This window comes from Rhopalosiphum padi, chromosome 3 (genome assembly GCF_020882245.1).
Source record: "Rhopalosiphum padi isolate XX-2018 chromosome 3, ASM2088224v1, whole genome shotgun sequence".
Classification (NCBI taxonomy): domain Eukaryota; kingdom Metazoa; phylum Arthropoda; class Insecta; order Hemiptera; family Aphididae; genus Rhopalosiphum; species Rhopalosiphum padi.
Genome location: NC_083599.1, coordinates 54,195,364 through 54,339,542, shown reverse-complemented (window position 1 = coordinate 54,339,542; position 144,179 = coordinate 54,195,364). Strand labels below are relative to the sequence as shown.

The 144,179-nt window shown below is 28.1% G+C and overlaps 5 protein-coding genes and 1 pseudogene across 8 annotated transcripts in view; 1 reads left to right on the top strand and 5 right to left on the bottom strand.

Moving 5' to 3' along the window:
• Positions 1–10,712, bottom strand: part of LOC132924537 (uncharacterized) — a 19,137-nt gene extending 8,425 nt beyond the window's left edge. The window contains exons 1-3 of one of the 3 annotated variants that reach the window (XM_060988905.1): positions 10,498–10,712; positions 10,365–10,426; positions 7,350–7,459 (exon numbers count right to left, since the gene is read on the bottom strand). In XM_060988905.1, the coding sequence (XP_060844888.1) occupies positions 7,350–7,459; positions 10,365–10,377 (123 nt within the window). In that variant the 5' untranslated portion in view covers positions 10,378–10,426; positions 10,498–10,712. Of the gene's footprint in view, positions 1–7,349; positions 7,460–10,364 lie in introns of all 3 variants that reach the window. The other 2 variants (XM_060988907.1, XM_060988906.1) reach the window with 2 other exon arrangements.
• A 20,405-nt stretch (positions 10,713–31,117) lies between these two features.
• Positions 31,118–43,588, bottom strand: LOC132925192 (uncharacterized). Its single transcript, XM_060989606.1, has 7 exons — positions 43,514–43,588; positions 37,440–37,625; positions 35,530–35,831; positions 34,409–34,558; positions 32,872–33,001; positions 32,277–32,488; positions 31,118–31,289 (listed from the first exon to the last, which is right to left on the bottom strand). The coding sequence occupies exons 1-7, from the start codon at positions 43,586–43,588 to the stop codon at positions 31,118–31,120; spliced, it is 1,227 nt and encodes a 408-aa protein (XP_060845589.1).
• Positions 43,589–51,654: 8,066 nt separating this feature from the next.
• Positions 51,655–52,834, bottom strand: LOC132925191 (uncharacterized). Its single transcript, XM_060989605.1, has 2 exons — positions 52,604–52,834; positions 51,655–52,266 (listed from the first exon to the last, which is right to left on the bottom strand). Exons 1-2 carry the CDS (start codon positions 52,832–52,834, stop codon positions 51,655–51,657), a joined length of 843 nt encoding a protein of 280 aa, XP_060845588.1.
• A 9,801-nt stretch (positions 52,835–62,635) lies between these two features.
• LOC132927122 (uncharacterized) lies at positions 62,636–64,502 on the bottom strand. The gene has a single exon (XM_060991580.1). It carries the CDS (start codon positions 64,426–64,428, stop codon positions 62,758–62,760), a length of 1,671 nt encoding a protein of 556 aa, XP_060847563.1. The 5' UTR covers positions 64,429–64,502; the 3' UTR covers positions 62,636–62,757.
• A 4,262-nt stretch (positions 64,503–68,764) lies between these two features.
• LOC132923679 (uncharacterized) lies at positions 68,765–69,466 on the top strand (annotated as a pseudogene).
• A 4,968-nt stretch (positions 69,467–74,434) lies between these two features.
• On the bottom strand, positions 74,435–125,239 carry LOC132924166 (putative fatty acyl-CoA reductase CG5065). 2 transcript variants are annotated; one of them, XM_060988308.1, is made up of 9 exons: positions 124,626–125,239; positions 109,925–110,147; positions 108,797–109,045; positions 100,727–100,872; positions 89,101–89,210; positions 88,737–88,929; positions 83,798–84,037; positions 80,564–80,821; positions 74,435–77,485 (listed from the first exon to the last, which is right to left on the bottom strand). In XM_060988308.1, exons 1-9 carry the CDS (start codon positions 124,640–124,642, stop codon positions 77,326–77,328), a joined length of 1,596 nt encoding a protein of 531 aa, XP_060844291.1. In that variant the 5' UTR covers positions 124,643–125,239; the 3' UTR covers positions 74,435–77,325. The 2 variants fall into 2 exon arrangements, with proteins under 2 accessions (XP_060844291.1, XP_060844292.1); XM_060988309.1 differs by lacking the exon at positions 124,626–125,239 and adding an exon at positions 110,723–110,985.
• Positions 125,240–144,179: the final 18,940 nt, after the last annotated feature.

The window sequence follows — 144,179 nt, the reverse complement described above, 5'->3', positions numbered from 1 at the left end:
TAATTGTAAATACCCAATTGTTTTTTTTTTTATAAAAATATAAGCGTTTTGTAGGTTATTAGTTATTAGTTTTTATTAATTAAAAAAGATTACCTTAGTATTATGATATACCACATTTAAGATTCTTACATTATTAAGGTGAGTTGTGAGTACCTATTTACATTTGATATGTTGATACTTGTCATGTGCTTATTAGAAAGGATTTTTTTTTAATTTTTATTGAAAAAGGAAAAAACATTTTAAATTCAGCATTTCAAATAAGTATTTTTTTGATACCTATAACAATAATACAATATTATGCATTTCATTATTCAAGGGGCAACATTTAGATTTTAATCTTGTTGTAGACCCTGGGATCTGTGTTAATCATAAATGATTACTAGTGTGTGTGTGTGTGTGTGTACCTACTAGAGGTACGGGCCGATAATTTTCAGCCCGGTCTGGCCCGGTAATTTTTTTAAGCCCGGTCCGGATAGGTCAATTTTTTATGTATTTTTTCATTTTTTAATATTGTATTCATAAACAATAACTATAATTTACTTATAAATTATAACAACATATTTATAATAAAAACATTTAATATAATTGATATATAAAAATTCTTCAATATCAAATATCACTTTATTATTTATACATTAAGTCCTTTGAATTTAAAATTAAATATTATATATTATAACTAAATTTGAAGAACAATTCTCCATTTTTCATAGAAGCCCGGTCCGGTCCGGCTCGTTAATTTTTGTCCAAAAAAATATCCGGCCCGGCCCTAAAGCTACTCGGCCCACGCAGGTCTTTAGTACCTATCACTTCCGCGTCGACCGTTGCCACTTGGACGCATTTATACATTTTTAATGTAAAAACACGACTACATTAATTATACTATATACATTGAGTAAAAAAATTGTAGTCGGCATTTTTCATATTATTCACCCTCCACCCCTCCTTGATTTTCATCTTCGGGACGGCCCTGCTCTTAACCCTTTCCGTCACCCTGTCCCCTATAGAGGACACTTGATTTCCATAAGCTTTATAGACAAATATGATATGGAACTGTGTTCAGTCATAGTGTACTCTCCAGAGGACAAGTATATATTTCTTATTTGCCCGGTTGCTTCGCCTATTATTATCTTCATTGGCTGAATTTTTAGTACTAATCTGCGTTATTCCCGGACAAGTAAACATGCTATTATTACACATTTTTGTTTTGTCATTTATCCTTATCTTTATCGCTTCTTAGTATTGTTGATTATTTTTATAAATAATATATGTATTTCTGAATTCAATCTATGGGTTAGATATTAAAAATTTTTATTCGATCGAACGTTATCGTGCGTTATTTACGTGTACTCTGTAAAGGACATTGCGACGCTCCGGAATAGTGATAACTGTTTTATTTTATTTTATAACTGTTTTATTTTTTTTTAAGTTGTATAAATATAATAAATATGATTCGTCAAGATCGACGTAAATTATTAGACGATGATATTTTAAATTTACTTGAAAATGGAGATGACTCCGACATCGAGGAATTTGCTAACGACAATGATTTGGGAAATAATTATTGTCACGAGGATTTAAAATTACTTGAAGGTAATTTATGTTTTATACTAAATTATGTTACTTTTTACTACATTCTGTAATATTTTATTTCATACAGTTTTCAATTTTAATACTTATGGTTTCTTTTTATTGTCAGACTTTTTAACTAATAATGAAGATTTTGATGATATGGGTGAAAATATTGAAGTCGAAATCGACGAAAACGCAGTTGACGAAACAACCAAGAACTAGACATAACGCTTTCTATACTAAATGATGATATTGTAGCTAAAGTTTTATGTTTTGAATGCAATTTACGAGTTAATATATGCAAAGTATTTAGCCCTGGACATTCAAAAAGATGGTCATTTTCAAATGATTACAAACATATAAAAATACACCAAAAGAAGTCTACTCAATCTATTCCTAATAAAATAAGAAAAAAACAAACACTTGATAATTATATACAAATAACCCCTCAAATAACACAGGGTATAACACCACAACAAATACATTGGCCTTCAACATCTCGAAGTACAGAAATCCTTAAAGAAACAATAACTAATGCTACCGACCAAGAAGACCTCAATTGTCAGTCGGATTTTCAGAATAGCAAAGTTATGTTTGAGACGAATAACTTTTGCGATTTAAATTTTCAAACGTCTCAAGTATTGTCAAATACAAATGAAAATAAGTGGAAGAGCACAAAATACCAAAGAAGTGAACAAGAACAACGACGAAGAGAGCGATTATTAGTTACTGGAGAATTAAAGCAAACACTAATTAAAAATTACATTCCTGTTCTTGACGAAGTTAGTAAATTAATGGAAAATAATGAAAACTTGCGTAATATGTTAGTGCGCAACATAGAGGAAACCGAGGGGGTAATGTTTTGTCGGTTCGGTTAGCTGTACTTGATTCAAATTCTTTGTTGAAATGCCTATATGAATGTGTAGAAAAAAATTAAAAATCTAGTAAATATAAACACCGCAACAGATTTGATGAAGAGTTAAAGAAATGTTCTACTTATATATTTATTGTTGGAGGTAGATTGCTGTATGAAACTTTACATGCAAATATGGATCGAGTTCTTCCATCAATAAGAACAATATTCCGTTATCTTGACAATTCTCAAAGTAAAGTGATAGAAGGCATTTTTAGATTTAATGAGCTAAGAGTTTATCTAATCAAGAAGAATATACCACTTAAGGTATGGATAAGTGAAGATGCTACTAGGATTACGGGAAAAACTGAATACGATGTGAAATCAAATAAAGTAGTTGGTTTTGTTTTACCCCTTATGAATGGTTGTCCAGTGACTAATGCATTCATAGCAAGTTCTGCAACAACTATTGCACAGTATTTCAATTCTAAAAGTAGAGCCAACTATGCTTATGTTATAATGGCTAAACCATTAAACGACACTGCCGCGCCATTTTGTTTGTCTATTTATAGAACAAACAACCATTTTTCTAATGAAGACGTCATGAATAGATGGGAATTCATGAAAACTGCTGCTGCTGAGCAAGGGATTGAAATATTAGGATTTTCATCAGATGGAGATCCTAGATTACTTAGAGCAATGCTACTCCAAAGCATTGGTACCAGTATTAGTACAATAAATAATGAAAGTTTAGAGAATAAGATAAGTAGTTGGTCTTGGTTTATAATTAGAGAGCCACCAATTATTCCTAACCAAGAACGAAATAAAAAAGTATGCATTCAAGACACGGTTCATATTTTGACAAAACTACAAACGCGATTTCTTAAACCAAATATTATCATACCAATGGGTAATTATTTTACAACGGTAGATTATTTAATGGAGTTAACAAGGACATTTTCCAAAGACAAGCACTTGTTAACAGTTTCCGATCTTAAGCCTGAGGACAAAATGAATTTTTCGTCTGCAGAAAAAATGTGTTCTACCAAGGTATTGAATATTTTAGCGAATATTTCAAATACACATGCAACAATTACCTATCTAAAAATTATGAATTATATTTTAACAGCTTTTTTAGATAAGGAAATAAGTACAGAAGAACGAATTTATAAAATGTGGTTCAGTGTATTTTTTCTACAAATTTGGAAAATTTGGGTGAAAAATAAAAGAGAATATAATATTGGAAATAATTTCATAACGACTAATTGTCTAAATTGCATAGAAATAAATGCTCATTCATTGATACGCCTTATTATACGATTTCGAGAAGATAAAAACTTAAATCCAGAAATGTATACTATATGGAACTTCAGCAGCCAAACGTGTGAGCAATTTTTCAGAGCAACTCGGTCACTAACTAGTACTTAATCTACTGTTGTAAATTTTTCTATGAAAGATATTATGTCAAGACTTAAACGTAATGACCTAAATTCGACGATATACAATAAATACCTCAACAATACATATTTTATGGACCAATTTCTTTGATCGGTTGTAATCCATTTGATATTAAAAGATCAGATATATGTAATATTCTTAAATTATATAAAAAAATAAAATAGTAATTATTGTTAGTTACAATGTTTTTAATTTGTTATAAATTGATAAAATTTGTACTTATAAATTTGGTTTCATTTAAGTAATTATGATGTATTTTTCTCTTTTTATAAATTATTTAATTGTTAACCAATACCTTGTTCTATATGTAATATTAAGTAATATAGTTACAAGAGGGGTTACAAGTAATGAATTGTTATATGTTGTATTGTAAAAAACAACTTAAAAGCAAAAACACATTTATTTTATAATCTATTATTATTATTTAAATTGGTACGTTTTGTTTACTTTTATTTCAGTTAAAATTAAAATTAAAATTTATATTCAACTTTTTTTTTGTTATACAGCACTAGTACCTATGTTAATATTTAAAGAACAACATTTTAGTACAGGTGTAAAGTCTGTACTTACTTAAAACTTACATTTCAATAATACTAATACTGAGTAAAAAAAAAAAATTATTTGTTCAAGCCTGATAAAGATACATCTTAATTAACTATTTGAATATTGTTTTAATGTATTTTTAGTATTGTAGTACTTGTATACTTATATTTTTTGGCTCTTTGTCGTGTCAGGTACATAACGTTTTTATTAAATATATGATATCTATAGAGTTTTTTGGATTATCTAATTTAAAATAGCATAAAGGATGCATAAAAAGTGTCAGGAGCTATAGAGGTGCAGACGCCGACTCGGATCATTACCTGGTAATTGCAAAACTTAAAATTAGACTATCTGAAAGATGGAAAAAAGGTAAAATATATAAAATCCGTAAAATACGATATAGAAAAACTGTCAGAAAAGAAGGTTTTAGAGGAATACATATATAAAACTCAACAAGAATTACAAAAATCCAACAGTAATGCAGATGAAGATGGAGAACGGATATGGGACAGAATCAAGACAGCGGTAGTCAATAGTGCTAATAATTGCCTAGGAATAAAAAAACAAGAAAAAAGAAAAGAATGGTTTAATGATAGGTGCAAGGAAGCAATAGACAGAAGAAACCGCATACGAGAAAAAACTATTAAGGACCCAAGTGACATAAATATGGAAAGATATAAAAATACTAAAAAAGAAACCAATAAAGTACTAAGATGTGAAAAAAGATTAGCGGAAAAAAGAAAGATTGAGGAAATTGAAGAAAATAAAAATAACTCCAGAAGATTCTTTAGCAAAACTGCCAACATTAAACAGGGATATAAACCGCAGACTAGGATCCTAAGGAGAACTAGGTGAGTTAGTAACAAAAGAAGAATCTGTAGTAGAAGAATTTAAAAAACATTTCGAAAGATAACTAAATAAAACACCACCAATACCAACACATGAAGATATACCTATGCAATATAGTACAGCGGAACCATATATTAAAACTCCAACAAAACAGGAAATCTATAACATCATAAAAAAACTTAAAAACAACAAATCACCTGGAGAAAACAACGTAGTTGCGGAATTATTAAAAAATGGAGGAAAAGCGATTAAAGATGAAATTTGGGAAACTGAAGTAATGCCAGGAGAGTGGAACACGGCAATACTATGCCCAATATTTAAAAAAGGAGACACTTTAGACCCAAAAAATTACAGAGGAATCTCATTATTGGATACTTGTTACAAGATATTGTCAACGCTCCTTTTGGAAAGAATAACGCCATATGCAGAGGGTATCATCGGAAGATACCAGTGTGGCTTTATAAAGGGGAAATCCGTTATCGATCACATTTTTACCTTAAGACAAACAATGGAGAAATACTACGAATTTGACATAGATTTATATATGATATTTGTTGACTACAAACAAGCTTATGATAGTGTGAACATACAGGAATTATGGAAAGCAATGTTACATTTTGGAGTTCCGAAAAAATATGTAAATTTAGTAAAGATGTGTAATGACAAGACTGTACTGAAAGTACGTTTTCTTCAGACACTATCACCAGCCTTTGAGGTTAATTCTGGATTATGACAGGGAGATGCCCTATCCCCAACATTGTTCAATCTGGGACTAGAAAAAGTTATTAGAGAAGCTTATGAAGACAGAAGAATGGAAGTTATTGGTGAAGAAACTATCTTAGCATATGCTGATGATATAGTTCTTTTAGGGAATACGCGAGAAGAAATTTCCCACTCACTCTCTAAACTAATAGAAGCCAGCAAAAACATGGGTTTATGTATCAACGAAGAAAAAACTAAACTTATGATACTATCCAGAAGAAACGTAGATCAATCAAACCTGAAAGTGGGAAGTATGAATTTCGAAAAGGTGGATAATTTCAAATACTTGGGTGTTAATATAAACAACAGCAACAACATGCATAAGGAGATAAAGGAAAGAATATCAAATGGAAATAGGTGTTACTTCAGCATAAACAAACTATTGAGATCAAAACTGCTATCAAGAAAGTCTAAAACCACTTTGTACACAAGCTACCTTAGACCAGTAGTAACCTATGGATGTGAGACCTGGTCCACAACAAAAGATGATAATAAAAAACTTGCTATATGGGAAAGAAAAATACTAAGAAATATATATGGACCAGTGTACAACGACAACCTAGGAATATATGAAAAAAGACACAATGAAGAACTGTATAACCTGTATGGAAAACCAAATATACTCACATATATAAGATGTAAACGCCTAGAGTGGTTAGGACATATATGGAGAGCGGATGGAGATTTATTAAAGAATGTTCTGATACGAAAAATAAATAAAAAACGTCCACTTGGAAAACCAAGAACAAGATGGAAAGACACAGCAGAAAAGGATATGAGACTAATAGATGAGGATGCAACGTTGGACTGGACTTTGAACAGAGAAAAATGGAGAGGCTTACTAGTGGCAGCGCAGGTCCTCAATGGACCGTTAAACTGTTGATGATGATGATGATGATGATCTAATTTAAAATTATAGATATTTCATACAGTTACTTAACCTTCTAACCTTCTAACTGTATTAAAATATTTTAACATGTTATGTATAACATGATGAAAGTATTTAGAAATGTTATTGGGTAAATTAAAATATTTATAAATAAATGGAAGTACTAGAAAGTATATGGAAGTACTAGGAAGTACTTGGAAGTATTTGGAAGTACACATAATTGGAAGTCTGATGTACCCCCCTCAATTAATAAACTAAAATAAATTGCGAGTACACAGTTAATTAAATAATAAAAAAATAATTAATTAACAACTTCTATTCATTTTAATAATTTATAGGTAAAAGAACCTACAAAATTATAAAGAAGATTCAATATTATAACTATGTAATTCAATATAAGTACAAACAATAATTAATAATACTAACTTTGTTATGTAAAGTTTTAGTAACCAATACTGCTGTTGATATTTTGTATGTATTTTCATCATTCTTTTGAGTTGTAACAGTGTCATTTTTTGATTTTACATCACTTGAATCTACAAAACAATAATGAAAATAATGATTAAATATCAATATTTATGAAGAATTCAAAATTATTAGTTTTAACAATTGTATATTGTTTATATAATGAATTCTTTCATTAAAAAAATAATAATAATAGAATAGTTATTATACTGTATTTGTATTTATTGATAAATAGTTAGTTGCCGATTTTTAAATTACCAAACTGAGAAATTTGGAATATTAATAACTAATTTTAAATTCTGAGCAAAGCGATGAAAGTGTTGAATACAAAGTTTTTATTTTGTTTTAATAGATCAGTTCTTCTCAAACTGTAGGCCGCTAGAGGGTCGTGAAATATTTATTTTATTTAAAATATTTTTGGTTATTTAGTTATTATAACCGACCATATTATGATCATTTTCGATAAAGTCTAATGTTAGATAACTATTATTTAATAATAATAAAATGTTTATTACATCGGGAACGTTTATCTCATATTAGTCATAAAGATTAGACTGTCGACAACGATGATAACTTTAATGATGTAAAGCTGTACAGTTGATCGTGTTTCTTTGCTTAATATTATGCGTTTTGTGCATTTTAGTATATAATTAAGAAAAAATTTGATGATTTTGAACTAGGGGGCCTCGACAGTTTTACATTAAATTTAGGGGGGCCAAAGACAAAAAAGTTTGAGAAGCACTGGTATAGATGATAAGTAATCAAAAATTGCTTACATTTTCAACAACAGAGTTAATGGTTTCTGATAGCAAAGGCAATCTTTTGTTTATTTTAGGGAGATCAAAATTCTCAATATTTTTTAATAATTTGGAAGAACAAAGAAAAATTACTGAAAACGAAAATGTATATGCAACACCAATTTAAAAAAAAATTGATTTTGTTTTTTTTTGTAGTTCAAAAACTAATAACTGTACATACTTAAAATTTTCACCAAATGTGTACATGATATTTTTCTATTTATAATATAACTTTAATATGCAACAATAATATTAATATTTTTACTCTTTTTAACCTAATATGGATCTTTGAATTTTCGATTAATTTATTTTTTTTAAATTACAGTAAAAAAGTATAAGTTGATGATAAATTGAATATAAGTTACTCATCAGTAGAGTTAAAATATTGATGAGTTTTGCTCAATAATGCTACAAATTTGTTTCATGCTCCATTGATTCAGAATATAATAATTTTATTCGTAAGAAAATTATTTTTATATCTTAGATACCAAAATTGAATAGGTTACTTTTATTTATAAAATATTATTAATAAAAATAAATTGTTTTGTAGTCAAATTAGTTTCTTTATGTTTGTATACAAACTTTTACAAAATTGCATATTAATCATTAAAATAACTATTTCTTCTTAAACGATTTTTGATGTTTTGTTGTAACTAAAAAATGAATAACCATAGAAAAGTACTCAAAACTACTCCTCTAACTGAAATATATACACTGTTTTTGAGCTATTTATAGGCATTTGAAATATTAAATTTTATTAAATTTTTTTTTTTATCAATGTCAAGAAAATATTTTATGTTTGATCTAAAGCTTAAAAATTTAATATAATACTGCAGATAGTTTTTCTTTTAGATATGTTAAAGTATTTTAATTACATAGACACAATTAACTTTTATAAACATTTGAAATTCAAATTTTGACTAAATTCTTTAAAATTATGAACATTTGCAAAATAATACTATTTACAAAACTATTTAAACTATAAATAACAAAATTAATTATATTATTAATTTCAATCTTATAATATTTAAATGTAGATGCAATAACCACTCATAGTTTTTATCAAAATTTTTTTTCCAAAATTATTGTATTGGACTATGTCATACAATTTTTTAATTGTATTTGACAATATTAGAAAGTCTTGATTGCATCTTAATAAAAGATAATAATCAATCCATATAATTTGTAGGTACTATTAATATTATATTTTAAAATATACACTAAATATTTATTTTTATTTTTTTTATTTCTGAAATCCTCCAATAACTATAAAAAAATAAGTGACATAAAGATGCATATGTGAAATTAGAAGTATCCTGGTAGAACTGAGATACCTGACCATCCTATTAAGGTACAAATAGCAAACTATTAACTGTTTTATCCATATTTTTTATATATTATGTTCATTGATATTTTTTTTAATGTATCAATTTTAACCTAACCTGGCAATTTGCTAGTAATTATTTAATTCTTAGAGACATGAATCAAACTTTGATTGAATTGAAAAAAAAATTTCTTGGTTGTTTTTTATTAAATACGAATGGCAAATTTATAAATTTAAAATATTATTAAATTATATTATCTTCATTCTACATTCTACCTAAAATAAATGTATGTTCAAATTGAAATAGGCAGTGAATTATAATGAAAAAATAAAATATTAGTAATACTAGTGATGGGTATAATCGAGATATCTGGATTATGAAAAAAAATCGAGTTCTTTCGATTATGAGAAAAATTAATCGAGTAATAAAATAATTTTGATATGAGCAAAATAATCAAATAATTTTTATTTATGGAATATTTAATAAATTGTATTTGAAACTTGAAAGTAATATTAATAATTATAGGTATTAACTATTAATATAATATGGTTATTATTATTCCTAAAGTTAATTTAATTAAATAATAATTTAACAATATTACAAGTAGACCTACAAATAATAAAGTAAAATTAAATCATTTACTATAATAATTATATTTCGAGTAATTTTTTCGATTCTCTTAATTAGTAAAAATATTTATTTTTATTAGGTAGACGATTTTACTTTTGAGTGATTTTTCTCTCGATTACTAATCATTCAAATATCAAAATCATTCGATTATGCCCATCACTTAATACCTTAGGAAACATTTTAAACTAAAAAAAGAAAATTATTATCTCAAGATAAAAACCAACCTGTCTTGTACATATTGACTAAGTTTTGAACTGCTAAATAAAGAATTGTGATTGCTTAACTTCTACAACAATATTATTTATACATTTTAAATTAAATTATATTATGCTAGATAAAACTAATTAATATTATCACATTTTCTTCAGAGCTGTAGTAAACCACATTGAAGAGTTTTATACACTGTATACGTATATAGAATGTCTCAGTAATCAAATATTAAAATCACTGTTGTCGATTAAATTATAATTTTATGCAAAATTTAATATTTTTATCTAACTTGAATTTAAATTTCAAATACAAAAACACGAAAATAAGATGCCGTCATTGACTCATACATGTAAACTGACTTAATTACAATTTACAATTATTACCACAGGTATGTTGACACCAGAGCGCGCTTCCACTTCAATAATCTTCTGTAACTTATTTTATAACGTTATTATTATTATTATATATAGCTAAATATTGTTGATCCGTTAAAATCCCGAACTCTATAATATACATTCTCCAATATCCAGATTATTAAACATTAAACTAATTACTAGGTACTTTTTTATATAAATTCATACTTCGAAAAAGGTAGGCAATTATGTTAGTCGTTACCGCTCTGCTGTATATATGCGTCGAGTTGTTTACTGTTACGGATGTATTCAATTTATATGGTAGGATATTCATTATATTATACTAAAACAATCTGTCAACTTTATCACTAACTATTATAGGTATTCATGATAGTATATTATTTTATATTTTATATATTTATACCATATTATTATTGTAAAAGAATGTGAATCAATTCATAGGTATTATAATATCTTAAAATTAATTTACATATTTTAGATTATGAACTTAAATAATTCCAAATAGAGTGAGCATACTTGAAAAATAACACTATAATATAGTAGTGGATATTGTTTATTGACTGTTATATTAATAACTTTATTACAGTTTATGCAAGCGCGCCCTCAGGATAAAATCCCACTAGGGGCAAGATAAAAATTACTTAAAATATAATATACTCACAAATCAAATAATAGTAGAATCGAATTAATAGTAATATTTAATAATACAATAATAATATTTAGATATTTAATAATTTGACTTAAACAATATTCTTATATTTATTAAAGTTTGTAGGCACATTTAAACATTATTAATCATTAAATAAAAATTGAACTTTTCTTGATTGCATACAAAATAACTGAATAACATCATTTATAACCTTTTCTTTTTCTTTTTTAACAATGTCTTTATGAATATACAATAAAGCTAATCCATTTAATCTTTCTTCTGATATTGAATTACGGATCCAGGTTTTTAATCTTTTTAAAATGAACTGTAAAATAATAATATAATAGTTTAAAGATGTATATAATAAATTATAAAATAAAATAAATAAGTTTTTTTTATCCTGGAAAGTAAAACAATTTAATTTAGATTTGAAATAACTTTCATTATTTATAGAACATCTAATGGTAAAACCATGAAATTAAATTGTTTACTTTTATGGATTTTTTTATAAATACAATAATAATATACCTGAAAGACCTTTTAACACTGCAAGTCGTTGCTGGAAGTGAAATTGCTATCATAGCACACATTCGTATAGAAGGAAGTAATTCGGTTTCCTTTAAAACATCAATGAAATCCATCGTATCTGACACTTCTTTTGAACTCCACATATTATACCATACTAAACCTTCCTCTACAATATTGTCCACAAATTCTCCATAAAATTTTTTAATTCGATTTATTTCCTCTCTTGAAAACTTTTTTAAACTTTTTGTATAATTACCAAAATTAGATCACCATGTCAATATTCCAGATTATAATGATTTTGAAGGTATTTTTAATATTACTTGTTTATTCATAATTTAATTTAATTGTTTATGGTACATTATAGGTACTTAGTATGTTTAATATAAAAGTAAAATTGTTATTGAAATTGTTATATAGGACCAATTCATGGATTTTTTGTCAACTGTGCAAGTCCAACTGATGTATTTCTTCAAGTGTGTGGCCCTATTTTGGAAAATATCTGTGCACAGTCTAATTTGTATGCCACTCAACAAGGGAAAACTTTGAATTTAAGAATTGAAGAATTGAAAGCTTTTATTGGTATTAATTTTGTAATGGGATATAATAGATCACCATCCTGGAAAGATTATTGGTCAACAAATAATGATTTAGGTGTAAAAATAATTTCTGATGCTATGAGTCGAAAGCGGTTTGATGATATTTTGTGTTTTTTGCATATTAATAACAATAATGCTAAGACTTCTGATAATAAAGATAAACTTTTTAAACTAAGACCACTCCTTGATTCTATCAATATTAGATTCATGGAATTATATAAATTGACTAGAGAAGTGAGTGTGGATGAGTCAATGGTTTTATTCAAAGGGCGCAGCTCAATAAAGCAATACAATCCAATGAAGCCAATAAAAAGAGGTTATAAGATATGGTGTTTGGCTGATCAACATGGATATATAAGTAAGTTCTCTGTTTATCAAGGGAAAGAGGAAGTAATTGATGACTTTGTGGATTTTGGTTTGGGTGAGAGAGTAGTTCTAAACCTAACAAAGCCTTATTGGAATAAAGGAATGAAGGTATTTTTTGATAATTATTTTATATCTATAAATTTATTAGAAAAATTAAAGCTAGAAAACACCTTTACATGTGGTACCATACGATCAAATAGAAAGGGTATTCCACTTCTAGCTCAGGATAAAACTTTAGAAAGGGGCATGTATGATTTTAAGACCTCTCGTTTAGGTTTACTGTTTATAAGTGGAAGGATAATAGAATTGTACACTTGGCATCTAATTTCCATGGTGTTGAAGAAAGTAGTGTATTGCGAACTGAACGTGATGGAACAAAAAAAACTATAAAATGTCCTACTGTAGTTAATGATTATAATAAATACATGGGGGGAGTAGACAAAGCAGATCAATTACCAGCTCTATATAATATCAATAGAAAATCAAAAAAATGGTGGCATAGATTGTTTTGGGGTGTATTGATATTATATTTGTCAATTCATTTGTTATTAATAACAAGCTTAATGAATCAAAATTAACTGTTCTTCAGTTTCGAAAAGCAGTTGCCCAAGGACTAATAACACAAGGTAAATCTGGCCTAAAAAGAACAACGGATATATCTCCAGGGAGTTCAAAAGGTAGACCATGTCTACAACCAAGAAGGGACAAACAGTTCAACAATTTCAGATGTGAGGTTAGGGAACTTAGGGGCCCACTGGTTACAATTCAGTAAAACGAGAGGTAGATGTGAAGTGTGCAGCAAAAATAATACAGAATCTAAACCATATACTAAATGTTCTACTTGTAATATTTTTTTGTTTAAATGAAAAGAAACCATGTTAATGAATATCATTCAAAATAATGTGTTCATTTTTAGTATTATAATTATTATTTTTTTTTTTTGTACATTACTATTATGTTTATTGTGTTATATTTATACTTATAACTATGTTTTTAATAAAAGTCTTATTATAAGATAAATTATGAATTGAACATTTATAATATTGAACATAGTAACCACTCAATGTTCTTAATATTAGTCTGCAATATAAAAAAATTAACCATTTAGTTTTTGATACTCTAATTATTTTTTTTAAGTTTATATTGTTGTTAATTTGAAACATGAATTATATACATATTTAAAATGGTCATTATATTTTTAATTAATTAATTAATTAAATTTTAACTAATTATTACTTATTTATCATAGGGAATAAGAAAATAGTAGTGTCGTAACGGACCATAGGGACTTTTAAGTTTAATCCTTAAATGACCAATGGGACTTATTTGTCCCACTCCTTAAAAATATATTAAAAAACCTCCAATTTCAAATTTCTTAATTTCTAAATTCATCAAAAAAATAATAATTCATAAAGGTGCAAAAAAAAAATCAAATTTCTATCACCATTTATTGTTGGTCTACAAAGGGTTATATATTTAATATTAAGTATAAATATGCGTTAAAATCCACTTAAAATATTATAGAATTTATTAGGGCAGTGTTTTTGAAATTGGAGAGGCTATACTATAATAATTTGTAAATGATTTTATTTACTTTAGAAAGAAATGAAAAATAAAAATGAGACACTAAGATCTAAATTAGAAAATACAGTGTCAGAAAATGAAAGTTTAATGCGCAAAATTACTACATTGGTAAGATAAATTTAATATGAGACTATAATAGGTACTTAGTGTAATAATAAATAATATTACCTACCTACAGGAAGAGGAAAATGAAAAAATGATTACCATACAACAAATTGACCAGTTATTAGAAACCAAACTTGCTAAGTTTGAAAATAGAATTGTTAAAAGTTTAACAAATTCTATTAATGACACCTCGGGCGTAATCAAGCAAATTCTTCCTTCTTCAGCGGTCCCTTCCTCTTCAGCAGTTCTTCCTTTTTCAGCGGTTCCTTCTTCTCCAGCAGTTAATTTATCGCCAATAGTTCTGTGGTTGAGAGCCAAAACATGATATGTGCAAAATGACTACTTTACAGGAGAACGATTTTAAAAAATCAACATTTATCAAAATACAAAAATTCTACTTTATGAGTGTTTTTTTCATTGTTTATTTTTGTCTAACCATGTATATGTGCAATATGCAAGTGTAACATTCATATAAATAACTAATAATAGAAAAAAAATAATATTCTCTATTATATTTAGTAACATTAGGAATTTAAAATGCAGTTATCATATTCAGTCATTTTTTTCTTTTACATAAATTAATAACAACATATTTTGACACAAAATTTGAAAAAAATTATTATGATATTATCATTGCTTTAAAATCTCAATTTATTAGAGTTCAGACTTAGAAAATAACATAATATACAAATAAAAAATAAAATAAAAACTCAGACTTGTAATAAATTAATATAGTAAATACTACACATTTATAGTTTAATATAATATGCGGAATGGGGCATCAGGGTCAAGTGTAGTTTTGAATTGAATAGTGCCAAAATTCTTATCATATCGTAACCATGTGATTTTCAACCAATTAACTTTCTTTATTGACATCCAAATTTCTTTTAATAAAAGTACTTGATAATAAAGCTGAAAATGATTTGAAATTGTCAATTGTCATTTCAACTACTTTAAGAGGTATTTTGCCTCTTACATTTTTCACAAAATTGTACCAGTCTAGGTATAGATATATCAGAATCAGATAATTTTTTAGCTTTTTCTATTCTTGCATGATCAGTATCACATTCTAAATGTGTATGACCTGGGACAAGGAATTTTTGATCAATTATCTCCAAAGAAGGATGATTTTGAATAGCCAACATAAACATAACTGCTACATTTATGTTACGATTTTGTCCAGCACAAGTATCAGAATATGTTACCAAATGAGTAATTGAATTAGGTATTTTTTCTAAAATGTATTTATATAAAATTGAAGCAATTTGGTTTGATCCACGTCCAGCCAATGCTTCGTGCCACATATAACAATATGTTTCTTTAAGTCCAATATCTCGAATAGTTTCATTGTAAGTCCAAAGTTGACGTTTGTAGAAAACTACATTTGTTTTCAAATCTGGAGTGGGCAAGCATTGCTGCAAATCAAAAACGATAACTTTAAGATTAGGAATAGTACTTAATATTTTCTTATCTTCTTGTTTTGCTTTTTATGCTGCATCAACCTATGGTATCTTTGTGATTTTGATTCATGGTATTTAAAAGTTGTAGTTCTTCACCACTAGAATGTTTTGATTTCATATTGTATTCATCGCAAGTTTTACAAGTATCAACAGATGGTAACTTAAACTTAAGTCCTGTTTCTGCAAAAACACTTCTATACAGTCAATTTGATTGATAACTTTCACCATTTTTAGAACATTGTTCTTTGTACAGATCAAACATTTTTTGAATGTTTAAATTATGTGATAAATATAAACGACTAGTATTTTTTCTTGAATAGTGGCTTTCTAAAGCAGGAAAACTTTGAATATGATTCAAAATTTTTACTCTTTCTTCCGGTTGAAAATTTTGTGATTTACCTTTCCCAGATTTAGGTGAAATCCCGGTTTTAGATTTTTTTTTTTTTTTATTAATGATCACATCTAGTCTTCCACGCCCTATACCATAAACATTTTGGAACATTTTTTTGCACACATTCAACATTTTACCATTTACTTGTAGATTATACATGACAGTTATAAGCCTATTATGGGTAGTTCTAGGTGCTGATTTTCTGATAAATGTAGTTGCCCTTTTCTTTTCCTCTATTTGAATGCCATCCATTAATGTTTGATCTTGTGCTCCTAAGTTTCCTAATCCGTAGAACTCTTCAAATATTAATTTTTGTATATCTTCAGGGCAAAGATTAAAACAATTCTTTTTACAACACAATTTGATTGTCCTAAATACTTTTTTTGGCTTCTGTTTCCCATTTCTATCTTTATATTCTTGACCAAGATATTTACAATTACTCATAAAATTACGTTTACCTTTTTTGTATCGTTTATTCTTACTACATACAACATGGCCAATTTCATCACCATCATCATGTATAATATTTTGGTTGTTTGCAGTTGACTCATTGCTTTGTAATTGTAATAATAAGCTGTTGGGATTGTTTTCAATCATACCTGATGTAGATGGTTGGTTAGTGAAATAAATTGTATCTGTTGACATACATTTTTAATTAGTTAATAATTGTACTGTTTATAATCTTTAACCATGTTAAAGTTGTACATTACCTAGAGAGTAACTACATGATACCTCATCAAAACTTCTCTTCACACAATTTTCATTTGTAAAATATGACAGTTTTCTACATGCATTTATGTTGTACTTCAGCTTGAATATTTTTAGTAGAATCAAAATTTTGAGATGACTCAGTTATTACCTCATTACTTTTGGATAAAGAATCTAAATTAGAAATATAGTGTTTTTGTTTATAATATTACTTAAGTAGATTGTATGTACATTGTACTTGTATAGGTAGTATATACACTATATAAAATATGTAAATTACCAAATGAATCGATGGATGCCTCTATACAGTCTGGACTATTATTGCTACACACTTCTGTAGTTTTCTGTTTTATGTAGAATGGATTATAGGTTTGGTCAGCATCTGAATCATCAAATATTGATGATGATGAATGATGATGATGATGATGAATCACCCCGTATAAATATACATATAAAAGTATAAAACCGTACATCAAACATTCAATATTATATTGCCTACATTTTTCGAATGGCATCTGCGTACTGCACTATTACATGTAAAATAATTACTAAATACAACTAAAAATAATTTCAGATAATATAAATTACAGATCAGTCCAATAGTCCAAAGTGTAAAATATCATAAATGTTATCGCGATAACGACGGGATTCGACGGACTACGAACGATAATTCTAAAAATATATGTTATGCATCATATTGAAAAATTATTAGTCGAGCAATAAGTGGACATAGTGCTCATACAAGAACCTGCGACCAATAGCGCAGGGGTATATCTGTTCCCTTAGGGCTTAGGGCTTAGGCCTACGGTTGTTAATTGGCCGAAAACTTCGATAGTCATCGCGAATCTAGTCGTAGGAATCCTTGCTCTTCAACAACTTTGCACCGCACATATAATTGTTGCCACGCTTACTATGGAACATATCAGCATAAAACTGGTATCGGCATACTTTCAGTTGCTGATCCAACTCAGATACACGCCGACGCGCTTGAGTCCATTTTAGATAAAGTCAACGGAGCCGTGCTCATCTGTGCGAACGTGAATGCGTGGTCAACGGTCTGACACAACTCGGTCTCGGATAACTACGGAGACATTGTAGTGGACCTAGTAGGTCGCAGAGGCCTTGAAGTCTTTAAATAGTCAGACATGCCTCCGACTTTTAGGAACCGGGGTTCGGCTCGAGTAAACTCGGTATGGACGTCTAGGATAGGATTCTTAGTGGCAGTCATGAATTTGACGGAAGTGGTTATTGATCTTCCCGGAACCTAGCCACTCTGCTGGTGGGAGATTATCACTTGGCGATTGCTTAAGCCATATTAAGTAGCGGGTTGGATAGTTCCGCGGCATTACCATTGGTCAGTAAAGAGACCTGATACATCTCAACACCAAACTGGTAATCAAATGAAACTCCACTTCCGTGTGGTGGGCATAAAAACTCTCTGCTCGGCGGTGGTGATCAGCCTTACAACTGATCTCATCTGATGAGCCCGCTCTGCCCTTAGGGACGGAAAGGTGCCTCAACTTGAGAGGGGACGAGCTTGCCCGCCTGTACCATTGCTGCACTGGTCAATTTTGAGTCAAGGTGTGGACAAGCACCAAGCAGTCAATCGTGCGGTTTATTTGTGACTTACACATAGAGGCAGAGACCATAGTGGTGCGGTGTCGGATTAACGTATAGGCAGGGTAGGCACATGACTAGGGCTAAACAAAAGTGGCCATCAAAGTACGCTATTTTTTTTTAATAGTGGCACTCTTGCAGTTTAACTGGGCTTCCGTAGCGAATGTTTTAGATCTTAATATTGTGGGCTATAAAAAAATGTTTTCCTAGGGCTATGGATGGTCTTAATCCGGCACTGCAACGACGATGAGACGCCATCGAGGCTGCAGTGGTCCCGATGACGTGACATCGTTTACGTTTACACACTAGTCAGGATCTGTAGCCGATTCGATCAGGTATAATTATTAAGTATTTAGAATTCGGTTACCAAATATACAGTATCAAGTCGATTGTCGTGTTTGATAGTCTAGCTCTAGCAGTTCATTATCATCCGATGTAAAAGTTTTTCTCGACACTTGCTCTGTACTTTTTGTAATGTTTAAGTTATATGTAAAGGTCTATAGATACTAACAACAAAACAATAAATATGCTATAATTTAACATACTCATGGTAACTAATTAATACTACTGACTTTTTAAGTACAGATAATTCAAATATGATTCAACTAAAAAATACCCTGTTTATGTTTAACAAAGCTATGTATGGTTGAACGTCGGTAGGTATTAATTATTTAATTAGTAAATGTAAAATGTAGATATATCATTATAGAGTACCTACCTATGTCAGACTCGTAATATTTCTATGTAGCTATAACCCACAAATTCACCTATAATAACCTATGTTTTAATACATATATATAATATACATCTAAATACATATACATTTACATTGCATATAATATACACTCAAAAACACATGAACTTCTACTTCAAAAATCACAATCCGTTATTACAAATATGTTAGACCGCATTTACAGACGTAATATTATTTTCAGCAGAACGTATAATTCTATAATATATAATTCTAATAATTCTAAACATATTTTGAAAACACGCAATTTTGTCCTTTACATATGATATTATAATATTATAAGTTTGTATACTGTGGATAAACTTCCACCATCTACAGAAAAGAATAACCACTGCAAAAATATACCATTATTAAAAGGTAAAAATATTATACAAAATTCTATATTTTCCAAATTGGTGCTGTCATAAATCAGTAGGTAGGTAACATTAGATAGTAACAGGTCTAGAGAGAAAGTGGTACACACTACTTAAATTTTGATCTCAACCAAAAACCATTTTTTTTTATTATAATTGTATTTATTATTTTAAATTGTATTCATTTTTGTATTATTGCCATGTATACCTATGACTTTTTATTTATGCTTCTTGATTTTTATTGACGATCTCGTCTCCACCACACGAACGACAATTTCATAATGAACATTCGTTCTATTTTATCGTCGCGCACTCGCGCTACACCAAGCCACATGTAAAAAACCGCTCTCCTCACGGGAAGGAGCGGAACTACGATTTTACCTCCAACGACGTATTCTCGGATGCCTCCACACATCAAATAACATTAGTTAAATATTAGTTATATTTGTATTTTTTCTTTATAGTATGTACAACGGGCTTTAGTTTGATTATTTGTTAATCACTTTATAAAAACTACCCCTTGGTGCATGACTATTATTTTTCGTGATTACCAACTTTAGTTGAACCAGGGTATAGACATTGTGTATATTGGCCAAATCGGTTGAATTCTGGCATTGAAAACAGTTTCTATTTTGAGGGGGTGTCGCACACATTATCACTTAAATAAATCATATTATCACAAAACAACATATTTTTAAAAATATAAATTGTTTACTTTAAATTTTTGCAACCATAATGAGCATAGAATGACAATGAATCTACAAAATACACTATTTCAAGTTCCCAAATTTCTAAGACATGGCGCGCTATACCGACGACTAGGTGGTTAATGTAGAGACGTGTCGGTCATGACTCATGAACAAACTAGTTCACTGAACGATTAGTTAATGAATGTTCGGTTGGTGAAGACTGTCTACATGGTAATTAAGACAGTTCACTTCAGTTTAGTAGTCATTCATTCATTTCCTTCATAAAATGAGATAGTAGTGTAGTTCACTTTCTATTAATATATAACCCATAGCCTAACCACTAATCTGTAACCATATTAAATGCTGATAAATGATATTTCTATAGATATAACAGATCATGGCTATAGATACTAGCAGGAACTAGCAAGAACATACAAATTAATAATACAAAAAATCAAAGTAAGTTTGAAAACACCGCGCCAGATGATGCAGCATTACATATGCCTGAAGCATCGCAGAATACCGCACCTCTGGAAGGCAACGGCGACGTTTCTAATAAACAAAATAGGCGGTCCCACTTCCCTCTTAAACTGGAACACAGTATAGCACTATGTCACACCTTGCATTTGTTAAGTTGGTTTGAAAAACTTGAGTCGAAGACGAATGAAGTAAACAACAGTGGTTTTAGTAATAATTAGTTGTTTATGAATTATAAATCTAAATGTTTTAAAATATTTATAAAATGTGTTGACAAAGTGAAGTAACTAAATTAGAATTACGACTGGGTTCTGGACTCAGATAGCAAGAGAGAATGTTAGGACGCGGCTCAACAACTTAACCAAGTCCGGCGATTTGGGATATTAGTCGAAAATTAATCGATATAGAAAATCCTTTGTTTCCTATATTGTTTATGGTACAACTATTAAAACGTTACAGTAAATGATCGTGTTGCTATGAATGATATCTAGAAATCACTGTTCTACGCTTTCATGCATGATTTAGACAATAAATTATATAGCGTTGTAGTTGTTTAAAAACAGTATGACATCAAGTTCGTCAACAAAACGCCTAAGCCAAATCGCCCAAATCATAATAAAATATATAATATTATTAATATTAATAGTAAAGCACGGCGTTGTTGGTTAACTACACATAATTCAGTCTCACAAAATCAACTTCACTCCGATTCGAACCAGATTACCGTCCACTTCCTCAGGATTTCAGCAGCACACTCCTACAAGGACGCACGAACAATCCAATCCACGTGTGTTCGTCGAAGGCCTTTCACTGAGGAGGCAACCAGAACTCAGGTATAATCTTTCCCTGACACTAGTTTTCACCGACTACGAACGAGTACCCACACGCAAACTGCCCGCGAAATTCAAAGCTAATTTATGGACCAACAAGCAATCTATTAGATGCCAACTTCGGGACTTCCGCATTGTACTACCTACTTTTTTTGTATACATTTTTTTATTTTACATTTTAATAAAATATTTGTAAATACCAGTATACCTAAATCAGTTTTAAAAATATAAATATTAGTATAGATATAGACTAATACCTACAATATATATTTTTTTAATTATATAATTATATTCATGATTTATTTTCTCAATTAAGGTTGTTATCTTTCGTAACACCCCACCACCCTGGCTACGCGCAAGCATCGATATCGTCAATCATCTATGTTATAATAATGTAGGTACCCATTATGTATAAAGATATATTTATTCAGATATAAAAGATCTCTTTCTTATATTTTCATTTTTCACCTATTTGTTACCTTCTAAGAGTTATGATAAATTTTTCAATGGGATAGGCTATATCTCTTATTATATTTATATATACAACAAAAATGCTTAATCAATGTCAACTTTTGTGTTGTGCTAGTGTCTTTTGTACTAAGTGTAAAAAACACTCTGGTTTTCTTATATGGATGACTTAGATTTAGTTGAAAATCTCTAAGCTATTAATAATCTAGTTATTAGAAATGGATGCTAAGATTGTTCACAATGCTCGTGAAGCACTAAATCCATTCCAACGTGAGTCACATCATATATTTTAAATAAATAATATGTATTATTTAAATTATGACTGGAAACAACCAGTGGCATATTTTTTTATTAATAACAGTTGCACTGGAATAACTTTTCAAAATACAATTTTTGCCGTGATTTCTTGATTCCAAAGTACATTGCTCAACATTAAAGCTGTAACTACTGATCAGGACTCTAATTTTGTTAATTTTGCAAATAAAATGCACGTTTGGAAAGAACATCCATATTTTTGATCCTCCACATTTACTCAAGTCTACTAGAAACAATTTTTTTAAGTACCAATTATCATTTTTAAATGGCTTGACAGATAAAATATATCTTGAACAGTTTTATAAATTGGATCAAGGACTGAATCGTCTTGCTCCCAAACTGACTGATTCACATATTTACCCGGGCCCATTTCAAAAAATGAAAGTTTCATATGCAAGTCAAGTATTTAGTGGGACTGTTGCAGCGGCAATGAAAACTTGTAAGGCAAATTACCTTCTACTGCAGAAACTACTTCAATATTTATTGATTACATGGATACTTTCTTATATCCTATTTCATTAACCAAACTACAACCACAGAATATAATAAAAATGATGGTAAATTAAACAGAATTTTTGTTGGAGAAATATGTAATGTTGTTTGGAAGGTTTTCTAATCACTAACTAAAATTGATAAAAACTACCTCAATTAAAATGGCGACTGATTTTTTTTTGTCCCATATTACTATGCAATTTGTTATCAGTATAATATAGTAACCGTGTACGCGAGTTGTCACCACTTCATTACCGCAGTACTTCTTTAACGACGGAGGCACGTTTCGTTCTGCTGTAGGGTAAAAGGTAGAGGTTGAATTCGTAAATGGTAATAAATAAAGTTAACATTTGTAAATTTAAACTGTTTTTTGAAAAGTTATCTTAAACTTATATAAAATTGTTACGACCTATTTAATGTATATAAATCTACCGGAGAGAAAGTATTTAAAATAGTCTAGCACTGGGAAATAATCGTGTAAGCGGTGATGTGATTGCTACAAAGTCCGCGATTCACACAAGTACATAATGTAACGGAGGATGACTATAAAACAAAGTCTGTAGAGTCTCTAGAACTCTGGGTAATCAGGGCCCCTATTTATATGGAACATGCTATGATAAGGAGAGAACGAATAACGTCAATGAGAAGGTGTTTTTGGTACTAGGTTAGTGCTAGCCAATGAAATGCATGAAATGGCCTGAACCGGTGGCGTGATGTTGTTGTAAAGTTGGACTTTGGAATCCCGTTTTTGTGGAAAAACACCGGTTTATTACATACCTCCCCTTTTAGAATGATACTCCGTATCATAACCGCAGATACATTGAATAACCCGTGTTTTGATACATAGTAGTGCATTGTTTGTTTTCAGATTCTTGCGTTGTATTGACTATAACTATTGATCGCCTATATTGATCATATCCGTGTGTTCCGGTTCTTCGGTCGATTCCAGTGACATAAGTGGTTCTGGTTCCGGCTCTGTATGTGTTTCGGTTTTGAACCACGGTAATTTTTCAACAAAAGTTATTATAAATAACAATAGACTTACTATCGTTATTGCACTAACTACATAAAATAAGTAATCGTGTCTACTTTTATTGTCTTTGGCTGCTTCGATTTCAGCCGTCTTTTCAATTATTTCCTTAATTTCTGTCGTTGCTTTTGCTACTAAGTTTAAGTCGTACATTTGATTGATATGCACGTGTTTTATTTTTAAAATTGTTAATGGTAAATCAATTTGCATTTCTTCCGTTTCTTTAATTTTTGAATGTGGAATAAAATCTAAGTATTCTGTTCGCTTTCTGTCTTATGTGGAATTAATAAATTGCATGTTGCATACGCTTTACATGTTTCGTTAAGTGATAATATCCCTACTCCTAATAAGTGGATTTCACTCTTCTTATCGTGATCACAAGTGATAAATATTGTTTTACCAGGTGTAGCATAAATCCAGTCGTTCTTGAACTTCAGTTTGTGTGTAGTTGCACATGCATGATTTCACAGATGTCTGAAACCTCTTTTGGATCTTGCAGTAGTAGCACCTCACATACGGGGCGTACACTTCTTGGATGTAAAGGATAAACTTCAGGACATAATAGGAAATCACTAGCATGTTTACATAATGTCTGATCAATTTCATCATAAGTAGAATACAATTCTTTTGACCTACTTATAGTTAAATACTTATTTAGTCAAGTAACAAGTTGTGGGAGGTTTTTTTGGATTAATTGCGCTACACCAGCATTTGTTTTCTCTGTCAATATCCCAAATAATATAGGAACAAAGATACTCCGTATTTTCACAATTACGACTCACTGGTTCAGTATGGTATATACAAAATACTTATACCATTGATTATAGCAGCGGTTCCCAAACTTTTTCAGCCTCGGAGCCTTTTTTTAAGGAGAAGTTTCTCGTGGAGCCCCAAGAAAAATTTAACGTTAATTTGCATTTACCTGTATTCTATGAAGCATGATTAACACGAACTGTATATATTATACATTATATATTCGTTTAAATAATTAAAATTATTAAATGTTTGTGGTGTAACGAACGGAGCCCTTGGGAAACCATTGCGGAGCCCCAGGGGCTCCGCGGAGCACAGTTCGGGAACCGCTGGATTATAGAATAGACAGATAGACAATTATTTGGTGACCATTCATATGATGCAACTACAATTGGGCACTCTTGTAAAAATAATACAACCACTTAACGCACTTGTGTAGACGTTAGTTTATGATGCCACCGGTTAGTAAGCGCTAGTGAAGATATGATTTAAAGGTGGTTGTACCCTCTACCATAGGTGATCCGTTATACTAACCTAACCTACTGATTTTCTTAGATCATTTCTGTGGACCTTAGGAGATCCAATTATATCCAAACGTAAGTTATTTGACAATATGTTAATACATGGTGATGTGCCAAGTACTTCATATAATTAAGATGATACTACACCCAAGCGATTTCGGAGAAATGCAACTTTTAGTTCAGACCAATTTAATTCTACTGCAGTCCTTGTCGGCCACCATATGTTATTCCAAAAAAAGCAAGATCTAATAATAAAAATCCTCCTACACCTGCTACACCTATTAAAGGAAATTAAAAAGCCATGTTTACGTCCTTGAACAAAAAGTGAGAAGATTGAATGCCAAAATATTAAATTTGCAAGATTTTCTGCCAGCAAATGAAAATAAAAAGAAAATCCGAAGATTTTTTCTCTTAGATGCTGATGGGCGTGTTTCGACCTGGAAAATACTGGTACTCATGCAGACTACAGCGTGGCTGCCCTCAGGGCTCCCAGCTAGGCCCGACGCTGTGGAAAATAGCGATTTCTGCCATTTACCAGGATTGTTCTCGCACGAATTCTCGGCGGGAAAAAGCCAATTGTTGTCCCTTAAAGGAGGCTTAAAGCTGGGCTACACAATTGGTTTCAGCCTGGCAGCTAACGCCCAAAGAATTTTGTCCTCAGCCACTGCTAAGTACCTGGGCGTTATCCTAGACCCTAGACAGAGCTATTGGGACCATATCCTAGCTATCTCAGGCAAATCTAGTTATCTTTACAGTAGACTTACTCAGCCAATTGGCATGGGCCAGGCTACAGCGCGCGCCATATACAAGGGGGTCTTTCTCCCAAGGATTACCTACGCCGCTGAAATGAGGGGCAAGAGCGCGCTTCTGGAAAAAAGCCGTAGGAAGTTAATCAGCGCACAAAAAGCCCCCTTGTTGGCCATAACTGGCGCATATAGATCTTCGTCTTCGAATTGTCACCAGCTATTGCGGGTACATTTCCCCTTGTCGAAATTAGACATGCAGCCCTCAAGAGGCAATTTGCCAAACAGCTTATAACGCCAGAAGAACTTAGGTCCCATGTCGACGGTCTTGTAGACGAGTGGCAATCATACGACATCTCTGAAAAAGGCAGCTGGACACAGAAGATGATCCCGTCGATTTGCCACAGACTCGGTCTTCCTCTGGTACTGGACCACTATAATACGCAATTTCTTACAGGGCATGGCGACTTTAGGGCAAAATTGTGTAGCCTCAAACTGATTGACGATCTAATTTGCGCCTGTGATCGCAGACCTAAAACAGTAAACCATGTTCTTAGATTCTGTCCTAGGACCAGAACGGCGCGAATAAAACTAATTAAGACACTGAGGAAAGAAGGTGTGTCATGGCCACCTGAGAACGGTGCTTTTCTTAAATCTAAAAATACATTTAATGCGCTTAGAACTTTTGCAAAAGCCACTTTAACTAACCGCACTGATCGGTAATCATCCAACAAGAAGAACCATCATGGGTTTAACACGTGGGTTAAGACCTTATGGGTCAGAACGCAGCCCCATCAATAGACGGAAGGCATAGTCTCGGGGTTTTCCCGATGGACACGAATGGTGTAAGCCGCACAATCGGGGGAATTCGCTCGAGCGCGTTTTAGCCCGGGTCGTGTCCATACGTCAGGGACGAGGAGTACAGCCCTGCTGCGGGAGCCGTTCAGAATTCCGCATCAGTACGCTCTGCTTGTCGTACGAGGCGACTAAAAGAGAAATTGGCCGACGGGGTCGGTGCCTGGGGCGCGGACGCACCGAAACCTCCGGGGACTAGGGCGTTGGGAGGTTTTGACCGCGACCTCGTGAAGAGCGGGTCAATCACTGGGCTTAACCTCCTGGTGATGCCTCTGGAAAGCGTGGACGGGCCCACCGTGAGCCCAAGGCGCAGGGCATAAATCTCGGGAGAACTCGAAGCTGAGGCTAGTCGCCAACGAAGCTTCGTTCGAGCACCCCACTATTGATGCGCTCTATCTTACGAGGAGGAATAATGGTACTTCGGGATGTGGGGGGGTTCCTCGGTGTTGAGAGATTGGCACCGAGCCCTCACATGTCGATCGTGGCGGACACCGTCCTCGGTCGACGGTGGTTTGGTTTCGGAGTGGCAGTTTGCTGGAGCATACTATGTGGTTAAAGATCGCACGCTTGATCAGGGGAAAGTTGCCGAGTGACGGTACCGGGCAGACTCGTACGGCGACAGCCGGCCGAGGATGTGCGGTCTCTCCTTTGCGCTCACCCAGCTTTTCGCTAGGGCTATATGTAGCGAAGGTTGTCCGTGACCAAAAACGGAAAGTAACTTGGATAGATTGCGGCCTTACCAAGGTGGCGAATGGCACCTATTATGCCTCAGCCAAATGGTACGGGCTCGCCGGAGCTTGTCTCCGTGTGCGCCCGGTGCTCGTGGTCCTTAGACGACGTGCGTCCGTCAATGCCCGGCAATTTTCCTCGGGGGGTTTGTCAGGTGGCGGTCGCAGGCCTCTATGGCCCTTGACTAGCACCTTGTGCTAACATAAGGTCCGTAGTTGTAGTCGGACGATTTGCCGCAAGACTTCTCTGAAGATTTCAAACCCGGGAGCTTCGTGTAGTATTATAATATAATAATTAAAAATACACCTGTATCACTTATTTAATGTCAATATTATTATATTATTTCATTATCATATAATTTTTGTTATTTCTTTGAATTTTATCTTCAATTCATTTTAAACCTAAATACAATATTAAAAACCCAATAAAATCAAAAGTTGTTAATTAAACACCTCTGCAATATTACAAAATATATTTGGTTTTAATACTATGAATAAAATTCTACAGCAATGCTTTGGAAATATTATATATTTAATATTGAAAAATCAATGGTAATTAAATTTAAACACAATATTTCATATTTAAAAATGTTATCTGGGATATTATCACTATTCATTATCATTACCTACTAACTTTAGTACATATCTACCTACTTAACGTTGACAGTTAACTTTTGAATTTAATCTTAATTAATTTATTTATTTTGTATTTATCATTATCAGTAATAAGAATATTAAGAATATGCATAGTACGAAGAAGTTACGTGATTTCTTTAAGACTAAACCTAAAACTGGTAAGTTTAAATTAAGTAGTCAATACTTTAAAAGATTGTACTTAAATGTATATAATAATTTAATAAGATTACATTCATCAACACCATCCAATGTCTGTGTTGGTAGTTTTTATTCAATGTTATAAAACATTTTATGATTCAGTATGTTTCTTTTTATACAACTAATTGTTGTGGTATCTATATTACTTAGACTAAATATCTCACTACTGTATTACATGTGCCTACTTATATTGTTATTATTTTAAAAAATATGAGTTTAAATTTAGTGCTGTAATTTTGTATGATATCTTGCATTATTGTATTGTGTTTATTGTAATTAACCGTTTTTAAGTTTTTTTTTTATTAATTAATTTTGAATTGTGTACTATTAAAAATAGTATTGCAAATACTTATTTAACATTTACTAATAAAAATATTATGCGTTTCAAATTACCTATGTATAAAAAAACTTTATTTTTAACTTTTTTTAGTGAATTCTATAGATATTGATGACCCTGCTCGCCCTTTTCAAAAAAATTCTTTAGATTTTAAAGATCAAAAGAGGAGGTTATCATCCAATTCTGCCCCTATATCCTGTACTCAACAAAATGGTAGAAAACGATCATTTTATAAGGAATGGTATGATGATCATGACTGCCTTGAATATAGTCCTTCTTTAGATTTGACATTTTGTTTTTCATGTAGTTCATTTAAAGGAAATGAGATAAATAGTAGTCGGACTGATGAAACATTTTCAAAAAATGGGTTTAAAGGCTGGTATAGAGCAAATAAATTTTTTTTTAAATCATAAACTCTCCAAATCTCATCTTGATTTTACTATAGCTTTATCTGATTTTTTAAACTCAAAACTAATTGATCAAAGCATAATTGTTTTAAATAAGAAACGAGAAGAAGAACGCTTGAAACATAGACAAAATTATGTCGCGTTTAATGGATATTTCTATATGTTTGCTAAAGGTGGAATGTCATTTCGTAGACATGATGAAAGACATGAAAGTTGTCAACAAAGAACTAATTACCCGAAGTTTTTCAAGTAAATCATTATTTAAATGAGCATGCGTCTGGAATATAAAAAATTTAAAATGAAAATATATATAGCAAATATGATAAAATAAAAATCTAGCCAGAAGTATTATAATTTTGATTCATATAAATGACCAGTGTTAATAAAATTCACAAGTATAAATTAATTTTAATTTATTTATTTATTTATTTTATAATTTAATTTATTTACAATCTGATGATGATTTCTTAAATCAAAACCAAGTATATTAATTCAAACCAATATTATAAAAATAAAATTATATATATATTGTTTTTACATTGTAATATTTAATACATAATACATGCTTTGGATACTACTTTTGGTACATAAAGCCATTCTAAAATTTCAGCATTAGAACCATTAAATTTGCAGCCTAGTTGACTCATTGTAGATAAGATACCTAGTAGAAGTGTCGTGTCACAAGTTACTCCCCATACTTTTAATCCTGATTTAAAAGCCATAGAAATAGCAGCCTTTATCAGACCTGCTTGAATAGATGCAGACATGCAGTACAAAATTGAGTACAGATCAACGATTACTAAACTACCGGTAGAATTAAGACGACGTGCACGTGCACTTCTAGATATCGAAGAGCCTTCAATTTCAGTAATACCAGAAAATCTTCCAAATTATGTGGGTCGATGTTATGTATGTCCACGAAATAAAAACAAATCAACCAGAAGATTTTGTGGCCAATGCCGAAAATATGCGTGTAAAGAGCATATGAAGGATATTTGTGTAAATTGTTTAAATGAATAAAGTATTTTTATAATGCTTGCAATTTTTTTTTATATTATATACAATATTTCGTAAATTAAAAGAAAAGTATAATTTAATAAATTAATAATTATGTTTATTTATCTTTAGACAATTATAGTATTTGTATAAATATGTTATTATTATTAATATACCAATATTATGGAATTTAGTTAACAAGAGGAAATTATTACCAAGAAAAATAAGCACCAAAACTAATCATTTCCAATAATAAAATCACAGTTATAATACCTATATTTGTTCGACGATAACTGGTAAGAAAATATAAAAATACATTTTAATTTTGTTTCGGGACTTTTGTAAACATGTAAATTTAAGATATCTATAGTTTTCAGACTGATTGGAAGGTAATTGGGTAAGTAGTTCTAAAAATAAAAATGTCATGAAAGAAATTATGATAATTTCACTATAAACAAGTTAACTGTATTTTCTTCAAATATTCATGGATTATTTTGGATATTTCAATGCTCATACTATTCTTTATATGCATACAAGTAATTTACATTATTAATATAAACAAAAATAATTAAAATTAATTGAATTGGTCATAAATGAAAATGGTCTACAGGCGTAGACCACGCGCCTGAATAAGTAACAATATACCTCGCGCCTAACGAAGGGTTAAGCTTATAAAAAATAACCTATTAGCCATTTTCATTTCCCATTTAGACTTGTTAACATAAAGACCCTTCTGTTGCAGGAGTTTCGTTTGATTCAACCAGAAAGCTACCTAAATCACAATATCCTAAAAATCGATGAGTGCTGCTATCATAAGAATGTTTTTCTAATAGCCATAGCATCAAAAACTAGAGTACAATCCCTATCTTCAGGTAAAATATCTTTCATGTAATCGAAGACTTCTTGGAAAAACCATGGCTCAGCATTTACAGAAGATGTTCTGTTAATGATTGAAGATAGATCTGGCAAGCTTAAAATTGAACTATAAAATGAAATAAAAATATTTCATACTACAGTAGAACCTCGATCATCCGTGTTCGCTCTTCCGAAAATTTATAATTTAAAATTCTTCTTCTGAAAGTGATAATGACGACAGTTTTGAAAAAATACAGACAAGCCAAGCGATTGTAGCAGTTGATGTCCTCCTGAACCGGCTGAACCTCTGAGAACAGGAAAATTTTGACTTCTATGACGTTATATTATAGGCTTAAGAAAAATAAGAAGTGAAGTAAGGAAAATTATTACAAACCAAAAAAAAAAAAAAACAAAGACTGATAACTTCATATTTTAAGCCCTGATAACTTGTTGTATACATACTATATTATGCATCTATAACATTATTGTATATATTTCTAATTATAATTAAATAAAAAATTTCATTATTATAAAAAGTCTCGATTAACCGTGGTTTTCATTTATCCGTGTGACCCTCTCCTCGCCATTTCCCCGGATAATCGAGGTTCCACTGTATTTGTTGAAATGATTAAAAATATAAATATATTATTGCCGGCAGTAATTATAGGCACGTGGAGAATAGTAATGCAAAGTTAAAGAAGTATCCAATTCTACATTTTCTACTGATTAATGTGAACAAAGATGATCTAAAAAAAATTTCATTACAAAGATTCAGTCCTTCCAGCCTCCAGGAGTGAATGACTTTAAACTGCCATATGCTATAGCGGGAGATGAAGCGTTTGGCTTAAGTATTGTAAGTATATTGTGATGCGTTCATATGCCGCTAAAAATTTAGGTAAAATACTAAAATTCATAGCAATAATTTATGGTGCTAATGATGAAAACAAAGACTTCAACGTACATACTTATTTGTTTTAGATTAAAATAGTAATATAATAAATTTTCATATAAATTAAATCTCATGCTATAACACTTAAGTAAATATGGAACAACAGGTATATTAATTTAAATTTAATGGATAGGTGCATAAGCGTTATAATATTATTTTTTAGACTTTTTATTTAAACCACTGGATTTTTTGCTTTTGGTTTTCTTTTTTCTAGATTTGAACTTGAGGTTCACATAAGGCATGATAAATGCTGTTATTGTTCGCAAAGCTATTCTTTCACGTATTGCGTCCAGTTTGTCGTACACCTCTCGTTTTAGATAAACCCGTTCGGCTTCTTGTAGTTCAGCGAGGTACGTTGACATTGATTCAACAGTATTCTTAAAGTGAATAACATTAATTTAATTGTTATCATATTATCCAATATTCTAATGGATTATTGTATTTATTTTTGTTTTGTTTGGATTTTTTTATTATTATTAGATATTTCAAAATAAAAAATAAAAATGATATAGGTACTTATTTATGTGTTTCATTTGGTATACTGCCAAAATTTAAGTCTGCCTCGAATACGTATCATAGATTTCGCTAACGCAATTATTTTTTAATAATTCATTAGATAATTATAAAAATAATATTTAAAAAATTCTGCTTTAAATAGTCAAAACTACTTTAAAGGTTAATTGTGTTTATATCCAATGGGCTAACCCCCATTACTCTTAATTCATAAATATTGTAAATATCCATCTAGTTTAAAATATACCTTCAATTTTTCGATCGTGATATTTTTTTCTATTATCGAATGTTGAAGGCTTTTTTTTTTTTTGTATCGCATTAACATGTCTTTACTGAAACGGTTACTAAACATCTTTAAAAATTCTTCTTTTCTAAATCTAAAAAAATACAATTAACCATTACATGTTAGTGAACATAAGTTCGGATAATTTAAAAACAAAATGTCCATTTTTATTATCCCCCCTGGCAAAAATATTAACTAACACCTGATTATTTTCTAATTATATAGATATTTATCCATCGACATAAAAAAACAATATAGGATACATAATTTTTACATTGTTTGTTATTGTCTTATGTTTAACAAAAAAATACAAAAAAATACAAAAAAATATGATAAAATATGATTACACGTACACAATGTTATGTATAAAATAAAATAAATTAATATGGAGTTGTGTTGTTTATACAAAAATGTAAAATAATAAAATTAATACTAAGAATATTATATAGTAATAAAATATTAGTTTAGTTAATAGTGTTGTTGATCCACTTTTATTGATTTTTTTGAACAAAACTTTTTCTATAAAAATTGTTACTTTAATTAAGTATTTTATTTTATATTTATGAAATCGATAATGACTAGCTACTGTCACCGTTAACGTCAATAATAATCTATGCAACCAATGTATTCGGAAATATGTTTTAGAGTTTAATGTTGTTAAATATATTTTAGAGGTGAAATTTAGACAAGTAATTAGGTATTAATTGCTTATTGTACTGAATATTGTATTTAAAGTGTATTTAAACACCACATCAATATCAAATTCTAATCCATAGTAAAGGCATTTCTATCATCCATGTTTAATATAGTAATATAAAAATTAAATCATTTTAGTGTTTAGGTGTATTTTTTAACCACAAGAAAATAGAGTCATAGGGCGAGGCGCTTGCCTTAGGCGCCTGATGCTGGTGGGCGTAAAAATATTAAAAGATTAACTTAAGAAAAAATATTATTATCTATGTAAGATTATACACCGATCCGTAGGTATAATATAGGCTACAAATTGTATTTCTTGTTTTAATCGAAACCTAATTACTAATTTTCAGATATTTCCGACTTATTATGAAATATTAAAAACTGCGAGTGTGTCATCACCTAACCTTTGGGATAACTACGTAAAATGTAACGACTCAAACATAAAATTGTCAGTTATGAAGTTCAACAATTGATACTAAAAATAAACAGTTATCGTTTTATTTAAAAAGCTAAGCATAGGTTCCACGATAATTAGTGCGCATTCTATGTTGCAGAGCATGTTGGCAGCTTGGGGCATAATACATATTATGTTGAGAACACTCAGCTGCAGATCGAACAACGTTAACCACGGTATAGGTTACTGGCCAATTTTCATTTCCCCAATTTTACATTATGACGTACCTCTACAACTATACTATGGAACGCCAAAATGAGGTAATGAATATTAAATAAATAATCATAATTCATAAGTAAGGTTAATTTGCTAAATTTTGAATCTAATAATGATAGGTACATATTATCTTACAGTTCTTTTTTCATCTGCTCCGATTCTAAAATATTGATTTCTTTTGAAGCAAGAAATTTCTTTTTGTTTTCTTTATTTATTTTTTCAAGATCATCCAATTCTTTCTCGCGTTCCATAAAATTTATTAACATTTCATTTCTATTTTTTCTCCTGTGGGTGTATATAAGTAAATAGGGTGATTACTGATAATTTACTACATGAATAATCCTCATTAAAAAAAAAATTGTTTTTAGAATTTATTTTATTATTGTTGTTTTCAGTCTATTGTTTAAGTTTAGTTTTTATAATTTATATACAACTTTCACAGTATTTCTTATCACATTAGTTTTATACATTTTTTTAAACAACAACAAATTTTTAATTTCATATCTTAAATCACAATTTAAAATTATTATCAGTCCACTGTTATTTATGCCTACCAGAATTTATATAAACTTTAAATAATTATAAATCTCAATTACAATATTGACTCAGTAGATACTTAACATTTTTTAACTTTAAAAAATACTTTGATTTAGAATAGAGTAAAACTCGCTTAAGACGATATTCAAAGGACCAGCTTTTTAAAGCTTCTTAAGCGGGAAAGTGTCTAATGTGTACATAGAAAACAAAATAATTGATTCAAATATCAAATGTATTATTACTATTATTATTGAACATAATTAAACAGACAATACTTTTAAATGAATATGTAAAATATTATAATTTAGAAATGCTTTAAAAAAAAAATAATAAGTATTTAAAAAAAGCTAATGTGCTAATTACGATAATTATCTTAGATTTATAAATTTTTTAAAAGGTAATTTAAACTTAATATTAAAATCAACAATATAATATTGGTGTTGCTAAACAAGAATTACTACGTTATACGTTATAGAGAGAATAGTGCTGACAAACAGTCACTGAAATCAAAAAAAAAATAATAGTAATAATACAAATAATAGTTTTGCAATAACTACAGTTTGATGAATAATAAACTAGGGAAATTACCTAAATTAAATACAAATGCTGACCTCAATGTTTTATATAAATTATATCATAAATTTACTTTTACATATATATTATAATCACAGTCAAATGTACGCATATAAATAACTTATAATTACAGTAGTATATCTTACTCAATCCAAACTTTATTCAATTGGGCTTCTCGATATACTTTTACCATTCGATCGTCAAATTGAATTTTTTTTATTCGATATTCTTGAAGTTTATCATTGTGATCGATCTCCATCTTATCGATTTCGTCGTTCAATAATTCAATTTCTGCTAAACACGATTCGTTTTCTTCGGACATACGTTTCATATTGACCACGCGCATTTCATCTTCATCGCAGTTCCAGTATCTCTGATATGAACTTTCACCAATACGTTTAAAAAATGTATTTATCTCATAATTCAAATCAATGCCACCTTTCGATATCTATTTAAAACATGTATTGTTAACTACAGAGTTTTAATAGTACCTATTATTTATTAGAATAACAGTTTGATTATGACCCGCAGTCTTAAATATTAGCGCAAAGATACGTATTAATTTTGTAAAGGAATTAAGGTCTGTTATCGCCTATTGGAGCAATACAAATTCTTCAATTTTAATTTAAGAGTGATTTCTTCTAGCTAGTTATTATTATTATTATTATTATTATTTGGGTGATTAACCCAAAATTTACCTGAGTAGAGCATATATCATTTAGGTGAGAAGTTAACCGATCGTTTAGATGAATTAATTTATAAATTTTATAGGGAATAATAGGGAAGTAATATACTTAACACTTGATCGTGGTATTACCGAAATGGAACGAAGATTTCAAAGTTTTAATTATGAATCTCACTTCTTTAAATGCTTACAACCGATTTCATTAATTTAATTAAACGATGAAGAATTATACAAATCAGCAGAAACATTACAAAAAAAGTATGACCAAGATATTTCTCCAGATTTTGTTCATCAGATATTATCTTTTCGATCATGTTTTAAAAATATAATATCCATAAAATTAAAGACAATAAAAGAAATTGCAGAAATGTTATTCATTGAACATTCTCCTCTTACAACAACATACCCTGATGTATGCCCTGCTTTTATTTTATACTCGACGTTACCTATTACTGTTGCGACGGCAGAGCGATCGTTCTCAAAAATAAAAATTATAAAAAATGATTTACAATGTACGATGTCAGAGGAACGACTGAGTGGTTTATCAATTATTTCCATCAAAAATAAATGGGCACAGAAATTAAATTTGGATGAAATCATTGACAAGTTTGTTCAAGTGAAGGCTAGGAAAGTTAATTTTTAATTAATTATATTATATAATATTATACTTAATATTTTAATGTCATTGTTTTTATACATTTTCAAGCAGTAAAATAATACAGGTACCTTGACATGCATGTTTTTTTACCTCATAGAATCACTGTTTAATCCTTACATTAAAGAGGGCCTCCAACTTTTATAAGTCCCAGGGCCACCAAGTTTCATGCTACGCCACTGCAAATTAGTGATATTTTTTTATTATAATATAAATAAATACTATAAAATATCTTGTTTTGAATAGGTACCAGAACAATATAATAAAAATAAAACATAGTAGAACAATTATTTTAAACTATTGCTATAATATTATAAAGATATCACTAAGTGAAATATCTTAATATTTACAATAACCTGATATCATGTTAATTTGCTGTATGGGCTGTATGGGTTGTAGTTGGATAAAAAAATTGGTAATATTGCATTCGTTTGACTGTGCTCAATCGGGTTGTTAAAAAATATGGACCATACTCAATCGGGTTTCAACGGTAATTATATTACTTTTAATGGTTTGTAGGGTTTATGTATACCTTGGTTATTTTGTGGGAAGATTCTTGACTCTAGGGTTAATCAGAATGTGACATTATTTTTTTTTTTATTAAAATTTAGTTATATATTATTAAATTATTTTAATCAACTTACACAATTTTAATGTAAATATTAATTGAAAATATTATTATTGTGTATTTATTAATATTTATATAATATTATTACTTGGGACGAGTAAAATTCTTTGCAAGTATTTAAAACACATTCATCTTGGAAGATGATTACAAAAAGTTTGCAAAAATCAACATAAGTAATATTTTGGCCAAGCCATTTAAGTTTGGCAAACACTTGTTGGGCAGTGTTACTTCTATCACGATGTGGATGGCGGGCAAAGAAGACTGGCAAAGATAACTGCAAGCAAAACATAAAATGAGCACTATAATATACATTATTACGAATAATAAAAATTGTATAATATATTATTACATCATTACTAATAAAGAAATTGTTAGTATTATTATTATTTTCTTCCATTGGATTGAACATCGTATGATTGATTTAATGTCGATTATCATATCCTATCATTTTTAGGTTCTATTCAATGGAACTTAGTCTTCTAATTAGTACTAGTATATCCATAATTTTAAATTAATTATATTCTATTATATATTTATATTGATTTCTTCATTCAAAATTATGTACTTTAAATCAAAATTTCTATTATAGTTTTCTAAAAAATTTAAACCAAAGATGCAACTAAATTCAATATTCCATTCTATTTTAAAATCTATTAAATCACACTCTGATATTATCTCTTTTTCGTGCTGATTCTAAACGAATAAGTTAAACATATCTTTATATATATATAATATACTTCTTCTATATATTTATTGTTCACGAGAAATCAACCATTTTTATGAATACATATTTGACAAGAAATTGCAATGATTATCTTTATATATATATATATATATCTCCTGTCGGTGTATAACTTGTATGAGTATTCAAACTCATCCTAAACGGCTCTACAGGTTTTTATGAAATTGTGTGTGCGCAATTGAGTTGATTCGAGAAAGGTTTAGAATGTTTAGATTCATAATTTTATTCGATATAGAACATCTTAATTTTTAATTAATTAATATTTATTTATATAATTACGTTATCATACGTAAGATCTATGCAGCGACCGAGTAAGAGTTAATGACACCAGAGGAAAAATAAATGTTTTAAATAATAAGTTATTGGTACTAAAAATGATTGACGCCGTACTTCAAAACACCCATCATAATTTGTATTGCAATAAAAGATCTTATTTCTAAAGGTAATGTAGGTATAAAAAAAATTATTATTTTGAACTGTATATAAATTTGTATAAAATGATAAATCTTCGAATATTTTTTGGTTAAAATATTTAGTAAAATATTTGTACGGTTGTGGTATAGTGGAGAAACAATCTATTGGTTCTAAATCTGTTAAATTTATATACGGCTCTTGAAATGGTTTATTTACCCATGTGATATCTTTTTTTTTTTGACAAATGAAAACTACACAGGTGTTATCACAGACTTCATTTCCAGACAATTGAGTTTCATTCGTTGTTTGGTCGTCATCTTCATATATATATTCTGTATTAGCCAGCATTTAATTATCGAGTTCGGCAGAGAAATCATCATCCGCAAATTTATTTAATAAATCTTTGAGTTCATTCTCTGACTAAAAAGCTCAAAATTTGTTTTTCGTTTGACACCATAATATATACAAACTTGAAATAATAATAAAAAAAAAACGAGACATGCGAATACGAACGGTACTGATACAGAATAACAACTAAACAATAGTTAATACTTTATAGATGACAATGTCATAAAAAACAAATTATAAAAAAAAGTGGGCAAGTGGGTATCGCTCTGCTGTATAGTAGAGATGGAGAGTAGGTCACTGGTCACTATAATGTATGTGTTAAATTTGAATGCAATGACAGGTATTATTGTATACGAAAGACGATTTGAAAAAATGATTTGTCAGTCAATGATAATTAGTAGATTATATAGGGTGTCCAATAAAATGCGCAACTTTTGAATTTGCCGCCATTTTTTAAATATTGTGCTTGCAGCCCTGTTTTTATCGTTTCTAGTATATATTTTTACTCCGATTTAATAATCAGTTGTTGTTTTCTGTATTGGTTCAGTCGTCATGGAGCGGTTTACAAATAAACAACGTATTCAGATCGTGAAAACTTATTATCAAAATTATGAAAGTGGGACTGAGACGGTAAGGCGACTTCGGGTGATTTTCGGAAGAAATGAAGCACCCAATAAGTCTACAGTTTTGCGACTGATAAAAAAGTTCGAAACAACTGGTTCTGAAAGCGGAAATCTTACGCGTCATTGGCGATATCACACCAGACATCTGTGAGCGGGTTATTATCAATTTCATCGAGCGCGTTAACACATGCCGACTCAGTGGAGGTGGTCATATGCCAGATATTGTTTTCCACCATTAAATCGGAGATGTTACTGAATGTAAATGTATAAAAATAAATACATTTTGATTGATAAATAACTGTGTTATTAATTTTTTTAAAGTTGCGCACTTTATGGGACACCAATTATTATATTATACCTATATTTAAATTGTAATATATCATTATTTTACATGATTTCGAAAAAAATTTTCATTTCATACGCTCATCATAGCATTTTTTATTTTTTTTCTATATTGACGATAGAATTTTTTTTTACAGTTACTTGAAGGAAAACTTATGGATAACCTTGTATTGGGCTTTTTAACCTTAGGTATAAATTACAAAAATTTTATGCATTTTAAACTTTAAAATTCCTTGCAAATTTTCGCGATTTTGATATACTTCGTAAATAATTAAACTTTAAATGCTTATAAACAAAAATTGTGACTAACAATTTTTGATTTTTTTTTTTTTTACTACGATAAGTACAACTTATAATAAACCTTGTATTAAATTTTAAAGATTTTTTGGATAGCCAAATTTTTTTATCGGCATTTTAAGAAAAAAAAGTCGTAAATTTCAATTGTCTATAAGTAACTTAAAAAAGATCAAAATATTTTGAAAATTTAATCGTAAATAAATAACTATAAACATTTGGTGAACATTTCAAGTATTTACAATGATTTGTTTTTGAGTTAAAGCAAAATAAAAAAATCAATATTCTCGAAAAGTGGTTATGCGTACAAATTCTCGTTTTTCCGTTATTTTTTCAGTTTTTACCTTCACAAAAAATGATATTAGTTAGAAGTCTATAAATATTTTTATTTTGATTTACACAAGTTTTAGATAAATGTATTATATGCGTAATTTAATTAGTTTATGTTCATAATAAATTATAGAAAATAAAATAATTCATGTCTATTGCAATGGACAATGGTAGCGAAAGGGTACCTATTTGAACCATTTTATCATACATAAGAATTCCAGTAGACTTATCACATATCAACGACTTGGTTTAATTATTTGCTATTTTTCTATTTATCTGAGTATCTATGAATAATTCATCTTTCTCGGTGTATTTCGTATTATAATTAATATAATTTATCATAAATAATATATTTTACCTTTTTCCTTATTCCTATAGCTTACCTTTAGGTACTTAATATCTAGCTTAGTTTATCTAGTAGCAAATTTATCGAATGGCACCCACCCTCCACCATTAATTATCTACAATTACAAACAAGTCTATATTTAATGCTTTATGAGTTAAGAGGCCACTACCCACATGTATTACAAGTACTTAATAGCAAATTTACCCTCAGCAGATCACGTTTAGCAGTTTAGCTCCGTCAGTTTAAAAATTATAGTGAATCGACCTATTATGAAACTTGATGGTAAGAACATTATCTGTGTTTTTATGTTGGTTTTTTACGATTATTAAGTTCTTAAGGGAGTTATGAGCATTTTTAATTTACGCTTTGTTATATACGTATAACTTACTAAAAAATTGAACTATCGTAAAAAACCAATATACAAACACTGATGATTTTCTCACCATTATATTTCATAATGAGTCGACTCACTCTAATTTTTAAACTGACGGATTAACGTGATCTGTATTTGCTATGTTACGTACTTGTAAGACGGAGTGTGTCAGCATATGCGGGTGTCATGCCTTATTAATCATACAATATTACATTTAAAATATAATTTTATATTTATATGCATCATACCTACCACCATATTATTTTAGTGAGCAAGTGCCCTGGGGATTTGCGATGCTGATCTCGCTGGAAAACTTGAATTATATATTTTTTATTTTCCATCCAATATAACTACTTTGTATGGAGGTGTAAAATTATTCCTGATATAGATGATTAGGACTTACAATTCAATAATCATTTGTTTATACGTCTTCTTTAAATCTAACATCTAACTTAACATTTATTATATTTATAAAATATATAAATATTTAATACCTATAAATGGTTAGCTCTGTGCACTTAGTATCATTACCTAACTATTAAGTGATATTTAAATACTGTATGTACAGTTTTCATTATTTATATAGCCATAATTTATAATGTTTGTGTTGCATTATATACCAATAATTAATAATTATATGGACTGTCGTGGTATAAAATGCATTCAATTATTGTAAGGTTAGTGGTTACTTATGCTTATAAGATAATTTATACAGTATATATTATATAGAATGTTGTACATTTTGGAACATATTAAAAATACAATTATCCAGATTTTTTTTATAGCCAAACGTAAAATTTGTTTTGGCACACTTATATAAATAAAATATTATAGTATGGAACATTAATTATATCCGACAGACGTTCAACGATTTTGATGATATTTTTAGTTTAGGTTTAAGTAATCAAGTTAGAATACTGCGAAGTTAGTACTATTTCCTAATTTTTTAGTTCCATATCTGATATCCTCCCTATAAACGTCTATTTGTTTAATACAGTTAAACCTCTATTAATGGACACCTCTCAATAGTGGACCCTTCCCAATAGTGGACACTTCTAAATTCCCCGGCAAAAATGTATGCACATAATAGGAGTTATAACCTCTTAATAGTAGATACTCCTAATAGTGAACGTGGACACAATAACCTGGTACCAAATTAAAATTTACCTCTCATAAATGGACACGATACATGTACATATCGAAAACGTTTAAGTAAGAAGAAGTAAAAGAATACGAGTCGATATACAATCCAACGTTTGAAGAAGTTTGGAAAACAATACATAATATAAAAACATATTTTAAAAATTAAGAAAACGAAATCGCATTATCAATGGTAGCCAATTTACAAATTCATTGTGAAAAACAGAAAAAATGTACACAAAAAAAATTACAGATTTTTTTAATTGTACATAATCATTAAACATTCTTATAATAATTTTTAATACATACATTATACATACACATTCTTATATTATAGTATAATAAATAATAAATTAATATTCCAATGTATATGTTCATATACAGTGTATAACCAATTCCCTATAGTGTCTCCCTATAGTGGACATTTAGTAATTTCACGCTAATGTCCATTAAGTAGAGGTTTTCTCAATAGTGAAAAACTCCCTATAGTGGACATTTTTTAATTCCCCGTGGCTGTCCACTATATAGAGATTTCACTGTAAAGATAAATTAACGTATTTGAGGTCTGCTGACGACATTTTATTACGGATTAGCTGTCCTATCTGTATCGCATGACACCTGCCAGAATTACTTTGGCAAAATAAAATAATTTGTCTTAAACTATACGCGTCAAAAATCAACACAAATTGATACATACAAAAAAAAATGTTTTTCTTCCCATAATTGTATTAAAATGTCTTATAAGTTAGCATCATAATACCGTTTACCCCCTCCCCATGACCGTGTCTCTTGATTCCACGACTCAGAATGAAGTTTCACTTCATAAGCGCATACCTACTTGCAACACGCACCAGTTTTTTGTGTCTTATTACATTATGCTATAATATTATATTTTATTTTAACATTTTAAGAGAAGAAATAAGTTTAAAAGTTATAATGAGGAGTACAAAAAAAAAAATATATTGGGTACCTAACACTAATCTAAAATGTATTTACTCATGCATCTTAAATTGACGTCTATTTAATAAAATAAAACAATTATTAAACCTATAATTTATTGAAAAATTAAACATTTCAGCGCTGAACATTAAAACCATAAACCATAAACAAAAAATCATAAAAACTGAGTCCAAATTATATATATATACATAGAAATAATATACAGTAGTAAATTATACTAAAAAATAACTATACAATGTATGCAACTCACGGCAAATGATAGATCTGAAGGAATTTTAGTGGTGAGCAACAAAAGTCTTTTATTTAAATTATCTATTTCAGCCATATTGGATTAAGTTTATATCGCTTTTATCCAACTAATTTTTAATACATTTTTTTAACACAAAAACAAACTAATTATAATTAAAGAAAATAATTATAATACTGTAACCATAAATACTAAAATCAAAATACAAGTGATTTTAGCCACTCAGTATATTAACAGTAGTAAACTCTATTCTACGTTTATTTTATAGAATTATCTATGCATATTGCATATTATAAAATTCGTACTTACTTGGCTTATATGGGTTATCGCCTTATTAATCGTCATCGTAAATCGTAATAATGATTATTGAGATAGGTATATTAATATACAGTACAGTGATCTATTTTTGAAATCAACTTAAATAAAATATATAATCAAAGCGTTCGTAAAATTGTAAACCAATTTCATATTAAATATAAAAAAACAAGGTTGTCTTGAATTATATTATTGAACAATACGGCAATACATGTAAGTTTGTAGTTCTCTTATTATGGTTACTTCCCACTATACGAATTGATATTAGTATATTACGATTATTATGTAAGTTCTGTTAAGCATTTTGGATATAGTTAATTGGTTTAATAATAAAGTATTAAATATCAAAATCGTTAAATATCTGAATTTGCATAATTTATTAGGTACCTATGTATTAAAGTGTTAACCCAAATACAAAACATTTAAACTGATAACTTTCCAACAATTTATATTTTTATGTCAATTAGAATTGGTATCAACTTTACATTTTTTTTCACATAAATAAAAAGAAAAGCAGATGATATGATAAGCTGGACAATATCATCACGGTAAGGTCATAATTTTTATTTATTTAAATTATAAACGAACAATGGGATATGTAAATGTTATGGTTAAAACTCGAAATCCGTCAGTTAGTTAAAACTAGAATTAATCGCAGGTTAAGGAAGGTGGAGGTCCACACTTGGCAGGCCTACGCCGAGCGTCCACATCAGGCCTCCAAACCACGTGATAAGTTTTGTTGACGTGTAATGTTGGCTCGATGTTTATTAAAACACTTTGTATTAGGAGATGTACTTCCTTTGAACCAATCAGACGGCATGGCGTTGGAATTCGTTCCGGTCGTCGTTGACAGCGACTAGGATGTTTTGATGGTGAAGACGTCACTCAACGACCAGGTTCCTACTGTCCCTGAACCTTCTGCGCCAGTTGCGTTGGACCAGTCGTCCGACGAAAAGGTTCAGTTCGTTCCACCGCTGCTCATCGACGAAGTCTTTACGCCGTCACTCTCGCCGCCCAACCTCTTAGACGTTTATGAGTTCATTGCAAGCAACGAAGGTCCGCGACCCATAACGCCGCATTATTTATTGAGTATTTTTAACGTAATCTCTCTTGTTTCAGAACTCGAGTCAGCACGGCCGGTGACTCTTCCGGCTGAGGCATGGCGTTCAGTGTCGCCCAAACTGGTGGGTGTATTGCCTTCGGAAAACGCCCCAACTAGGCTCGATGACGACGAGCTTGAGCTGCGGCTGAGGTGGTTCACCGTCGCGGAGAAACTCGCCAGTTCGGCGGAAACCCAGGTATAGTCACCGAAAACAGTACCAGCGGACTCCGCATCGTGAGTATTGGCTTTTGAATACTCTAAGTCGACGTCCGTAAGTAACCGTAGAACGTTTGTGGATATTAAGAATTCGTTGAACATTTTACTTTTGTTTTATACACAGGCGCGAAGAGATCGTTCAGACGAAATTGACGACGATCAACTATCTCAAGAATCTTTGGATGCTGTTCTTGAACATTCTGAGCACATATAAACACGAGGACGAGAAGTTTCAGCAAAACTTTGACATGTCACCTTGCCAACGAATGGTCACCGCTATTAAGCTCTTGGATCAAAAACTCAGGTTGGTCTACAAACGGACAACAAAGCGGCAGCCAGGCGAGCTTTTTACCCAAAAGACGAGGGAGGCGGACACCCTCCCGGAGTTTCAGTCCGTGGTGGAATCGTTGGTTTCCATCAAGGACACCATCGACGGGAACTTGTCTAGACTGGAAAACAAGTTTTCGAACTCCGGGACGGTCAACGTCAGGAGTGAGAAGAACGGAACCCCGGCGGAGAAAGAGGTTTGTATGTTACACGTTATGCTTGCTTAACAAGCTTTAACCCGTTTATAATATTTTTAGCTCTCCAAACTCTGACGACAGGCTACGTGTGGCCTGATGATCAAACTGCCTTGGACGTAAAAGCAGCGAAGCGATGTCGCCATTGGTATGACGACTAAGGAATGGGAGGCGCGGAAAACGCACAACATGAGCGCGGTGATAACGGTCACGGAACACAAGACTAGTGACAAGGAGCCGGCCACCCTTGTGTTGGACGAAGCAATGACCGCTCTCATGGACAGGTAATGATTAGTGTTAAAATATACAATTAATATTAGTATGCATACATTGTAAGCACACGGGTACACGTATCAATATATGATATATCATAGTTTAACTTTCTATTGTAATGTGAAGCAATACTTATTAATACCACACACATACATAGGTATGGTTATGTGACGTCAGTGACGCGTATATATAGGGCTCATTTTTGTGTACAAGAGCCACTCTCGGACACTCTTGGACACGGTACGCTGTGTGTATATATCGAGTTGTATGTTACATTTATATTATACTGTTATTATAATCATAAAGTCGTGTTATCATTTGTGTTAAATACCTCAATATTCAAGTTCACTCAGGCTTCAATTTCAACAATTAGTAAAGATAATAATTACTCATCAATATATTCTGTTGTCAGATATTACCGTTTGAGGACAATAATAGGCTGTGGAAGGCCGAATTTCTTCGTGATCAACTGAGGGGATCGAGTCACGAAGATTTACGACGACGTAAACAAAACGTTCGGCGCGCGGCTGTCGGCCAGCGTTTTTCGACGCATGGTCGAGACCGAAGGCCGGGATCACGATACTGCAACGTCTTCGGGCGTGGTGAAGGCGTTGCAGCATTCGGACGATACGGCCAACCGGTATTACCGTGTGCCCGAAACGGCCGAGGCGTTTCGGCGCCAATCCAATCTGGATAAGGTCGAACAAACGGCGCTGCTTAAATCCTACGTCGACAAACAGTGAGCGAACATATCTCCTATCACCTAAAACACGCCGTATGCTAATTATAACTTTTTTTTTCAGCTTCGATGACTTCTTTCCCCCTATCGCGCATCAACCATTTCCGCCGCTGGAAACGGCAGTGGCGAGGATTACCGAGATCCAGGCCATGCAGGACTACCCTAAATATAGTTTTAACTGATAAGTATGTAGGTATTCGAATTCGTACGGTACCAAACAAAAATAATAATTTGGCAACCGTAGTCTTTTTTGGTATCCACGACATCTTCGGCGTTATCTTGTTTTGGCATGCGATTGTCTTTGTTGTAGTTGTTTTTGAAGTTCGCCGATTTAATACCGGTCATTATTTGTCGCTGTGTCACTGACTCACTATATACTTTGATTAAATATCGGACACGGAAAGACAAATAATTAGGGGGGAGTTGTGCTCTTTGTGATTTGAATGAAATTTACATATATTTTTTATTTTGTATTTGATAATTACAATCTGTAATCTCTAGAGGTGTATGAATACTATTTGACGCATAACCACCTTATATATTAAACAACCATGTTATAACATACAATATTTTATTATTTTCATAATTTTAAAAATTTATTATAAATCAACTTACAAATTAATATTAAAAGAAAAATTATTTTCGTAATTCCATCATCACTATATTCCCCCCCCCCCAGTAGACTATAAATTCCCCCAGGTCGGGAACCGCTGCTCTAAGGCATATTAAAACACAAGTTTTCTAAATTATTTGTTGTTAACCCATAATTTAAACTTGAACATTTAGTTATGTATTTGACTCATAACAAATTATTGTGTTTGGGTAAATATTTGTTGTTACACTATACTTTGAATTTGAATTTGAGCACTTTATTATTGATCATCAGTCTTCATTTGTTTCACTCAATAAAATAGAATTGTTTGTTTAATATTGTTATCTTCAGCTGCTCTTTTGGGCTGCATCCGAATTGCCTGCCGTGTACCTACCTATTACCACCTACAAGTTTATCATTATTTATCATACACTTACGTGCACAACTTAAACTTTATTTTTGATTTTTCTATATACGCTTTATGATATGGTTGTTATAAATGATTAGTTTCTAGATTAAAATAGTTTGTAAGCATTATTATATTAATATAAAATAATATTAAGATAAAAAAATATATATTAGAACTACGTCCGAAGTATCCGTATAGGCTCCCGTTTGTCCGCTTCTGTAGGCAAATTAATGTTGTTGGCGTTCAAAATAACTAAGCACAATGCATTTTATATAACTACATATATATTCGATTAACTAGCTATCAAGATTCGTTATCGTAATCGGATGCAATATGGCTATTTAACGGACGATAAGGGACAACGACCCGGAACCGATACGGTATCATCCGCTACGGCGTTACGGCTGGTAAACTGAAAATTGGTACGGTTATTGTGTTTTGAACAAAAGAAATGAAATAGGCGGAATATTGGTACTATAAAATATTTTATTTTCAGTGGTTCAAAAAATTAAATTAAAATAAATATAATATGTTCACAATTAATAGTAATAAGATAGTAAAAAAATATGTCGAAAATTAAATTAAATATATGTTCATAATAGTAATATGATAGTCAAAAAATGTGTCCAAAATTAAATATTAAATTCATAATAATTCAAAATTAAATATAAATTCACAATAGTTTCCCTATGGTATTTAAAAAAATGTCCATTGTAATTTCTTTATTTACGTAACTGGTAATAGTTTCATGAAGTTTATATTGAAGTAAAGCATATTTTTTATTTTTTTTTCGAGATGTTAAATTATTAGGTTGTTCATGCCTAAATGTACTTATCTAATGTGTAGATGCTTTAAGATTGTTTTTTCATAGTTTAAGAAACCCTGATTTTTAACGACCGTACCAATATTCCACGATCAAAACAACCGTACCAATTTTCCGACAATCGTTACGACTATAAATAATAGTAATGATAATATGATTTAGATAAAATGGGGATATCACCTGTGTGTTTTTCTGTGGCTTATAATATTAGTACGTTTTGGAACGTTAACTTGTACACAGTAACTTAACTTTAGCGTGATCATGTAACCACAAGTTGAAAATATGTTAAGTGAAAAAAACAAAATCCTTTTTATAATTGACGATTTTAAATTTTATTTTCAAAAGTTGTTGTGTAATGATATTGAAAGGTGGGCTTGTTGTAAACGTTCGTGTACGGCTTACATAAAATTAAACAGTGACCATAAAATTATATTCCGCAAGTTAGATCATAATCACAACAAAGACGACAAACAAAAATTAAATAGACAACAGGTATGTAATAATTTAAAACGTAAATCTATAGATAATCCTTTTGAAAGACCATGTAAAATACTGCGTCGTGAGCTATTAAAGGGAGATATAAGTACATGGACGAGAAATGACACAAGTTCGAAAAAATTTACATTATGCCAGATCAAGTATTTATCCCAAATTACCAGATACATTGATTGAATTACATACAGCATTAGATAATTTGAACATCAAAACTAATAGGAACGAAGATTTTTTTATTTATTAATAAACACGAAAAAATATTGTAGTTTTTACAACACAAACAAATTTAAAATATTTAAGTAAGTGTGAAATTTTGTTTGTTGACGGTACATTTAAAAGTTGCTCTAAAATGTTTTACCAATTATTCACGATTCACGGGGTTAAAAATCATAACTATACGCCACTACTTTTTATTTTACTAACGGGAAAATCGAAAGAAATTTATGAAGATGCTTTGACTAATTTTAAAATATATATATATATAAATATATTGCTTTTTGCTTATTGCTTATTGCTTATTGCTTTGCTTATTTCCTTAGAGTTAAAACATGGTTAAGATCTAGAATGGGAAATAATAGACTTAGTGGTTTGGTGCTTCTGCATGTTCATAGAGATATAAAAGTAAACACAGATGCTATTATTGAAAGATTTGCCAAGCAAAAGAACCGCAAAAGAAACTTTATTTTGTAATATGTTTGATGTTCTGTAAGTCATAATTTATAATTATTACCTTCATATAAAATATAAATAATATATTAATTTTAGTTATAAGTTTATTTAATATGTATAATATGTTTGAAGTTTGACTGTTAATTTAGTTTGAATAAAAAATAATTTTTGTTTTAATTTTTTTATTGATACCTATTTCTTTATGTTATGCCGTTGTAGTATAAAGTTTATAATTTTATAATTTATAATTACATCTCATGTACCAAACAATAGAAAAAAAAATTTGATATGAATGCAAATTGTAAGTATAATGTAGGTATATGCAAAATATTTTTGCCGCCCCCCCCCCCTTGTGGCTTCTCAAGAACCGCTCCTGGTACAACCAATGTTTGTAAGTCATATCATTCTAAACTAAATAGTATATTCTACTCCCCAAATCCTAATATTTTCCAATTAGTTGATGTATTAAAAAGCAAATACAATGTGATATATATATAAAAATGCGTAGTTCCAATTTAAACAACAGACGTCGGAAATATTAGAAAAAGAAACATTTATAAAATCAATTATGATGAATTTTCAAAATAATAAAATATATAGAATACAATATGTAGAAAAGTTAGCATACATGGCGTTGCCGATATTAAAATAAATAAAATAGTAGGTACTTTTCCAAATTTTAGACAATATTATTATTATTATTATAATTATTGATTTTTTGATTTATTATTATTATTTGTAATTTTTCAGTGTAACTTATAACACGTCAATTGTAAAATGATTAAAATGATTACAATGTCTTTACCTTAAAATCATAGTTAATATCTATATAATAATATTAATTCAAATTTAATTAATTAATTTACATATCGTTATATTTTCTCAAAATTGTTTTCTATTACTTGGTATTATTTGCTTTAAATTCGAAAGTATATCGTCACGTTTTTCTTGTGGTATACCACAATTCTTTGTATGTGGAGATGGCAGAGGCATTCCTTTTTTATTCATAAATTTTTTTTTGGAGAAAATCCAATGTTGTGTATGTTTCATCTCCTAACTGATTTTTAGTAAATAACACATATTTTCCACGTTCAGCTTTTATTGACACAATGTCTCTCAACAAAACTCTATTGGTAGATTTTAATAGTTTCTGTTGTGCCTTATAATCTTTCCATTTAAAATATCAGAATAACTCATTTTTTTAAGTGTACATTTCCTTTATTAGCCGCCCCTACTGCATTAGCAAAATCTTCAAAATCATAGGTTTTCTTTTGATATTTTAAAAATAATTCCACTTGATGATGAAAACTATCGGCTGACATAAATGTGTGCCCTGCTTCAAAATAATTAAAAATAATTTCTTGGGCACAAATATCACTTGAGTTAACTATGTATACTAAAAATGACAATAAACACCAGTTCTTATTTTGACTACTGCAGTTATCTAGCCAAATTGTCAACTTTTGGGCATCGCGATAGTGCAGGAAAAACGAAATAAATGTACTGACCAGGTCTTCTTTTTTTCGCTCACTAATGCCTTATGCCATATGCATGCAAATGGAAAAGAATGTTTATTTCCCCCGATAGGCACAAAGCTTTCATTGCAAGCAACTATTCTTTTAGTAAATAAAACTTTTTTAAATGTATCTACACGTGATAACATAATAACTTTTTAGAGATCTACTGTAACATAGAGTTTTCATCGAATTCTTTTTTAGCGTGCCCTTGATACAGAGCTCTTGCAACATCAGCTTTTTTTATGTACAGAGTAAGTTTGGCAAATTTCACAATCGCCAAATAAATTATCTTTTGCGTGTTCATGAATTTTTATATAATAATATAATTTCATACAGTGAATGTGACATAGATAATATTATTTTATTATATTATTTTTTAGTCAGGTAAGTAAAATAATTGTCATGATATACTAAGATAAGACATATAATTTTTGCTTTTAATTGTGCACAGTATCATGATAAAATCATGTTCGTCATTTTTTCCCCTTTTTCGACCCCTTTCTTGGTCCCTTTTTCGATTCTTTTCTTGATCCCTTTTTCGATTCTTTTCTTGATTTCTTTTTCGATCCTTTTTTCTTCTTTCCACCGGTGGACACCACGGTTACTTCTTCGTTTATAAACTGCGTTTCAGCATCTATTCGTTTTAAAGCCATCGGTGCGTTGGGTAGACGCATCTCAACCTGTAAGCAGGCGACGTCGGAAGGGTCATCGTATGCCTTGGATAGCCGCAATACAAACACGTCCTCTTTTTCATTCACTGGCCGTCCGGTGACGGGACCAACCGCTGGATTATTGATAGACATCGGTACTGTGGGCAAAACTTGCATTGACCTTTTGCGCTGAATGTTGATATACTTCGTGGCAGTCGGCCGGTCGACAACGGCGGTCGTCGATATCGGCAATTTGCCATTTTTATCGGTGTTACCGGACTTGATTGAACGGGTCCTTTTTCTAGCCGCCACTTGACCAAGGTGAAACGTAGCCCGGTCACCGGCTACCCCAACTTGACCAGGCAGCAGTCGAATCATGTTTGGACTCGATCGGCCGACTCCCAACTTCTTATTCGTGCAGAATGTTTGCATTAACTATAAGAGTACAAACCATTAGCTGTCATTCAATCATGTCAGAAAAAATGATACACACTTCTAAATGTCACTTCAGTATTCACCGATTAAAAATAAAAGCGATTTTCCCAATATGAGAAAAATATAAATTGTTTTATTTTTTTAAATAAAATTATGCCGGGAAAAAAGGCCATAATAATGGTTTGCGTTCTATTTTTATGCAATGGTTTTACAGTTATGAAATTATTGTTAACGCGTATTTGTATACAACATTATCATAATAGGTGATATTTAATATCACATAAAGTATTTACAATTTTCAAATTATCATGTTCTTATTTGATTGAATGTTACTTACATTAGGTGGCATTCCGGTGCCCCGAAATGGACATTCTTCAGTTGTATATTTGTTGCAGTTAGTCGCGCAATCATAGTCCCCCTGAGTGCTAGAATTTTCCATATCCTGGCATACAGAAGTTTCCAACAAATAATTCCTCATCTTTTCCATTGCAGTCACCGCGCATCTAACCATTTTGGACTCGTTCCTGCAACATGCTTCACTATTTCTGGTCCTCTTACTGTGTTCCATTTTATGTGTCTCTCAATTTGTCATGCACAATTATTTTTTTTTTTTAGTTAAGTAGAATTATAATTTTTGTAATTTTTTTTATAAAATAAAACAGATTTTAAATACAAGTATTTTAATTTACTGACATTGGATAATGGTTGCTAAGACAGCAAAAAAGTTTTGCATATTGAAGCCATACGTTTATTAATTAATTAGCATAACTCTTCTATTTCTTCTCATAAGAGTGTACTTGGATGTGACGTAAATAGGAAAGTGGGTATAATACGAGAATTATATTTGTAATATATGTATATTATTTATATTTACTAGATACTTGATATCTTAATACCTAAAATTTTATCATTTTATTTTAACAACTTGAAACTATGTAAAAAAATGTTTTCAAAAACATGAATACTTTTTGAAATAATGAGTGTACAATGATAAAATAATCACCTTATATGTATATAGTCTTAATTCAACCCGTTGTTCTATATTGAAATGCCACAGCCCCCTTATTAATAAAATAATTTCCAAAATTGTCTCTAATTTCTATCCCATTTCGATTGACGTATCTGCCATGTCCCTCAAAATCCTCCAAATTATTTTTATAAGTTTTATCTGAAATGTCTTTATTATAATTACATCCGTGTCTCTTTCTAACAAAATTATGTAAAACACAACATGCTTTTTAATATAATCGAAAAAATCGGATTTGACTAGAACAGTCGTATGTAAAAAATTCCACTTGTTAGCCAATACTCCGAAAGCACACTTGACGTGACGGTACGTCTTGCTTTCAATAACATATAGTTAAATATTCTACGAATATTTTCCAGCCCACGTCCTGGATATGGTCATAATAAGTTTGTATGTAGTCCAAATGCTTCATCAGTAACTAATGGTTGGGTATTCTCTGTCAATTGGTAAGAATACCGGATCAGGAATTTGGAGTTGATTTCATAACTTTTTTCCAAATGCACTTAGTCGAAAAAACGCTTAAATTCGCTTCTCTTTCTCTGTCTACTGTTCTATTTTATCACTTAAGCTTATTGTTCATTAATTGTAACAGATTGCGTAATATAAAATTTTGTTAAAAAAAAAAAAAAAAAAAAAATTCGCTTCTCGCCCGTACATTCCGACGTCGATAAAAACTAAATTTAAATTCACATCTACCACTGCCAAAAATACGATTGAAAAGTATTTTTTACAATTATAAAAAAGTGTCCAGAATTGTTTGGATTTCTGCATTTTATATATTTACCATCTATTGACCCGAGACAATTTGGAAAATTTGTTTTTTTTTTTAGTAATAAAGTTCCAAAATGTCAATCCATTTTTCTTTGTTTGGTTTCAGCATTTCTGTGGGTTGTAACACTGACTAAAACTTGACAAGTATCACCGGCAATTTGATTAATAGTACTTTTACCAAAAAAAAAAAATCAAAATGTTGGGCAGAAAAATGGATTCCCGTTGATAAATATCTGTTCAAAATATATAGATAGTATTTTAGTAGATAATAAAAAAATGAACGATATAAAAGTCTAAGCAATTTAACTTATATCGTTATAAATATTAAAATAATTTTCATATAGTCTTATACCATGCAGCTGCTAAAAAATGATACGCTTTTGAGATGAATGAGGTTGTCATAAGACAATAACATTTGTTAAATACCTTTAACTAAAAACTATGTTGTAAGATGTAGTTTAACACCACTTACATCACAAACGCTAAACACTACAATAGTTATTAATACAAAAATACGCTTCGATTCAGCTTACAGGACAACCTTGTATCCAACACAGGTCTTCAAACAACTGAAATTTGGTCGAAGTTGAAAGCACCTTATGGCGTCAGGCTGCATACATATATTCTAGGGGGAAGCTTTTATATTCAATGTCTATATTCAACGGGCAAATTTAAACTCCCCTAAAATTTTGTAAATTCCCCTAAAACCATTTTGCTACCGTATTACACTTACGTAAACTTCCCTAATAAAGAATTAGAACTATTTAACCTAACTACGTGTACCTAATTATTTATTTTTTATTATATTATGATTAAATATTTGCTGAGATATTTTTTCAGTTTCAATGGTTTCGTTCAACTCGTCCGGAATTTTATCAATATTTGCAGTTAAAATTTAATCTTAATCGTTTAGGAATTGTATTGTATAAAGCGAGATAATGGTATTGCTATATCACAAGTATTATTAAATTACCACAAGTATCGGCATTTAATACATTTGTTGTTTTGACGGTCATTTTCAGTTATTTTTGTTTATCTGTTGTCTGTCGATATTAACGATATTAATTGGGAAAATACGTTGTAAAAATATATAATTCCTTGACTTTTTGAACACTTAACAATTTAGTTTCTTTCAAAAGATAACTGCGTCTAATATTTTCTCTTCTCAGTCACATACAATTCAGTTACTTGCGTGATATATATTATTCTATAGTAAATTTATAACATCGTTTGTGTTTCATGTGATATTATAACGTATTTATTTATTAATTAATAATAATAATTAATAAATTATGTCAGAAATTAAATTTATTACCAGTGAACGTGGTCGTCCATTAATTTTATATAAAATGTATAAATATTATTTTGAACGTACATTGATTCAAACTGGCGAAAAGAAATAGCGTTGTTGTGTTAAGAAAAGGAACCTCCAAGTATAATATCATCAAGAAATGAAGATCATAAACACGAATCTTGCAATGAACAAATGATGCAGCGTCAACAGCTATCTGCATCATTAAAAAGAAAAGCAACTGATAATCCGCACAATAAACCAAGTAAAGTTTTAATTCAATGTTAAAACAGTCAACTAGTAAATTAGAAATAACTGACTTAAAATATGTTAAGAGAAACGCATACAATGCACGCCGTAATATTTTACCTCCTTTACCAAAAAATATGAACTCTGTCCACGAAGCTATTGAGCAACTTAATATAAAGACAATCCAAGATAAAAATTTTGTATTAACAAATAATATAATAGATAATTTAATAATTTTTTTATGTAAATCAAATTTAATAGCTTTTTGTCAAGCCGAAATTGTGTATCTTGACGAAACATTTGATTTCTGTTCTAAATTTTTTTACCAATTCTTAACTTTCCATGGTTATTTAAACGGTCATTATGTTCCTCTAATATTTTGTTTATTGAAAGATAAAAAGGAATTAACATATAAACAATGTTTTCAAACAATAAATGAACTATGTAATGAAGTTGGTAGTGAATTCAAACCAAATAAAATTGTAACTGATTTTGAAAAAGGGTTAAAAAATGCTTGCTTGTTACAATGGCCCGGAATTAAATTAGATGGTTGTCGTTTCCATTTATCGCAGGCATGGTGGCGTGCAATTCAAAGATTTGGGCTCGAGATGGACTATAAAAATGACGAATCAGAAATTAGTAAATGGCTACATTACTGTTTTGGATTGATATTTTTAAACCCAGAAGATGTTGAAAACTGTTTTAGTATTGACCTGTACAACATTAAACCAAACGATGACCGCCTGGATAAATTTTATGATTATTTAAAAAATACATATATTATTGAACGAGCAATTTTTCCACCTACAGTCTCTGGGCAGAAGCTTCTTCCGAATTGACAAAATCCACCAATGCTTGTGAATCATTTCATGCCCATTTCAAATCAAATCAAATTTTAACCATAGCCATCCAAATATTTTTATTTTTATTGATACATTAAAAATTATTCAATCAGAAATTTATATAAAATTACAGAGTATACATAAACCAAATAGTTGCCATAATAATAAGTTAAAAAGACGACAACAATTATTAAACCAGCTAATAAAAAATAATCAACATCAACATCAACAACATCTACAATCAAGAATTAATAATTTTAATAAAACTAGAATGACGATCTAAAGAGCTGAATTTTTTTATAAAAAAAAAAACAATTTTTGGAGGATAACTAGAACCGCCTTCACGTGGTGTCCTCTGGGTTACGCTAAATGGTTCTAATTTTTTATTAAGGGAGTTGACCTAAGTGTAATACGGTAGCAAAATGTTTTTAAGGGAGTTTACATTTGCCCATATTCAACATACAGATTAAAAACTATAGAAGATTACCTATGTATTTTAGTCACAGGAACGTAAATTCTAGAAACCTCCGTGGGAGCAGTTACCCTGTGGGGAATTTATAGTTGTGTTATATAATATTCTAATTAGGTACACCAAATATTTTACTATAATAAAATAATTAAAATAGCGTATGATGAAGGATATACATTATATAATGTATTGTTTGTTTTGTAAATATCTTGTCGTGAACCCGCGACCGTTGCCCGATGCGATTGCGGGAATTATTATTCTATATTATTTATACTATCCATGTCAAGTATTTTAATTATATTATATTCAGTTTTACCACAGCCGTCGTGTGTTACGATCGATTTTTCTCGTACCGACCGAATAACATATTGTTATTTAGATACATAATTTTTTATATGTATAGTATCTTGATATTCTAGATTGTATTTAAAAATTATACTTATTATTATATGGCACCCAATGTAAAATATTTTATTATTTAGTGTGAAATAAATACGTGCGTGAAACCACAACTCCTTGCCCTTATTGTTCCAGGGCCCACGCCACCGATTGTGGTTTTTTATCATTAGTAGAACCGGGTGATGAAAATTTAGTTGATAAAGGCTTTCCGAGGATTATAATAAATTGTGAAAAACAGAATTCAATTGTAATCATGCCATTTCTACACAATGGTAGCCGGTAGGTTCATTGAGGATGAAATTCTCCAGACATACAATATAGCTAATTAGAATTCATATTGAAAAATTTTTTTGATAAAATGAAATCTTTTGGAATTCTTAACAATATAACTATTGATCTTTTACCTTATATTGACAATATAATTCATATGTGTTGTGTTTTTATTAATATGCAATTACCTATATTAAAACAGTAATTGTACATATATTTTAGATACGTGAAATTAATGCTTAGGTACAAATTACATGACATATTTTTTTAATCAATTTTAATTGTTGCATTTAATTATCTTCATCTTTAGTAATGGTCAATAAAACAGGAATCAACAAGTTATATACAAAAAGATTGCATTTATCAAAAAGCTATATGAACTTGGCCACCCAAAGTGGAAATTTTTAATCCAAATTTGTCAAAAATATTTAAGTCATTTGTAAGTGTATGTAATCACAAATTGGAAATTTGTAAGTTTAGCCATTTTAAATTACCCACAAAAGTTTAAACCATTCGCGAAACTTAGCCGTTTCATCATTTCAAAGTTTTTGACTGTGCCAAATTGTTCTGCACCATATGTATGTATAATGTATATGTAAGCCCGAATTTAAAACCTTATACCTGACGAATTGATTATAAATTAATTTTATTAAAATTCTTACCAATTTTCATGTCAGTTTTTTTTTTTACGTTGACACTAGAATAACGGCAGTTTATAAGTTAAATATATTATGTTTTATTTTTATCATGTATCATGTATATCTACCTTTTTTTCAAAAAACACTGGAAAATTGCCATTCTCTAATATTCTTAATTTTTATAATTTTTAATAAGGTGATTATTATTCTGAAAATCATATTATGTTAAATGATAACATTTATAATAGTATAATTTCATTATTGATTGTGCTGCTTTAGTGGCTTAGTGCAATTTGTTTTACTTGGTCCCGCGTTTATACCAAGTCCTTAACTTTATAAGAAATCAAATTTCAATTAAATCGGGGCTGAAGCAATGTTAGCTAAAAATAATATTCATAGCAAAGAATAAAGATAATAGTATGTACTACAATAAAATTGTATAATAATAAGTTTTTCATATACAAAATGTAATTGTAAAATGAAAATGAAAATAATAATAATGTCCTCCATATAATATTACCTATATAAGTATTATATTACTACATTGTACGACGTACGTATCATTTATAATAAAATTAAAATTAACATAATATTTTTCTATTACTTTTTAAATATTGCCCTTTGTTAATCTATAATGATCTATGAACATTATAATATACAGAAATAAATATATTAATTTTTTTTTTTTTTTTTTTTATTAAAAGAAACTTTGTAAACAATTAGCTTCGACAATTATGATTATAAATATTACATAGAAAACAATATTAACAACAAAAATAATATTACAAATAAATTAAATTTTTAAACCAGTCTGGTTGATGAAGGATATAAGTGAGGTAATAATTGGTACATTTGGTGAAGAGAGAATGGATTGAGTGTCGAGTTTGACATTAAAGGAGTGGATTAGGGTGAAGAGGGTATTGCGTTGGGGAACCAGAGAGGGACAGTGAAAAAGTATATGTGAGATATCGCAAATCATGGGATCGTGAACGTGGAACATACATAAAGGAGAGTCATTGAGAGAAAGTTTATAAGAGTGAGAAGGTAGTAAGGTGTGTCCAAATCTTAGACGTGAAAAAGAGGTAATTATTTTACGATTTAATTTGAGGTTGTGAAACCAAGGGTGAGAGGGGATAGATGGTGAGATATTTTTGTACCAAGAGGCATAATTGGGGGCTAGTCCGTTCCATTGGTTGCGCCATAAATTATAAATATGGTATTTTAATAAGGGACAAAAATCGGTCCAGGGAATTAGAGTAGGAGAAGGACAGCAGAACGAGGAGGTAGATTTTGCAATGGAGTCCGCTATTTCATTTCCTTTTATACCAGAATGGCCGGGCACCCAAAGGAATTCAACTATAAAATCTGAAAGGGTAAGTTCATATAGAAGTTGCCTGATCCTAATGGAAATAGGAGAAGGACGGGAATTGAAAAAATCGGAGGAGAGGCTAAGAAGACATGATAAGGAATCGGAGACGATAAGATAACTGCTGGGGGGGAGGGCAGAGATGGTCGAAAGGGCTTCTAATATTGCGAAGCATTCCGTAGTGAATGATGAGGCAGAAGAGGGTAGATTATTAGACATGGAGATGTGTAAGTCAGGAATGAAAAAAGCGTAACCAGCCGAAAGAGGGGAAACTGAACCATCTGTATAAATTAGGGTGGAATTTGGAAAATTATTTTGAATGTAGTCTAAGAAAAGATTGTTGACGATGATGGGTGATATAGATTTAAGTGCCTTGGAAGTAAAGTTCAGAAAATGTCTGTTGGTGTGAACTATAGGTGAGTAGGAGAGAGCCAAATAATTAATTTCATATAAGGGTAATATTTTAGAATTGGTAACAAAATTACGGATTGAAGATAAGGAGTATGCCGTGGAGGCAAGAATTGGGAGAGATTTTTTAACGTAACGCCAGGAGAAGTATATGTCAAGAAAGGAATTAAATATTGTGGGATGACGAAGGGAGAAGTTTTTTAGTAGAAATTTACCAGCCAACCATCTGTTTCTGATATTAAAGGGGGGGCATGCCGTCTCGATCTCAACGGCCGCATTAGGGGTAGATTTAAGGGCACCAATAATTGACTTAAGGCAGGAGTTTTGGAGATTATTAATTTTTTTCCAATGTGAATAGGATGCGGAGCCTGATAAAAAGCATCCATAGTCAAGTTTGGACCTTATAACAGCTTTGTAAATGATTAAAAGTGTGGAGGGATGTGATCCCCACCACGTATTGGAAATTGATCTAAGGAAATTGGCCCAAAGAGAGGTAAATTTAATGAGATGTTGAAGATGCGGAGCCCAGCGTAATTTGGAGTCTAGTGTTAGTCCTAAATACTTTATGTTCTGGACAATTGGAATTGGAAAATCGTTTATAGTGATATCTAAAGAGAGAAGGTAACGTCTTCTAGTGAAAATCATGGCCTTACATTTTTCGGGAGCTACAGAGAAAAAGGAAGAAGATAGAAGGTTTTGTAGGAGATTGAGCGAATTGTTTAAAGAGTCAATAGCGAGATCGATATTTGAATTGTAGGAGAATATGACAAGATCATCAGCATACACTAGGCACTCATGTCCAAGTGTATTTAGTTGTTTAATAATGAAATTCATATACAAATTAAAAAGAATGGGACTTAGGCAGCTACCTTGGGGTAGACCTGTGTAAGTGGAGCGTATGTTTGTAGAGCCGTATGGGGATGTGAATTTTAGAGTTCTATGTGAAAACAGGAGGGAGACAAGGTTAATGAATATAGGGGGTAGTTGGAGCGAATTAAGGTGAGATAGGAGAGTTGGTATATGGACAGAGTCAAAGGCACCACGAATGTCGATAAAGGCTGCAGGTAAAAAATGTTTGTTGTTAAAAGATTGGTATATTTTACTCGAAAAATTTGCGAGGCAATCAAGTGTACCTCTTCCTTTTCTGAAAGCATATAGGTTGTCAGAGAGAATAGAGTTATGTTCGAGCCACCAATCTAGGCGGTTTTTTAGAATAAATTCCATGGTTTTGCATAACGCTGAGGACAGGGCGATGGGCCTAAATGCAGTGGTAGAGTTGGCTTTGGGAATAGGTATGACTATAAACTCTTTCCAGGAGTCAGGAATTATATTGAGGAGGAGAATTTTGTTGAGTATATTCAAGAGGTACTCGACGGCATTAGTAGGAAGGTGTTTGAGCATAACAGGGGAAATGTTGTCAGGGCCGGAGGCGATTGATTTACGTGAGGCGATGGCGGCGTTTAGCTCACTTAAGGTTATAGGCATGGAGATTATGTGATTAGTAAGTGTATTTGAGGCAGGCAAAATTGAATTATGTAAGGCTTCAGAAGATGAAGGGACATAACATGGTGCTACTTTACAACAGAAATCATTGAACCAACTGTCATTGTGAGGACGAGAGCGAGTAACAATACTATTGCGAAAGCGTTTAGCGGTGGTCCAGGTAGATTGAATGGATGAAGAAGGGTTGAGGTTCGTACAAAATTGTTTCCAAGCTAGTCTTTTAGATTCTTTTAAGAGACGTGTGGTTGCAGCGCTGGCATTGCGATAAGTAAGATAATCTTGAACGGAGCCTGAGCGAATGAAGGTTTTATATAAGGATTTGCGGTTGGAAACTGCTTCGGAACAGGAGGAGTTCCACCACGGGGGAGAGGGAGGGAAATTGTTAAGGTTATTACGTTTGATAGGAATTGTTTTCTTAGAAATATCTAAGATCATATGAGTGAACTGTTCATAATCTTTTAATGGACATGTGTAAGTGTTGAGAAGAGGGATAGAGGAATTGATGAGTTGAGAAAAAAGGGGCCAGTCAGCTTTATTGAGGTTAAATTTGAGATTGGGGGAGAGATAATTGGGTAAGGTAGATCTGTTATTTGGTAAGGAGTTAGGGTTTGTAACATTGACAGATATGATAATAGGTAAATGATCACTTCCGTTAGGGTCGTCTATAATGCGCCAGGTTGAAAGCCAGAATAAATTTGGGGTGGATAAGGATAAATCAATACACGAATTGGTTGAGTTGGGTCTGCCTACATGCGTAGGTGAGCCGTTATTAAGTATATTAAGATTAGAAGAGTTCAACGCATCGTAGATTAAGTTACCCCGTCTGGTGGACGTAGTGGAACCCCAGGCTGGGTGATGGGCATTAAAGTCACCTGTAAAGAAAGAGTTGTGATCTGTGAGTTGGAAGAGAGAGTACCATACTTCAAAGGGGATAGGTGAATCATTTGGACTGTAGCAGGACCAGAATGATGTATTAGGTAAACCGTCAATATTTGTTATTTTTAGACCAATTAAATCGATATTATTTTCCAAGAGAAGTTGTTTTAAGGGGGGTTTAATTTCTATTAAAGATACATTAAGTGAGGTATGGGCGGCAATTGCGACGCCCCCGTAGCCATCGACTCGATCTTGTCTGAATAAATTAAAATTAGGAATAAAGCAATTACGGGATGGAAGTAACCAAGTCTCAGAAATAAGTATTATGGAACAATTATAGGAAGATACGAGGTGTTGGATAGAAGGTAGTCTTGCAGGAAGACTACGAACATTCCATTGTAGAATATTGACCATTAGAAGAAATAACGGAGATTTTTGGAATCGAGAGACAAGACATAAGGGATGATTCAATTAAGTTTTGAAGGGAAGAGGGAGATAAGGGAGAGAGGCTAGGGGAGTTGGATAAGGATTCGGAGAGTTTGATGCAGAAGGCATTGACCCAGGTTAGGTCAAATTGAGGAGGTTTGGGATCCTGGGACCGATTTTTACTAGCATAATCTATGAAGTGCCCATTTGGTAGGGAAAAATTAGATTGGTTGGGAACGTGAAATTGTTTTTGTTTAGAGTGAGAAGAATGATTGTTATACTTCCTATGAGGTGTATGGTGGTAATGTGATTGAGAGGTTAACGGGGGGAAAGAGTTAGTGGAGGTATCCGGAACTTGATGAGAAGGATTTAACACAGACTGTTTATTAACAATATTTGAATAGCTAAATGCACTTGAGGAGTAATTATTTTTCTTGAGAGAGACTGCTTCGCGGAAGGGTAAGTTTTCCGTAGCCATAATTTTCTTAACATCCCTTTGGAATGACCACTCTTGGCAATTCCGGTCAGTGGAGAGGTGGGGGAGTTTACAGAAGATGCAAACTGGATCTGTTGCGTTGATTGAAGGGCAAGTAGTTAATGAATGGTCATTTAAGCCACAGTGGCTGCATTTGGATTTACTGCGACAGAATTTAGCCGTGTGGCCAAATCGCAAACAGTTATTGCACTGTATGGGAGAACGGACGCTAGGAGAAATTTTGAAAATGACGTTGTAAATTGATACGGCATCTGGGATTTTGGGGGATAAAAATTTTATTTCCACAACACGAGTAGGCGTTAGGACATTATCCTTTTTGATTGAAATGCGTTTGAAGGCAATAGCGCGGACTGTGTTATCAAGTCCTTCCCAGAAATCTTCTTCGGTTAGGGAACTATCGACTCTGATAATTCCGAAAGAGTAGATAAGCGTAGATGGAATATATGCTGTAAATCCAATGTTTGCGAGTAGAGGGGAGGTGAGAAAGTTGTTGGCTGAAACTTTAGTATTGAAGGTGATTTTGATTTTTTTATGACCAATTGGTTTGATGTTGTTGATGCCAATGAAATTGGTGGAAAAAATTTTTGCATATTTTAACGGGTGCCAGTGATCAATTTTTAGGTTGATATCTGAATGTTCCGCAATGGTAGTGAACGGACCGTTATAATCCGCGGAGAAAAATTTATTAAGTTGTTCGGAATTACGTAAGGACTGTATATCGTTGGAATCGTAATTTATATTAGTGTTTGAAATATCAGCGGTGTATGTTGTATTTGCGGAAACGGGAACATTAGCGTGATCGGTTGTAGAATGCGATAAATCTATATCTATATTCATATTATTAGAGGCCGTGTCATTAGTAGAATGAGATAACGAAACGTCGTAATCGAATGTATTGTTGGGCATATTTAATACTGGTGGATTATTTTTAATCTGCTGTAGAGTGGGAGATATAGGGCTAGTTGGAGTTGATACCTTCTTAGATTGAGATGCTTTTTTACTTGTCTTGGTGGTCCATTCCTGATCCGTGTTGTGTGGTCTGGAAGCATTTGATGCTTTTTTTATTTTACCGACTGAATTGTTAAGAGCGTGCGGACGATTGTCGTCGCCGCCCGAAGACGACGCCGGCATTATACAAAAGGCGATAGCAAAACGTAGATACGGAGCGACAATTAACGAACGACTTGCTTCGATGGTTGACTTATCGCGACTGAAATATATTAATTTATAGGTATATTTTGCAATTTTTTTTAAGTGACCATGGATATTTAAATATGCATACGTATACCTCTCCTCTCCCCTGATTTTAAGCCTGGAGGGGGATTCCATTTTTCTTTTACATTTTTTCAAAAAAACCATTAAAATTGTAAACAAAGTATATTCAACAGATTTTATTATTTATTAAATTATAATTTACAATAGGTATTCATCATTTTAAATTTAATTATTAGCTATTATTAGTAGCAAAATTACTTAACCGTTCTTGATCCATTGTGGTCCTCAGATAAGTTTTAAGTCTCTTTAAACATGAAAATGATCTTTCACGGCTGGCAGTTGTAAATTTGTAATGGGTATAGTAAGAAATGTACGAATAATTTATGTTAAAATCAGAAATCCGTTTTGTAAATCATCATTCTTAATAAATTCTATTTTCTATACCATAGTATTAGCTGTTTCTATGTTTGAGTGCTTCAACTTAAACAATCTATTATAAACTTCAATTTCGCTATTCAGATGTTTTAAATCAAAGTCGTAGGTGTTACAAACAATTTTTAATGCTTCATAATATGGTTGATTATCATTAATTATTATTTCTTTTATTTAGCTGGTTTTCTAAACGTTATTGAGTTCAGGGTCCCTTTTCCTCACCACCTAGCTTACATGGAAAGTTTTTTTACGAGGTATTTTAAGAGGATCAATGTTTTTACTCTCCTAAAGCCTATCGATTTGTTCGCGATGAATTTAATTGTGTACTTCCTTGTCCAAGAACACTTAGTAAGTGGTATTTACATGTCGACGCTGAACCGGGATATACCAAAGAAGCTATTGACACGCTTTTTTGGTTTGTAAGAATTCTTCCACTCAGATTTACTGTTCATTGCTCATGGATGAAATCTCAATTAGAAAGCACGTCGAATGGTATGGTTACGGTTATCATGGTTATAATAATTTTGGATCAGAAATTCAAAACGAAACTTTGAAGGAGGCTACAGAATGCTTTGTTTTAATGGTTGTTGGGATTAATGCTTCGTGGAAAATCCCTGTTGGATATTATACTTACTCCGTAAACAATACCGCCTTAACAACCTGTAATAATTATGTAAAGGATTTAGGATTTACTCTCACTCGGAACCTGTGCCCTAATATGCACATTCAGATAATATGTTGTAAAGCTCTTAAACTACTAGGTTTCATAAACCGTGTCTCTTCAGACTTTCACTTGCTCTCCCCTCTAAAAACTCTTGTCTGCTCCCTAGTCCGTCCCATCCTTGAGTATGGTTCCGTCCTCTGGGACCCGTCCACTGCTTCCGCACGTAGTATGATAGAAAGGGTTCAAAGAAAATTCCTCTGTCAAGCTGCTTACAAATTAAATGTAGTCTGTCCACCTCACGATTACACGCCAATCCAACGCCTCTTTTCCTTGGAAAGCCACGCCGATCGTCGTCATTCAGCTAACTTGACATTTCTATCTAATCTTCTTTCATCTAAAATTGACAGTCCTGAATCACTATCCCGTGTTTCATTTAATGTCCCCTCCCGCCATACACGATCATCTGTTCCATTTCATATACCTTTCTCTTCCTCAAACTACTATCTTAACTCACCGATCATCCGTCTTATGCGCATTGCCAACACTAACCCTTCATTCTCTCTCTAAAATTTGAGCCTCGTTTCCTTAACTTTTAAAACTATTATTATTATACTATTATATTCATGTATTAAAGGGTTCGTCCCGTATTGTAAAAATAAAAAATAAAATAAAAAAAATAAAAAAAATATGGACAAATATTATAAGCGATTCTTTCCTTAAAAACTACAAACTACCCTGTACGTTCATTTATAAAAGATGCTGAGTCGCTAAAGATATTTACCGAAGCAAACATTATTTAGAATTTAACGGAAGATGTAAAGATTCTTTGTCAGAGATGGTTTGATGGGCTGATAAAGAACCATTGGAAGGTTTTCCCCTCTCTTTAACAGTTGTCACAAAAGATACTCGTGATAAATGGACTGAATATACTTCAAAAAGACAATTGAATGAGTCAAAAAGATTTGATATAGGGAAAAATGTATCTACAAGTTGTGCTAGTAATTGGCAAAGAAGCAGTCGCATCATTATATTTTGGTGTCAAATTTCCACCAGATATCTTTAGTAAACCAGTATTAAGGAAATGTAAACAGAAGTATATGCTTAGAAATAAATGAAAAGTGCTCAATTAAATCTCTCTTTGTTTTAGTGGTTCAATTTATACCATAAGTGCTGATAAGTTTTTTTATTAATTACTGGACTCCTTGTCAATTGGTAGTTTACAAACATATTCAAAAACCATATTGTAGACTAGCTATTGACGCTACAAGAAGCTTAGTAAAAAAATAATGACAAATCAAACCACGTATTTTGGTCAAAGCAAAAGCAATAGCAGATGAATTAGGGGTGGATTCTGAAATAAAAATAGTTAGGAAGCGTATAAAAAAAAACTTTGTTTATGAGAGTTCAGATGATACTGATCATAGAACTGCAGTCGAAAAATTTAAACATGAATTTTTTTACACATTGATGGACGTTGTTACTACATCATTGACAGATCGTTTTGAAATTTTAAAGATCCTTGTTGATTTATGGAATTTTTTGTATGATTTAAAAAATGTACCTGAAAATGAAAACGAATTATTGAAACACTGTATGGATCTACACAATCACCTTAAAGATGGATCTGACTCTGATATTGATGGTGTCGAATTATGCACAGAGATTGTGAACATCAAGCAATTGTTAAAATCTTGTTTGGACGTAAGTTCACCTCTTAATATTCTCCAATACATTTTTGACTATGAACTCCAAGACATATTTCCAAATCTTTGGATTGCTTTAAGATTATTATTGACGTTACCAGTGACGTAGCTAGTGGTGAGTGGAGTTTCTCAAAATTAAAATTCATAAAAACATACTTGCGATCTTCTATGGCTAATGAACGTTTAGTCTCACTATCGGTTTTATCTATAGAAAACGAAATAGCTGCGGAAATTGATTTTTCTACAATTATACGGAGTTTTGCAGAGAGAAAATCAAGAAAAGTGTTGATCGATAACAAATTTAAATAAATATTTTATTTATGTTATGTTTTATTGTACATTCTATTTCCATTTATTATTAATTTCTGTATTACTATTATTTTTTTTTTTTACTAGTATGTAAGTATTTTGTATTTATATGTGAATATTATACCTATTACATTATATTTCGTCATAATATGTTATTTTTTTTTTAATTATGACGATAACAAATAATGTACAAGTTAAGCATTATATATCATTTTTCCGTATTTCTGTCCACGAACAACATTTTTTCCGAATATTATATTATGGATTGTATGAAAAAGGCGCTAGTTGGCATTTTGGCCTGGGGCGTCATTTAGCCTTGCGCCGGGCCTGTCTGGCAGTTCCGTCTATAAAAGCCCAACAGTTTTGATTTGGTGCTTTTTTATTTGATATTGCCTATTACAATAATAAAGTAATACAAACGTTTTAGTTGCCTATACTCTTAATCCGTATTATGCCTCACTTTTGCATAGTATTTTAATTTTGATTCATTTAGCCAAGGTTAATTATTCAAATTGTGTAAAAGATGTCCATGGTTAGTTTCTATCACGGTATATTATAATATACCGTGGTTTCTATGATAGACATTACATGGTTGCTAATAGTACTTATATATGGAGAACTTAATCCGAACGTCCTTTCTATGTTACTTAACCCATTTGGATCTCTTTAGCCATATTAAAATATTTTTTTCCTGCGCTTTTTTGAAAATATTATATTATTATATTTTGATTTGTGTCATAAAAAGAGTCAAAGTATTTTGAAATTTGTATGATGTATTTTTAAATGCTTATTCAAACATCTGGATAAAACAATTTGCGGTTATATGTTTTTTAGTTACATCAAAAAAACTATAATACTTATAAACTATAACTTAATAATCAATTTAATCGAAGCTGCTTTTTCGTAAAATTCTGAGTCTATGACCTCTCAAAAGTCCCAACTAGATTATTTTTTACACCAGGAAATATGATGAAATTGAAAATCGAAGCATTATTTCTATTAGCAAAAATGTGTACTGACAGAAAAAACACTCATCGTTGTAAAATAAATGTGTTTATTGTTTAAAATAGCAATATAATATTTATAAGATGTTTAAAATAAAATATGTAATATAGTTTTTTGATAACAATTAGAGGTAGTTTGGTTTTATTACACGTGTGACGTGATTATAAATGTTAGATGATAATTTGCATTTTCACATTATTTCATTGTACCTATGTATTAAATATTTTTATTCATACATTATATTATAATATATTTATGCGTCTGCAATGGTAAGGGAGAACAAATGTTGTATAGAAAACTGTCCAGGGTTACATAAATCTAGGTTTAGCATCCCAGAACGTTTCTTCAATAAATGGCAAGAAGCAATTGGAACACCCTTAACCAAAAGATCAAGAATTTGTGGAGCTCATTTTTATAAAAATGATATTTATGATACTTGGACTTCTGGTGAAGGGTCAAGTCAGTATTCGGTAAGTCGTAAGTTTAATTTTTGATAATAATCATTGTCATGATAATTAATTATAACTTTTAAAATGTGTAAAACTATAAGTACCTAACATATACTTAGTTTAATGCTAAATGTTATCATTGATATTGACTAACTTTTTTGTTCTAAAATATTTATAGATATGCTTAAAAAAACCTAGATTAAAAGATGGAGCAGTTCCTAAATTACTTTTAAATGGCAACACTGGAAATGTGATACACCCATAACTCTTAATTCCTCCAATAGTTTTAATACCGAAACCTAGTATTCACTTTGATTCAAAAGTGGTTGAAATCAATCAGGTTCAAAAATTTATTTTTATTTTTTATTACAATCTACATTTTTCTTAAATAGCCTAAACAGTTAATTCTAATCTCTGATCTTAACTGAATACATGAGAATAAATAAAAATAATGATTATTTAATATATATATTTTAGAATACTAATGGAAATATGAATTGGAGTATCTCTTCTGATATTAATAGTAGTTATACATCTAAAATCTGCAGTACAACTTTGTCAAATAATAATAATGCAAATTTGGAATTATATAATCTTATGCTGAAGAACAATTATAACATCAAATTGCCATCTTGTTGGTTAAATGACCTTACAACTAATAAAAACCTTAAAACTAAATTTATAACATTTTTTAAAATGGGATGTTATGGCAACAGGTGTCAACGTATTGTTGAAAAGCAATTAGTAGTTACTGAAAGTATGTATTATGTATACATAATAATTTGAACTAAAAGAATCAACATATATTTTATAATATTTTTTTAGAGTCTGTACTTGTATATGTACTTGAGGTAAAGCTATCTGTTGAAGAATTAGAAATGCTTTATCCTACTTCATCTGTTACTTTAATAAAGTCCACCATTTTAGATGTTATATAATTTATGTAATAAATTAAATATATATTATTATTTATGATTAAAACTTTGAAATATTTAAAATTTAAATACCTAAGTAGGTATCTATATATTATAAATTATAATAGGTATAACACAATAATTAATAAGTATTAACTACATACTACATATTTCAGATTAAACATAAATTACTTTTGAATATTTTTTTTTTGATAGTTCTGATAATAAGTACATATATTATACACTAGGGATAAACTTTAGCCGCTAAAGTAGCGCTAGGTGGTTTGACACATCTTTGCAACTAGTGTATTTAGTTTATCACATTCCGTTCCGTATCCAGTATATCTTAATTCATGGTTGTAATAGAAAAACAATCTAATGTAGAAACTTTTTCTTTCAGTTTTAAAATTAAATTTGCTCCCAAGTCTTCGGTACGTCTAACACAGGTTCTAACTGAGAGACTGATGTCTTCAAATTGATTTTTTTTTCTCGGGGCATATTTGATTTACAACGGCTAACATACATTTTTTTATAAACTCAGAGTCGTTAAATGGACAATTACACTTGGCTATCATTTCAGCAACTACAAAAATAGCACGTACTCTTGATTCGTTTTGATTATTTTGTAATTTAAAACTATTTTGTTGATTATTTAATGAACTTTAAATTATTTATTTTAATTTGTCAAAGATCATCAGTGAGATTGTCAAATTTTAATAAATGCTCGTGTTTCATTACTGTCGTTTAACATTATACTATTTTACAGATAAAATAGTTTTTTGGCAAATTAAACATAACAGTTCGCCTTTATTTTCGATAAAAAAATATAAATTCGTCCGTGATTCGTTGTATGTACGACGTTCATCACAAATTTTACGTTTTTTCGACATTGATAATTATTAATTTACAAAAAACTTGAGCAGTTAAAATTTAATCTTCACGGTTCTTATGCGATGTTTTGGACGTTGTAATTTGGAATATTTTAAAACGAACTGCAATGAGACCAAAATCAGATAAGTATTTGTCGTAATCGACGATATATACATTATATACGATTAGATTACGACCTAGATTACGTTCTCGCTCATACTTTATCTCAAATTGTTGTAATAATATCATGATTCGATTTTATTTATTGTAATTTAAGATATACAATTAAAATTTTAAACACCATGAAATATATTTGGAGGGCCGCAGAAAAAAGTTCCGCTGGCTGCGAGTTGCCGGTGCCTGCTGTAAACACGTAGAAGTAGTTAGATTATAAATTGATTGAAAAATGTACACCAGTTGTGATTTCCGCCGGGAGCGCTGCCTACCCGATGGAGGCTCATAATTAGGGTTCGGATTTGAAGGCAAATGCGTTTCTTTTATTAACCATAATAGAAAAATAATTTTTATACAAAAATGTGTTTCATTTAATTTTTTAGACGATGGATTTTTACCTTTTTTGCCTTTTTACTTGTAAATGCCTTTTTGCCTTTTTTTTACCTTTTGTACTTATAAATGCCTATTTTGTGTTTAATTTTTCAGTTGATTTTATAATTTTATACACAGATTGCGTATTATCGCTACAAATGGGTTTTATTATTCGCAATATTTATCGATATCGTCTTATCGATTATTTGGTATAGTCATAAAATTACCCGTATACCTATTTAAAGATTGAGATATGTTCGTAATGCGTAGATTCAAGATTGTTCGTCAGTCCGCCCGCATTTGTCGATCGCAATAATTGTCGTTCAATAATTTTTCCACGCATTTATTTTATTCTGTTTTTTTAATTATGCCAAAAGTTAAACAAAATCACAATTCCAAGTTGAAAAAGTATGTTTCAGAATTCGGTGAAAATATTTTACCTAATTTTTTAATATTTAAAATTTTTAATGGATTAATTTTATATTGTAAAATTTGTGACGTCAAAGTGTCAAGTGAGAAAAAATTCCATATTCAGCAACATATCGGAAGAGATAAACACTAAAATGCGCTTGCAAAAATTGAAAATAGTAAAAAAATTCAACTTTTCATTAATAAAAATACCATTAAGTCAGATTTCAATTACGATTTGTTTAACGCGTTGGTTGCGGCAAATATCCCTATAAATAAATTGAATAATGACGTTGAATGGTTTAATAGGAAACTAAGTGGTGCATTGCAGCAGGAGTGCGCATGTAGGCATATTACCGTACCCAACGGACTCGGAAAAAAGAAACTTAAATAATACCAGGGATAAGGAGATACAATTTAGTGAAGGGTTTCTGTGTGGACGTGTGGTGCAAATGTACAATGACCGCAAATTGCAAACCAAAAATGTATTAATATATACATTAATTTTTAAGAATTTAAAATTTCTAATAAAAAAAAATACCGTATAAAACATTGATTTATTATCATTTAATTATACTATTATTTCTAATAATTATTTATCAATTATCAAAATAACAACCAACAACGCTGGTAGATCTGGACGTCAATACAATATTGTAATACCTAGTTTATTTTAAGTAATAAATAATAATTTTCTTATTCATATAATACAATATTAACACAAAGGAATGCAAAATGTCAACAATATATCATTGTTATTTAACTAAACATGACATGGTGCGTGCAAATTATTTTAACAGAATGTTTTACTAAATAGTATAATAATTAATATTATTGAGCACATTTATTAATATTTTTTGAAGGTGTTTGAATTCGAAAACATGCCGTTTTCACACAATGAGATCGAAAAATAAATTGTTGTTAAAAAAAGCATTTGTTGTTCAACGACTGTTTATCCAATGTATATAAAGTATACATTCTCTGATACAAATTATGTATTTTAATTGATAAAACACGATTGCGATTGTGTAACCTTTTTTGTTGTAACGCGAATGCACACGTTTATCGGCTAAATAATGACATTTTTTTTATATGATGTACAATTTGGAAAATACTTTTTCTGTTGCACAATAATTGTGGTAATTTTTATAATTTTTATTTTTTTTTCGTGCGATATTGCATGGTAGATCGTATTTTTAAAGTATCATTGAACACAAGAACCATTATTATAAATCCAAGGTTTGATTAAAAAAAAAATATTTCCTTCTCTTCGAGACTTATTTACACAACTTATTTAGCCAATAATTCTTATTAATCACATTTTTTTATTTATACTAGGTAATTCATAAAAATTATTAGAAAATAAATATTGAATAGAATATAAGTTTTTCAATCATTTCGATTCACGCATTTCATTTTGTATATAATTGTATGTACTAAGTTGCACGTAAACGATTCGACAACGTCATATAAAAAAGGATAGGTAAATTCGATCGCAATCGTGCCATTTATTTATTCTCAATCGTGTAAATGTGGAGTATTCAATTTTTGAAAATTAAGAAATTCATCGAATGTGTGACCTAAAAAAACATCTAAAATGATCTACTGTGTAATTTTTAATAACCTACCCATTTAACTAACACAAAATAAGTAATACAATATTTATACCTAGGCACTAAAAATGTATATTATAAAAATTGAATTTAAATATTTTTTATATATTTTAAGAATAATACAATCAAATATTAATTTTATTCTTCAAATTTATAATTTTGCATAAACATAAAAAAAAATAAGAACTTACTAAAATATATGTATACGGAATACATTTTTATACAATTTAATTAATTAGGTACTGTTTTAATTATTTATTGATACCATCATGCGTCGATCAAGTGCCACGGTTATAATTCTGAGGTGGTGCCATGCATTTCACGTCTATAGTTCATTTTTAAAACAGACCACATCGCCTCAATTGCTTGAGTGTTTAGACTAAAAAAATGTTCCAAATGATTTACTGTAATAACCTAGAGAGTAGAGATTGGAGATTTGCATACGCTTCTTACTCGCCCAATTTAACAGCTATATTTACTAGCCAAAATGCAATTTTAAATTATTGGTATTAATTAGTGTAACAAGGCCATCGTGCAACGTGGCCTAAACAAAAATTATTTTATTTTATCCAACTCATACCGAAATCCACAATCCTTCAATACGTCTAGTATTGCTTCTCATAGTTTTTTGTATGCTGGTATTTTCTCTATCTGAATCTGATTAAAATATCTGTTCAGTCGGTTGTTTCCATAATAATATATATCCTAGGTTTTAATTTACGTTTTATTCTTAATAATGTGTTACTTATTTGAATTTACTCACTGATAGGTAGGTATAAATATTGAAACGAGTACAACATGCTATCACAAATTTCTACAAGGATTAAACCAGTTTCAAATGTAGATGGAATAACTGTGATTCCACTATAAACTATAGAATACAATTCGGCCACTGATATTTTTACATTTAAAAAAAAAACAATATACGAAAACATGCAATCACTACAATGACACTGTTGAAGTTGAATTATTTGTGTAGTATATATCAATAACCATTAGTCTAGTCTAATTTATCTATGCAATATAATTTATTATAAAATATCCAGCAAATAAGATACATCACATACTCTATCTAATAAAATACTTGTGTAAGATTAAATATTGTATGCCACAAACAAGTGAACATTTTACCGTAGGCCACACATTCAATGAATGTTGACAATTAATATGTTTTATTATTAATCCTGTGCAAGTATAAGGCGCTTATTATAAAATGTTTTTTTCCTAAAAAACATGTTAAAAAATAAAATATTACATAAACCGTATAACATGTATTGTTACATAACATATAGGTAGATACATAATATATTTGTACCGATACACTTTATACAATGACATATTTAACAAATATTTCTTAGTTGTGGCTTAAATATTTAAAACAAACATTTTAATCGTAAAAAAGCTCTTTACACATATAGTTACAACAAATAATTTTTTTTCATATTTTTCGATTTGTTTTCTCTGAAAACAAAATGAAATGCGCATCAGCTAATGAAACTTCATAACGTATTTAAGTTAACTATCGTATAGTTACCCAACGTTTTTATGAAACCAAAATGTAAATACGCCATTGTATATTATATAAAACAATATAATTTAACACAATAAAATATAATAATAAACAATGTATACAACATTTTAATGCGTTGAAATCTAAGGACTAAGGTTGATGTGTGTGAAACAATGTAGGATAAAATAACATTTTACAATTAAATATATTCTTTTTAATTTAACAGTGATTGTATCGCATTAAAAAATAATATATCAACGGAAAATATTTTACTTGAAGTCTTGAGATACCTACCTAAGGATAAGTTAAACGTTGCACAATAGAATTCTTATTATATGCAATGATACAACATTACATGGTATACTTTGACTGATCTACATCCACTATAAAACAGCTTATCGGTGAAAATTTATACACCAAGCTTAAAGACGTATACTATGTATGTTCTAGTTGTACTTATATAGTTACGTACCTATCTATGCAGGTAGGTACTTACTGAATCAATAGGTAAGATATAGGTGGCTAGCAAAAATAAGAAAAAAAATGTTTTGGTAAATCCGAATTGGTTCCCGGGTTGTTATGAAGAGTTATCATATTTATAATCCAGATTAATTTTATTTTCAATTTTCCAACACCGTTTTAATATTATATGTTATTCTTTAATTTAAATTATTTTTTAAAACAGGTTATATAATATTATGTTATGTCATTATAAATCGCTTATTAATAATTATCAATATATTAATATAATAATTAATAATAATAATAATAAAAACATATAATTTAAAAAAAAAATACTGACTAAGTAAAAATGAAAAAAAACTTGAAATTTTTTTATAAAAAGGTACTTATTTAGAAACGCCATGTTGTTGACATTTATCCATTTCTTTAATTTTAAATATTTACGTATTTTATAGTTTAATGTATGTTACAGTTTAAACATTTTTTAAATATCAATAAAATGAAAATTGGTTTTGAATTTTTCAAATTATTATGTCACATTTTACAATTGTTTGAAAATATCGGGAATCAATTCGGACGTTAATTTTTAGGTATGGGAACCAATTATTCGGATGCAGCCAAAATATGTTTGTACCTATTTCCGGTGCATTTCATTTATTCATTGGTGTGAGTAGATACATTAATGTGTACCTAATTAACATGTTGTGAACTTTTACACTTTTTATGTCATATTACAATTATATATCAATGTCTTTGTGGATTGATTACAATGACATTCTCTCTTTATAAGTGATTATGTGCGTAATAAATAAATATGCAAATTATTGTATTAATTAAGAGTAGAATATTTGTAGGATACCAAGTAGGCATTTAAGACTATTTTACAACGCCATATCAGTATTATTATACAACCCTAATTATCGAAACGGCTAAAATAATAATAATAATAATAATAATAATAATAATAATAATAATATAATGATCTTCGTATAAAATGGAAATTATTGTCTAACAATGGAATCAAATACATAGTTAACAAAGTGTACAAACAATTGAATATAAATTAATATTATCGCAATGCAATTCAAAGCACAAATATAAAATTGTATTACAATATATCACGTACTATCAATAATAACCACTAAAGTTAACGTATTAAACAATATTAATTAAATCAATGGAAAAATAATAATTATCATGATATACCTAAATATGTTATTAAACGGGGGTTTCACCAAACGAATCATTGAAATTAGTTTCAAACTACCGATCAACGACCATTATCATTTTGGTATATATAGGTAAATTAGGTACAGTATTTGTTTTTTATTTCTAAAGCAGATGATTAAGTGTGACATACAATTAATTATACAATAATGTCTTTCAATGTACATTACATTTAAGTATGTAATGCAAGTAAGTAATTTTTAGATTTAAAACGGCCTTACATTGGCAGAAGCCATAAGGTGTATAATATGTGTATAGTATAGAATAATAATAATAATTAAAAAAAAAGATACATAATGAACTTGTTATATGGGTTTAGGTATAATAACATATTATGATTTGTTAGAGACGCGGAAAAAATAATAAATAAGAATGTAACTGATTACTATCTTACAAAGTATAACGGAATAGAGGAAATTATAATCGGAATGAGACAAATTAGTATAATATATTATTTATGGCCGGTTGATATACTTGATGATATATTATAATGATAACCTATACCATTGATTGAATTAAGTTCGTCGAGCAATACGTAATCGTCTAAAAATATACCTAAATAATGTAATATTTTAATATAGAAATATATTATGCGTGTTACATTATATTATACGATCATTGCGCTGTCGTATGGCGGACACCACTGTGTATAAAATATTAGTAACAGTATAATATTATTCTATTGAATGCGAGTTTGCGGCTTACAGCAGACGCAGAGAAGAAGTAGCGTTACTGATACATTTTATTAGGAAACACAGAGCCGAATACCAAAACCGCCGGATAGACTTGTTGCCTAGCAATATGTATCTGATTGCCAGCACGACAAACACCATTTGGCTAGTCCGGTGTAGGTAGTACATTCTGAAACAATGAAAAAAACTGATTAAATACGTGTATCTAAGAGGTTAGATTTTTAGATTAAGTAGTCGTCCTTGACCTTCACATTCCTTTAATATACCATTTTAATCGTTAATATTCAAGTTGTATTAAGGATGATTTAAATTCCTAATGGATCAAAAGAGCTACCTCATAAATTTTGTAATGTATTTTTTAGGCTTGGGGTTAGTAAAAGCACTCAACAAGTTTTAATAGATTAAAAAAATGAACATTGTGATTTAAAGAGATTTTTATTTTATTTTTTTTTTCATTTTCCAATAGCAATTGAAAAAATCACAAGACGGAGTAAAATAAAAAAATGTATGTATATAAAACTGGTAATATTTTCAAAATATTAACATAAGCTATATCAAACTTCAATCAGTGTCAACATCAATCATTCATTAAAAACTTTAAAAATTGACGCGACCACACGTGATGTGGCCATGCACGGTACGGGATTTGAACCCGTGACCCACGAGACTGGGGTGACAGTCTCGTAACAATGAGCCACCGAGGTCTTAAATGTTGTCGCAATAGTGTCAAAATGTTACCAACTTGTCGGACTTGTAGGTAAAGTGGTTCTGGTAAACAAAATGATATGTTACGGGTCAGCCGTAAAAAATCTTTCTCGGATTGGGTCATACTTGTGAATTCCTGTCTTTGAGTGTGATGATTCTAAGCCAATACATGGCAGTAGAGTAGTAATCTAGATATTCTGGTAAAATGGTGTTTTCTAGATCAGAAGCATCTGTTATTAACTCAGAATAGATAGTTCGTGAGATATCGACTAGAACCGAGTTCATTGTGGAAAACGATTCTAGAGGTAGAGCCTCCCGAGTGCGCACACCTAATCCAAACAACGATGCATCCGCTGGATTCACCTCGGTCAGTTTAACCTGAGAGGTGTCGTGTAGTTTGGTTGGTGGCGGCAGAGTTGGGGGAGCGGTTTTGGTACTCGGCTTTCCCCTTCTCTGGGAACGGTCCTGGTGTGGTTTTTCAACCCAGGCGTTCGGCGCGTTAGGGTTAGGCTGTTTGTTTAGTGGACCCTTATAAGCGCGATGGTGAACATTATGTTGTGGAAGTTGTTCACGGACTTGGTCGGACATTGTTAAATGTAACGACGAACTCAAAATTATATAAAATAAAAATATATATATATAAAGTTGAATTTATAAGCTTAACTGTAATAATTACAGAGGAATATCACTGCTAAACACGAAATATAAGGTGTTCTCAAAGGTATTACTAGGAAGATTACAACCCTTCGCAGATGAATGTATAGGGGAGTACCAATGCGGATTTCGAAAAGGGAAATCGACAGTAGATCAGTTGTCGGTGATTAGTCAAATCATAGAAAAAAAGTTTGAATATAGACAAAATGTGTGGCAGGTATTTGTCGATTTTAAAAAGGCCTATGACAGCATTCACCGGGAAAGTCTTTATAATATAATGTACGAATTCGGAATTCCATGTAAGCTGATTTCCCTAACGAAAGTATGCATGAATGGTACAAAATATCAAGTAAGAGTTGACAATGTATTATCCGAAGAATTCCAAGTGGTGACAGGATTAAAACAAGGCGACGCCCTTTCACCACTACTATTCAATATCGCCCTGGAGAAAGCTACGGAGTATACAAAGGGATAACCATGGTATCGACATCGGCACAAACAAGATTGGTATTTTAGGTTTCGCAGATGATCTGAACATAATTGGTGATGATGAAGAGAGTGTGAAGCAGTGCACCGCAGTCCTCATCAACGAAGCAAAAACCATAGGGTTGAATGTAAATGATAACGAAACCAAAGTGATGGAACTATTACCAGGAAACAACCAGGTCGACAATGTAGTGATTCAAGGACATACATTTGAAAAAGTGCGGCAATTTACATATCTGGGAACCTCTATCAGTGGTAATAACGACTGGTCCATCAAATTAAACAGCCGAATCATCAAAGCAGAAAAGGCATCATTTTCGCTAACCAAATACCTAAAATCTAAACTGTTTTCTAGGAAAACCAAAGTAAACCTTTACACGGCGATAATTAGACCAACACTAACATATGGACGTGAGGTATGGCCTTTAACAAACAAAATGGAACAAAAACTTATGTCGTTCGAAAACAAAATACTTAGAATCATCTGCGGCCCTGTATATGACAACGACCTGGGGTGCTGGCGCAGAAGAACAAACAAAGGGATCCGAGACTTGACAGGAATACCAAAAATAATCAACTTTGTAAAAGCACAAAGAATAAAATGGTTTGGGCACGTGATGAGAAGATCAAACTCTGATTACCTTAAAGCGGCTGCCGAATGGAAACCCACGGGGAAGAGACCAAGAGGACGTCCAAAGAAGCGATGGATAGATGGTATAAAGCAGGATTTAGAGAAATTAAGGATATCAAATTGGGAAGAAAAGGTACAAAATCGGGAAGAGTGGAGGGAGTTGTCGGTGGCGGCAAAAACTCTTGAAGAGTTGTGATGCCGATGAAGAAGAAGAAAGTTGAATTTGGTGGGGGGGTGATGATTAAAAATCAAAATGGTGGGTAGGGTTGTGGAATAGAATATAAAATCTATTAGTGTTGCGAACCTCGCTCCAGCAATGTAAAATATCAATAATATATTGAGTGATCGGTTTTACGAACGTTGTTAAGCTTGTGAATATTTATAGCTTACAAAACCCTTGTTGCTAATCTTAGAAAACAATAGTAACAATTAGAGTTACATCGGAAACATTGTGTAATCGAATAAAACAATAATAACGTTAAAAAATTTCACAACATTATTTGAAAATGTCGACTGGCATAAGTAATTATATAAGTACAATTAAAAATTAGGAGGAGGCTATAGAATATAGAAAATTTCAGTAAACAGTTTATTAAAAAAAAGTTTATTTTTTTTTCAAAAATTGTCCTCAAATGCGTTTAAAGCTATAAAAAAGGGGCCTCCAGTAATCCCAGTAATGCAAATAGTTCATTTATATAGGTCGTCAAAAAATTTCATAAGATCGGTTAAATAATAAGTATAAATCAAACTTAAATTCCGAACTAAACATACCGTCTCAATCGCAATTTGGCATTGGGAACTGTGCTTGGGTGGTCTTTAAGCACAAACTGCCTGGTACCCCATATGTACGACTCGATGTAGCTCCGCCACTCCAGTTGCGATACATCAAAGTAAAACGTCTTTTGGTCATTGGGGTCAAGTTCGGTAAACAGTTTCTGCACGTTTGTGTTCTTGAAGTTCCATTCGTGCGTGGTGAAGAACTCTAGACACGATACCGCTTTCTGTAGCCGTTTGTGGATTCGAATCAACCTGCATGTGCACGCACAGACAAATCAATTAATAATTATTTATTATGATCTTTGTACATTTAATTTAGTTTACTTGGTATTAATTTATAAAACATTGGGGTAATTGGTATTTTTGCTCGTACTAATATTAATTATTACTGTATAATTCGTAACGATTTTCATTAACATTTTTATCAAAATTGTATGAAAAGTTACATCTAAACAATTGATCTAATATCAGAAATTGTTATTGCTGAAATTAAAAAAAGGTTGACCGTAATTCCACAAATATTTTAACACATACATTACAGTTTGTAATTTACTCAATGACGAATTATCTCCGACTCCTACTGTACAGCAAAGTGGTTTGTTATTTTGTTGTAATTCTTTGTTATTTTGAAAAGTACTAAACATTTTTTTAATTTGTCTGTATCTTTATTCATTTATTAGTTATAGCTGTGGAGAAGGAAACAGCTTCACTAGTTCCCTAATAGATTTAAATCAAGCTGTTGACATGTTTGAAGCTATGAAAACTAAAAGATACCCTATTATTGCCTAGCATCAAAGCAACTCTTGAAAATCATAAGTTAGTAATAAATATTTAATAATTTAATTGTATGTTTTGTTTTATTTCTTGTAAATACCTTTAAACTCATATTTCGCGCAAATAGGACATATATTGGGGTAAAATTCCCCTCAAATAAAGTCATCATATAGTAGCTAATAGCATTGAGTATACAATATATACTCAATGCTATTAATAGGTAATATTGGGTTTGGGTATCACAATACAATTATGTATTTATTATTTAGTCATTGTTATTTCTTAAAAAAATGTGTTATTTATGCTTAGAGTAACCACGGTTATATCAGATAACTGTGATAGTAACTATTAGTTACTATAAATAATATGTATACAATTATGTAAGAAGGTTGTTTGTATTGGACTAAAAATGTAATTGTTAGCGAACAGTTTTTTTTTATGGGCCGGTCAAAACTTTTGCTCACTCTCAAAAACTGAAATGACGCCACTGGGTGAGGAATAAATAGGTTTAAACAAAGAGTCCAAGAATTAATATTATTTTTAAGTTATGGAATAATATGAGTTCTGTACACTAGGTTTCATCAATCGTCATATTAAATTTATTAACAAGACACCATTTGTAAGTAGGTATCTTAATATTGAGGTCGTGAATAGGTTTTTCAAGATTTAAAAGTAAGCTTTGACACAGCCGAAACTAACCTAAACCTAACACAATTTAACCTAACCTAACCTGATATTAATTTTACTTTTAAGCTTAAAAAAAAGTAAAAATATAGATATAATGAACTTCAATATTTTTTGAGACTTAAATAATATATAACGTGGACATTTTGTTTTGAAATATGAAAATACAAAATTATTTTTCTAAAGTATATATTATTATGATATAATTTTGATTATATATTGTATATGTTTATTTTAAGTTATTCGCACAACAGTATAATACATAGCTCTACGCAAAAAATGCATAATATTGTAGGTACATTAATTTTAAAATAAAATTATTATTATGCAATTAATTTTATCATACAGCATTTCATTTACGCATATTTGATATTTTTCTAATATTATTTGTTCTTTTATAATAATATAAAAAATTTATTCTTAAAATATTCTTCTATTTATTAATGCTTTCATTGAATCGTTTTAGAATACGACTTCGTTTATTATTTAATACTTTTTGATAAATGTTTATTTTAATTATATAATATTGAAGAAAAATTGTTATCATGTCAACTATGAAAGTGTGAACTGAGTTATAATTTATACATATTACATATACCCAGAACGACCAGAACCCAAACATAGTCAATAGTTGAACTCTAATATAGTCAACATCCTTTTTAAAAAATATTGTTCGATGAGTGATAAACTGATAATTGTTTAAAACAATTATATATATATATAATTTTAACTAGTAAGAACCAAGGACTGAAGGGTAAATGGTAAATAATGTATTGATGTTTAATATTATGCAAAACCGTGATTACATATAATGCTAACACATAGATTGGGAAAACTTGGTGATCCGCCGATCTGTATATATTTCTGATACTTGACTACTTGAGTAAACAATTTAATTAAATAAAAATCTTTTTATTTGTTGCTTACTTGAAACAAACATGTATAGTACCTAACCAAAGTTTTCTCGGTGCAAAAATTTTAAAATTAACATTTGCTTTTCAAATTTTACTTATTAACCTACTAACAACGTAAAAAAGGTCGTTCACGGTCGAGCTACCTATACTAACTACCAAGCAAATATTCCTCCATTGATGCTAAAATACGTGAATTTGACACATATTGATGTCAAACGAGGCGAAGCCCTTGTCGTTTACTGTTAAGCGTTAATGATATTATATCAAATTCTGTTACATGGAATAATAACTTTTATCGTTTACAACCAATAAATATTTGTTTTTGTTTTTTTTTTAAGGAAATAAGTCAGTATTATAGTTTTTTATTTATAAGCTATATATAGTTCACTATTAACCTACATTTATGAATGTTAAATGTGTAGTATATAAATATTTATTTCTAGAATTGGAGAAAAACACCTGCAGTTTATGTTAAAATTCCTATTTTTTTTTCTTTGCTTATTTATTTTTCAGATGTCATATTATATCAAATTTATATTATATTCATATATTTGTTTATATTATCTTATTATTTTAATATTTAGTACCTAATTATACCTAGTAATTTTCCACCCCTTACACAAGATAAACCTTAAAAGAGTTAGGTAAATTAAAATTGTAATTAAGAATACCTATTTTATTTGTGTTGATTAAATAATATGTGTTGATTTTCTTAATATTAAATGAAAAAAAAATGTATAATGTTGTATAGGTAATAAAAAAAACAAGCGTTTGTCCCAGTTAAATTGTCTCTTTAATCTGAAATAGTAATCAATGCAAATATGCAATATTATTATACTTATTTGTGAAATCTTACCTCGGTTGTCTACCGGTAATTTTGGCGAGCGCATCAATGATGTAGGCAGGTGCCATTTGAAAAGCGGCCACACACAAATAGTTGACGACTCTGTTGCTTTTGAAACTGCCACCCGGGTACCACAAAATGTCACTAAATGGATTCTCTAATATGAACTCGTGGCCTAACCGTTCGATGTCTTTCCAGTAAATTGGATTCGTTGTGCCCGACGTGCAATGATAGATGTCTATCCCCTTTGGTCTGCAAAAAGTCAAATAATTCGTAAATATTGAAAATATATATATTATATTATGTAAAGATTATAAATAAAATTATCTAAGTTTAATAGTATTTATTTTGTAAAAATTAACCTAAGAGTTAAAAGAGAGTCAAATCGAAAGACAGTTGCGAACATGGGAAAAATTTGTTTTTCAGTACTTAGAACTCAAAAGCACAGTCACAATCCTAATATTAATAAATAGTCATTAATAGAGTAGCTGGATATAAGGCCGTATCTAGTGGATGGAGGATTTAACCTCCCCCACCCCACCACAAGACATTTTTTTCGCCAATCGTCCAATTTTAATACAAATTTTCCAACGTTTGCAATATTTATATCGAATATAATGATTGGAAATTTGTCTACAATTTGTATGTCACCTTTTTAGAACTCACATAGTTTTTATTACTTAGTCTGCAATTAGGAAACATTGCAATATTTTTGTTCCTTTCTGATTGATATTAAAATTGTTATCACTATTAGAGAAACACATCTAAATTGTTTAAATGAAAATAGAGCTATTTGTGATGTACATAATAAATATGCCATATGGCCATGTGGATTCAACATATTCATTTTAGAACAAACATGAAATAATTTTATTTTTTAGTGATAGTTGGCCAACTGTAACATAATCGAATTAATGAGAAAGAAATCCAGTTGAAAATCGATTGGATAGAGAATAATAAATGTAGTAATAATAATCTTTAAGTCGATTTTTTAACGAAGTTTTTAAAATATAAGTATTGAAATAATTTATATAAAATGGTAATATCTATTTTATAAATTAATTTATATTTTCTTCGTTTTATAAGTGGATAGGTATATTATAGTTGAAAAACTATTGAATATTAGATACTCGTCAACAGATGATTTTGAAAACGAAAAATAAATTGAAGAAAAAAGCATTTGAGCACATTAGATAAACCGAATAAAATATGGAAATACATTTTTTATGTTCAATTTATTCATTGGGTTAATTCGTAGACATCATTGGAAAAAGGTATGTTTAAATTAAAATGTATTTATTCAAAACAAAATTAACTTTTCATAGTCATAAAGAACATAATACCTGTCACTTTATATTAGACCAGGTAGTTAAATTTCAGTATAATAATAAGGTGTATTTAATTGTAGGCATGAGAGTTATAATTCCTCCCTCTATAATAAAAAAAAATAAAACACAACCATCTAGAATAGGATGAATTATATGCTGATTTAAAAAAAATGCAATTAAAAATTTACCCTAATAATTAGGTGTATAAATTATTTTAAATAAATAAAGATAGTAAAATGTTTGGTGTCAATGTATTTATGATACTTAACTAAGATAATTGTCAATAGCTTAAAAATATATGATTATAACATACAAATAATAAAAAGAAATGATTTCATGAATTTTTGTTAACAGATTATCAAGTTATCTAAAAAAATAAAAAGTTCAAAATCATAAGTAATTTATTTTTTAATTCATTTTTTTAAATTGATCAGGGCTGATAAAACTTATTTTAATTTTTATGATTAATCAATGCTAAAATTATCACAATTAACATGCTTAATTATCAATATGATGATAAATAATACTGTGGAATTTAAATGTATTTAACTTTTTTATCTTTAGACAAAAGCATTTCAAAATTATGGATCCTATGGATTAATCGCATTGTTGTGTCCAACATATTGTTTTTTGAATACACCAATAAGTAGCAATTAAATTAAATTTATCAACATTTTTAGATTTTTATTTGAATACTTATGAGTTGTATATAAATTAAAATAGGTAACTTAAGTTTTAAATTGAGTTAGGTATAAAAAAAACAATTGACATACAAATATTATAATGACAAAATAAAATCTTATCTTTGGTAAAACTAATAAAACTAATATTACTGGAATTATTTTCCTTTTTATTTCTTACAACACAATATTACATGACTTCTTTATTTTTTAAAGTAATACACAACTTACTTAATGTAATATTAACTAAAAAGTAATGTACCTAATCAATATTTATAATCAGATAGATCATGATTATTATGTATATTTTCTTCAATCTATCTGTAGAACCACATATATTAAGGTGGTATATTTTCACAGCTATTTCATGAACGTCTTTTGAATAACAATATTACATAACAACTAACAAAATTAATTATAAATATAAATAAATAAAATTGAAGTTGAGGATAAAATAATAGTTTTTTTTGTGAATAATAATACTATCTGATTATTGATATAAAAATTATGTGATAATTAGTAAATACAGTGTGACCATATTGGATCAATTTAACCATGTGTGTGAATCCGGATTTTCTGAGAAGTCCATTGAACAATGTATCCTCTCGCAAATTTTAGTAACAATAGTAACAGACTAAAATGCACCATTACATAATTTTCCATAAGTACATCTCTTATTGAATATTCTTGGCAATATTTAAATAAACATAAAATATTTACCCAAACAATTCTAAAACATATATCGTTGTTATCGTTGTTAATGTATGCTTTTGAAATTAAATCTTTATCTTCAATATATATATATTAATTTCATCACTACCTATCTTCTCCACTAATATTTTCACATTATTCAAATGACTATTTCTTATTAGTCTTCATTAAATATTGATCAACACTTACACTGCCTAAATCACATTGGACACTCTTATCATTAATATTATTTTCAAATACTTGAATAAAATCAATTAATACAATTATAATTTATTAAACCAAATAAATATTTACTTTGGATTTTTAAAAAGTTAAGATCATCTTTCGATTTACACATACCAGTGTACTTGATTTAAATGAAAGTGGCATGAATTGATTTTCTCTTTCTAGTACGTCTATCACATATACATGTAAATGGTAAAGTAAGAGTAGGTTGGTCACTGATTTTTTGTCAGGCACAAGTTGCTCAATTAATACTCATTGAGACAGTTATATATCATCACTTTTAAAATGGGCCGACAAATAAATTCTATTATTTTTTCTTAGTATAAAATATTTACGTTTATAAGAATAAAGAAGATATTACAAGATAATAATAACTAAAAAAAAATTAGGTAATAAAAACATTGGAAAGTGGTGGTTAATATTAATCACGATTGGTGATTTATTTGTAAAATACGAATATTAAACGAACGGTTGTATAAACTATAGATAAAATAAATTTTTTTAGCTACCTAGGTATATTATTTATTATTTCAATAGAACCTTAGTATTAGACTATAGGGAAATATATAAGCTTTTGTAATATAAAAACTCCATTTAATTCAGTTACATTCAAAACAGTTGTACAACTTTGACTAAAGTATGTAATTAAATACCTAATAATATATTATAATATATTATCTGTAGATAAGCTTAAAGGTTATTATTAAAGAAGATACAAAATTTGTTTAATATTTTCGTTGAAATAAATTGCTATAATTTGTAGCAAAGATAATTTTTCATCTTACTATGTTATGCTTATGTTATTGTAACTACTAAAACTGTATTTAATCATATAGCTAAATGCAATAAGCATTTTATGCCTTAAATAAAAAAAAATTAGTTGGATATTATTGAATAATATTTCTATGCGGCTTATATTTATAACCATATACGATATACAATATAATATAGCATATGTATTATGTATATTATTATATATATATCGCATATATCTAAGTATTGTGGTTTTGAAATATCAGTAACATATTGTATTACTTGAGCTTGAGATAATCAATTGTACTGGTCATTTCAATAATGCGTATGAAAAATACGGATGCAGAGATCCATACGAAGGATGCAAGGTGGTAAACTACTGTTTAAGGATAAAGTATCAACCACTCAAAGTGATTACTTAAATAATTATTTAAATGATAAATTATGGAAATAAAAATCAATCATTAAACATTTAATAATGCAGAAATTTAAATCAGAGTGAAATGGTGCTAAGTATAAGTGTACCAAAGGTGTTGGGACACTAATCCCATTTTAATGATTTTGGCGTTGGATAGTGTTGTGCAGTTAAATTTGAGATAAAAAAACAAATCTTTGCATTCTAAAAATAATTCTGAGTCGAGTTTGTTTAAAAAACTATAGTTGATTAGTAGTTATAACTGATTAACGTTAACATTTTTTCTGTAAAAGAAACTAATGAGAAAACCAAAAACATATGTATTGACTCAAATTCTGATCTTTAAAGACGGTACATGATATTTTTCTTAACACTCATTATTGTACCCAACAAAAGTATATACAGAAAAAGATAACAAAAGTAAATTAAAAAATAAGAACGCATAAACCAATAATTCTTACTTTGATTAGAATCAAAGATATACGTGTCAAAATAAAATATACATTTCAAGATTTAAATGAAATGAAATTCAATATCATAATACAATTGACAGTCGTAGTTTACATAATCGCATTTGTATTTATCTAAATTTATATTGGATTTTGTATAAGTATTCAATATTATAATATATATAATTTAATTGTAATATCTATGTATATACCTTTTTACTTAAAGGATTTATACGACGGACAACTGTAAAGATATTATAGTTATTAGAAAAATCAATTAACTTGAATACATGCAAATCACGTCATTGGTTTATTTACTGTCAATAAATTTATTTTGTATTTCACGTTTACGAAAACTAAAGCCGATGATGTCATAGTAAAATATGTTACCTATTGATGGCCGTGTACCAGGCAGCCGATATTAATAAGTTGATACATATATCTACTGGGACCAGGTCAGCAATCAAGTCCTTATGACATAGCAGTGTCCTCAGAACCCCTTTGCCGGCGCCAGCTAACAGGCCCGTCGGTCCATTTAAATTGTCTACCCATCCTAATATCGGTTCTCTCCACGATGCCGTAACTGTGTTTGTACAGAAAAAAAAAAACAATGCAGTAAATAAAAAAAATAGAAATAAATAATTAAGTGCAATGCGTGATTGAAATAGGTGATGTATTTTATTAGTACAAACACTTATTATGTACAATATGTAATCTATTACAATTATCTGTACTAATGTCAACTGAAAATTACCTATTGATGGTCTGACGATTACTATAGGCAATCCATCGCCTAGTTGTAATAACATCTTTTCCGCTAATGCTTTCGTAAACGTGTATGTGTTTGGCCATCCTTTGATAATCCTGAAAAACAAAACCAATGTTTCATTTTACTGGTACATCTTAATACAATAACAATGCTCTATATTTTATAAAAATAATAATTATTTATTTGTTTTTGAGTTTAGAATTTTAAAAATTTAACATCAATTAAATATGCATGAATTTATAATATATGTATTCCAAATTTCTATCTACATAATATATCAGTCTCAATACCAAACATTTGGAAACGAAAACATTATGCACATCGTTTAAATTAGATTATTATAAAAATAAATAAACATTTATAATAATAATCAATTAGTTATAAATATTAAATGTAAATATACACAATACACATATGATAAACATAATTAAAGCACACCTCAGTAGTTTTATTTCTTTAAATAAAAATTAAATTAAAATATTTGAATAATTATGCGAAGTAATTTACAAGTTAACAGTATCCCCACTTCAGTAACTTGGTTTATAGTATAAATATTACAAAATTATAAAGAAAAAAGAAAAGCGGAAAATAAAATATAAGAATTAATTTTTTAGATAATTATTAAATGTTCACTATATAAAAAGATAATTTCAATTATGCAATATTGTTTTATTTTTATTTTATAAATAACTCTTACAAAATATAAAGGTGTCTTCTTCATATAATATACTTAAGATTATTCACTCGATAAAAATAATTCAGTTAAAAAGTTAAAACTTTGTTTTCCCATGCCACTGTTTTGAGTGATATACAATGATTCATATTAACTACTTTCATCACTACAAAAAATATGCATAATAATTAATAAAAAAAAATATTTTATTTATATATTAAATCAATTCTTTTTTTTTTTTTTTTATTATGAAATCGACAATTACATCATTATAAAATTAATTTTGGTTTTGAATTTTAGTCAAAGATCGTTTCTTAATTGATAAAATAAACAATTATAGGTGTATTCTTTTTTTTCAACAATAAAATCAGCGTTCAGTACTTACACTTATTGCTGAAATTGTTATTGATCAAATTTTATAACTTTTGATAAGGTATCTGATTGTTATTAAATTTGAGATACATCCAAAGTTCATGATTGATTATTATATGAAATTAATTTAATGAGTATGAAATATGAGGTACAATTGCAAAATCAGAATGTTCACCATATTTATATCTTTAAAAGAAAAACAATTCAGTTGAATTATTTCTGCAACTAATTTCATTAATTTTTGAAATTAATACGTCGATAATTTCAAAATAGTCTTCGTTAATTTGTTTTTCTATGTAATAATACTTCACTCTTTGCCTTTTCAATCTTGTATATATCTTTTAAATTTAAAAATTAATTTTTTTTTATTACTATTATTTACATCAAACATTTTTGTTTGTATTTTATTAAAAAGTATTGTTGCTTGATGTAAAATATTTTGAAATATTAAAAGAAAAAAAGTTGAAATCAAAATCTTAAATTGTTTGTCAAGATCTTGTAGCACACGCTATCTTTTCATTATACCGTGTCTATTTTCTACAATCGAATATATACTTTTCTGTACTCAGACATCATCTCAATGAGTTAACTATTTTAATTTCACCGTGTTGAAGCCACAGACTGAAATCTATATATATATATATATATAAGTCAATTCTATATCAAATGCATTAATTCTTTTTGTTAATTTGGAAAAAATGATGAAATTCTAGATATAGTCATGAAAAATATTTTACATTATTTCATATAAACAACAGATTATTTTTATATTAAATTTAGTATCTTAGTATAACAATGAACAAATATTGCATCTTTACATTTTGAGGGAACTAATGTCTGTAAATCATGATGTTGTCCTGACATGACGGCAGCTCTGTCATAAGTTTGTGCAACTTATTTATCTTTGCATTTATATTAATGTAATAAACAAAAAACATATTTAGCTAAACAGTTATCAGAGAGTTCGTGATTTAAATCTAAAAATCTTTCTTCTACCTCTCATTACTCATTAGTCATAATATATCTTAAAATTGTAGATAATTGAGATTTGGACATGGTATCCATTGTTTTATTCATGAATACAGAAACAAAATCTGTATGCTCAATAATTTCGTTTTTGATAGTTTTTAGTAAAAAATTAGAAATTGATTGTTTTAGATTATACGAGTAAATAACCTCGAAAGAGCCCATAAAAACAGTAGATGTTGAAAGATATCCACTTAATTTTGGATTGAGTTTGTCCATTAAATGCATTAAATGTATTAATTTTTTTTCACGTATAGATCGACCAACTAATATCGAACCTTGTATTACATTATTAAATCTAAGGTATTAAAACAAAAATTGTAATGAATTTCTAACTACAAAATAATTTATTATTTTTCGTGACTTTTATAAATTTTGTAAAAACTCTAACTTAAAACAATTATAAAAAAATATTGTGACTATAGATTTTTGATATTTTGTAACTGAGAAATGATTAACTTATGAGAAGCTTTTTATTCAATTGTAATTTATAAAAAAATTAAATTAAAAAAAGCCTCATGCCTATAAATAGTTTGAAATAATTTGATTTTATTATAAATAAAAAACAATAATATAAAAACATTCTATAGTTATTGATTTTAGAAATTAAAAAAAAAAATCGATTTTGTTGAAAATTGGATTTGCATTAAAATGCCTATTTTTTCTTTATTTGTTATTTGTTTTTCTCAACTATAAAAATAAGTATTGGAAATTTTAAATTTGACCTCTCAAAATTACAAACAAGAATCATTTTGATAACCAAAACCTTATTTTTGAAAAGCGAAAAGTTTTAGCGACAACATGTAATAATAAAAAAAAAAACACCATGATAAAATCAATACATTTATTGCTCCGCTCAGAATCTAAAAGTTTATATTTAGATACTTTGATAGATATTTTAAATTTTATGTTCAAAATGCTTAAACAATAAACATATTTTTGAGTTATTATAGACGACTGTTTTCATTATTGTAGTATTATCATAAAAATGAATATATAAATAATTTCATTTAATTTTAAAAATTACACAAATTTTTTGTGCACTATTACTTTATTACATACTTAACATAGAGATACTATAATATAATAAATAAATGTGTTAATTAAATAGTATACATTTTTTTCAATACTCAATCAAGTCCTAATTTATAGTCAGTCACTCATTAAAGGTTTCTGTATCTATTTGGGATCCTGAAACATCTAATGATTCTAATGGTACATTGGGTAAATCGAGCTCTTCGTTGTTCATGGTGGTGGTTATGAGAACCACATTACAGCCACATATTTACCTAAGACTTTATCAGTTGTAACTGTACTCTTTAAGATAGATTCCAAAAATCTAATTAATTTTTGAAATTTGGATTCAGATATTTTGTTGTATTTATTATCTTCAATAGTAGAAATAATAGCTGCAATTAAATTTAAGCTATGCGCACAACAACCAATATGTGGAGGCAAAAAAAAAATATAATCACTTGTTTCAAGTTGTCTTGGGTTTGAAAGAACAGCATCAACATTTACTATAAATCTAAAAATTGAAAATATGTTGTGCGTAATAATTCATGCTCCTTCCTATGATACTTTGCCTATGCAAATTTAATAGGCTCGCATATAAGCAGTTTCAATTTATATTACACCGCGATAAGTATAAATAAAGCATTACGAAAATAAATCACCAACAATTATTATGGGTATCGTATTGTAGCATTGTGTAACCATCAAACATGTTCATGTTACATGATACATGTTCTAAAAATAACTGAAAATTTTTATCAAATTGATAATTTAAACAAGATTAGAATTTTTTTAAACAACTTTTTCTTTTTTTTTGTGCGTTAGCAAGGCTTGCAGTACTTATACGTACGCTACACCCCCGCACAACAATAAATTTAATGCTCATAATAATTATACTACATATAAATTGTTCTTTAGTATAGGTATGTGTATTTCTAATATACTTGTAATTTGGTATTGTATTAAAATGTCAAAAATATCTTTGAACCCAATCGCTGATGTTAATCCTATCATAAACATGTCCAGCGGACTACCATAGAAACTAAACCCTCCCTGATTCGCCATTTGAAGTGATGTCGATATGGTTTATACAGCAAACACACTGACTGCAACCAAATGCACGCCTATACGCATCTAAATTCACACAAAGTATATTATTTAACTGAGTTATAATAAATAAATTTACTCAATTTCGCAACTTTATTTATTAATTCAAACAGTGTGAGTATGTACCTTTATCAAATTGATTCACGGTTTTATCGTTTCGACTTATATCACCATAATAAATTATATTGAAATTTATAACCTAAAATTATGTAGGTATACACAAATCTCTAAACGATAGCCTAAAGACATATCAACTAATATTCAATAGCAGTAATACCATAGATCCAATGTATATTATAGTTATATTTTACTGGGTTTAATTAGAATTCATATCTTAACCATCGTCAATCTGTACGAGATGTTCGGTCTCATGATTTCATTAGCAATTTCATTAATTTTATCTTCAACTCATTATTTTTACTTATTAGTGTTTTAAATTGAATGAATGTATACTTCGTCTTTATTCTTAAAACTGTATAAAAAGGGCCTAATTATAAGAATTAAATAATTGTATTTAGTGCCCTGTGGGCTTTAACGCAGATTGTTATTATGTTACAAAAGTGTATGATGGGCAAATACGTAATAGCGAGATATTGTTTGGATAATGAACTTATTCAAATATAATATGATTTATTAAATAAAATAAAAGGTTCATTAAACAGGTAGGTACATATTAAAAATATATAGTATGCTCATGTATTTAATAATAAATTTGATCTAATATTAATTTTAGGTTCTGTGTTTGAGAAGATAATTTATAATTTAATAATTAATTATTTGTATTATCTATAATATATTTAAGTATTTAACTATAAATAAAACATAGAATATAAAAATATAAATTCTAATTACATTATATACAGAATGATTCGCCAATCATGATTATCCTAATGTTTTCACTTAATAAAGAATTAATTAAATTCTTATATTGGAATTTTAATATACCTTATAAAGTATATATTTTCAAATATATATTAAGATTTTAATAATATTTAAGGAGTACCCTGTATCATTTCTTTTTTTTTATTTCAAATGAAATTCACTTTGTTTCTATTAAATCGTTAATCCTATATCTTTTTTGAAAATGTTGAGTAATTCTTGAGTTATTTAATTTCATAAACTAAAATAGATAATTTGAAATATATTAAAATACTAGTAGGCTTATTAAAATTGTATAGTTAGTAAAAATTTTCCAGAATTTAAGAAATAATAGATTCAATAAAACTAGTCTATAATTTTATGAAACAATTTTTAAAGACTATTATGCTTATTTCCAAAATGATTATTTACTAAAAAATGTACAGTTAAAGAATGTTGGTTTTCATTTGAAAATAAATATTTGTATCAAAAGACACTCCTTGAATAGTATAAAATATATATAATTGAAGTAGTTCTTAAATAAACTTAAAAATTCCATAAATTGGAATTTGAATTAATACGTTATTAAAGGAAAAAATGTTTGGTATATATTATATATTATCTTTTGTGTTTTAAATATATCTAATAAATAACCATTTTGTTATCAATATCTTATTTAAACTTGAGATCTATAAAATATGCCTTCTTGCCCCAAAATAATTTTTTTTGACCATATCACTGATCGAAACCAGGATAAAGATAACCGATGTGTAGTTTATCTTGTTTTTGAATCAATAAATACTTATGCCTTATATATTATAAAAACCAAACTATTATATGCAGGTAGGCAGCCTGTTTTCAAGGTTAAGGTCAAATCATCGCGTTCTTGTTTCATACAGCAAACTCAAATAAATAATAACTAAAATAATTAAATAAAAACAAGATAAAATATAATACTTAAGATTTTTCTTTTATTGTTTACCGAATGTTAGTATATTACTTTTTATAAATAACTCATTTATTAAAATGTATTTAAATGTTCAACTTATACATGGAAAAAAAATGTTTATTTGTTTGCATATACCAAATGGAAATTTTACTTTACTTTTGGAAATATTTTAAATTACTATTTTAATATCAACGTTTATTCCCTGTGAATTTTCAATAGTGTATGGCCAGTCAAACGTGTTTCACGGATGGTTGATTTTATCATGTTTTAAGACATCATAATGAAAGTAATGTTCATTTAGAACTAGAATTACTGATGAGTAAAGTAATTAATATTTTAATAATTTATTTATTGAAAATAAAACATCTTCATCGCAATTTTGAAATACATCAATAGCATGCTTAAGAACTATTTATTATATCTGACGGTTATCTGATATAATCAGACGGTTGTCTGATGGTTATCTAACGTAGATATTCAATTTTCACTTAAAATATAGTATTCATCAAGCAATTGGGAGAATATCGATATTTTTATAAAGTAATATATTAAAAACATTTACGATTGGTTTTAACTTATAAATATCTACTGTTTTTTTTCAATTATATGGAAGTAAAAACAAATACTGAAACAATTTTTTTTTGTTCGTGAGAAACGTATTTAGATTATCATTATAGATATAGATTATCAAAAATATTCACCAATGTCGATGTCTTTAAAAGTATATTAGTATATTAGTATATTTTATTATTATTTTTTTTTTCCTAAGTATCCGTTACAAATTTAAAGTTTTTTTTATTCTTGCTCCTTTTGTAGTTTATTTTTAATATCACTGATTAAGAAAGTATTATCTTTATTAGGTACCTATAAATTAATTTAATGCTTTACACCGAGTAGACGATCAAATAAAATTATAAAAATAGTCAAAATTTAGTAAGTTTTAATTTTGAATATTATATATATATATATATATATAATATAAGCAACAAAATAATCCGACTATAATATTATTTATAATATATTATATTATATAATATAATTTAGAATAAAAAACAATTTTTAACTAAACCAACGAAGATAATTTGTTTTGATAATAGAAAATTCTAAAATATGAAAACAACAGATATTATGTATTGTATATATTATTTTACGTTGTTCCTAAATTATACATCGTATATACACATACCATTTGGTGCGTAATCGTGTTGTGATTTAATCAGGTAAAAAGGGATCGGGGCGCAATCGTGTTATACCCATTGCTAGAGTATGTACAACATAAAAATATGCATTTCATTTTGTTAAAATATGCAATAAATTTACCAAAATTCTTTAAACTAACATTAAGTAAAAAATAATCATCTAAAAATTTTCAATAAACTGAGTAAAGTTATCCTATTGTAATGTAAAAATACTAACAATTTAAAGATATTTAAACGTTGTTATCCAATATATCGATGTTTGAATTTAATAGGATGGTGATAAGGTTCAAAATTAGTAACCACAAAACTTCAAACCATAGTTTGATTTTTATATAATTTTAAATGTTACTATAGAATCGGATATCGTGTTTATTGAACACACTCCGACATGTCTGAAAAATGAGTCTATGGACAGTGATGTAGCGAAATAGCCTATTTATAACGCCGCGTTTCATAATCGTGTTATTAAAATATATTTAAAAAAAAAAAGAAAACAATTATAATATTATAAAATTCTAGAAAAATGTATCCAATTAAAGTGTTAACGCTGGAACGGAAGGAAGGAAAATTTGACTAATAAATTGTATAAGTAAAAAAAAATATATGTGTGTGTACGAGTATAATACTATTTTATTGATTAGTATTTTTCCCTTGCGTTTTAGGCATAAGGGGCTTTTGTTAATAGTTCAATTATAATTATAATAATATGGTATAAAAGTTCCCATTTTGCATCTAGTAAATATAAACCATTTTTCAATAAAAATCATTATCATGATTATCACTGATAAAATGTCAACTAAACGAAGATAAAAAGTTCAAAAAATGTCATATCGTATGTTATAGTGAACTAAATCTAGATAATAAAAATACTTAAATACAATTATAAAATTGTACATAGATTTGTTCAATAATAGTTTCCTTGACTGACAACTGTTGTAACATTTTAAAGAAATTTAAGCTAAGGAAACGATTGAACGAAGTTAAACGTTTGTCTGTCAACCCCATTCTCTTAGATTCTTTAACTGATTTTTTAGTTTGCAATATCGTTGACCGTAATTATACTAACTGCAGATTTGAGATGTAATTTTGTTACAACATATCTGATCGATGCTTATAATTTAATAACATACTTAAAATTAGTTTGGATCGACCATCGAAGAAAACTCTAATTTGACAATGTCAGTTTGACAATATAATGTCTTACAATCCGAAATATATAATAATAAGGTCCAATTTATAGAAATGCCAATACCGTAGTTATAGCTATCATACTCAATACGAATAGACGTAAAAAACTGTTTGCCTCTTATAATGTCCAATTAGTTGTCCAGTATGTATGTTATACAATAACTACAATACTGAATACGTACGTTTTGTTTCTTATTATTTATTTTAAGTGTATAATATTTACACACTATTTTTAATTCTTGAACACTTGGTATGTTTAAGAAATAATAACCAAGATAAAAAAAGGTAGGTAAGTGAGTACCACTCTGCTGTACATTAAATTTTAAGTGGTTCACTATTATAGGTCTGTTAAATTTGAATTCAATGATAAATATCATTGTATACAAAAACGATTCAGCGATTCTGAGCGGAAACGGTCATCAGCTTATATTACTAAGTGATAATGTTTTTTTGATATAGCTATTAGTCAATTATTTTACTTTTAGTATTATACCAGGTTGATAAATTTTTCTAAAATATTGTGTTTATTATATTATTAGTATTTAATTATAATAATAATAATATGATATATTTATTCCGTACTACGTATATTAATGTATAACAAAAAATTTAATAACATCTTTCTGTAAATATCGTCAATCAGTTTTTAAAGAAATCAAAAGTGGTATAGTGTATTGTAAAAAGCATAATAATATAAAATACATAACAGTTAAGGTTCACGCGAATACTATTTTTAAGTTGTAACAAAATACTTAACATATCGTTATTTATCGTTTAAATAAGTAATTTCGTCCAAATGCAAACTTAAATATCTATAAAACATAATTATCTTTATATATTTTTAGATTTTATGTTAACAATATGAACTATTTGAGGAATCTTGTATTAAATTTTCAAAAGTTAGATAAAAAAATAACTTATTATGAATTTTTAACTACAAAATAATTTACTAATTTTCGAGATTTTTATGAATTTTGTCTAAATTCTAACTTTATACGCTTATAAAAAATATTGTGTCAATAGATTTTTTATATTTTGTTACTGAGAAATGATTAACTTATGAAAAGTTTTGTATTCAATTTTAAAGCATTTCTAACAAGCAATTTTTAATCGACATTTAAAAAATAAAAATAAATTTCTTATGAAGCTACAACTAATTTTATTGTTGAAAAACAGTAATATAAATATTTTGTGAAAAATCCAAATATTTGTGGTTATTTGTTTTTTTTGGATATATTAAAAAAAAATCGATTTTGTCGAAAATTGGATTTACGTAAAAACTGCCATTTTTCATTAATTTTTATTTGTTTTTCTTAATTGTAAAAATAATTACTGGGACGTATTTAAGGTACAAACTAAATGCATTTTGATATCCAAAACTACTCTTATATTTGAAAATCAAAGAATTTTATCAACAACTTATTGTGTACTAATTTATAAAAAAAACACACATCATGATAAAATCAATACATTGATCGCTATTCTCAGAATCTAAAACTAAATACATTATATTTCTCATAGCGTTATGCGCATGCATAATATTGTACCTGTATTTATATATTAAACATATTCCTTTTCACTGCTATTAGTTTCTAGATTTTTCAAACCAGTGTTTATTCGTAAAAAAAATGCAATACAATTTTAAAAGATTTAAAAAAGTACTTTTCCTTATTATGTTTCTTCATATTAAAATATTCTAAATTGTCATAAGTCTTGGGCCTCATATAATGTAACTACTTGTCCTATCAGAACAGTTACAGTATTTAGATGCTTAGTTATATTTATTTTATAAGAGCTGTCTACTGCTAATAATCATTATCTTGAGTGAAAATCATTAGTTTTATAATGAATGTATTTTTTAATTTGTATTTACTCCTCGATAATTATGTTATTATATAGCCTAGACTTAAACTAAGTAGTAAGTTTTATAACAAATACAACTGTCATATTTTTATTTGTATCTTATTGTTTTTTTTAAGTCATATGCATTAAATATTTTTACTAAAAAAAAATCATGAATGATTATTCATTATTTATGGGATAATAATAATTATTAATAATATTTATTTTATTTTATGACCGATAAAGACGGTTATTCATTGTATTAGAATATCTATATACCTACTTAATGTATCTAAGTATATTTTAAACAATTCCTTGCCTTGACGTTATTTATTCTTTAAAATGCAAAGATAATGTAAAACTACTATTAAAATATTTAATTAAAATAATTTACTTTTCTTAAAATATTTTATATAACTCATGTATATTCATTTCATCATGATTCGCGACATAGACGACTGACGTTAACATTTATAAAATACCTATTTAATTCATATTTGCTATAAAAGCAAACATTTTTGGAATAACAAATAAACTTAAAATATATCTAGATTATGTAAATTACTAAATTACTACTGTTAATATGAATCATAATTCTATAACATAATTTAGGACATTTTTTTTCAAAGTTTGGAACATTTGTACCCAGTTTATTTTATATTGGAGCTTAGAACATTTTTAGTAATAATATAGAATCAACGACTTCAAAGTTTAAAATAGTATAACGTATAATTATTAATTTATTACCTATAAATATCTTTATCTTAAACTTTCATACTTATATTGTTTTCTATTATTTTCCTTCATTGTTTTCCGTTATTTATCGTTAAGGTTCTTTTAAATGAAAATGTCAACAAAAATATATGTCACTCCGTATTTTTTATAACGTGTACGAATGATTTAAATATTCGTAAATAAACATTTTACTACTACGTAATATCACAATAATTTTTATTTCATCCATTATGAACTATATAAATTACATGAAAATATTAATTAATTACATTCGACGGAGTTCAGGTATTTATACACAGTCACTCAATATAGATATTATAGGTACACGGTAGTAACTGTCTCGACGTAAAATGTTACTTATTAGTCGTTTATTATTGTATATCTCCCGACAATTGACTGTTAAGCCGTAAATTAGTTAAGATTGTCAATAGTCAATCGTTGAATATATATAGTCCGTGGGTAAAGTATATTTGATGAGAAAAATATAACATCAAATATTATTATCAATTAATATGGTAAGGTAATATATGTATTTTTACCACTTAAATAATATAAGTACTATTTTTTTTTATATTGTCAACGAATGTAAGATTTATACATTGTTCATTCAAACAATTATAATATTAAACTATATAATAATAAACTTACTTTGGTGTTATAGATTCCAGAAGATTTTCATCAAGACAGTCGACACATTGAATAATTTTTTCTGGGTCTGCAGGAATGGGATACAAATGTTCTTCAACATCTTGCCGGTTGCAATTACAATACGCAGTGGAAACGTGTACAAAAGCCTAAAACATATGTACATATAATATAATATAGCGTATGTGTGAGAAAGAGATACGGCGTATAAAAATTAAATCATAGGTAGTTATTCTAAATCCAAAAGTGTAGACATAAAATATAGACAATATATTTGTATCTATGAACAAATTTAAATAGTTTCGATGTTTTTTAATACCTTCTGATAAATTATTTATTATAAGATATAGTTTAAAATATATAACGATTTAAATGATTTATTTAATTACATACTATGTAAATTAAAATTAAAATTCGAACATTTTATGTTTTTAATTATTTTATAATTTATATTTACAAGGTAATCACAAGTGTCTAAACACACTTAACTCGTTATTTCAAAATGTTAAAACTTTTTTGAAAATATAATTTTTTTACATAATTTGATGTTATAGCAAATACGTTTTAAGTTTTAAAAATAATGAGCTGGGCTTGGAAGTTCTAGCAAATGCATATTTTTTGATAAGTCATAAATGACCATAAAACATCAAAAGTAATTTATAAATTTGTTTCACACTCTCTTGTCGTTGTGTAAAAAATATAATTATGCTAATTTATGCATATTTACGGTTTTTAGTGCTATTTTGGTAATTTAGAGTTTTAAGTACTAGTTATAGGAATATTTTATGTAATAATGGAAATAAACAATACAAGATACAACTCCAATAAATTATACAAATATGCGAACAAAAACATTATTTTGATTTTAAAATAGCAAGTATGTTATCGGTTGTTAATGCTAATCGTATCGAACAATTTATTCAGTCAAATTAAATATCTAAAATTCCTAAATATCTACTACCATATTCTATATAAAAAAAAGTAGATAATTTATAAAATTAAAATTCTAAAAATGAACTTTTTAACAATTTTATTTTTCACATTTACCAGTTTTTGGTACTATTTCGGCACTAATGTAGGTGTTTTTAATTGCATATTAAAGTTCTAAAAATTAAATTTTTTAGTGATATAACTTTCAAGTCCTAATAACGAGTCTTTAATTCTTAAATGGATTACCTCGTATATTGTAGAGAAATTTGTGAAGTATATTTAAATAATTTGTGAAGTATATTTAAATGAATACAGTTCCTATAGTTTGAAAAGTTCAAATTATTTTTTTTTTATTTATTAACTTTTAATTGTTTCAACAAAATCTTTGTTTTTACAATGTTCACAACTATTTGTATACTCATATTTATATAACATAATGTGATATAAATGTATTATATGTACTTAAACGTATAACATTTAATTTATATGACAACGTTACCGTTACGCCCTAAAAGTACGATATTTCGCAGTTCATAAAGCGTGTTACTTTTTTCCAGATCCATTTGGACAGGCGATGTTTATTATTTATAAAATTGGTAAATATTTAAAATAAAATAGCTCTTTTTATGTCAATATGGACACATAATTAAATAAATAAAATGCACATTGACCATTTTATTCCTTCGCATTGGGCAATAAATAAGTTAAAAATCCATGAAATATCTGATTCACATACACGTTTATAACAAGACACAAACAGACACAAACATTACTTTTTTTCAAAGTTTTATCTATTTAAAACAAACTATACATAAAATATTTTACTTGGCGAGTTTATCATTTTGCTTACATAATCTAAACATGAAGGAAAATTTGTGTTAAATACACCGTATCATACATGACAGTATAATAATTTCCTGGATAAATGGATTATTAATTTCATTATTGTGTTTTTATTTAAATGTTACAATTTACAGGCACACAAATGTCAGTAATACCATTAATAATAATATAATATTTAATGCTAATAATAAAATACTCATTATATAACCTGCAATTTTGAAAATAAAAAAATAATATACTTGGCAAAACTTACTTAATCAAAAATAAATATTTATATTTTTATGAAATTAGTATACTCACTCAAATATAATCATATTATACTTAAGTGTTTTAATATGAGTACCAGTGTCAGATGAAAACATTTTGTGAAAAAAAACAATAATTGTGGTATAACCTACATAATTGAATACCTATTTATCCCTACAAACCCCTCCCATAATTTTTTTGTACTCAATTATCAATTATTAACATACTTCCAGTTTATATCCTTTTGTATTATTTATTGTAAAGTACTTAATTCTAGAATATGGATAAAGAGACTATCAGCTTAGAAATAGCATACATTTTTAAATTTTTTACCTACCTATCGTTTAGTTAATATCTGCTTATAATTGTATGAAATCAAATCAAATAAACATTGTATTATTACTTTTTCGTCTAATAAAGACACACAATTAATAAAAAAAATGAATATTTGTTGAAATCGAAATTATAAAGAACCATACTTCATTTTAAGAAATAAGTCTTTTTTTCACTATATTATATAGATTTAATATATGAAATAATAGTTCCATTAAATATTTAACAGATTATAAATAAAAAAAATAATAAATAAAAAATAAATATGTATGAATTATAATTTAATATTTTTACCAGAATACTTACCAAATACTTGAATTCTACTGTACATTAAGTATCTAGTATGTCATTAATCGTAATTGAGTAAGTCATAGTTGTGGAAGTGATAAATTTGAATTCAATGATGAATCGTTACATTCAAAAAATGAATATGAGTGAATCAAAAAGTTTGAAAACTTTATCAAAGATTTCTCATAGGTTTTTATTATGATAATTTAAAAATATTAAAGATTTATGATTTTTTTTTTTATAAGCATTTGAATTTTAGCAAAATGTTAATGTCAAAATCATAAAAATGTGTAAATTATTTTGTAATTAAAAATGTTTAAAGTACCTATTCAATATTTATAGCTTAAGGTTGATAATTTAATACAAATAGTTCCTTGTAGTTTATAATAAAACCAAATAATCTAAAAATGTTATAAACTTTAGATTTGAATAAATTTTTTGTAAGTATTTTAAGTTCAATTTGGATGAAATACAATATTTAAACAGAGTATAACAATTTTAATAATTTTGTTGCAAATCAAAAATATTTTCGTGGGGATTGAAACTTTTACGTATATTATTTCAAAAACATTTAGATTTATTTTACAATATTGCCTTATTATAATGTATAACGTATTAACGTATCACTAATAGTAAAATAAATTATTATAATAATTAATAGTAATATATGACAATAGGCTGTCTAATCGTCTCCGTTCAAAATCAATTTTCATATGCTATATAGTATAAAGTATATAATTTATTGAATTCAAATTGATCACATGCATTACAATGACCTGCTCAATACTAGGTAAACCCGACTGCTACTATACAGCAGAGCGGCTACTTACTGGATGATTTTTTTTTTTAATTTTTTATAAATTAGTATTAAGTAATATAAATAAGTAAAAAGAGGACTAATAGTATTATTTAAATATATTAATTACACATTCTATAACCATAGACAATAACGTAATTTCTTATATTGAATTTCTAGGTTGTATTTATTTACCTACACATGTATACATTTTAAATTTATTTTGTTTGTTTCTTATAACATAATATATAAATATTACTTTTTAACTTTTTAAGAGCATCTACTTATGTAAAATAGTGTTTTAACTGTATACGTGGTAAAATAATATAGATAAACTTAAAGGCGAATAATATACACATAAAATAATAAATTCCTGTTTTTTCTTTGTATTTCGACGAACTATTGTTTTTTTATAACACACAAGTGTTTTCAATCAGGTACTAGAAGTTTTAATATTTAAAAATATATTTCTTTAAACACAACCTAAAGTTTATTAAAGAAATGTCAATTCAAACATTTCCGACTTCTTTGTAATAAATCATTTATATGTTCTACAACTGCCATAACTATTTAAAGAATGTCTACACTATACATCCATTAGCTAATTAGTATTTGTATACATAACGTTTATATGGATTTTATATACGTTATTAATACATTTTTTAAAATGTATTTCTTGATTTATAAATGTCACCTTCTTTGGATTAATGTTAAACTAAAAATGTATTCTGCCGAGAGATTGTTAAACTATCAATGTTATTTATATTATTTATTTAATATATATTTTAATACCAAAAAACCCCAAAGTTCATACTACATTTACATTAACTAAATAAAAAAATGTTGATAAGTAATAATAGAAAAAAATTAAAGTATTTTTATTATACGATCGTTAAGAGGAAGTATTTACCTAAGAACGTAAACTTTTTAAATAATAATCATTCATACTTTAATCTAACAATACATTTTTTTCATAGGAAAATTAATTATAATATAATATTTTATAAGTACTTAACAGTTTTAACATTTGAAATTTGAATTATAGATAAAATACTAGAATGGGCGAATCTCGATTTCTTCCCATACATACCAGCTTGTCAAAGTGTACTGGATTCCTTCCAAGCTAAGTTTACTGATAAACTCGCACGTAAACCTGATTCCTTCCCAAAGTAAATTATATTCAATCTATCCCAATATTTATAAATTTATTGAAACTGTACTGCAAAAGCAAGCTGCTACTAATGGCGAAATTAATGCATCAGTTAAAACAAAAGAAAAAACAAAATGTAAAAATAAAATACATTCAGCAGCAAATGAATAATTTTACGAGTGATGAATTATTATTATCATTATTATTTTAGTTTGTGAAATCTATATTGTATAGCAACACATCGTTTTAAAAAATATGTATAACTATAATACGGTATGATAAAAATACACGATGACTTAAAAATGATGACATGACACCATTTCAAAAATAAACAGACTTAATGTTTACATCAATACCGGAAAAAAAATTGTGCATCTTGAGTAACGCTAGTTAGACTAGAAAGGTATGGTGCTTACTGTAACTTCAAATGGGGAAGAATTGAATTCCTGCAGGATGTAAATACCTTATATTAATCCCTTTTATAAGGAAGAAATCGGGCTGATAGACCCATAATATCCATTATTTTAATAGAACTCCAGTAATAACTATTGCATATTTTTTAGATTAATCTATTCTTAATTTTTTTTTGTTACGAAATAACAGTAGGTAAAATTATAATAATATGTTTGCATAATATTATGATTTATAATATTTTATTTTTATCTGACAATTTTTTTTTTTAGTTTTAGTTAATTATTTAATTAATGGTAGTTAAAACACTTTAGTTAATATTAATTATAAACCGTATAGTTATTTCATAGATTTGGCCCAACTAATATCAGTTTTTATAGTGACTAAAATGAAAATAAAATCTACTATCATAGATTTGGGTTACCTTGATTTTGAAATAAATAATTAAACTATTATTATTTAATCCATAGTGGCAAAAATGGCCAATTTTTTATCGACTTTGGCGGCTATTGGTTCCGTCGATTATTGTTCATTATATAACAATTTTTAAATTGTGCATCTCTCTTATAATGCTTTTCATGTTTACATCTTCCTCATAATATAAACAATAATAATAACAATTATTATAATTGTATTTTATCGTGCAATACCATTGAGTCTATATAATTGTTCATAATAAGTTGACATGATTACAATATAGCTATAGTAACTTTAACTTTATCCAGCTACAAATATAACATTTTTCTTCCGTATTTTTTTTTTTATTTCACATATTTTATAGACAGTAGTTCACTAAGCATAGGTGGTCACTGCCATTTTTAATTTAATAATACATTTATTGAAATTCTGATTTTTGGAATTTTTATGTATATACTAATTACTAATATACTTATACCATATTTTTTAATCCTTGAGATTATTGATTTAATATCCGAATTAAAACTAGATCAAGAAGTTATTACATTATTTAACTTTGTGTACTAAAGATGATTGGTTCATGATTAGCTTGAAGTTTGAACGATATGGAGCTATGCTGATTTTGAAAATTGTTATGATTAATATTTATTTTTCAAAATTAATAAATTGTGAAAATGGTCAAGTATATAGATCCAATTTTATATATCTTTTATATTTTTGTAAAACTATTTTCAATGACTATTAACCTTATTAGAAATATTTTAATAACTGATGAGGTTCGTTTGAATTTTGATTAAGGTTCATCAATACTAAAAAAAAAATTATCCAGTAATAATTTACAAAAAAAAGAAATTCTCATTTAAAAAACAAAAGTTTGTATTGCCACAAAACATTCCCTAAGTAGTATAAAAATATTAAAAATTTGAAAATATTGTTTTTTTAATATATTTACCAATTCTAAATATCAGGATTTCAATAAATTCATTTTTAAATGAAAGATTGGTGGTGAGCATGATTGATAAATCACCTTGTACACAGATCATACAAACTTTAACATAATGGGTATAAAAAGAAAATATAAGTTATCTGACAAGAAAAAAAAAGCTACGACAAAAACTGAACATCAAAAAGTATTATGAAAAACGCAAAGCAACAATATTGGGGGTTGGCGAGGGAAACAAGCAGGTAGCCGAGCTTTTTTATGATTCATATAAATATTTAAAATAATAAATTTAAAAAAGTTTTAATAATTTGTTTATTTTACTCGTATTACCTACCAACAAATATTGTGTTAATCGTTTTAATTTATATTTATTTTTAAAAATAAATTAAACATAATACATTTTATAAATTAAAAAGTAGATTTAAAATTATTACAACGAAATATGTTGTAAATTAATTATTTTAATAATACGTTAAATAATATGAGTATATATAAATACAATTTTTAACAATTTAACACTTGGAGAAATTGGTAAGTAGATAATATGATGAGCAGTAGTCAATAGAAACAACAATCGTCGATTCAATATGTTATATCAAAGTAGTAGTCCCCTAATAAATGAATAGTAACCAATAAAATTGATAAATCCCTTGTAAAATGGCTTAATCATAGAATTGGTCTATAATATATTTAAATAACAATGAGTTTAAATTTAAAATACAATTGTAATTTTATTGTAATTTTTTCCGTTTTATAAATATAATATAATATATAAATTTAATTATGCAATTTTTTACGATATTTTTGAAGCCGTATACCTAGTAAACTATAGTTAAATTATTTTAAACGATTTAAAAAAATAAAAATAAAACGGTTTTTAGTAAATTTGTTACAAAATAAGATTTATGATTTGCAAAACTGTTGTAACTCATATCATTCAATTGTATTTTTATTTTAAAGTTAATATTGTTATTTATAAGTATATTAAACTTATATTTATTGTAACACGTTCTAACTAAAGTAAAGTCTTTAAATTTTAATTAAATATTAATATTTGTATTTTGTACTTGCTGAACTGTATACGTTTTTAATTAATAAAAACGAAAATAGTTTTCAAGTTAGTATTTTGTTTTCTAGAAAACTAAAATAACTACTGAAACAACTCCACATAGGATCCATTAAAATATTAACTTGCATCTTTAATAACAACCTTAAGTTTAGTCTGTCTTAAAATTGCCCGAAATAATAATGTACCTACAATCCGTTAATTAATATCGTTTTATCTTGATATAATTTTAAAGATTTAAAATATATTTTTTCATACTTGAAACGTCAGAAAAGTATACCAATCTTGTTCAACTTTCGTTTGTAGTTTACATAAGCTATTTTAAATTAGGTAAGTACCTTGAAAGTGATACTTTTTATTAGATTTATTCCTAATAATCAACAGTTTTAGAAATAGATTATTATTATGATCGATTTCTTTTAAAGTGAGGTAAAAACAATTGTATTACGATATTAATAACCCTTCCATTAATCAGAGTAATGAATAGTAATTGTTATATTTTTGGTTTGAACCAATACAAAAAATACAAAAAAAAACCAATAATAATTAAATTACCGTTGGCTATTATGTCCTATTAACGGTCCGTTGCCTACTATTAACTTAACTAGTTTTTAGGATAATTAGAAACTATGTATACATGTAACACTTACCTCTAACTTGGTCATACGGTAGCTTAACTCAACCAATCGTTTAGTACCTAACAAATTCATGGCAACTGAAAGTTTAAGCGCTTCGTCGAACTTAACGGTGGCTGCCGAATGGAACACAATAGATACGTTATTAATTAACGTGTTTTGATCCAATGAGCTGATGCCAAGTTCGTATTTAGTGACATCACCATTAATCGGCACTAATTTTTTTAGGGATTCGGGTTGATTTTTCCTCACCCAATCAAATATCTAAAAAGATTTAAAAAAAAAAAAAAACGAAAAATTAAAATACCAAAAAGTTTCAATTGCAATTTTCAAACATTACAACGAGTACCTACGTAAAAAATCAAATACCTATTTATGTATAATATAATGTCAGTTTATTGCCAGATTATTTTTCTAGTTAATTTCCAGCTAAACTTAAAATATTTTGTATCCACTTTTTTAGTTTTACTTTTTAATAAATTTAATATCGAAGTATCATTACGTTTCGTATAATAATATTATTATAATATGTACATATAGATACAAAATATCAATATTATAGTTGTTTCTTTTTATTATGTATATTCATTTTTTCATTTTTATTTGGTAATCAGAAAACACGAAATAATATAGTTTAAAAAGATTTTAAAGTAATAGGTACATTAAAAACTAATTAAAGTGAATAAGACTGAACACAGGCCAAATATTATAAGTGGATATAACAAATCAAGAAAAGAGCTTATTATATTATATGACTACTAAGACCTTAATTGGAATAAAAATATCAACGAGTGCTGCCAAACACTGAGTGTTATTTTCAAATTTAGCACGCGTTTTGAATGAACTATAATATTATATAGATCGTAGTCTATTATTTTCACTATTCCCGAATCAATTTAATTAAAACACGAAAGATATATTAGATGCTCTTAGTTATTTATAAAAATGTTAAAGGTACACATGCAGCATGCTACAATGTAGTTATAAATTAACTGTGCAAAGATGAAAATTATTTGTACATAGTGTGACATAAACCGAAATAGTTACCTAATCGAAGAAATAAAATAAAAATAAAATAAACATTACGATAAATGTATATACAAAATTATTACTGTAATTATTGATATTATAATTTTATTTTACCGCAGCGTTGAGTAGTTGATCAAGCCTAGACTTGACGTCATGGCCTTGTTTAGGCCTGATTAATAGGTATATACATGCGATGTTCGGACACGAGTGTAGCAATTTTTCTACCAACACCTTGCCCATGAACCCTGTGCCACCGGTGATGAGTACATGTCGACCACGAAAGAAGTCCGATATCGGGCTGGACGTGCTGGCCATTTTGATATTTTTTGCAGCACAACTGAAAAATAAAAATAAATTCAAATATAATCGTTTTGTATTATTTATCATATATCATTATTATGACTCTGAATCAACAAATAATACGAAAAGCAGTAGTGGTATGCCGATGATTATAATACACAGAACGAGCGACGTAGGGTAGATATTGTTTTCTCGAATAATAAAAGAGTGAATGAGAAACGAAAAGAGCGATAGACGGTGAAATCCTTTTATATCCTTTAATAGTGGCATTATATGCGTGACGTGCACGTGGCGCGTGTGAGAACTTACACCCTCCGGATCCTCTGATACGAGACCACTCTACCTATACATTAGTCACTCGTCGACGGTGACGGAATTCTGACGGTGAATCCGGTGCGTTTTTGGATCGGCACAAAACGCATTTCGGACGTTGGCGGCCGTCCCCGAGGTTAATCGGAGAGATAATAATACAACAATATAATAATACAATAATATTACAATAATGTGGGGTGAACTTCACGAGTTCAAATCATAGAGAAAAAATCACCTACACATATATCTATGGCAAATATATATATATACAAGATAATAATAACAATAATAAATATTTACTGTTAACGATAGTATCGTTGTCGTTGTCGTTAATTATACCAAACAGAGATGGGTGGTCCTCTTGGATGTGGTAAGACGAAAAAAAAACACGACCGCGGACGGATATGACGGATACGAGACTGCCGCAACGTACCTCAGTGTACGACTTGTGAACCAACCAACGCGCCGATGGACGGTTGGACGAGAGCCGACGGCAGGACAACACGATGCGACGGCGACTACGACACTCCACGAGCGGTACACAACGTGACGATATGTGTGTGTGTGTGTGTGTGTGTGTGTGTGTGTGTGAGAGAGAGAGAGAGAGAGATAGATAGAGAGTGCGCGCACGCGCGTTCGTGTGTGCGTGTGTATGTGTGTGTTTTGCGCTCGTGTGCGTGTAGATACGCGCTGCGCACCGTATGGTGTAGCGACCGTACAGCTGAGGCCTGAGAGCGTCAGTCGTCGCCGTCGCAAACTGCGGCCAAAGTGCGCGTGCGTGTCGCGCCTTGTGTCGGTGTGTGTCGGCGCGCGCGTATGTGTGCGCGTACGCACTCACGACCCCATCCCGGCGGCGGCGGCAATGGTAATTCGATAAAGGGGCGGGCGCGCTTGCCTTCCCACGTTCCACCGTGTGCGAGCGGCGGCGGAACTGGAAAAAAAAAATCGGAGAGCTGCCGTGCCTTCCCCTCGTTCGAGTAACGTCGCGTCATCCCTCGCCGAGGTGGCGTTGGCGGTATCTTCCCCTATCGTGCCATTCGCACACCACCCCCGTGTCTTTGGGCCCATGGGCCTAGCGGTGGACGGCTGTAGTGTGGTCTCGGCGGAGGAGCGACACGGTGGGGGGTGGATGTGGGTGTGGTGGTGGCGTCGCGGCGTGTCGATAAATCTGTGGGTGGCAGGATAAAAGTATGTGTGTTTGTTTGTGTGTGTGTGTGTGTGTGGGTGCGTATTTGCGTATAGGTAATACTGCGTGTGTGTGTGCCCTGAGACTGCGAATAAACATCTACCGCCGCGCCGGTTAATCTGTACAGTGTTGTTTTCGCGTACATCGCGGCGCCCGCCGCCGCCTCGGTCCCGTGATATGAATAGGAAGGTAATAGGTGTAGAGGTGTACGGGAAACGCGGAAAACCCGAGGCCGCCACCGCTGTCTGGTTTTTTAAAAACGTCCACTCGGCGTCGACGACCTATAAGTACGTTGTTATTATTATATGCATAATAATTATGCGTCTGTGTGTAATGCGTGTTGTGTACACGCTCATTATTACCGTGTATGCATTTATTCCTACTTCGGGGGGAGGGAGTGTGTTTTATATCGGTGCCGAGTTTTGTTTTCCTCTCGTCGCGGTTTGCCGAAGGGGTGAGAGAGTTTTTTTTTTTTTTTTTTGCTGGAACGCGGTCCGAGAGTAAAAGAATACTGCGACTTTGTATACGTAACGGTACAAAAAATCGACCCCGTTCCGGTACCCGCGGACTGCAGTACGTCCGAATGCCCCCGAAAGTCATCCCTCGACCCACAGTACTTATATATATATATATATATAGGTATGCGCGCTTCGCCAATCGACTATGATATAATATTAGTTACTATTATTACTTAATATTACGCCACAATCGCCTATACCTTTTACAATGTAACTATTTAAATATTTGTAAGAAATTTAACATCCAACGTTTATTTCTATCAATACAATATACTTTTGATACGGTGAATGAAAATTGAATGACGATAAATGCGATTTTAAATTTTAATAACTAGTAAGAATTTTCAATCAAGTTGATAAAATCATAAGTCATAAGTTCATAACTATCGTAGTTTTTGTTAAACTCTTTAAACGGTCTTTTTTTATTCTTAAAATATAAACATTTACGAAACATAATGTAAAACAAAGATCTAGTAAATTTTAATTGAATAAATATAATATTGTAATAATTTTTAATCAATATACCTAACATTTATTTGTATTATTATCATAGCTATTAATTATTTTGTAATAATATTTATTAGGACAAAAGTTATTGCATCCGAGTATCCGAATTGATATCCCAGGAAACTAAATCTAACACTTATTTAAAAAAATACCAAAGGAAAAAATATATACTTAAAATCAAAAAAAAAAAAAAATAGAATATAAATGGTACCTAATGTTATATTTTTAACTACTTAACTACGTGTATACCAAACAAATTAAAAATAGATAGAGTACATAGGCTTATAAGTTTGTAGATAATTCGTTATATTATCATGCAGTGATATCTTGTAAAATATAATTATAATTTATGAAAAACAATTATAGATTTTAATTTTATTATTCTAGAGAAAAATAGATCTTTTTAAAGAAAAAAGATATTATGTTTTATTTTAATATTTTCAAAAATTGTATGATATTTTTACTTTTTACAACCCCTATCAAAAAAACAACAAGATCTAATTTGCATCCAATTTGCTGCCCGATACCCTAAAAGTTTAAAATCAAAGCATTTATATTGCTCCAAAAGGTGATGACAGAAAAAAAAAATAATAACACATAATTGTAAAATCGATATATTCATCGTCGTTCCGCTAAGAATTTAAAATATTACATTTTAAGAAACATTAACATTTTTTTTTCAACGAAAGAGAAAAAGAATATAATACCATAGATACACTATAATATGTATTATATTCGTATGCAAATTTTATATTCCAATACCATGGAATTATTTTAATATAACTGCATTATATTTAATCCGTACTAGTATGATTTACCATATATTTCATGTTTTTTTATATTTTCGAATATTGTCTATTTTTAGAAAATGTGTAGGCACTTTTTTTTCTCAGAAAATAACAACTGTTGAAGACAACGTCTATAGTAATTATATATTATAATATTAAAATGTTCAAACAGAAATAAAAACTGGGCTGTATTTTTATTAATGCAGGTCCACAACTGAGTATCAACCAATGGGCCTTTGTAGGTCTTAATCAACTATATCAAGGTTTGTTATTAATAGTTAATAGTCAATATTATTATTAATAATTATAGACGTAATAATACTTATTACTATTAGATTAAGTTCAATTCAATTTGTTAACAAATTTGTTGTGTACCTATAGGTAATATGATATGTATTTTATATTTGAATTTCATTGTTGTATAATAGTTAATCTTATCTTCTTATGCCTATAATATGCAATACGAGACTATGAGCGGAATTCAACGTTATTCTCTCTCTACGTATCATAACTGCATGTCAATGATTTAAAAACTCAGACAATTATCTATATTTTAGTTATTTTTTATTATTATCAATAAATACCTTGTACAGTTCAAAACACTAACATATTTTTAATTGTATGACAGTAATTTTAAACCATGTTTTTGATTAGTTTTAATGCTGTAATGAAAAGTTTCTTCTTGTATTATTTATATTTTATAATCTAAATAATCAAATGTTTATTATTACGTATTTAATATTATATTATTTAAACAATTTTTTATACATAAACATATAAAGTTAAACATAATATACAAATGTAAATAAATATATCAGGTTTATATTAAATAATACTAACATTTTACAGTACGATGTATACATACATAATATTGTCAATTAGGTACAATAACAAAATATATTATAACAATTTATATTAAAACAATGATGCAAAAAAAAAATTTCAAAAATCATCAGGTTTTTAATTTATACACAGGTAACTTTATAAAAAAACATTATTTTCACAAAAAACACTAAAAAAATTAATTTTTAGAATTTTGTTTCAAGAACATACTATTTTAACGTTTTAAAATTAGTGGTGCATATAAAAACTGAGCGAGCGAATAACTTCACCCGGTTACTAGGTTCTGACATAACAATTGGTTTTTAACCTGTGACCTACTCGTGGTGGTTTTGCATATACAAAATCGAGGAATGTGTTCAACGTAAGCTCTCTGAGCGAGCGTAGCGAGCTAGTTACCCTGGTCGGTTTCTAGGGGCCAACAGAAGAATTGTTTTTACCCTGTGACCTACTTGTAATTGTTTTGCATAACAGTCAATGCATGTTTTCGATTTAAACTGTCCGAGCGAGTCTAGCGATCAAGTCTGGTATCTACTGACTACTATCTTGAACATATTATAGATTCTAACAAGGCGAAAAACAGAATTGTTTTTTACCCAGAAACCTACAAGGTAGTTTTGCATAATATAACAAGTACTGTATGTTTTCAAATGATACATTTTCCAAGTGAGCGTGTAGTAAAATATATATTTTTAGCTCTTTTCACAAAAATATAAAAATACGTTATTTTCACGAATTTTTGCACATAATTAATAATTAACAATAATTCATAAACAAATAATTTCTAACGATTTAAAAACAATTTTTGACATCATTATTTTTAAAATATTGAAATATGGTTACATAGAATGAGCTTGTAGCCTTTCATACATTTTTAAAAACTGTGATAAGCTCGCGGAGAGTGGGCAGTTATGATATTTTCGGATGGCCATCACTCATTACTTCATTAGTATTACGACATTGGTCTCCGCCGTTCGATTCACAATAATTCTCAATCGAACACGCTTTAGCATTTCCATTCCCGCTATATATATATATATATATATATATATATATATATATATATGTATATTATTGTTGTGCAATGCGACGAAATTCTGACAAAACAACGTCTTGAAAGGGCCTCTATACAATCATCGACCCGACCTAACAGTGAAACACTTCACCAATTAGCCGAGAAGTACATCCCCTGTGGCTCATAATGTACCCATGTTGAGTTATCAGGAATAACGGTGAACTGTCATCTATATTATAAGTCATATAATACTTCACAGATTCTTTGTAGGAATAGCGATAATTTAGTGCATCGTATGCATATTAATATTAGGATGCATTGTATTTACGTATAATGTATTAATCTATATTGTATAGGGTTGATGAAATAATCATTATATTAGGTAGTTTTGTATATTACCATCACTTCATATTATCTGCAGCGTTATAAATTATTATAATATTATTGTAATGGAAAACGTACCTATAGCTAAATTGATTATGGTTTCAGTGGTTCGAAATAAAAATATGACATAGGCCATTTTAGTCTGTATAACGACCGGTGCATGTAAATTACCTACTGGCTACTACATAGGTAAATAGGTACCTAATAAAATGACTTTACTTTTTTATTGGCCAAACTATAAACTATGACAGTAATAACTAATAACAAATAAAAGTATATTCATACATTCTTTGACAGAGTAACGCCCATCGATTTATGAAAAATATTTTTTTATGCTTATTATGATTGAATAATCGGCGATTATGTTTTACAGCAAATAAATAGATTTAATATAAAAAAATTAAAAAGAAACCATAAATTCCTTGTTGGTCTAAATAAATTGAAATTATTCAGTTACCTACTATGGTTTTATTAACTTAAGGTTTGATTTTCAAAACAAACACATAGATACATGCGAAATTAGTCAAATTTCAAGTAAAATGTCTATACCATTGAAATTAGCCGATAACATGACTAGAGTAATATTACAATAGTTATACCTAACACTAAAAATGAATTTAATTAATTAATTTTTTAAGTATTGAATGATTTTATAAAACATTTTAAATAAAAATATTGGCAGATTAATTAATATTAATCACTGAACTTTTTAATTAAATACATAGAAGTATAAACACTGCGATCATTACGTGTTTTGTAATTAATTTTAATTTTTACATGTACTTCCGACCTTGTTATTTCATATAATTAAAAAATTTATTTTCCTTAGATAGGTATTCATTAATTTATTTTAAACAATTATTATACTACTGAATTTAATTAAAATATTATTTTATATTAATATATATTTTAATTAAAACTAATTACTCGACTATTCATAAATCGGGTGATTCTAGAAATTATTTAACAAGTTTCAAAATATTTTTTAACTGCAGTTTGATATGTAAATGTATTTATAATCAGATATATTGATGTAAAAGATTGTTTTTTATCCTATAAAATAAATCTGACAATCCCAGATTGTCTTCAAGATGAGAAATTTACGGTGTTTAAATTTTAATGCAACTGCATATACTTTAAAAACAATTCACTTAGTAAATATGAGAAAAGGAATGTCCCAAACTTTTATTTCATCATTTTATTGACTGTGAATTAAACAATAAATTATTTTATAAAAAAAAAAAAAACTAGAATTTATTATTTCACTGTTGTTTTTAAGAAAACATCGAAAAATTAAAAAAAAAAAAAAGTATGTTGGGAGAAATGTGAAATTTATAGCTTTCCCGTTATGAACATAACCTATTATAATTCTTTTATATTTTGATTAAAAATTAATAACTCTAGACACTTCTAAAGTTTTTTCATTATTTACCTAAGCATTTCACAGATATAATGAAAAAATTAAAAGTTATAAACTTATTTAAAATATTTATATATGTACCTACAAGTATTATGAACTTCTTCATTTTCTTCGTTTTTTAAAGAGTACATTTTTAGTTTCAACAACTTATAATAAACCCACCTACTCATATTATTAACAATAATAATCCAATAAATATAATCCATGATATTTTATTTAACAAGAATAAAAGACATAAATATATTGAATATCAATAGGTATTTTTAAAATTATAATAATTTTGTATAAGCCTCAAAGGTTTAATTTGACAAAAAAAAAAAATAGTTTATTATTTAGACGTTTAAACTAAATGATAAAATAGTAGGTGCATCCACAATAATAGTATAACATCAATATAATTTCAATATTTCATCACCATCTCACGCTTTAAACCAAAAATAATATATTAAATTATATTTAGGTTTGTTTGGAATTTATATTATCTAAATTAATTCAATATGTGCATTCCAAATAAACTATGCTCTTTGATGTAATCCCACCCGAAATATCTGTGTAGTGGTTACTTGTTACATATTTACTTTTGTGTAATAATTCATAGAATTCTATAAACAGTATTCGTAAAGGCCAACATTGATTAAATGTATGACAGGGATATTATAATAAAATATGGCAACAAACTACAAAACCATCAAAATCAGAATGGAAAACGTAAAGTATAAATTGGGCCAAAAATATTTAATAGAATACTATAAGCGAACTGCATAAAAAACTTACAGTAAAAATAATTGTACACGCATTTTAATGCCTAATGGTACGTAACTTATATGCAATTTTATATTTCAAGTATATTTCTCTATGATGTGATTTCGATACCAGAGAAAATTTTCTTTATTTTTTTGTTTGTTATTTTTTTCATATAACCTTTTGATTACTGCATTAAAATATAATTATATACCTCACTGAACTGCATTTAATTTACTTTATTGAAAATTTCTATCATATGTAATGTAAATAAAAAGAAAACGTTTACATTTCCAATAAATTATCCTGGTGGCCACAGGTATCCAAGTAAAAAAGGATTGCATATTTAACATTTATTTACATTCATTTACAATTTGAAAAATGTTTTAATGGTTTTGAAATTCGATTTTTGATAAAGTTCAATACGGAAAAACGATAAAGTGCATTTTTTTAAACATCAATGCCTTTCAGTTTTTACTATAATTTACTTGACACGACTATTAAATTAATGTCCGGGAAAAGATATTTGACGAGGATTTATCGATTTTACCAAAACATACTATTTCAAAATATGTTACAATCATTACATTGTTTATACAGAATCCACTACGTCCATACGAACTATGTACTAACTATTTAAACCTATCGATTACACCATGTTTTATTTATGTCAAAACAGTTAATATTAGACGATAATTTAAACTGTATTATGATATAATTTACTAATATTCATTATGTATTTATCAATATACATGATATGTGTTATAATATAATATAATATAATATATATTATATATACCTACCTAGTTAATTAATTGTTAATTAAAAATTGTAAAATTAATTAATTGTTTATTAGGTACTAAAATGTAAGACAAATGTGTATAATAGTTTGATACAACTATTAATTATGATGATAAAGCATATTGTAAAAGGAGGTTTATTCATTGTTAATACTTCGTAATTATTTAATTAATTAATTCAAATTGATGTTTGACTTCAACCACATTAATTGTCGTATAAATTCGTTGTTATCTATGAAAATTATCTATTAATATGTATAATACTGTAATATTTGTTGAAAATTTTTCTTTGTTTATAAAAAATAATAATATTTATTGTATAATACCAAAAAGTTTCAAATCTCTATGATTAATATTTTTGAATAACAACTAAAAGTTTGAATATTAAATATTGTCAAATTATGAACATCTATCGCTTAATAAACAAAATATTTAAATCAGAAATACAAGCTAAACTTAATATAGTTGGATAATATAACATACATCACTGCTTCTAACACTTTAATAAAATGCATCGACGTGAACCACAACACAAAGATTTGAATGATTAAACCTAGGTACATTCAAAAGTTAGCTCCATTAAAAGTATTTATAGTATAGCAAGCAAAACAACCTCTGATTTAAAAAGACCAGAGATATCACTATTGTATGCTGCAAGACTAGCCAGATCAATAAATAACCTCGCATCATTAAACAATATAACCTTAAAAACATTAAAAAAAAATCAAAATTTTATCCAAACACCACAAATAATAAAAAGAAAAAAGACAATAAGGCCTCCGTGGATAAATACATTTAATATAAACACCGAACTAAATGTACTAATTAAAAAAAAACCACCAAATCTATTTACAAATATTTTCAAAAATAAATTTGAATCTTATAAAGAATTTCAGGAAATAATTATGGAGGCCACTAAAAATCACAAGGATGTAGGAATATTTAAAGTAAAAAATTATAATCAACATTTAAATTCCCAACGATATGCTTCATTTTGACAGCTGCTTCAGTTACAGGCAATTAAAGATATAAGCAAAAAATAAAACAAAAATGTACTAATTGACTCGCCTCACTATACTAATAAATGTAAAAAATAAACTCAATTTCAACGACTAGCACTCTAAATCCAAAATAAACTCGAAGTCGAAGAAGCAAAATAATAATAATAAAAATAATAACACAGTTTTAATTAGGTTACCTGAGCTCTTTGGAATAATTAATTGCGACATTTTAGATAAAAACTAATTTAACCATCCATTTACGCATTCACCTAACATACAATGCATGTATCTTCCATACATCGATATTAAATAAAAAATTAAACAAAACACTACTTTTTATGGTTAAATATATGAGTTAGTCACAAAAACAAGTTAAGCCAAATAAAATATTCGGTTATAAGATAAAACAGAAACCCAAATATAAGTATCACAAATTAAATGAAACTAGAATCAAGCCTATCAGACTAACATGCAAAATACTGACGAATTTTTTACTCTCCCGAATATCAACTATATGGCATAATTCCAATAATCAAAAATATATCAATAAAAATAGTTTTTGACAACCTTTTGGAACTTTGGGGCTACATTTAAAGATTAAAAATGATTAGTATTATTTTAAAATTGTTTAATAATTATTATGTAAAAATGTAACAATTTAACAGTTACAAATTAGAAAATAATGCAATTACAATTGTTTGAATATTTGATAAATATACTGTTGAACGTATATTGTTCACTATTTTTTCGATTTCTTCATCAAAATTACTTTTTCACGCTCTAAGCATAATATGGTTGAGGGAGATGATCATATGATTCATGTGTTCAACGTGATCGGTAAGGGTTATAAATTGTTTTTTCATATGAGAAAAGGCCGAGCTGTTCACACACATATATAATATATATATACCCAAACGGCAAACATACAATAATATTTTGCAGCTACATTTTTAATTTTTGAATATAATGAAGTAAGTTCAGCATGAAAATGTAAATACGATGGTTTAAATGCGTTTTTAAGAACATCTTAGCGCTGCAAATTTACGTATTATTTCCATTTGAAGCTCAACAGGAACATCGTCAACTTCGATATTAAATGGTTGGCGAGTAATTGAAAATATTGTGAACATAATCTAAAACCTCGAAAACAATTATTAAATTTGTATTGAAGTGTCAAAATAGATTCAACAAATTTAGTTGATGAAAATAAAAATTTCGACAATTCAAAAAGATTTTTACAAACAAGAAAATGTGTTAGTTCATTTCTTCAAAATGAAACTATAAAAGTTTCGACTTTACTTCAAAAGATTTTAAAGACCATATATAAAAATAAGTTTATTTTTACCTTTTAGTTTTATATTAAGTTTATTCATATACTCAAATGTATTAACAAAAATTGCCAGTATTTTATTTAATATGTATATAAAATATTCAATTTAATTGTTATTCTGGAGCCATATATATGACCATATAGAATAGTTGCGAGGGCCGCCGGTTGTCGATCACTGAATAAATATATTAACAAATAAATCGATTACATCAAAATCTGATTTAGTGAAAATAATTTTGTTTTTTTCACAATGTACCAACATTTTTATTTGTTATACATAAATCAAATTTATTACCGAAAATCATTCTCAACCTTTAGGATTTCAACAGTTTTTCTGCTCTAAAAAATTTCATCAGACACAAAAAAACACATAATTATTACAAAACCAACTTGCTCTACTCAGTTTCAAAATACATCATTGATGGACGTATTTTATTATTATGGTAAGTAAATGAACAAAAGGTTATATTTGCTACAGACTAGGCAGTGAATTTTTTAAGCTTTCTGCTCTCTGAAAAATATACAATGAAAATAATAATAATAATAAACTGCACTATAAAAATAATAAATTCTTTACTTTGTCCAAAATCTAAAATAATTACTATATCAATTTGTATGTATAGGACAAAAAAATCGTCTGGTTACAGCTTTATTGTAAATTATATAGATTGTTATTCAAATGATACATCAGGTATCATTGTGTCAATAATTATAAGTCTAAATGATATAGTATATATTATATATAATTAAATTATAGTACATTAAGTATAAGTATGATATTATTTAACAATTTAGAATAAGTGTTTAATGTTTTTCTATTATTTATTATAGATAACCTATATACATGGTACAGGATAAGAATTTTTTATTTCTATATTTTAATAATTAAAAATTAATTTTTCCGTGAAAATTGATACTTTTGGAAATAAGTCTTGCACATTGATTAATGTTTTTGCATGCCTTTGTGGGGGAACTCTCAAGTCCCAAGTTAGGAAAAATATTTATTATCTCTATACAATAGTCTTTTTTATTATTGTTTCAGGTCATAGAATATTTCTACCTCATAAATGGATCAATTTGTTTTATTCTTAATTTATTACGTACATGAAGAAGCCATAAAAGTTACCTTTCTCAAGTGTTATTACTCGACCTAGGGTGGGTAATTATTTTGAAATCTAATATAAATGACACGGAAGCATTGAAATTCTGTCTAAAACGGGCGTTAAAATAAGTTCACTCAACTATACAACTAAAGCAATTATAACCACTAAAATGATTAAATTGTAAATATTTATTTAAAATATAATTGATTAATTTTACTTAGAAAACAACTTGTTTGTGCATAATTTACTCCGAATATGCATTTTACTTAGTTTGGTTTACAAAATATATCCAAGAAAATTAACCTATTTAATCTAGGTAGCTTAAATAAAGGAAAACATTGACAAATTAATAACGTTGTTTTAAATTTAAATGTTTTTAAAATAATAAATTATTTATTAATAATTAAATGCAGGATGATTCCAATTAATTGATATCAAGTTCGAATACATCAACATTACATAGAAAAATTTCTTTAACATTTATGAAAAATATAAAATTTATAATTTATATTTTATACCATTATTTTTCAAATGTTCCATTTAATTTAATTTAATTTTTAACATGTATAATTAGCGTTGTGTAAGTTCAGCTCAATTATACATTTTCATACTCCAGATAACCACAACAATAAAATATCAGAAAAGTCACTTTGCTGTATAGTGAGTTTTAAATGTATCTCGTCATCAGGTAGTCATTGTATGGACATGTTCAACAAATTAATCATAAATCATATTATACTTAAATGATTCTGGTGGTAAAATGTATTTATATTATAATTAGTAATTTATTTCTCTACTTGCAATACACAATACATTAATGTGGTAAGTTAAACTAGCTTTTTAATTTATAACTTATTTCTAGTAAAAAACTTATGAGCAATCTTGCTTAAAAAAATTATTAAACCCAAATTATCATTCATCATTTATTTAGTTAATTATATTGTATTTCATATCTATAGTCAAAATACAAACAATGTCAAATTATTAAAAAAAACTTCACATTATAAATAATGAAGGTGTAATATAGGCATATTATATCAGTATTACTGAATAATGAATATAGAATATAATATAAAAATAAAATTCAGATAGTAGTCAGTAGTTATCGATTATTATATTAATAAAATGTCTTATGGAAAAAATACACCAAACAAATTGCGTATGTTTTTGTTAAATTAAGAATCTCGATTTTTAATTTCTAGGAAAATATATATATTTGTAATGAAAATGAGCTAATTTATATTTGTACGTTGGTAAGAATTTTTCATTTGTTAAATTACATTATTTCAATTTCAAAAAAGTTTGTTATTTTTATAACAGCTAAATATTCTCAAACAACAATAAATTGTGTTATTATTTTAATGTTTACAGAGTATATTTAAAAAATATCTGATTACTACGGAACATTGTACTTACGATAAAATAATTTAAATTCATCTAATTAATCAAAACTTTTTATATAAAATTATTGTACTATAAATAACACATTAGTTTCATTTTGTTTTTTTATACAAGATATATATAACAATGTAATCACGAGTTTATTATTATTATTATTATATCACAAGATGAAACAAGATTTATCCAATATAACTGATTCAAACAATAGAGTAAAAATTATAAAACAGCGCATTGTGGTTTTAATTAACCTGTGTACAATAATTTTAATTTTTTTAATTTTTTTAAATTTTTTTAAATTATATTAATTATTTTTTATTATTATTGATATTTATTAAACATAGACTTGACAACATTTTATCCATTTAAACATAGACCATAGTCAATCCATAAATAGTTATGGTTTTACAATTTTGCAATATTCTTTCGTTATTATATGTAGACTGTAGGAAACTATAATACTATTAAACTAAATAAATAAAAAATTATATTATTTATCCATGAAATAAAACTGTAACCATATGTTCAATATGACTCAATAATGATAATAATATATAAGTATCTAACTATACCTAACCTATAATAAAGCGATTAACGAACTTGTGAACTAATGGAGGTGAACTAAACCCGAAATCCGATATTAACAAGTGCTGATTGTGTGGCATGTCAAACATACATATATAACGCAAGAACTAAGTTGTATGATATTACGGGCATAATTAAATATATTTAATTGTAAGAATTATTAAATCAATTTCTAGATTTATCAACACCTTTTAATGCACTAAATTTCTAAAATATTTGTTTAAAAAAAAAATCTAATACTGAATATAATAATATTATCAGATTTCAAACACTAACCCCAAATTATAACACACGCAATTAGGCTTCACCCTTAAAATTTTTGATTATAAAACCGTTTCAATAATTTTAATAATCTACATAAGTTACAACTATAATATTATAACACTTATGAAAATGGATGTTTATATATCGTATGGAATATAGCCATGCAATTATTTTCATTTCAATTAGTGCATATAGTTTTTATTAAAAAAAAAAAGTTGTATACGTGTTAATAATTATATTTATTAGGCACAATGATACAGCTTAAGTTTGTTCGCTCATTTAAAACAAATAAATTCCGTAAATTAGTCAAAGACAGTTCTTACCTGGTAATCTCTGGCATATATTTATATTGAAATGAACGCGATGATTGTGGTAAGTATATAAGTCACCGACTAAGAAGTGTTGTTGTTGCGCGTTCTCGTCGACGTCATGCCGGTGAAATGGTTTGAAATTTGACTCGAAGCACGGATCGGAATGCACGAGGTATGACGGTGAGGCACGTGACTGCAGTTATACGGTCAGACGACAGCAGCAAATGTAAGTTTTCACTACGGGTACATATACCTATATAAAGTAGACCAACGCGCAGTTTAACGCGTAAGCATACGATGGGTGTATATAATAATATACTCCTATGATAATATTATAATATCGGAAGTCACTCGGTATGCGGGTCGTTTTAAGGGGTTACTCTGACAGAGGTGTATGATGACGAAGGGATGTTACATAGAGTCAGACTTAAGTTCGAACTCGGGTCCCACGGAAGAGGTAAAATATGATATAATATGCACGGACTGCAGCAGCGGACTAATGCGACGATGACAGCGACAACCACCGATCGGCGAGACGGCGAATGTGAAAAATCGCAATAACCGCCGCGTAGCCACTGCGAAAACCCTCGTCGACGGCTAAACCCGTGCTCACGATTTCGTCATAATATTATAACAATATTATACATGACTGTATTACAGTATCGCAGTAGTTTAATAACGAAATAGACGACCCCTCTTCCCTCTATCCCCACCGTCACTGTGTCCGACGCCACCACCACCATGATAGGTCGTCGTGTCTGTCTAGGCGCATTATTGGATTATTATTATTATCATTACTACTACACGTATATAATATTTATATATATTATATACATTTGTGTGTGCGTGAACCAAATACACCGAGGAATGTGTGGGCCTCACGCGATTATAAATGTTTGCATAAACATTATTTTGTCAGAAAAAAATAACAATAATAATAATATGATGATGATATATGGTGTCGTCGCGTTCCGGACAATCGGTGAAATACGAACGACACGACAGAGACAACGCTACAACTGCAGTACCAGAGCGACTGGCGCTCACAAAAAGCGCGCGATAAATTTAGATCAAGTAGAGAGAGGTATGATTTACCTACCTGTATAATTTTATTTATATATATGATTGAGTATATATTTAATCAAATAGTCAAATTTTTGATTGAATATTTAGTATGATATGATACGCTATTTTATTATCTAGTCATCGGCGGGACTGCGAAATTAAGAGAAAGACAAAAATAAGCAATAATTTTGGACTGAAGATCCAATACATTAAAATTCAGTTGATATTTTTAAATTAAAAAAATAATATTTGTTTCCATTATAATGTAATTTTTTCAATTAAAATGTCACTAAAGTATATTACATGCAGTTTTTTATCAGATACCTGGGCATTTTATATAAAAAAATCAAAGAATATAGGTACCAAATACAATAAATAACCTAAAACATATTATCAAAAACAATTAATGTAACTAATTATATTATTGGGTTCCTACTTAATTAATATTAAAAAAAAAAATTACAAGTAAGTACCAATATTAAAATTTAATTAAAAAAATCATATTCTTTTGCGTATAGTTTCACATATTTTTGAAAAGCGAGATTATTATGATAAAACGTAGTATAAACATTTAAATAAGTATGTAATCAAGAATTATGTATATACTATTTTCTTATGACCCTAATAGTCTTAACTCGGCTTTAATAATTGTAAATCTCGTATAATATAGTAGGGTGTTCAATATTAACAAATTATACATATAATGTACAAAATTGTTAAAATAATTAAAATTTTTTTTTCAACCAGCGCGTAATTTACAGTAATAAAATGTTATTACCTTTATACTATAATACCTTGTGAAATACACGTACAACTGCAAAAAAGTAGTCTTTTAAATATAATATTAGGTATATTTGTTTTGGGCGTTTTGGATCGTAGCTCACTGGACATTTAAGAATTCATACTATGAATTGAACTCTTGGTAATACGAAAAATATACGTTAACTTACCATAATGTTTAAGTATAATCTTTCACAATTATTAACGGTTAAAAACTTATTTTTAAGATTACTCGTAAAGTTTTGGAAGTTAAGAAAAAATTAATAATTATTAAAATAAATTTCACTACAACGATTATATTTAATATAATATTGAATAGGTATTGAATATTCATCTAAAACATTTATATTACACCATATTTAATATAATATAAGTACAGCATAATATGCCATATGGTGAAATAATATTTCATTGTAAACAGTATGATATTTATTTGGAAAGTCAATAGCATAATGTACCGGTTAAAGTAGTCACAGAAAACAATTTTTAATTCGATTTTTTACATCAGTCACTGTACATACAGGGTAAATGTGAACAATACACACATTCAATGTAAAATAACACACAGTTAACAAATAATATGTATTTTTAACAATACGTGTATATAAAGCAGACAGCTCCAATTAAAATGTATAATAGGTATATATTATGTACGTATTAGTTAAATATAAGATATATATTGCACATTGCACATAGAATCCATTTTTCTCGATTATTATATACCTAATCGCCTGTTGTAAAAGGGTGTGAGAATGAAAGGATTTTTTAACAGTTAACCGAGCTAATAATCAAAATAAAGAATTCGTTTTCTTTTCTAAAGAATAAACAGAAATAAATATTTACCTACCCTCGCGGTATTTTCTACAATATAAACGTTGAACTTTACATAAATCAGTCCAAAAATACATTTTTCTCCGAACAAAAATAATTATTATTCTGCTCGGTTAAACAAACACGAAGGAAATACTTTCCAGGAAAATTCTCACGTTCTTATTTCTATTTTCCATTATTCACTTATTTTGACACTGTTTGACAGTAAAAACGATTCTTTAGACATTTCGTGGATGATGGCGACAAATTGCAAGTTTTGCTTTGACATGATCAAAATATTTCTTAGAGAATTAAATATAAAATACATTTTTAATTATATAAGTAATAACGATATTTTATGTAAGAGTTTACCTTATTTTATCTTCGGATGTTCAAAATAACTATAGTAATTAATAATCATTGTTTTTTCTGTGTTTCTGCCGCGGAATAAATAATAGGACGTTAATACGTTATATTAGTTATTATATTATATTTTATATTATGTATAAATTATATTATTATATATTTTTATATTAATTATTTAAAGATACAAAAATAAGATAAATAGGTGGTTTTATGTTATTCAATATTTCAATAATCAATAACCTATCTTTAAAAATGTATAAATTATAATAGGTACTTAATTGTAAAAATGTCTTATCACTTATCAGTTTATCACATAATAAAAATTATTTTTTTTATAATTATATACATTACACATACATATAGTATACGTTGGTTTACTAAATAAATAAATTATACTATTATAGCTTTTAATAATAAAATTAACTAGTTAGGTAAACTATCGTCTCCACTGACTCCACTTAACGTTATTGATATTGTATGTATGTACTTATTATTTTATTAAAACAAGACAAAAGAAGGAATCTAAAAGTTACTATTATTTTTATTATGTAGTTTGCTTTTATGTCCACTGTTTAACTAAATAGGTACTCATTATTACTAATGAATTTTCAAACAATATCATTATTATGATAAAATTGTAATTTGTAATTTGCTCACTGTCTTAATAGTTATATTGTTATTTAATTTGAATAATATAAAAATTAAATATATAAATGTAAACGATCAAAAATAAACATTTTTACTTTGATCGGAATTTAAATTAAACTAAAGTATAAATTGTTATATACTCGTAACAGTAGTATACATTCATATTCATTAAATATTTTCTTTATGTTTCAAAATGTTAAGTACCCACCTACATAGTACATAGTACATACAACATACAGCTCATGTATTTGAATTATGTCCATCACATACTATAGCGTAGTACATATTATTATATAAAACGAAAACCTACGGTCTACAATAATTTAACTAAAAAAATTAAAAATTTGCATAACATTTTCCACACCACAGTCACTAGCATAAATTGAGTGTAATAGGTACAACGGCGGGAATATTATCGAACATATTTTCAACAGATTGATATAAAATGATTGTGCTTTTTAATGAATGTTGACCGTAAACAAAATCAAATACAACCATAGTATTTATTATCAAAATAAATGGTGCATAATATACAGTTATAAAACGTACCTACTCAGCCATTATTGCTGACATGGTAAATGGATTTTTATTATTATTATGATTTTGTTTTAACGGTCACTTGAAAACAATCCCTATATTGTACTTTGCCGTTTTTAATTCAACGCGTTATTATTTAAAATAGCTATACATTTAATACCATTAGAAATGTATAAAATATAAATATTTTGAACTGTTAAATGATGTGTTTAATTGATAAAATCTTACAGTAATGCAATTAAATAAAATACACATTACACATGTTACAATTCGTATAAGCTATTTAATCTATAAAACATTATAATATAGTTCAATATTGAGAAAAACTACAATTACTTACTGGCTACGACCTAATATAATTAAATATTAATTTAAAATTGTTTTTAAAAAATATTTAAAAAAAAGTGACAACGTATTTTTTGTCTAAATAATACTTCTCAGGTATAGAGTTGTAAATATATTTATACACATATGTGAAAAATGTTAACATAAATGCATATTATGAATATGTACCGATATTTATTTTGTATCATATGAAAATAATTTAAACTAAAATTTAACTCTAGTTTTTACACATTATTTTGTACTATCTACCTAATATGCTTTAAATTGCATATTATGTAAAACTGAATAATGTAACTAGTAATAAAACATTTTAAATGTTTAACATTCATAAAATGTGACTAGCTTTAATTTCTATCAAAATATAAACTAAATAAAATTTTTAAAATATCAACCATAATATTATATCAAACGTTTTAATAGCGAAAAAATAGTTTAGTAGACATCGTGCGTATCTATTCGATTAATAATTGTAATTCGTAACAAAAGTTTGTCTTAAGATTAATCTTGGACGATTTTTAGTTTTTCTTTTAATACTTACATAATAAAAATACTTTAAAAAGTTTATTGGATATATTGACGTAATTTTTTTTTTGTTTGTTAAAACAAATCTAATTACATAATACAAAACTTAAATGATATATATAATTAACGATCCTCTGTTTTTTATATGTATATAAAAACATCATATTATATAAAGAAAATTATTGAAACTTTGAATTAAATATAATTTATAATATATACCATATCTATATAGATAAAATTTTTAATATAAATAAGTTACTTTTAATTTTAACAAATTTATGGTTATAAAAATTAAATATTTTAATTATTAAATGATTTTAATCAAGCGTATTACTTATAACTTATAAGAAATCTATAAGGAATTTTATATATTCAATAAGAATAATTAAATGCTCATTCTATTAACGTGTGTGGTGTATACTAATAATAAATATTGAAAGCGATTAGGTACAATTAGAATCAAATTTACGAATACAACTATAAATTATAATATGTTATATCCTAATAAACCCGGTTAAGTAATAAGTATTAAAGAAACAACACCACCACCACCCATCACTATGAATTCTTTTTACTAATTATACTAGTTATATATTTATCAATTTATTTATCTTATTAAGTCAATTTTAAATCATAAAAATACGTACCTTTAGTTAAGAAAATAAAACATTTCAATTATTATTATTAATTATTGTTTTTTATTTTTATTAAGGGGTCCGGTAAAATAAAAGTTTGGTAATGCTGGAACTAAATAATTTATCTGCATAAAATATATACGTATTATACAGGATAATTGTTTTAATAATAAATTATACTGAAAAGTTTTAAGGTTTTTAAAAATATTTTTTTATATTTGTACCTCAAATACAATGTGTTAAGACTATACTTTTTGATTACACTATACATTTTTAATTTCATACTTCAAATCAAAATATTTTTTTTAAGAACTTTTTTACATTTTCAATCTACATCAAACGAGTAGTTAAATATAATTAGTTATAACTTTATAACTTATAAGTATTTAAATTTCAGATGAGTGGAATGGAGTAGCATGCACATGTATCCTAAAAAATGTTGGTCCACTGCTTTGTTCATCTACAATTTATATTATGTAAGGAAAATATTCTAAAAACGGTTATACTTTTAGAGATAATGAGTGAGACAATGAGCTTACTGTTAATAGAATAATCAGTATACATTTAATTTATATAAGTGTTGCGTATATAAAAATAATTTTAATTAGTTCTTAACGTTCAGCGGAGAAAAAAATATCTGGTCTACTATAAAATATTATATTATATTTTTATACAAAATTCAATAAAATAAATAAATTGATAAATATATAATATATTTCCTGTTAAAATATAAGATATAATTCAATCAATCATCTTTTCATTAGTTGTTTATTTTCTTTTTGATGTTAGCTATATGCAATCGTAAAATTCTAATTTTGCTCCACCATCAGTAAAAAATTACAGAAATAAATAATATTGCAAGAATAAAATTTTTTAATTAAAATAATACAAATTATGGTAAATATATAGATATTTTCTCTGCAGATGTATTTTCCAGTTGAATTTTCAAACGTATTAATTATTTTTTAAGATTCTTATTTACAACTAAAGAATGTGTTATAAATATCCAAACGTTAATCGTCATCTGTCTACCTTTCTAGTATAGTAGCCAAAATATAATAATATCCTTTTTACATCCCATCGTATTTTTCTGGTAAAATTCCAAACCATTAGTGCTAACTATTAACCAATACTAATACTGAAGTTTCCATTTTATAATACGATATTAGGTCCAATAATATATTACACCTAATAAAATAACTTTAACACTAATAGTCCTTGTATAAAAATTCGTTCAACTTTAATTAGTACGAAAATTTTTAAAAGGCATCAAATAGGTTAGGTACAGTAGGTTTGCTGTACAGTGTATGGCGATTGAGTATTTCTCATCAATGAGTAATAAGTTACTTATGAATAAAGTGTTAAATTAGAATTCTATGATAAATCATAGTCATCACATACGGCTAAAACAATTTCGAGCGAAGAAAATATAACTTAGATTGCTTAGCAATTATTTTAATAATAATATTAACATTTTAACAAATGTTCATATATCTTTCTTCAATTATTTAAAAAAAAAAACAATGAGAAATTTCTCTTTTTGGCCCATTAAAGTATAAACTACATCCAATTTACTACCAGAAAACTACCTCAAAGTAGTAGATGAACAGAGCTTTTTTTCTACTAAAAAAGTGTCTTAAGATACAAAGATAAAAAGAAATAAAAGCACACATCATTGTAAAATCAATACATTCTTTGCTTCGCTCAGAATCAATGAGATAAAATAATACTATAAATTGTATTGCAAAAAAAAGTGTAAATTAATCAATTTTCCATTATGTTATTGATTTTAACCAATCTTTGAAAATAAATAATAAGATAATAATTGAATTTAATGCGTATATGATCTATATGATCTATAACTATCTTACTTATAGCTGATAAAATTTCAGGATTTTTACTAATGTATAAAAGTTAAAAGTACCGTAACAAAACAACTATTTTAAAATTTGTGTTTCGTATAGTTAATTCAATTTCTAGCTGTATTTTGTTAGTTTTTCCTAATTATTAAAATAAATAATAAAAAATTGTCTACTAATAAATGTATTTGAACACTTTTGTCCCCCAATCTTTAAGTGACTTTAGTATCAACTATAACAAATTTTCTATCAGAACCACAGTCATTTGTCAGAGATTGAACTTAATTATATTTTCTGCTAAAAAATGAAATCACAAATCATAAATAAATACTAAAAAAAATGCATCGTAAAACCAATCATTCTGATCAAAATCTGATAAATTTAAAAGATATTTAAAAATGTTATGGTCATTACATCAAACCAATTACTATAAAATAAAAATAAATATTGATCATTTAAGTAATTCAAATATGTACAATGTACATCGGGATATACAATTTTTAACTATTGTTTTATTTTAATTAAACATTTTCAATAAAATACAATTAATATTTTAAACATATATTTTACAAATTAAAAATGTTTTAATAAAATATAAACGTTAGCTACTTAACCTAATCTATTCGAATTTGTATCACAAAGCACAATAACTGTAACTTTTTTTTTATATAGACGATGAATGCATATTTTATATTATGAAACAGATTGTAACAATCAAAATTTAAATTATACAATTAATATATTTATACCAAACAAAAAATCATTAATTTGTATTCATCAATATGGATTTCTTTTATATATAATTTTGATCCCCAGAAATTTATTTTATACATGTACATGAAAATCTTTATTTAATGTAATACCCCATAAATTACCTATTGTATAATTTTTCTCATTTTTCTGTAATATGCAAATATGTTTTTAAATTAATTCAACCACATAAATCAAAAATTTATAAATATTATAATAACTTATAACTGCAGATTTATACACTACAGTAGGTACATACTATTATATTATAGTATACTTTTGCGACTAATGACAATGCATATAAACTATAGGCTACTATATAACATTAATTCAGTGTTTTAAGTTATATGAGCAAAAGTATTTGTATAAATTATTCTTAAGTTCTGTTTTTCATTGGTCCGGTATCACTTTTAGAAACTGAAAAATACTTCAATTTTGAAGATGTTTTCTGCTAGATAATTGGATTTAGTTGGTTCTTTGAGGGATCAAAAATAAAATAAATCCAATACTTTTCAAAATATGTAGTCGAGAAAAATAGAAGAGGAATTGTTATGCAAAAGCAAATTTTGAAAAAAAATGGATTTTGACGCAATTTTAAAATTAAAAACTATCCATTTCATCTATGCATTTTTAAATTATTATAAGAATTATATAGGTATGTGAAATTTTGTATTAAAATTTCTAGTTTCATGATCAAGCCTAAACAATTTTATGAATACTTTAAGGCTTTAAACAAAATTTTAGTATTTTAAAATTAAATGTTTAATTACTTTTAATACTTAGTTTTAATTTTATATCTATAAAAAATAAGAATAGTGTAAAGTTACATACATTTTTTATAATAGTTTAAAACTCAATTTTTGATTACATTAGATATTTAAACAGTTTTTTTATTAATAACAATCCTAATTTTGTATTAAATGGGAAGAAAAATAATGTAAATATTGAACGCAATAATTAGTGTAGTTGTTAATTATTATCGGGATGCAATTCGTATGAAAAAAAGATCTTGCGACGCAATTCGTTTGCGTTAACTCCATTTTAAACGGAGGTACCTACATCATTTTCTAGACTTTCATATATATTGTAATTGACATAGTCACACACCCTCAACGAAAAATCTTAAGTTTAAATTCTCGATTGCATTTTTTATCAAAATTATTTTAGATCATGATTGCTGGTAGCCTATTTTTTCAATAAAAATCCTTGATGTTTTTACCGATAAATCTTGGGGGCTTTGGAGTTCGGGACTGAGTAGTCAGAAGTATTCTTTAAATACTAATAATTAAGGCCAACAATTATATGCCCTAAAAATCTATAAAATATGTATGTAGTTATACCCTAAAAGTTACCAAAATATGCCCTTGAAATATGCTCTAAAAAAAAAAATGTTATTGTAAAAATTATTAAATGATTAATTATTTTTTATGTATTATACTATAATGCAATTATTGCCAATGATTGATTTATAAAAATGTGTGGTATTAAAAAATATTAAAAATGTAAATAATAAATTAATAATTAATAAATAATAATTTAAACAAAAACATTAATCAAATGATAAACATTTTAATTTTTACTTGATCTTATTGCATTGAACAAATTAATGATTTGGATAAATTTTCAAACAGCATTGAGCGTCGATTGTCCGTTAACAAATTTTTGTAGCGTGAAAAAGAACGTTCTACATCAATGGATATAATAGGTGCATATTTATAATACAACAAGTCGTTGCTTGTTAAATATTCTGGGATACCTTCTAACGTGGATACATCACCGGATAATACTTTAGAAATTTTCGTAAGAATATGAAAACCTTTATTTTTTTTTTAAATAACTGCACATTTTTTGTTAATATCAGTGCTATTTGTATCACGAACTTCACATATTTTACTTCGTGCAGTTTCTATTAGTTTAATTGAGTCTTTAACGAGTTTTTAAGATCTTAAATATTCTGCAAAAATATACTAATTACTATATAATAAATATATTTAGTTAAATATTTCATTTCTAACTATTTATACTACGATAACTTAATTGCATACTTTTAAGACTTTAAGGTATGTGGTATTAATTGATTTATAAGTGGATTATAATTTTTCAATAATTAATAATATAATATGTAATATGCGATGTTTTTGGAAATAGTTAAAATTAAAGTTCAACATGCTATACTAGTTATACTACCAAAAAAGAATACATTGAACAATAATATAAATCGCGCTAAGAATCGTTATTTTGTACAAAACATTATATTATTTATCATTAAATTCAAATTTAACAAATTCATTACAGTAATCTACGCAATAACGAAGTAGTTACATTACAGTATTACACAAAATTTACTATACTATACATATCAAATTATATTATCTATAAATAGTCTATAATTAATGACGAAATCAGACTATTATGCATATAATACCTATCATCAGATTTTGTCTCTTCTGTCATACAATTTAATGAACTTATGTTAAATTGTTAAATTTAAAAAAAAAATGTTTAACGTTTTCAGTTTATAATAATACTTTTCTAAACTAGTATTGAGCAGTATTTTATACACTTTTAAAGATATTTTTTCAGCGTTAAAAAATATTGTTATGGTTTTAACATGTCATATTTTAATGTTTGTAATACGTTCAAGAATGGTAGTAATTGTCTGATAAATAAACTGTTTAATTATACGTGGTTCTGGGGACCGCTTAAATTTTTGTTTAAATTTTTATGTTTAACATAGTTTTGACTTACACGTAATTATGTGTAGGTAAGTCCATAGTCCACACCTTTGAAATTCGATCAGTTTAATAATAATAATACACACATGGATATTTTGTTATTCTACCATGGAGACGCTAATTATGTATAAACGCGAACTAACAAAAATAATATGACCCACGTATTGTATTACGACCCGTTTAAACCAAACCAGGGCCAAGTGCACGAAGTACGACAATATTATGAACTGAAAGTGGTAAGCGACACACTATTATGTGGGTCAGTAATAATAAATCTAATTCGATTATTGTTAATGAAGAATGCATATTGCTTAATTTATTATTTTATGTGTACGACCGCTTGAAATCCATTGTTTTTAAATAATCTAAATATAGGTACCTACAATTAGAATCTCAATTATATTGTACTACTATTATTATTATTCGTGGAATTTTTTTGATCGGAGTATATTCATATAATAGATTATTGCTTATGTAGTTACTATTAGTTATGTATAATGTATAAAATATGTCCGCCCTCTATAATTTGCAATATTTATTCAGACACAATATTTATATAGGTACGTGTCATTAAACTACGTATAGAACTGTCAGCCGTAGTTTACCTACTGCAAATATTAGGCAAGAATATATTTATTCTGAAAATTATATTAATGAAGTATTGAAGTCATTGAAGTCTAACAAGCAAAATCATTTCGTACAATACTATTATTACCGATCTGTGTAACTATGACAAATTGTAGTAAATTGGGTAAACCCTAGGATATTAATGTTACTGTTGTTTTTTTTATCGAAGAATTTACTTAAATTATATTTGTATAGTATTTTTTGTCATGCACTACCATGCCTACTGTATTTCAAATAATGAATATAAATGATTAAATAGTGTTAAGCTTAAAATAATGTCTCACGAGATTTTTGTATTTTATTCGCAATAAGCCAATAACTATATCTCAACATAATATAATATTTAAATATTTAATTTAAATAGTATTTTTGTAAAACAAATGGCTATATACAGCAATAGTAAAATCACAACATTGTTGATCATTCATACTTTATTGTATTATGATTTATGAATCATACATTTTATAGATATTTATTCCTGATCCAAATGTGCTGCGCTCTACGGGCTACGTGTAAAATAGTATGCTAAAAAAATAATCATCAGTCTTTCATCACTGTATCTCATTAAAAGAAACTCGAGGACTGAAAGATGTAGGTATACATGTATACTTATGAAAATTACTATAATACTGAGTAGATATACGGATGAATTCGCTGCATTCTTTTAAACACATTCTCTAAATTCCATAGATAAATCTTACACATTGGTAATTCTTGTCATAAGTGTAATGTGAAAAATATGTCGAGATAAAATATATTTTATATTAAGTGCTTTAAATAATAATAATTAAAATGTAAAAACTGCTAATAAATACGTTTAAACAGTTATTGAATCCAATACACACACATAAATTAATATTGTAGGTTAATCTCAAAAAGCATTCACGAGCCAGTAATGTTATATAATTAATTTTACGAAATTTACACGTTTGTTATTTTTTTTTTTTTATGTACATAAAAATTCCATTTTATTCGTGTTGTTATATCACTAATGGCTGGTCACCGTAGACACATTCTAGATACATACGAATGGCTCATTATTGTTTTTAAATAATGCAATTTATTATAAACTAAAAATATACATTGATATCCAGCTAACGTTAATTACTATTTTTACTTCTGAGCTTTTACGTTCAAGTTTGAATATAATTTTCTTCCGCTTTAATTATCGTGCATTGGTACAGCGCTTGTTTTTCTCGTATTCTTATATTTATTTTGCATTTTTAACCAACCCTTCCGTTTCAAATATATTATATACAATATACATATATATTTGTTTTTTATCGCGTTCGTAACTTGACATATTTATGTATAGGTACGTTTGGATAACATAAGCTCTAAGATGGACTTAACCTAGATCTGTGTATTCAAATTACAATCGTATATTCAAACGTGTATAACATACATTGACTATATTGTATGTATACTATGTACAGCAATTGTGCAATGCCCAATAATTTATGTATATACATTCACAATTGATAAACAATTTATCGTATTTAGTAATTATACGTTGTAAATATTTTCAAACAAAATGTTATTGGGTGCCTTTTACGAAGTACACTCGACCTCAGACAAGTGGAAATAATTACTTTCTACGATTATAAAATATTATATCGATATCTATATTGTATATTATTGTAATTATTTCTAATATTCTATTATACATGTAATAATGTAAACTGTATATATATATATGTTTTAGTGTTTTTTGGATTGGAAACTTTATATAACCCGACGATGTCTAATATTTCGTAAACAGTAGGAATCTGTTATAATATAAACATGCCATACACTTAATACGAATAAGACAAACATTTTAATAACATTTTCTATCCTTTCGTGATGACCAAATTTGTATTACCTTACATTTTATTTGACTACTTTTTTTCCAAATTTAAATATTGGTTTGTTGTAAAATAGAAAAAGTGTTACACATAATAATGATCACACGACGTTTTAAAAGTCCATGTAACTATTATTATTACACGTGAATGCATTAGTTAGTGCATTGCGATTTACGAATAATTATTACTGGTTTGTTTTAAAATTTTGATCTCTTAGTTAAAGTTTGATTTGTATTAATTAATTTTAATTTCCCTGTAAAATAAATTTTTCCATTACATTTGTAAGCAAAATAATAAAACTGATTCGTTTCCTAATATTACAAAGTCATCAAAAAAATTATGGAGCGAAAAAAATACGTCTATACCGACAACAAAATATAAACGCGTGACTGACTGCTACTACGATAGTAGGTAATATTAATGAGGTATTGAGGTTGTACCTTCTCATAAAAACTTAAATTCATACATTGTATTAAACTGAGTATAGACTATGTATGTATACATTTTAATAGTATTAAGTCTAATTTGCTGTTGCAGTATATCTAAATATCAATATTTGAAAATTATGTCCTAATATATCTAGCCAGTGATTCTTAACATATTCTCCAATTTAAAATAAATTTAAAAAAATAAAATCACAATAATAATAAATTATAAGTTAGTTATATCTACAATATTATTATAGCTAAGTCTATTCAAATGTTGATACTGGTTTGCTATCATATCGCATCACCAGTGGCAAAATTAAAATTTTTGTAAAATTTGTATTCGTAGCTGTCATGAATAATATCTAAAGAATCATAAAAAATAATAAAGAATAGTAACGAAAAAACAAGGAAATTACTGAATAGGTCACAAGGTATTAAATTTGAATTCAACGATTTTATTGCATATACAAAAAAAGATTCTGAGTGCAAATATTACTAATAAATTTATTTTTCTATTTTTCGGCAGTACCTATACAGTAACTTGAACTAAATTTTTCTAAACACAAATCACTTATATGGCTATATTAAATAATTATTACTATATTATTATATAATATACTATAGGAATTATTCTTAACTTTTAGGTCCTTAGAAATTAGAATAATGTAAATAGATTCGTCATTTAAATGGCTTAAAATAATTCTAAATGTTTGGAAATATTGTGTAAATAAATATACGAAATAGCGATGTTTTAAATCCCTGTGAATATTTTTTTATATTTCAATAAAATTACTAATGTCTTTTTTTGTGTAAATATTATACAATTTAAAATTTTGAATTTGAAATAAATATTAAAAAAATGTAATGCATATGAACTTGAAAGAGTAGTATATTTTAAATGGCTTTGTATGTAGAAAATTATAATTATTGTAAAAGTGAAATTAGAATTAATATTTTTCAAATTAAAATAAAATAATATAAATTGCTTAATGATAAATTTCATTGTTGTTTTACATTTGAAAATATCCACAAAATTTGAACTTCACTCATAAAAAATTAATATAACAAAGCTCTAAATTTTTTATTGTAAATTCCAGAAAAAAAACTTTTTAAAGAATCTTTTATTTAATTTTTAAGTTATTTAGTATTTACTCAATTCAAGTCCTACTATTCACTTTTTAATCACAACAATAAAGCAAAACTGATTGTGTCAAAATTGGGTTTTACGTAAAAATTCTCATTTTTGTTTTTCTTGATTTTTTTAAAAGTACCGACATTTTTTTCATTTTTTTTACTCTAAATACTAATTAGATTCAATTTAAAACCAAAAATGACCCTTAAAGATAAAGATTATACATATAATATTATAATACTCTGAGGATGAAACATTGAAACCGAAACTCATCGAACGCTTTTGTAAAACTTATCTTATCTTTATTCATATATAATAACTAGTAAGACACGAGCATATTTTAATTTAAAAATATCACTATCTATAATTCTTTATTTACTTGTAAATTTAAAAACCATTAATAAATTAATGAAACTTGAGTTCGTCGAAGAGAACAATAATTAGACTACAAATAGCGAATTTATGAAAAATCATAAAGGCCAGAACGTATTGAATTAAAATTATAATTTAGGTACTTGTTTAATTGGTATTTTATTCACATTTAATTTATATTAAAATATTATATTATATTATTATTTTGTTTTATGATTACTTCTATTCTTTTTTCATTGGTATAGAAAGTATTTCAACAATAAAAATATATTTGATTACTACTTATAGGTTATTACATCTCTATAAAATAAAAGTTATTAAAAAAAGAATCCTCCTGAGATTTTTAGAATTTATTCTCTGGTACTGTAGATTTAGAACCATTATTAAAACTTGACCTACACTGATAATTATTATCGGTCAAACGTTTGTTATATAATATATAACATATTAACATGGCGATGTAGACGGTGGCCCAGCCAATAATCGTAAATGGACATATTATATAGGTACCTATTTATAATACGGAGTAATCTATTGAAGTGCCAACACATTTTTTCTGTTGCTATATTTTTTTTACATATCTATATAGAAAATATAGGAAGATTAAACTTTAAAATGGTACATATAATACATAATTCTTCATTTTTACCAAAATGTAGGTATAATATTAAGTTTTTTTTCTATCGTAGTGATTTTTCATACATTTCAATGATTTCACAATCAAAAGCTTATCAGTTTTTTGAAAACGATTATGTACTTTAATGAATTATTTTTTATTAATCGGTATTTAAAGGTTTGATAATAGGAATCGAGTGGCTAGGAATATCCCGAGAACGCGTGTTCCATTACATCAGTTATTTAAACTTAAAAAGCTCAATAAAACATTTATCCAATGTTCAATTGGTATACATTACTATATAATATTATTCTACTCTTGATAATAAAATAAAAACAAAAGTTTCCATCAAAAAAATTAAAAAACCGTTAAGGAAAAAACAAATAGTATAGAATTATAATTTACTAGCTGTGTATAGTAGGTAAATATAGTATTATAATAAAATAAATTAAATACATTTTTTTTAAATAATTCAATAATATTTTTTTTGAATGACGGACAATAATTGTTTTAATCAGTTAAATGGATTACTAAGTATAATATTATACGAATTAAATATAGGTTGTTGGTGCAAGACGGGTGAACTAAACCGATTTTTGATTTGATTGTATAATATTCGCTACGTATCTTTGCATTGCGAGTAGGTTTAAGTCACATTTTTCACTTATCTTGAAGTGTTCACTTTCATTATATATAGAATATAGATATATAGAAAATAATTATTATAAAATATGTACAATGCACCATTTCGTACTGATTACGATGGTATTTCCGAAAAACCTAATAATTTCGTCATTGTAAATCTAGTATAATATTAAGTTAGATTAATTCGTCGGTATTCGGGTTTGTCGATTATGTCCATGTCGAAAAACTGTATTGATTCTGGTGCACATACGTAAGGTATGGCGTATTTAGATAATATGCTCTGTTAAGACTGGTAAAATTAAAAATATATTTGACTAATTTATTAAGTATTTAAAATAAAATTAACAAAGTTATTTTAATTTAATTATAGAGTAATACTATATTTAACCTTAATTTCAGATGAGTGAAAATGCGAAAAAAAGGCAAATCATATATTTTATCATAACATTTGAAAGATCCTTCATCGTGTCGGTTTTAAAAATTTTAAAAATAAGAAAAATTTACCCTACTTTATAGTATATCCTAGGTAATAGCATCGCGTAAAAACTTTTATTTTGTATTCGTTAGTATTTAAAAATATCTATTTACCTACTTGTCGATTTAAAATGTATTATATATATGTAATATATACAAGCGAATTATTTAAAACAAAAATATTACTCTTAAGTTAAATATATGGTAGTATTATACTATTATGAATACTAATGATCATTAAGAAAGGAGTATTCAAGAATTGAAGATCATTTTTAAAATTATAAGAGCATTCAACAACATGTATACTATCTACTTAACTAATAATTATAGTAAAATATTTGATATTATTATTAATTAACTCTATTTAAAATAATCAATTTGAATATTTAAGGCTGAACTTATTAATTGATTACCGGTTGTATGGTTTGAAAATAGATACTTTACAACACTGCAGTTGCAATTAAGAGGAAGTCATATCACCCAGCTTTATAAAATATATATACGATGTGTCATTTCTTATTATACCACCAAGTTTATTTGTTTAGATTACCACGTATTAATGTGTCTTCATATAATAGTAGAATGTATATTATGTATAAATTACGCTTTATTCATTAATCAATATTTATACGTTTTGTTACAGAACACATACATAATAATAAAAAACGAAGTAGCGATGCTGTATAATAGAAATGGTACCTATAATACCTATATATGGGGTATACCTTATCGTCATTAAGTAGGTTACTGTGAAAGATGTATTAAAAATTAATTTAATTATTAATCAATGCATAAAAAAACGTTTTTTTTTAGTAAATACCTTATATGTTTTCAATTTTTATAAAAACATTTTATAATGTATATTTTATACATTGCTCTTAATACAACAATAGTTTTAATCATTTTTTCAAAGACATAGCATACCTATAATATATTATTAAGGTTATTATAATTTATGAAATTATACCTTTAATATTTTATTGTTGTGTTACCATTTATCTGTATATCATATATTGATATATTAACTTAAAAGTTTCCAATCACGATTAATATTTTTTGGTTTTGAGTCACAACAAAATAAGTACTAAACCCATTGGAGAAAAATTATTAGTTTTCATTTAAATACCCAATTAAGAACCACATTGGACGAAACTTGTTTTAAATCATCAAGCTGTTTGACTGTCCATAATATATTTAATCAATATTTATAGACAAAAATGTAAAAAAAATAAAAATACTTATTAACAACTTTAATTACATTTTTTTGAAAATATCATTATGTATAGGAAATACTAATATAAATAATTAAATAGTAGGATAAAAAAGCCGGTTCTAGGTCCACACCATACTCACCATACACACCACGGCACACCATGACTTATCCCGGGGCACCATTTCATCCATTTATGCTCGTTAACGTAATGAATGAATAAATTTATCGTATTAAGTTCTCTTATCATATTATGATAACCAATAGTAAAATTTGCATAAATTATTTTATATTAAACATTTTGTTAAGTTATTTTACCACATGAAAACATTATGATAACATAAGTATATTATATTCAAGGAGTATCTGCCAAAGTAAAATATTTGTTCGGAATTATATTTAATTGTACTACATTATAACATTTTGTACCGCCTTTGTATAGTTTGTAGGGTAAGGAAAAAATATTTTTACCAGCCGAAATTCCATTTGCTATTGTTATTTATAAAATATTTTAAGTGAAATAATGTAATGTATTTTCTTTTCAAATGTTTATAAAATCTACCCTAGTTCATTCCTTCCATAAAGGTAGATTTAATATTTATCATCGTATTGAAAAGATTTGTTATTTAACAAAAGATTCACATTTCGATAATACAGGTGACTAGGTACATGGGGCGTCAAGGTATATGGCGCCAGGGATCATATATTTCTTCAATATTTATAAAATTGACCCCAGGTCATTCTTTTCATAAAGATAGAATTAATACTCGGTTATATATAAACGACGCCAGACCATTTTCAATTGTCATTTTGAAGTTACCCCCCAATAAAACATATCATATAAACATATAGTAATGAAAGGATTCATTATTATGAAAAGATTCACATATCGACAATTCAGGCGCCTGCCGCCTGGGTACATGGCGCCGTGAACATTTTACCACTTTATCAAAATGGAAAAATCGGTTCTTATTGTTAGGTATTTTAAAAGACTCGCAAATCGACAATTCAGGCGCCTGCCGCCTGGGTACATGGCGCCGTGAACATTTTACCTCGTTATCAAAATGGAAAAAGCGGTTCTTTGTTAGGTATTTTAAAAGACTCGCATATCGAAAATTCAGGCGCCTGCCGCCTGGGTACATGGCGCCGTGAACATTTTACCA

Bases quoted from the DNA above. Each gene is read 5' to 3' on its own strand.
- LOC132925192 (XM_060989606.1), bottom strand. From the start codon at position 43,588: ATGGCTGAAATAGATAATTTAAATAAAAGACTTTTGTTGCTCACCACT. The intron at 34,559-35,529 runs GTAAGATATACT...ATACACCCACAG, and splicing joins TTGAATAAAGTTTGGATTGA to GAGAAAAAATAGAAATGAAA. The intron at 32,489-32,871 runs GTATATTTTAAA...ATTCACTTTAAG, and splicing joins TCACGATCGAAAAATTGAAG to AATACTGTTGAATCAATGTC.
- LOC132925191 (XM_060989605.1), bottom strand. From the start codon at position 52,834: ATGGAACACAGTAAGAGGACCAGAAATAGTGAAGCATGTTGCAGGAAC. The intron at 52,267-52,603 runs GTAAGTAACATT...GTACTCTTATAG, and splicing joins GCACCGGAATGCCACCTAAT to TTAATGCAAACATTCTGCAC.
- LOC132927122 (XM_060991580.1), bottom strand. From the start codon at position 64,428: ATGCCGGCGTCGTCTTCGGGCGGCGACGACAATCGTCCGCACGCTCTT.
- LOC132924166 (XM_060988308.1), bottom strand. The intron at 100,873-108,796 runs GTAAGTGTTACA...CATATGTTTTAG, and splicing joins ACCGTATGACCAAGTTAGAG to GCTTTTGTACACGTTTCCAC. The intron at 84,038-88,736 runs GTAACATATTTT...GACTTTTTGCAG, and splicing joins TGGTACACGGCCATCAATAG to ACCAAAGGGGATAGACATCT.